General features: G+C 45.2%; 4 protein-coding genes and 2 pseudogenes across 6 annotated transcripts in view; 2 read left to right on the forward strand and 4 right to left on the reverse strand.

Moving 5' to 3' along the window:
* Window positions 1–5,410: 5,410 nt before the first annotated feature.
* MAML1 (mastermind like transcriptional coactivator 1) lies at window positions 5,411–70,495 on the reverse strand (the record flags this gene model as incomplete). Its single annotated transcript, XM_081091931.1, has 5 exons — window positions 5,411–8,520; window positions 11,944–12,040; window positions 14,760–14,999; window positions 18,474–19,886; window positions 70,181–70,495. 5 exons carry the CDS (start codon window positions 70,493–70,495, stop codon window positions 7,541–7,543), a joined length of 3,045 nt encoding a protein of 1,014 aa, XP_080948057.1. The 3' UTR covers window positions 5,411–7,540.
* Window positions 43,777–44,180, forward strand: LOC308519760 (large ribosomal subunit protein eL30-like). The gene is given in 2 exon segments (XM_081091932.1): window positions 43,777–43,902; window positions 43,909–44,180. Coding segments are annotated over 2 exon segments (342 nt in total). The 5' UTR covers window positions 43,777–43,788; the 3' UTR covers window positions 44,137–44,180.
* A 2,595-nt stretch (window positions 70,496–73,090) lies between the features above and the next one.
* Window positions 73,091–104,537, reverse strand: CANX (calnexin). The gene is made up of 15 exons (XM_081093295.1): window positions 104,338–104,537; window positions 90,395–90,571; window positions 90,032–90,105; window positions 88,822–88,880; window positions 88,150–88,291; window positions 87,617–87,698; window positions 86,606–86,798; window positions 84,492–84,681; window positions 82,168–82,281; window positions 80,902–81,058; window positions 78,721–78,936; window positions 77,972–78,091; window positions 76,985–77,108; window positions 76,743–76,822; window positions 73,091–74,961 (listed from the first exon to the last, which is right to left on the reverse strand). Exons 2-15 carry the CDS (start codon window positions 90,566–90,568, stop codon window positions 74,908–74,910), a joined length of 1,779 nt encoding a protein of 592 aa, XP_080949421.1. The 5' UTR covers window positions 90,569–90,571; window positions 104,338–104,537; the 3' UTR covers window positions 73,091–74,907.
* On the reverse strand, window positions 103,825–111,348 carry LOC308519315 (large ribosomal subunit protein uL30-like; annotated as a pseudogene). Its single transcript has 2 exons — window positions 110,735–111,348; window positions 103,825–103,913 (listed from the first exon to the last, which is right to left on the reverse strand). The product of its transcript is annotated as a large ribosomal subunit protein uL30-like (transcript).
* Window positions 111,349–128,582: 17,234 nt separating this feature from the next.
* CBY3 (chibby family member 3) lies at window positions 128,583–130,527 on the forward strand. The gene is made up of 2 exons (XM_081090628.1): window positions 128,583–129,338; window positions 129,909–130,527. The coding sequence occupies exon 1, from the start codon at window positions 128,713–128,715 to the stop codon at window positions 129,220–129,222; it is 510 nt and encodes a 169-aa protein (XP_080946754.1). The 5' UTR covers window positions 128,583–128,712; the 3' UTR covers window positions 129,223–129,338; window positions 129,909–130,527.
* A 13,035-nt stretch (window positions 130,528–143,562) lies between these two features.
* LOC308519107 (glyceraldehyde-3-phosphate dehydrogenase-like) overlaps window positions 143,563–144,179 on the reverse strand; it is a 1,005-nt pseudogene continuing 388 nt past the window's right edge. Inside the window, exon 1 of the transcript in view lies at window positions 143,563–144,179. This exon is cut by the window's right edge and continues 388 nt beyond it. The product of the transcript in view is annotated as a glyceraldehyde-3-phosphate dehydrogenase-like (transcript).

Consider the following 144,179-nt stretch of genomic DNA (forward strand, 5'->3'; position numbering starts at 1 on the left):
ACAGTTGACATTCAGTCGTATTTTATATTAGTTTCAGGTGCTCAGGCTGCCGCACTGGAAATGCGGCTGCTGGGGCAGGAGTGGCCTTGCCACCCTGTCTTCCTTTGGGCATCTCTGAGCAGTGAGGGCCCACTCCCCTGCTGGGGCCGTAATGCCCTTTGTGCTTTAAATCGAACACTCGCGTCAGCAGCTGCCAGCTGTGTTTTCTCAGCACCCCTCCCTCCTGTTTACAGGCTCTTCCTTTGGGGAACTGGTCCTCCACGTGGCTGTTGACTGCTCTTCCCCCAGCTCTGCCTGGCTCCGGTCCAGCCCTCGGCCCAGCCACCTGTCTCCCTCAAGGGGCCTGCCCAGCCCACCGCGTCTGAAGATGCCCTGGCCTCCCCTCACCCTTGCAGCGCCCTCTTCTCACTCTGCTTGAGTTCCTTCCAGCACTCACCACTCTCAAATCATCTTGTTCACCTGCTTGTGACGTTCCCCCACAAGAGACTGCAAGGTCCAGGCAAAGGACCTTGCCCTCCATCTCCTCCTGTTTCCACTCTCAGGGCAATACCTGGGCAGACAGACAGACCCAGGATGGCGGCAGACAGATAGACAGACCCAGGATGGCGGCAGACAGACCAACCCAGGATGGCGGCAGACAGACAGACCCAGGATGGCGGCAGACAGACAGACAGACCCAGGGTGGCGGCAGACAGACAGACAGACCCAGGATGGCGGCAGACAGACAGACAGACCCAGGATGGCGGCATACAGACAGACAGACCCAGGATGGCGGCAGACAGACAGACCCAGGATGGTGGCAGACAGACAGACAGACCCAGGGTGGCGGCAGACAGACAGACCCAGGATGGCGGCAGACAGACAGACCCAGGGTGGCGGCAGACAGACAGACCCAGGGTGGCGGCAGACAGACAAACAGACCCAGGATGGCGGCAGACAGACAGACAGACCCAGGATGGCGGCAGACAGACAGACCCAGGATGGCGGCAGAGCTTCAGAGCTTGGGAACCTCCTGGCCTTACCCCTGGGGCCTGGCTGTTCAGTGCCGCCTTTGACTATGGGAGCTACAGTGGTAACCTTAAGGTCGAGCCTGGGACAGGGAATTTTTGGTTTTATTAGCCAGATTTCTTTTTATCGGCTTGTAATATAAGAAGCCCAAGTTTAATCCTCCCTAAGTATTTAAAATAAGTGTATGGTATCTCATCAAGTGGAAGTACTGCACTTACTTAACCGACCCTCTGGCAGCCATGGAGACTGCCCCAGGTTTTTGCAGCTGTAAGGCCTGTGCTATAATCTTTCTCTGCAGCCATAATTATATGCAAGGATGGCTTCTCAGAACTGGAATTGCTGGACTGGACAGATGGCATGAACATTTTAAGGAACCTGATACCTTTTATAAATGTTCTTCCCACAGAAAGCTGTACCGCAGCCTGCCTCAGCACACTGCAGCCAGCCCGGTTCGCCTCGGGTACCTGGCGGCAGAGCAAGCTCCCTTCTGTTCTCAGTTGCACTTCTTTGATTACTGGGGCGAGCGAACTTCCCTGAGACCCAACAATATTGACATCAGGCCAATTAACAATCCTTTAATAGCCTTTATTTTATTTACTTAATCTTTATTGCTGAAAGTATTACAATGTCCCCTTTCCCCCCATCAATCCCCTCCAGCCCACCCCTGCCCCCTACCCCAGGCCCTCACCACCCCACTGTCTGTCCGTGAGTTATGCATACATGCATACAAGTTCTTTGGTTGATTACCTTCCACCCACCTCCCCCGCCTTTCCTCGGAGATTCCACACTGTTCCATGCTTCCATGTCATCAGTTTGTTATTAGATTCCATGTATGAGTGAGATCACGTGATACTTGTCTTTCTCTGACTGGCTTATTTTACTTAGCGTGATGCTCTCCAGGCCCCTCCATGCTGTCTCAAAGGGTAAGAGATCCTTCTTTTTTACAGCTGCATAGTATTCCATGGTGTAAATGTACCACAGCTTTTTATCCACTCATCTACTGATGGGCTGTTTCCAGATCTTAGCTATTGTAAATTGTGCTGCTATGAACATAGGGGTGCATACATTCTTTATGATGGGTGTTTTGGGATTCTTAGGATATATTCCTACAAGTGGGATCACTGGGTCAAATGGAGTTCCATATTTAATTTTTTTTAATAAGTTACTTTAAAAAATATATATTTTATTGATATTTTACAGAGAGGAAGAGAGAGGGATAGAGAGCTAGAAACATTGATGAGAGAGAAGCATCAATCAGCTGCCTCCTGCACACCTTCCACTGGGGATGTGCCCGCAACCAAGGTACATGCCCTTGACGGGAATCGAACCTGGGATCCTTCAGTCCCCAGGCCGACGCTCTATCCACTGAGCCAAACCGGCTAGGGCCATATTTAATTTTTTTGAGGAAACTCCACAATGTTTTCCATAGTGGCTGCACTAATCAGTCTGCATTCCCACCAGCAGTGCACAGGGCTCCCTATAATGGCCTTTAAATGTTCAAGTGAGTGCGTCTCCCGCTTTAAGGTCAGAAGCTTAGGAATGTTAAGCTGTGCGAGGAAGGCATGTTGGAAGCCAAGACAGGCTGAGCCCGAGGACTCCTGGCTGTCAGCCACGGTGGGAAGGCTGAGGGGAAGTTCTTGAAGGAAATTTAAAGCTGCTCCAGTGAACACACAGATGGTAAGAAAGTGAAACCCTTATTGCGAATGTGGAAAAGTTTAGTGGTCTTGATGGTTCAAACCAGCCACAGCCTTCCCTTAAGCCAGGGGTGGGGGGTAAGTTCATTAAATGTTTGACCCAACACAGCAGGCTCATTTCTAAGTTGGTAATTGCCTGTGGCCCACGAGTGTTATAAATACCCAAATGGCCCTGGGCAGAAAAAAGGCTCATCCTCCTTACGCCAAAGCCTAACCCAGAGCCAGGCCCAGCTCTGTGAAGGCCGAGAGGTGAGAAGCTGAAGAAAACTTGAAGCAGCAGGTTTGAGAGGACTGACTCCAATTTTGGAAAAAATTCTACTCTGAGTCTAACGCTATCAAACAGCATCACATGTTACAGAGAAGTCATTCAGGAGAGGAAGAGTCCATCTGAGCAGATAACTTCACTGTCCTCTTATTTTGAAGAACTGCCACCCTGATCAGTCAACAGCCATCAATAGTGAGGCAAAAACTGTCGCCAGCAGAAAGATTATGACATTTTTTAGCAATAAAGTATTTTTAAATTAAATACATTGCTTTTTAAGTTTATTATTATTTTAAAATATATTTTATTGATGTTACAGAGGAAGGGAGAGGGAGAGAGCGATAGAAACATCAATGATGAGAGAGAATCATTGACTGGCTGCCTCCTGCACACTCCCTACTGGGACTGACCCTGAAGCCCAGGCACGTGCCCTTGGCTGGAATGGAACCTGAGACCCTTCAGTCCGCAGGCCGACGCTTTATCCATTGAGCCAAACCAGCTAGCGCTAATCTATTATTTTTACAATATATTTTTATTGATTTGAGATGGAGAGGGAGAGAGAGAAGCATCAGTTCCAGCCCTGCCTAGGGATGGAACCGTGACCTCCTGGTTAATAGGTCGATGCTCAACCACTGGGCCGTGCCGGCTGGGCTGTTTCATTTCTTTGTTTGTTTTTGTTTTTAAGACATAATGTGACTGTACACTTAGACTATAGTATCGTTTACGTAAGCATAACTTTTATGTGCACTGGGAAACCAAAAAATTCACGTGACTATTGTACGAAGTTATTAACTTTATTGAGGTAGTCTAGAACCAAACCTGCAACATCTATAATGTATGGCTGTAAAACATTTGAACTATTAAGACCTAAAGTAACTGGTTCTAGCTGGTTTGGCTCAGTGGATAGAGCGTCAGCCCAAGGACTGAAGGGTCCTGGGTTCGATTCTGGTCAAGGGAACCTTCGTTGCAGGTTCCCCAGCCCTGATGAAGGTGCAGAAGGCAACTAATCGGTGTGTCTCTCACATTGATGTTTCTCTCTGTCTCTTCCTCTCCCTTCCACTCTCTCTAAAAATCAATGGAAAAATATCCTCAGGTGAGGATTAAGAAAAAAATAGAAAAAGAAAGAAAGAAAAGACTGGTCCAACGGTTAGAGCAGAGTAAAGGCTAGGGAAATCCTAGGACACGCAGGATAGGGACCTGAGACTGACAGTTAAACAGCAGTGTGTGCCCACCTAGGAAACCCCAGAACCAAGAACACTTAAGAGTAAGTGGTTTGTGCCTGGCCAGTGTGGTTGAGCGTTAACTCATGAACCAAGAGGTCCCAGGTTCAATTCCTGGCCAGGGCACATGCCTGGGTTGTGGGCTTGATCCCCAGTAGGGGGCATGCAGGAGGCAGCCAATCGATGTTTCTCTCATCAATCTTTCCATCTATCTCCCTTTCTCTCTTAAAAAAAAGTAAATGGTTTGCACTTCTCCTCCCCAACCAGAGGGTAAATAGGTTAAATCCTCTCCACAGGGAGACAGATAACAGAAATCCAATTAAGTGCCATTAGCTAACCACACCAAAAGACAGACACATTATGCGCATAAGGCTGATGAATATTCTATCGATCCATTCTGAAGACCTCCCCTAAGTGCCCAGCCTTTAAACAAAGGCCCCAGTGGGCCCTAACCCTTTCCTCCTCCTTCCCTCACAGGCACATACACCCTAGTCTCTAAGGGACACCATGAAGCTTGCAACCAGGGGAGCAATGGGCAGGGGCAGCTTATCCCGGGCCAGATCCCTGAACCTGTCTGTCTCCAAGGCCCCCTTTTCTCTGACTTCCCAGCCCAGGTCCTGCTGCTGCTTCTATGCCCTGCCTTGTTTCACTCTCCTAGCTCTATTTTGCTTTAATCAATTCTTGTTTGCTTTTCTGTACTTTGTCTCTTGATTGAATCTTTCCCTCAAGAAGGTAAGAATGGAGGCCTTCCCTCACAACAGACACGAAGACGTGGGAGAGCCCGAGCGACGTCGGTTCTGATTTCTATCTACCTTCAAATACCAGAGGTTACTCTGAGGTAAACCAAACCAACCCCCGCCCCATGCTCAGTAAGAAAACAGTAAAATCACAAAAGAAAACCAGCTACCCAACAAAGCAGTCACGGCCGGCACCACACTGCCCACCCTGCAGGCACTGCCATGTTAAGTCAACACACAGGCAGTTTCCATACTAGCAAAATACTTTTATTATTTTATAACGATAAAACGAGAGCCAGGATTTCTTTTTGGTGTATACCAGAGTTAAGGGAAGTAGAAGAATAAGGGGATTAATAGGATTTTTATGTACTTTGATGACAATAAAAAGTTAATACCAATTGTTTGTCATAAAACTTATCATAGCTCCCCAGAACACATATATAAAGAATCATAGTTTAAAAATCTATAAAAGTAAAAAATATACAGTCAGAAGCTCTAACACTTATTCCATCTTTAATATAAAATTGTAAACATTTATTTACACAAAGCAAATGTGTTTAACAAAAGTCCGAGCACCCTTTTGAGTCATGGCTCCTGGAAGATGGGGGGAGGGAGTTTGCACTGCAGCGGGAGTCCTCTCCTCCCCAACTACCCAAAAACCAGGTTCATAAATAAAGCCGCGGGCAGCTCCCTGGGGGGACCCCAAGCATCACATTTTATTGCTCTGACACTACAGCAGTGAGACGCCTGCTGTCTATCTAGGTGGCCCAGGACTAAGGCTGGGGCAGCCCTCCCCTGGAGGGAGGTGGAGTGCCCTGGGGACAGAGGTGAGCAGCAGCCAGAGGGAGACCAGAGAGGAACAGGGGCCCATCATTAGCCTTCACCCACTATTTTTGGTAGAAAACCTGCTGAAGTCACCCTCTTCCCCTTCAGACTGGGGAACTAACTCAGAGGGTGGAGTCTTCACTGGCTCTATGATTCACTCATTCCCTTCTTCAAAAGCTAAATTCAGCATCAGGGAAAGGCAGGGAGGGCAGTTAAAGGGGAAATGGCCCAACAACACCATTTGTGGTGAAAAATGGCTATTAGAGAAGAGGATCTGAGGGTCCAAGTACCCCCAGCAAGGCACGGCTGGTGCAAATCATTACCATATGTGTACAACCCCCAACCCTTCATCCCAGCCACTCAGGCTGGTCACACCAATCTGTTCCTTGGTCAGTTCTTTACGCAGGACGCTCCTTGAATGAACCATTTGGAGACTCCAGGGAAATGGAGCTGCGGTTTCTCGAGACCACTCTGCATACAGCCACTCTTCCAGGGACCGCTTTCTGTCCATCACTGAAACGTCTCACCCTGTGCCGACCACTTTGCTTTCTTAAACCAAAGTGCTCTCTCCACCTTCATTTTCCACAAGCAGCCCACTCTTGGCTTAGTCAAGTCCATTCATTCATAGACCTTACGGAGAAATCCCCCTGAATCTTTAGAAAGGATGTGTTAGTGTTATAAAGCAATTACCTTTAAAAGTGCAATCATCTGACGTGGCAGTGGCAAGAGTAAGAACACGTGGAGTTCAGGGCCTCCCTGCAGAACGGGGCACGCCTTTCGCCTTCGTCCTCCTTCCCCAAAGCGTTCCTTCTGGGGAGAGACACCGTCTCCCCGCAATGCTGGGTCTCCCTAAGGAACTGCAACGACTCTTTCCCCCTCCCATCTAGTAAACTGTTGCCTTAAGAAGGTTTTCCAGTTGGGCTGGAGAAAAAGGAAGGGCAAGTGGGGTGAAGGAAAGACATCTGTGCACAACTCAACAATGATCACCTTCTAATACATTAACTATACGTGTCAGAGAAACTAACTGCAGAAGGTGGGAAGGTACAACAGAAGGGGACACAGGAATCCTAAACATCCCACTCGCGTTGAGCCCGGGGCTGCTGCCAGGATTCCTCCAGGGTCCCCAGAAGCACGCGCTCTGGGGGAGGGGCCCTGCCATCTCGCAGCATCCTGAGCCCCTGGCGCATGCGGCCACAGACTTACTTACGGAAAAGGTTTCCAGTGACACTCCCTGAAAGCCGACCAAGAGCAAGAATAAAAAAGGCTCTTCCAAGGAAGCCCTAGGTTTCCAATGCCACCCAATCAACTCAAACCACCACCTATTCTGCTTTAAACTTTAAAAAATTTCATCTTTTACTATGCTACAAATTGCAAGTAATTCTGCTATATAGTTTCAACAAAAACTTGTCCCCAGCATTAGGGCAAATGGAGAAATCTTGGATTAAGCCAACCTGATGGCACAGATTTTTATAAGCCTGACGTTGTGGGGTTTCACTGCTATAACTGTCGTTTTTTGGTCATTTGGGTAGAAAACCACCTGTAGAACCCTGTCCTGCTGTCCCAACACCAGGTAATGACGCCAGCAGATGGCCTGGGGCCAGCCCGACAGACCACACCGCTGGGTTGGAGGAGGGGCTCTGCAGATCCTGGCCAGGTGGGGCCTCAGCTTCAGCCTTTGCTCTACCCACCCAGCACACCAGGCTGTGAGCTTTTGGTCCAAATAGTTGCTCATTGTTGAATATGAGAACAAAAATACAGGATGTATGAACACTGAAAACATCATAAATCCTCCCCTTACTGAGGCCCCAAAAGGTCGTCCAAATCATTCATCCACTCTTCCGAAGTCCTGTTCTTCAGCAGGGAGTCGATCAGATCGGCGTCCCCAGCCATGCTGGACAGCCCGCTGCCACCCGGCTGCCCGCTATAGGCAAAGGGCAGCTCCTGGCCCGAAGTCCGCACAGGGTAGGTTTGGGTGCAGTGCAGCCCTGCCCGGCCGCCCATGGGTGGGGCAGGGCTCTGGCTGAAGGCCCCCAGGTCAGGCCCACCAGGGCTCAGGCCTGGCAAGCCCTGTTGTGGGGCTCCCTGGGGAGGTGCTGGGGCGGGGGCACCGGTCCTCTGCTGCGCACTCACGGGAGTCAACATGGGCCCCGCTGCAGCTGCTGAACTCATGGGGGCCATGGGCCTGCTGGGCATCGTCTGGGAGAATTGAGAGCTGGACATTTTCAGGTGGGCCTGCTGCATGTGGAAACTGGAGGCTGCTGTGAAAGGGCTTATGGTGTTGCTTCCTTGGGTCTGGCCACTCAGGTTCGGCATTCCCTGATGTTGCCAGGAAGGATTCTGGCCTCCCATGGCTGCCGACACCCTTGGGACCTGTGGCTTAGTTAAACCAGAGTTCAGGGTCCCCTTATTGTGCTGCTGGGAGAGGCCAGAGCTCCCCAGAGAGTTCTGTCCATAGGCAGCTGAGACTGAGGTGTTCTGGCCCATGTTGGTCTGCCGTGGAATGTGGGCATGTCCATTGGTGGCCTGTGGTGGGGGCTGGGCAACTATCTGGGTTATGCCAGAGGCCATGCCATAGAGGCTGCCCTGCGGCATGCTTTGGGAGCCAGTGAACTGAACGACACCCCGATCCTGCTGGCCTGAGTTGGAGGAGAGAGAGGAACCTGACGAATGTCCAGGGCCCATTGGCATCAGATTCCCGGCCTGAGGGAATCCTCGAGGACAGCTGGAGTTCGACGGACCCAAGTTGTTCATGCCAGGCACGGTGGCAGAAGACCCTGGAAGACAGAAGATTCTGTCAATCAAGTTGGCATTTCATGGCCACCACAGAGGAGACACCTCCATGGCCCGAAGGTGCAGCTGCCAGCCTATGGGCACGAATAGCAGAATCAGAAATCCAGTGGGACCTCAAGGAGGAGAGCCTTGGCCAAGGGTCAGGTCTGCAGCAATGAGGAGATCAGACAGCTGCAGAGGAAGGGCACAGCGAGGAGAGAGAAGCCAGTGGACTTGACTGGCTCACCCTCCGAGGCCCACCCATCTCTGCTTCGTGCAGGCCCTATGCTGGGCACTGGGGGCTCCAAGGATCCACCTGAGGACCTGCCTTTGGGAGGTGAGGACTCCATGTGCTGTGACAGGGTTACAACAAAGGCCAGGCAGCGGGCTGTGGGAGCACAGGGGATGAAAGCTCAATGCCTGGGAGACTTAGGGGAGGCTTCAGAGAGATGGCGACGAATATGTTGGATTTTAAAAGGGTAGACATGTCCGACTGGTGTGGCTCAGTGGTTGAGTGTCAACATATGAATCAGGCCCTAGCTGGTTTAGCTCAGTGGATAGAGCGTCAGCCTATGGACTGAAGGGTCCCCGGGTTCAATTCTGGTCAAGGGCACATGCCAGGCTGCAGGCTCGATCCCCAGTAGGGGACATGCAGGAAGCAGCTGATCAGTGATTCTCTCTTATCTTTGATGTTTTTGTCTCTCCCTTCCTCTCTGAAATCAATTAAAAATATATTTTATTTATTATTTTTTAAAATATATTTTATTAATTTTTTTACAGGGAGGAAGGGAGAGAGATAGAGAGCTAGAAACATCAATGAGAGGAACATCGATCAGCTGCCTCCTGCACACCGCCTACTGGGGATGTGCCCGCAACCAAGGTACATGCCCTTGACCGGAATCGAACCTGGGACCTTTCAGTCCGCAGGCCGACGCTCTATCCACTGAGCCAAACCGGTTATGGCAAAAAAATATATTTTAAAAAAACAAAAATATGAATCTGGAGACTGCAGTTCAATTCCCAGTCAGGGCACATGCCCAGGTTGGGGGATTTGATCCCCAGTAGGGGGTGTGCAGAAGGCTGCCGATCACTGATTCTTTCTCATCACTGATGTTTCTCTCTCCCTCCCTCTCCCTTCCTCTCTGAAATCAATAACAATTTTTTAAAAAGTTCTCCTGCTAAACAAAGTAAATATTCATCTATATATAAAAAAAAAGGGTAGACAGAAGTTTAGCAGTTTGGAGAAACAGTATTCTAGATACAGAGAAGAGTGTATGCAAAGGTATGAAGTTATGAAAGGCCGTCTGTGTGGGGAAGCCTGTGGCTGGGCTGTGGCGAAAGCATCCAGCTGGTTAGAGACAAAACTGAAGAGACAGCCGCAGTCAGATTCAGAAGAGCTGTGGCTGCCATGGGAAGGGCAGGCGTGCAAAGCCAAAAGGTAACTGGATTGTGACTGTGGTTTAGACCCTGCTGGGCAGCTGTTAAAATCCCTTAGGTGAGGGGTGCACACACATGTGCCCCCCGCCCCCCGGGGTGACAGGGAGAATGCTTGAGCTTATTCTTCATACCACAGACGCTCAGGGCACAGAGCAGTCTAGGCTGCAGTCAGCAGGCATTTATAGCGCACCTGCTCTGTGGTGGCGCTGTCCTGAGCAGACAGCAAGAAATGTGACAGGCAGGCTCTGTCCTTTGTCCTCAGGGAGCTTGCTGTCTGGACCTCTGCCCTAAGCAATGGCTTCATGGTGACAACACAACTGAGGCGGATTTTTGTGGGCAGGAGAGCGACTGTTCAGGGGTTGGCCTTACCTGAGCACCTTGTTGCTCCTCTCACTCTCTCCACCTGCACCTAACTAAACACTGGGTGGAGAAGAAAGTCTATTTCACTCCCACTGACAGCCCACAACAACAAAAGATGGGATGAAGGCAGGAAAGCTGGCTAAGACCCAGGCTTCTGCGATGCCTGCTGACCTCCACTCCTCAGTCCTGGTCAGCATGCACATAAAGCTCCCCTGGGCTCTTCCAGAATGCACAGCTGTGGTCAGTTTCTCTGAGACACTATAGTGAGAGTCACTGACCAAGAAAAGGACAGGTTTTGAAGATATTCCAAGAAGAGCAGACCGCATTTCCTTGCATCTGTCAACTGGCATCTCTATGTATTTCTAGAGTGGCAGCCTGAGCAGTGGCAGCCAGGTTCCCTTGCACATCTGACACTTGACAGCTGAGACCCCTCAGAGTGCTTCCTTCCTTTCCTGGTCAGCTGTCCAGGGCTGATGCTGCCACTTGTGTCACCAAAGTGAGCAGAAAGGAAAAAAGAAGCAAAGCCCACACAAATGCATTAAGTGTCTCCTTATCTGGAAACTTGGAGAGGTCATTTTGCTGAAGCAAAGAACTTTCTTAAGAATTACAGAAATGGTGCCAGAAGATGGTTTGACTTTGGATGGTGGGCACACAGTGCAATATCTAGGTAACATATCATAGAAATGTACACCTGACACCTATATGATCCTATAAACTAATGTCACCCCAATATCCTATATAATAAAAAAAAGCCTATTATGCTAAGTGTCCAGTCATCTATTCAACCAATCAAAGTGTAATATGCTAATGATATGCTAAGGCCACTCAACCGCTTGCTATGACGTGCACTGACCACCAGGGGGCAGACGCTCAGCTTGCTGCTGGGGTCGGCCCATCAGGACTGAGTGAGATGGGCCAGACATGCCCTGGAGCCCTCCTGTGGTCCCTCCCTGGCCCCATCGTGCACCGGTGGGGTCCCTCGGCTTGGCCTGCACCTCTTGCAATCCGGGACTCCTTGGGGGATGATGGAGAGCCGGTTTCAGCCCGATCCCCCAGGCCACTCCCCTCGGGAGGGTGCCAGACACAGGGCTCACAGCTGATAAGCGCTGCTTTGGCAGCGCCAGCCTCTCCTGATCGGGACTGATTGGGCACGAGCCCACAGCAGGTGCAGTGGGGCCAGGATAAGCGGGAGCAGCAGGTAGGAGCTGCAGGCAGCGTTGGACTCTGGGTTTCGGCCCGATCCCCGCAGGCTACCCAGAGGGGGGTCCCACACGTGCACAAATTTGTGCACTGGGCCTCTAGTATTAATAAAATTCAAAGAATTACAGAAGCCATTTCCTATTGATATCTTCCAACTAGACATGATTTTGCTTCAAAAGATTGTATAGCCAGGGACACAGCCAAAGTACTTAGCTGAAGTGGTCTGCCTCTCTGACCCTCTTCTGGCCCGCAGGGTGAATAGAAAGCAGGCTCCGTAGGCAGACTGAAGTTTATATGAGCAAAGTAAACTCATAGAGCACCTAGCAGAAAGCTGGGCAGACAGCAGGAACTCAGCACGAGTGGAAGAGACCACCTGCTCTGGGCATGCCTACCTTCCCCTGCCCCACTCCATCACCCAGATGCCCCCTCACCTGTGAACTGCCCAACTTGCTGTGGGAAGGTGCTCTGTGTCGGGTCTTGGTACTGGGGTGGTGGGCGGGTCAGATGGCGCTGAAACTGCTGTTTCTCCTAGAAAATTCCAAGAACAGAACAAAGACCCACATAAAAGAAAAACAGTGTTAGATCAGAGAAAAGAAAACTGCCCAGGCTTGTTACTCACAGACAGACTCCTGAGGACTATCTCATATAATGCTCACAATCTCATTTTGGGGATTTTTAATAATCCCCGGTTTTCTCAGTGGTTAGAGCACTGACCCACAGACTGAAGGGTCATGGGTTCAATTCCAGTCAAAGGCATATATCTCAGTTGCAGGCTCGATTCCCTGGTGGGGCTCATGTAGGAGGCAACTGATCAATATGCCTCTCTCACATCGATGTTTCTCTCTCTCTGTCTCTCCCCGTCTCTTCCACTCTCTCTGGAAAAATCAATGGGAAAAATATATCCTCAGATGAGGATTAAAAACAAACAAACAAACAAACAAACAAACAAACAAAATCACTCTGAAGCACAAGGATGGGGCTGAGCTAAGGAGCAATAATTAAAAAAAGAAAAGGTGAGTTTTTAAAAAAGGAGAGCAGATCAGGAAGATACAAATCAAAAAAGCCACATGGTATACCACTGCACATGCACAGGTGGCTAGAATAAAAAAGACAAGTGTGGGGGAGATGTGGAGAAACCGGCACCTTCATACACTCTGTGGGCATGTAAAATGGTGTAGCTACTTTGTAGAACAGTCTGGCAATTCTTCAAAAGGTAAACATAAGAGCTACCATAGGACCCAGCAATTCCACCCCTAGATATACACTCAGAGAGCTGAAAACCTATGTCCACAAAAAGTTCAGGAAACAACCCAACTGTACCAACAGATAAACTGATCCATAAAATATGACATATTCATACAACAAAATATTATTCAGTCATAAAAAGCAGGAAAATAATGATACATGCTACAACAAGGTTGAACCTTGAATCCTCTTACATGAAATATTCACAAATAGGAAAAACTATAGAGACAGAAAGTAGATTAGTGGTTGCCTAGGCCTGGAAGATGGGGGAAATAACTTTTTTTTTAATATATTTTTTATTAAGATATTACGTATGTGTCCTTATCCCCACATTATCCCCCCCGCCCCCCCCCCCCCCGCTCATGCCCTCACACCCCCCCGCCCCCCCGTTGTCCGTGTCCATTGGTTAGGCCTATATGCTTGTATATAAGTCCTTTGGTTGATCTCTCCCCCTTACCCCCACCCTCCCCTACCTTCCCTCCAAGGCCCAACAGTCCAATCAATTTCTCTCTGTCTCTGGATCAGTCCTTGTTCAGGAAATAACTTTTAATGAATTTAGGGTTTAGGGTTTCTTTTTAAAAAAAATTCATTATTATTGCCCTAGCCGGTTTGGCTCAGTGGATAGAGTGCCGGCCTGCAAACTGAAAGGTCCCAGGTTCGATTCCAGTCAAGGGCACATGCCCGGGTTGTGGGCTTGATTCCCAGTGGGGGACTTGTAGGAAGCAGCCAATCAATGATTCTCTCTCATCATGGATGTTTCTATCTGTCCCTCATCCTTCCTCTCTGAAATCAATCAAAATATATTTAAAAAAATATATTTTGGAAAAAAATAAAAAATATATTATTATTGATTTCAGAGAGGAAGGGAGAGGGAAAGAAAGATAGAAACATCAGTGATGAGAGAGAATCATTGATTGGCTGCCTTCTGCATACCCCACAACCCCGGCACATGCCCTGATCAGGAATCACACCATGATCTCTTGGTTCATAGGTTGATGCTCAACCATTGAGCCATGCCAGCTGGGTAGGTTTTCTTTTTACGTGATAAAATGTTCCAAAACTGTAGTGATTATTGCATAACTCTGAATATACTATGGGATTATTCACTTTAAATGGGTTACTTGTGTGTCATGTATAAAAAACAGCAGAACCGAGGTAGTGATGTGGGTTTCAAAGTCATTCTCAATCAACTTGAACTACTGGATGGCTAGTTCTTCTCTTATGTTCTTTTTTTTTTAAATCCTCATCCGAGCATATTTTTCCATTTATTTTTAGAGAGTGGAAGGAAGGAGAAGGGAGAGAGAGAGAGAAAAACATTGACTGGCCGACTCCTGCACATGCCCCGACCAAGGCCAGGGAGGAAACTGCAACCGAGGTACGTGCCCTTGACTGGGAATCAAATCTGCAACGCTTTGATCTGTGGGCTGATGTTCTAACCACTGAACAACCCAGCCGGGGCGCCTCTTAAGTCTTAAAGATGTAATTTAAAACCCTGAGGACCTTGGCACCTTCACACTTCACTTGGTGACCAAGTGGATGAACTGTAGGACTTAGAGGGAGCTTGTTGGTCCTGACTCTTCAACCCAGGACCCCAGGCAGGTCTTCACTTCCCCGCTTCACACGCGTGACCTATCACAAACTACATTTACAACCCGGCTCGGCCCACAGTAAGCTGACGGACTGGGAAGCTCGGTGCATCGGCAGCTGCCAACAAAGGATATGGAAAACTGTCCCAAACACATACAGTTTTAGCCACAGATTCTGCCTTCATTAATCCCCACTAAATGACATAAAAGCTGCTTCTGACACAGGTCACCACTGTCTGAGAAATGCCACTCACAGAAAGGGGTTTAAAAGGGCAAAGCACTCTAATACCAAACATGCACCGAGCACACTCACATGGCACCCCGCTGAGCTCGTGGCCACTGCAGTGCCTTGGGAGGCAGGGTGAGATGTGGGGGAGAGGCGGGGATGGGGACGGTTTTCTCCCACTTTTCTTTACCTGCTCTGCCAGAAGGTGCTGCTGCCTTTGCAAAAACTGCTGTTGGTGCAAATGCTTTTGCTGCTGCTCCCTCTGTTTTTGTTGATCCAAAAGCAACTGATGCTGCTTCATTACAGCTGCCTGCTGCTGGCCACTGAGATAGGGGGTGCTGCTGTGAGTGCTGGCCACTGACACAGTGGGCGGCTGGGTCCCCACGCTGGAGGCTTGGGCTGGCACAGGGACGTTGGGAGGGTTCTGCTCCTGTCAACACAGAGAAGGGGGTTCCCGAGTCAGGTGGGACACGGTAAAGTCTGTAAGCCCTGATCAGGACAGAGGAGCTCCATCTGATGCGAGCCTAGCTCCCTGCAGATGACTACAGTGCAGCAACGCTACAGGGCTGGGCCAGAGACCAAGATAGCAAACACCCGAGTCTCCAGGCCCAGTAATGCACAGTTACTAGCAGCTTGCAAGCTTTGCTTCCTATGGTTTGCCAGGGGCAAGGGTGTGATTTTACACTTAAGCTCATAGGTTTGCAATAGCTTCTGTAAGCAAGTATAGCTTATATATCTTTACTCACCGGGATGCACAAGTGCAGGTGGGCCCCAAGGAGGAGCGCTCAGAGGGGCTTTGGGTGAGGAAGACACACCATATTCTGGGTTTGCAAACCTTGGGTTACTGGTGATGGGGCTGTCCCTGAACTGCCCGAAATTGTTTTGTCTGCCCACTTGTATACAACATTTTTCTGGGAAGAGACTGCTTGGATTTTGTCAAATACTTATGCTTAAAAAATACTAAGTATTGATGAGAACTTTAATGAATATTTTCAATTAATACATGGACCAAAAGTGAAAGTCATGTCAAAGGTTATCACAATGTTATTGCAACATCACTACCTACATTTTAAAATAACAAGGGGAAATTTAACTCAAAAAAGGAAAAAGGCAAAAAGCAATTATTATTTAGACAAGCTCAACTTCTTGAGCTCCTTTCTAGTCCTTATTCATTTGTATACTTAATCTGTACAAGATTCTAATCTTAGAGCAGACAGATTCTGATGTAATTTCCTCACCCCAATCTGCAGAAGCTCACAGGCTACAAGACGCTGAGGTGCAAAGTGCTACCACTTTAAAATGGCAGTCATCACTGTCCCATTCTTTCTTTTTTTTTTTTTAAATATATTTTATTGATTTTTTACAGAGAGGAAGGGAGAGGAATAGAGAGTTGGAAACATCGATGAGAGAGAAACATCGATCAGCTGCCTCCTGCACACCCGCCACTGGGGATGTGCCCACAACCAAGGTACATGCCCTTGACCGGAATCGAACTTGGGACTCTTGAGTCCGCAGGCCGACGCTCTATCCACTGAGCCAAACCGGTTAGGGCGCCACTCTTTCTTAAGGTTGCTGCTTGCTAGTGGCTATGCAGCAGTTTAATGGCTGACATAAGTGGAAGTTTCAACATTTACACATGCATGCTCCTGTTGAAAGATGCTTAAACTGCTTCTAGTTTTGGGCTATTAGTTATAAACATGCAATGGATATCTGGTATATAACTTTCTCTTTTGGGGGGATTACTTTTTGCAGGTTTATAATGTGCCAATGCTTATGAATATTTTTATGGCTTATGAAAAATACATAATGAAAAAATTACTTCCCAAAAGCACTGTGCCCAGTGAGCATGTCAATCTGTTACCAGCTACAAATACACAAAGGCACACATAAAAGTATTCACTGCAGGCTTGCTTACAGTAGTGAAGAACAGGAGACAACGCACGTTTCACAACTGTTGTCACACAACTGTTAAAAAGTTTCAATGGGTCTGATGTGCAGATGTGGAAAACAGCCCAGGACACACTGTGGAGTGAGCAAAGGAAGTGTGCGCAACCTGTCTTGGAGGAAGCCAGGGACATCTGTTCCTGTCTGAGGTCCAGCCATCAGAAGGCTCCCAGAGAGGAGGCATCTTAGAACATAACTGAGCAGAGCAGAAACGTAAATCGTGACCATGCCAGCACTGGCACGTGGCCATCCTCCCCCACAGAGCCAGGTGGTTCTGCTAGGCTTGTGCATAAGGACTAAAGAACCATGGAACTCAGAGATGTTAGAAAGCAGCACTCACCTAACAGGTTATAAGCTTACTAAAACTTAATATTTTGAACAAAGAGATCTGAAAAGTGGTTAAAAAGAAGAAGCCTCTAAGAAGCACATTAAGGCTGAACTTTACCTGCAAAATCCAGCCACAAATTACCTTGTGTAGCATAAAAGAAACACAAGACTAAGTGCAGGTGATGCCTCAAAAATGTGTATAGTTAAAACCAAAGGAATTTTACCCTATTTTTGTTTATTAAGACTCAACCCAGGCCTGGCCAGGGCACATGCCCAGGTTGTGGAGCCAATCCCCAGTGGGAGTTGTGCAGGAGACAGCCAATCAATGATTCCTCTCATCATTGATGTTTCTATCTCTCTGTCCCTCTCCCTTCCTCTCTGAAATCAATAAAAAAATATATTTTAAAAAAATATAAAAAGACTCAACCTAGGTTTGCTTGATCAATTTTCACTCCCAAGGAGTCTAAGTGATAGGGGAGAGGGCATGTAATAGGAATAGGATCACAGTTGTTTAATGATTATTCACCTTACTGACTATAGATAAGAGGTGTTCTTACAGACCCTGGGAAATGAGGATGTGCTGCAAGAAGAAAAACAGCTGTAAAAAGATGAGACACCTTGGGGCCCAGATGAGGCCATTGCTCAGGAAAGAAAATGCATTTTGAGAACAGACAAAGGACAGGAGGAGATTCAATTTTGTTGCTCTGCCTGGCCCCTGGTCCCTCTCTGGGAATTTGCCTCAGGAATGCTGACCATTCTCTAGTCCCAGGAACTGGCAGGAGCTGGGTTTTAACACCATTGAAAATTAACTACCTTGTCATGGGATTTTAAGACCTGGAAGGAGACACATGGACCACAGACCCTGCAGCCCTTATCCTGCCCCTTCCCCTTGGCATGCAGCTTTCTTCCTTACCTATACTAATAAAAGAGTAATATGCTAATTAGACCAGGAGACCTTCCGGAGGTCCTTTCAGACAAAACCATGGTGGTGGGGACGAGGCAGAGGTGGTTAGGAGCGATCAGGCCAGGAGGGAAGAGCAGTTGGGGGTGATCAGGCCAGTGGGATTGGGGGCCAGTTGGGGGCGAGCAGGCCAGCGGGGAGAGGGGGCAGTTGGGGGCCATGAGGCCGGCAGGGGAGGGCAGTTGGGGGTGATCAGGCTGGGGGGGGGGAATTGGGGGCGAGCAGGCCAACAGGCAGAGTGGTTAGGGGCGATCTGGCAGGCAGGTAGGTGAGCGGTTAGGAGTCAACGGTCCCGGACTGCGAGAGGGATGTCCAACCCCGAGGGGTCCCAGCCAGATTGGAGAGGGTGCAGGCCGGGCTGAGGGACAAACCCCCTCCCCCCCCCCCCCGCATGAATTTTGTGCACTGGGCCACTAGTCCCTATATAATCAGCCGGCTGGTAGGAGGGGTTAGAGAATTTACAAGGTGACCTGCTGCTCTCTCCATACTGCCAGCATTATATGATTCAACCCTGTCTCTGCTTAATTTGGCTCAAGTAGTGACAGGCAGCCTGGACCCATTTGGTGTCCAGGATCAAAAGGACAACCGCAGTGGCTCCCTCCCTCCTCTTTGCTCCCCAGGGACCTGGTAATTACAGGGATGCAGAGTAAGAGAGCAAAGCCATAGGCTCACCTGGCTGGGTGGAACCAGAGATCGGAAGGGCATATTTCCCGGCTTTGGTTTCATCAGAAACAAAGAGTTCTGCTCATTGCTCAGATGAGGGAGCTGCTGGGGAAGATAAGCCATCAGGGATGTCTTGCTCTGACCAACCCCAGGGCTGCCTTGCCCACAGTCCGCTTTGTAATGAGAAAGGGGCTTGGTGTTGCCATAGTCCAGCATCGACCCTTGGTTAGTCATGGTGTTCTGGCTCAAGTTACTTGGTGGCTGGTGACTCAGCAGGTTTCCATGGCTGGGCTGGAGGTAGGGGCCTCCGGGACGAGGGGCGCTCTTGTTCACATTGGGCATCATGAGCAGTTTGGAGTTGGTGAACTCTTGCTTGTAGCTGGGAGGGCTGGCAGGCTTCTCCATGGTGTAAGGAACATTTAAGGGACTGTGGGAGGAGCCCGTCTGCTGCCAGGTGGACATCTGGCCTGGTGCTGGTGCTGGGGCAGGCTGCTGTGCATTCTGGAGCATCTGCTCACGTTTCTGCTTGGCGGCGATCTGCTGGAGCTGGTGGGCAGAGGACAGCTCTGAGGCCACTCCTGGGCCCTGGCTAGGCAACACCACACTGGAGATGGCTCTTTGTGCATTCTGGGCCTGGGCTGATGCCGGCATCAGGTTGGGACTGGGATTTTCTGCCCTGGGCTGACCAGAGGTGTGGAACAGAGGCTGAGAGCCCCCTAGGCTGGATGAATCTGTGCTCACAGGCCCGGATGAAGGACCCATAAAGGTCTGTCCTACAGACCCAGTCCTCACTTGTGGAGAGCCTAACTGTTCTTGTTCAAAGGCTGCTGGAGAGAATTCTGTCTTAATATTAATGTCCTGTGCCAAGGGGGGCTGTGTGGCAGAACCAGAGGACTCTGGGTCCTTCTTCTCCTCAAAATCCTCAGTGAACAGATCCTTCATGTCTTCATCAGGCACCGACCTGTTCAGCTCCTCGATGAGCTCCTTCCACTCCTGCTCGTTCAGGTTGAGGTCAGGCATGAGGTTGCTTTGGGATATGGAGCCTCCGGCCCCCGTGATCATGCAAGGCAGATCATCGACAGGCTCCTGCTTCAGCTCTTTATTCAGGCTCAGAGGAAATGACTCACTGGGGTTGCTGCCTCCATTCAGGTGGAGGTGCGAATCGGCCAGACACTTCTTGCTCATGGAGTCCAGTCCCAGCGAGTGCTTCCCGCCGGCCTGCAGGGCCTCTGCACCTGGCTCCTCGGGCTGACTGAGGGGGGAGGCTGGAGGCAGGCCATTGGAAGAGACACCTACTCCCATGGGAGCCTCCCGGCGGGTCTTCTTGTGCCCAGAAAAGAGGTCTCCATAGCCATTCTGCTGACCGCCATTCTGTGGGGAGGTGGTACTATCGAGACTCCTCTTCACCGTGTCATGGAGATGCTAAAAAACATGGAAAAGAGCGATGATGTGCACAGCAACATGGAAAAGGCCCTCTGCTTCTCAGGGTGACTCAAAGTAGGGCCCTGCGGCCCTGCGTGCTCTCCTAATGATTTTGCCCAGCCAGTTTACACTCCCCACTCTGGGAACCCCTCCTCCCATTTCCGGGTCCTGGGGCCTCGCCTGAGTCAGGACCACTAACTCAGCTGTGGGAAAGCAACCCAGTTAGTCGATGGGTCAGTCCCTGGACTTTTGCAGGACACAAGCTTGATGCTGCTCAGTCATTCAGGGTGAGGGTGTGCCCAACAGTGGAACAGAGGAGAAAGAGCCAGAGGATACATATATGTTCTGAGGGCATCATGTGAGTCTGGATCTAATTATACCAGAGACCAGCCATTCCCCAGCCCTACACTGGCCTTTCCACCTATGGGAACAAACACATCCCTTTTTGTGTTTAAGCTGTTTGGCTAGGACAGGGGCCCTGGCAGCACAGGCTCTTTCTCAGGCTTGGTGCGGGCTGGCCACCAGCACAGGCTCCGCCTTGTTGCACGGGCCAGTGCCAATGCCCTACCCAGCCTTTCTAGAGCTTTGCTCAGCCCCACCCCTTTTCTCCACTTTTCTCCCACTCTCCTCCCTGACAACCATGAGCATCTTCTAATCCCCTGCACCCAGTCGCCAGCCTTCACAAACCCTATGTCTTATCAAGACCATCTGGTCACAGACGGGTCTGTCTGCACTGATATTCTTGCTTCCCCATATCCTCAACTAAATTAATTCAACTACTCATTTATAAAGAGTCTGCCTTGTGCCAGGAACAAGTGCTATGGACTATCAAGACAAATAGGGTGGTCCCCTCTCCTCATGGGCTCCCAGTCTTCTAGGATATAGGACATGCAGGGACATGGCTACAAAATAAGATGAATGGCTTATGCAAGCAGTAGAGCTGTAAGCACTCTGACAATGCAGGGGCTGGAATTTCAGGAAGTAGGATGAGGAGGAGAGAAGGTAGTAAGTGTCTTCCTACTATTTCCCCAGTCTCATTTTCAGCTGTCAGGACAGGACTCTTCCACTAACAGAGGTGCCTAAACTTAGCCTCTAAACACTGGCTGCTCCTTTACTATGTTTACTCTTGTTACATTTTTGTCCTTCACCCCCCACCCTACCTAATTCCATGGTTCCTTCCCACTGACTATACTGAGCTATTTACAAAGTTCCAAATAACAAATTTCACTATTATCTTTAAACAGATTTCAGAGGAGTCAGACAGTAGGATGTGCTGTTGTTCCCCAGCTGCAGAGAAGGGCCATAATGACCTACCACATCTGCCCTAGGAGAGAGTGCAGGAGTATCGTAACCTGGGTTCCTATCCAAGGCAACACCGTGGACACCAGCTCTTAGCAGCAAACTACTCACTAGGCACTAATGCACAAGGAGTAAGAAAAAAAGAAGGGCAATTTTCTAAATCTACGAATCCCCATTCTAATGCTCCCATTCCTTCCCCCCCACTTCAAGATTTTCTTTATTTCTTAACTGTTAAAGCCAATTGTATATTGCTCTAAAATCCCGGCTGAGTACTTCTTTAAATTGATATCTATGTACTTAAATTAGCTCCGAAAAACCTAGTAATGTTTGATAAATGAAACTGTAGGGAAGAGTAAGAAAACATGATTCTAAGACCAAATCTCAAGCATGCAGCCAAACCCTCCGTTTACATTCTTTTCACTTTACTTTTTTTGTAGTTTCCTCTGCTTCATGCTGCCACCTAGTGGTGAGAGGGGGAAAGAAGCCATACTCCTAAAATGGAGCCTTTATATGATCCATTGTTTGAAAAGTTTCCTTTGGGGATGGTAAATTTATACTCATTTAATCTGTCAGAAGGAAATCAAAACGGGTTGTTAATTTTTCTTGAAATTTTATTCTTTCTATTGTTTTATTTTTTTAAAATATATTTTTATTGATTTCAGCGAGGAAGGGAGAGGGAGAGAGAGAGACATCAATGATGAGAATCATTGATTGGCTGCCTCCTGCACGTTGCCTACTGGGGATCAAGCCCGCAACCAGGCATGTGGCCTTGACCGGAATTCAACCCAGGACCCTTCAGTCTGCAGGCTGATGCTCTTATTCACTGAGCCAAACCAGCTGGGGCTAGTTTTCTTTATGAAAAATCATTTGTTCCTCAGTGTCGTGTTTGGGCTGTCTGTCAACCTGCTCAGTTTTCCATTTTCCTAAGGAGGAAGATGGAAACCTAAAAGGTCAAGGCGCTTGAAGAGTCAGCTGGTTGCCCCAGATTAGAAACAGAATCCTTTTTTGCCCTAACAATTATAAAAGCTACCACTCCTTCTTTCAATATCCACATGCAAACAGATGCAGACAAGTTCCAAAGCAACAACTTAATTTTGCAATACGAATTGCATTTACCCAAAGGAAACACCAGGCCATTGTCTCAACCCCTCTCAGAACTGGACTGCAATGATGCAGATGGACAGGAAGGGAGAGGGAAAGGTGACCTGGCGGATTTTTAGCCGTGTGCATACGCAGGAGTGCCTGATATGTGCAGGGCACTGCAGAGAGGCAAGGTGAGTGAACAACAGAGCCTCATCTCCAGGAATTCATAAGAGATGGGAAAATGGCCTGAACAGATTACATAAGAACGAACACAGTAATCACTTGTAAGTACATGGCTGGCATGTAAGAGGGATTAAAAGAGGATTCTGGGAGCAGCACGGAGTGAGTCAGAGCTTCAAGACAGAAAGCATTTGTACATGGCTGGCATGTACAAATGCACATGCTTGCTTCAGCATAATGTGGTATTTCTGGGTGCTCAGCTCAGAGGTTCCTGTCTTAACTATCAAGTGGTCTCCGGGGGGAGGCCACTCCCCTGCACAGGGCTCCAGGAGGATCCAGTTCTGGGATAAAACCATCTGGTGCTTGTTTCCTTCACAAGGGGGCTTTGCTGAAGAATGCTGCATGCCTGACAGTAAACTGGAGGCCCCACATGCTCACCCAGCCAGGCTTGCAGCAATGAACCCTGAAGGCTTGACTCCCACCCTTGCCTGTGCCACCCACCATCTTCTATTCAGAAAGAGGGGCCCCCACATATCAATGCTGCTCCCAGTCAAGCTGGAGTTGCCACACATTGTGGACACTGTCAACATCCTGACACCCTGCTTGACCTACTAGGCTTACATAACAGTCCTCTACTTCCTCTCTTCCACCATCCACCACTGAAATTCCAGTGTGCTCTGTAGTCAAACTCCCCCAAATGATAACCCCTATCCTCTTTCACTCCAAGTTAACGAACAGAGGCAGCTGGTTAAGACAAGGGTGGCTCTCTCATCCATGCTCCTTACATGCTGTCAGCCACGAAGGGCAGCCACCAGTGCTCCCTGCCCCTTCTCATAGGCATTCACTTTCCCTCCTCCCTCTTCAGTCATCCTCCTATCAGCCAAATGCCCCCACTCCCCAGCTGCATGTTAGTCCAAAACCACATGGCTTCTATCCTCTGGAACTGACTGGATGTTGGATGTGGGCGAAGAAAGGGAGGGTTTAGGAGGACTGCTTTCTCCAAGGCCAGAATGATCTTCATGATGTTAAACGCAGCCTAGATTTTTAGTCTTTCCCTCTCCCTTTCTGTCCATCTGCCTCTTAATAATTCCCTCCATCTTTAAAGCTCTTTCCTTATATTTCTTTACATTATCTTTCTTTCTCTTCTACTTTTATGGTTGTTTCTTCTCAGACTCATTTAAGGTAGGTGTAGGTCTCCCTTTCAAATAAATATCAGAGACCTCTCCTCTCTTCACTATGCACACACTACCACTGACCTCATCCATTCCCGTCTCAAATTCCTATGACTGAACATCACACTCAGAATAAACCCAGCTTCCTAGGGACCAAGTGCCGATCCACCAGCCCTCCCTCCCCTCTGGCCTCTTTCATGGGCCTCCCTAAGGTGCACCCCGCCCCCCGCCCCCCCCCCCCCCCCAGTCACACTGGCCTTCTTTCAGTTCCTCCAATGCACCTGCTCATTCTGCCTCAGGGCCTTTGCCCAGAATTCATGTTTGTTTGCTTGTTTATCCTCACCTGAGGGTATTTTTCCCACTAACTGTTTTAGAAAGTGAAAGGGAGGAGGGAGGGGAGGGAAGAGAAGAGAGGAAAGGGAAACATCCATGTGAGAGAGACACATCTTTGCCTCCCGCACACACCCTGACCAGGGCTGGGGATCAAATCTGCAATCCAGGTATGAACCCTCGACTGGGAATCAAACCCGAGACCCTTCAGTTGTGTGGGCCACTGACCACCACCAGCCAGGGCCAGAATACCTTTTCCCTTTGTCTTCTCAGGGGTAGCTCCTCTCTTCAGAGTCATTCTCTGAATACCTACCTACTCCTTCCCCACAGTCACTCTCTATCCCAAGGGTGGGCAAACTTTTTGACTCGAGGGCCACAATGGGTTCTTAAACTGGACCGGAGGGCCGGAACAAAAGCATGGATGGAGTGTTTGTGTGAACTAATATAAATTCAAAGTAAACATCATTACATAAAAGGGTACGGTCTTTTTTTTTTTTTTTTAGTTTTATGCATTTCAAACGGGCCAGGCACGGCTGCAGTCTATCTTATTTTCTTGTTAATCGCCCCACCTGAGGCACTCATTTGAACGGGTATGGCTCCCCCCAATTAGAATGAAAAGCAGATACCCCAGTCCCTAGAACAGTGCCTAGCACTCCATAAATATTTGTGAATGAATGTGTTATCTCTAACCTACCCACGTTTAAGAGCTCCAGACTCCTGTCTGTCCAACTACCTACCCGGTGCTCTACCGGGGGCACAGATACCTACGGCTAATCTGCACAGCCTGAAGCAGTGTCTCCCTAGTCCTATTCGCCTCTCCTCCGTTCCTGCCTCGGGCACTGTCATGACCACCGACCCACTAAAACAAACTGGAAACCAGGAAGCCACGCTTGCCCTTCCTCCTCTAGTCTCTGCACCCAGTCAGTATCTACCCCTGTTGAGTCCACCTCCTTAGCATTTCTTGAATCCACATGCTTCTCTCCTTTCCCTAGCACCAATTTAACTGACTGGAATTATTCTAACCTTGTCTAAAGCTAGTCTACCTTCATCTGTGTTCCACATTATGGTCACAGAGTTCACGCTGAAGGGCACATCTGATCCACTCACTCTTGCCTAAAGCACTTCCATGGCACCTTGTTGCCCTCAGGTCTATGGTTCTGAGCTCAGCTCTGCCGTCCTTCTGGCTCTGGCACGAGTGTAACTCCCTACCAACTCTCCAACCACACCAGTGGTGTGGCTCACTGGAACTCCTCAAAATATAGGCCAAAAGGGAGAAAATCATATCTTTTTAAGGTAACAATGGTTAACTATTGGAAATTTCAGCCTAATACCATGCTGGCTTTTCCTTTGCTCCTGAGTTCTTCTAGCACACTGCACACACACTCAGGATCCTCAGGAACCCTGTGTAGGAGAAGATCCCCGTTAGGTAAAGTGAGTCTATTTTTATGTAACTTTCAAGGTTTCAATGATTTGAGGAAAAATCCTGAAAATCCAAGTCAAGTAGCAACTTTAATAAGACACGGATTTGGGACAAGTCCTGACTTCCCAGTGTGCCTTGCTGAGCACTTTGCACCTGCACTTACTGTTCCCCAATGTGTTTCAGAAACTTAGTCCACCCACAAAGGCACCCTAAGGCTGGGTGCCATTGCTCTTGTTTTATAGCTGATGGATGTCAGAGACTCCATGAGATTTTCTGAGGACTGAGGAGGATCTGCTGCTGATGCCCACAGCCCTGCCCGCCCCTGGTCAGACTGAGGTGAGGCTCCGTTTAATCCCACTTCCACCTGGGAAGCTAAAAGAGGATTCTGGGAGCAGCACGGAGTGAGTCAGAGCTTCAAACTATAAGACAAAAAGCACCTCCCCTAGCACAAAGAGCTCCATCAAGGTGTCCTTCACAGAAAAACAGGCTGTGTTATGAGGAAACCCCCTATACCCGCGCCACAAACATTTCTTTGTAAACTATTTAAAGAAAAATTATCACAGATCTATAATCTGCTACTATAGAGTCCCCTTTTAAAGACATGATTTATCTTACTAGTTTGGTACCTAAATGACTTAGGAGCATGGGGAGCACTAAAGAGATCTGCAAGCACTAGTGCTTGCCAGTGAATTGCCTATAAGGATACACCAAAAATAGTGTATTCCTGAGAACTGCCTTTTCCAGAAAACTTTAGTTTGGTGCCTACACATTTTACTATCACCTTTTAAAACTTTGTTTTTAAAGAATTATAGATTCACGCCCTGGCCAGGTAGCTCAGCTGGTTAAGGTGTTGTCCCATGCACCAAAAAAAAAATTAAAAAGCCACACTAATAAAAGACAAAGATGCAAATTGACCGTACCTTCGCCACATCCAAGCCACGCCCACCAGCCAATCAGAGCAACTATATGCAAATTAACCCAACCAAGATGGCAGCCGGCAGCCGCGGAGCTGGAGCAAGCAGGAGGCTTGGTTGCCCCGGCAATGGAGAAAGCCAAGCTTCCCGCCTGCCCTGGCCGGCTATGGAGAAAGCCAAGCTTCCCGCCTGCCCTGGCCGGCTGTGGCCTCCACAAAAGGCAACAAAGTTTCAATTATAGAAGATAAATAAATCCCAGATACCTGCTTCTAGCCAGCCTCCACTGGGAGCTTGGGTGCAAACAGCCATCAGCCCCTCACCCAGGCTGGCCAGGCACCCCAGCAGGACCGCCCCCCCCTCCCTGAAGGGTGTGTGGCCAGTGTGAAAACGGCCCTCAACACCTCATCCAGGCTGTCCAGACACCCCAGCGGGACCCCCACCCTGATCCGGGACACCCTTCAAACCAGCCAGCCCCCACCCATGTACCAGGCTTCTATCCTATATAATAAAAGGGTAATATGCAAATTGACCCTAACAGCAGAGCGACTGGGAATCACTGGTCACTATGACACACACTGACCACCAGGGAGCAGATGCTCAATGCAGGCGCTACTCCCTGGTGGTCAGTGTGCTCCCACAGAGGGCACTCTGCTCAGCCACAAGCCAGGCTGATGGCTGCCAGTACAGCGGTGGTGGCGGGAGCCTCTCCCGCCTCCTCAGCAGCACTAAGGATGTCCGACTGCAGCTAGGCCTGCTCCCCACTGGCAAGTGGACATCCCCCGAGGGCTCCCGGGATGCCAGAGGGATGTCTGACTGCCAGCTTAAGCCCAACCCCCCCGCGAGTGGGCCTAAGCCAGCAGGTGGTCATCCCCTGAGGGGTCCCAGACTGTGAGAGGGCACAGGCCAGGCTGAGGGACCCTCCCGAGTGCACAAATTTTTGTGCACCGGGCCTCTAGTAAGATAAATAAAGGTTGTAGGTTCAATTCTAGGCACATACCTAGGTTGTGGGTTGCATCTCCAGTTTGGCATGTATAGGAGGCAACCAGTTGCTGTTTTTCTCTCTCTCTTTCTCTCCCTTCCTCTCTCTAAAATAAATGGAACATATCCTTAGGTAAGGAAAAGAAAAAAGAATTATAGATTCATAGGAAGTTGCAAAGAGATTACAGAGAGGTCTCCTGTTACTCTTCACCCAGTTTTCCCCAATGGCTGTATTTTACATAATTACAGCACCTTATCAACTGGGAAGACCACAGTTGGTGTCACTGCAGCATGTAAGTCACATTTAAAAAAAAAAATCTATTTTATTGATTTTTTACAGAGAGGAGGGGAGAGGGATAGAGAGTTAGAAACATCGATGAGAGAGAAACATCGGTCAGCTGCCTCCTGCACACTCCCTACTGGGGATGTGCCCACAACCAAGGTACATGCCCTTGACCGGAATCGAACCTGGGACCCTTCAGTCCTCAGGCTGATGCTCTATCCACTGAGCCAAACTGATCAGGGCTGTAACTCACATTTTTTAAATAAAAAGCTTGGCCATATGTTTTACACAATCTCTTCCTATCCTATCTAATAATAGACAAACATTGACCGTACCTTCGCTACGCCTCCCATTGGCTAATCAGAGTGATATGCAAATTAACCACCAACAAAGATGGCGGTTAATTTGCATACATAGGCTCCAAGCCGCGAGCGAAGTCTGATGGCTCCCGGCAGCGAAGCCTAAGGGAGGTCCTGTGTGTTTATGTTTCCCTTCAGGCCCCAGCAGCCCCAAGCCCTGCCACCTCGGTGCTGGGGCTGCTGGGGGCTGGATTGGAGACACAGACACACAGGGGAGCCCGGCACCCAGCAGCCCCAAGCCACTCCAGTGGGCCTAACACGGACCTGGATGGGAGCCGTGGGGCCAAGCAGCGAGGCACAACCCACCCACTCCTGCGGGCTGATTGTGGCAGTGTGGACGGGATGCGACCGGGCCGGGCCGCGGGAGGCGAGCGAGCAGGAGGCATGACCTGCCCACTCCAGCAGGCCGATGCAGCCTCGCCTCTGCCGCTCTGCAACCGTCGCCTCCGCAGCTGCAGTGTTCGGACCCAGCCCCGCAGCCTGCCTTGGGCTCCGCTCAAGGAGGGGCTGGGGGCCTGGGGTTTACTAAACTTTACTGGAGCTGCTCCCCACAACCCAGCCCCTGCCCCAGAACCATGCTGCCCGCAGCAAGGCGCCCCAGCAGCGTCCTGACAGGTGGGCGGCAGGAGAGCCGAGTAGGGGGGGGGGCTGCAGGGAGCCACGGGAGGGCTGGGCCGCAGGAGCCAAGCTCCCAGGGGTCTGAGGAGAGAGCCTGAAGGTAGAGGAACCTTCGGCAAAGCGGCCGCCAGGAGCCGCGGCCATGGGGTCTGCAGGCACGCGCACAGGCCTCCGCCTGATGGGGGATCCTGGGCAAGCGCCATGGCTTTGGCTTCGGGGAAGCAGCTGGCCAGGAGGCAGGCGGCCCAAGGGGCGCAGAGTGGCGCCAAGGTGGGGTGCACTGTAGGGGGCTCAGGCCTGGGCAGGGTGCTGGCGGGCGGATATGTGCGCGCCTGCGGAGAGCGAGGTTCTGTAGTGGCCCCAATAGGCGGGAAACAAGAGGCGGCGTGGAAGGACGCCCGGCAGAGGAGTGCGGACTCGCAGCCCTGAGGCGGGGGTGGGGGGGGCAGCGCCACCTCAGTGGAGGAGCGCCGCACTGCTGGGTACCCCACTGTGGCGGTTTGGTGAAGCTCCCAGGGCGGCCTGCACACTTGAGAGGCCAGGACTCCTGCTCCCACCTTGGCCCCAAAACAAGCCTGCGTCCGCCCTGCCCCCAGTTCTCACCCCGCCCCATGGGGGTGCACACCTGCACGGTGAGTGCAAGCCTACCACCTGCTCCCCAGAAGGGGGGGGGCAGTAAAGAATGGGGTGGGGCGGGGGAGAGGAAAGAATGTGGAGCATCCATGATGAAGAGGAGCTGGAGAATGAGGCTTGGAAGCCTCACGGGGAGGTTTGTTCTGCTTGCCCCGCGGCTGTCCCTTAGGAAAGGCGGAGAGCCGGCTGTGAGGGCTCCTGCGCAAGGAGTCCAGTTCCATGGCCAACTGGAATTGGCCTCAGATTCCTGCTCTGTAAAATGTGTTAGCGTGTCCCAGTACCTTCACTGAGCTTTGAGGGCCAATTGAGATACTATATAAAGAAAATGAGGGAAGACATGAGAAAGAAAAGGAAGGGCGGGCAACACAAAAGAAAGACTGGAAGGAACCTATAAGCCTATTGTCACTTAAATAGGGAACAGAGTCAATAGTGTTGTAATGATGGTATGAAGCCAGGTGGGTACTGGAAATATCAGGGAACACTTCGTAAAGTATACGATTACCTAACCACTATTCTGTAACTAATATAAAACCTGAAACTAATACAAAGTAATATTGAGTGTAAAATGAAAATAGGAGTGAAATTTTTCTAAATTTCAAAGTTTAAATAAAGGCTATAAAGGAAGGAAGAGGGAGAATAAAAATAGTGTTTTTCATTTTACCACTTTATTATCTTTTCAGTACATGAAAAAGACAGTTGTCTTTATATGGTGCTTTTATGTTTTCTAAGTCATTACCTCATTTGATGTTCAGGGCAACTTAAAGACAAGATTATTCCCTCCACTATTCAAAGAAAGAAAATCTTGGTGCCTGGCCCCAAAGATTCAATCGTCAAGCCCTTATTGTAAAGCAGGGTTAGTGAAATTTTCTGTGAAGGGTCATATCTATACTAATAAAAGCCTTGGGCTGAAACCGGTTTGGCTCAGTGGATAGAGCGTCGGCCTGCGGACTGAAAGGTCCCAGGTTCGATTCCGGTCAAGGGCATGTACCTGGGTTGCGGGCATATCCCCAGTAGGAAATGTGCAGGAGGCAGCTGATCGATGTTTCTCTCTCATCGATGTTTCTAACTCTCTATCTCTCTCCCTTCCTCTCTGTAAAAAATCAATAAAATATATTAAAAAAAAAAAAGCCTTGGGGGTGATCTGGCCAGCAGGGGAGGGCAGTTGGGGATGATCAGGCCGGCAGGGAAGTAGTTAGGCGTCAATCAGGCCGGCAGGGGAGCTGTTAGGTGGCGGTCAGGCTGGCAGGCTGAAGCAGTTAGGGGCAATCAGGCAGGCACGCAGGCGAGCAGTTAGGAGACAGCGGTCCAGGATTGTGAGAGGCATGTCCAACTGCCGGCAGTCGGACATCCTGGGATCAGGCCTGTCAGACATCCTGGGATCAGGCCTAAACCAGCAGTCGACATCCCCCAAAGGGTCCGAGATTGGAGAGGGTGCAGGCTGGGCTGAGGAACACCCCGCTCTTGAGCACCGGGACACTAGTCCTATCTAATAAAAAAGAAACATGGTAATTAGATGTAACTTCGCTACCCTTCCCATTGGCTAATCAGCGAGATATGCAAATTAACTGCCAACCAAGATGGCGGCCGGCAGCCAGGCAGCTGATGCGAACAGGGAGGCTTACTTGCTCCAGTGACGGAGGAAGCCAGGTTCTCCGCCTGCCGCTGCCAGCCTCTCAGCTGCAACTCTAAGAAACATTGTTACAAATATAGAAGCTAAATAAAACCCCAGAAACCTGCTTTCAGTCAGTCCGGCTTGAGCCAGCAGGATTGCAACAGTGTTAAAATTATAGAACCCGCCAAAACCGGTTTAGCTCAGTGGATAGAGCGTCAGCCTGCGGACTGAAAGGTCCCGGGTTCGATTCCGGTCAAGGGCATGTGCCTGGGTTGCAGGCACACCCCCAGTGGGAGATGTGCTGGAGGCAGCTGATCGATGTTTCTTGCTCATCGATGTTTCTAACTCTCTATCTCTCTCCCTTCCTCTCTGTAAAAAATCAATAAAATATATTAAAAAAAAAAATTATAGAACCCAACCAAACCCAGATCCCTGCTTTCAGCAGCCGAGGTCTCAGAGCTGGAGTTGAGCCTAAAGACGGCTCTCAGCTCCAGTGACAGCCATAGAGGGTAAATAAATCACAGAATGAAAAAGAAAAAAGAAATAAAAGAGAGGTTGGGAGCTTCAGTCACCCGCCAGCCTGAAAACGGCCCTCAGCCCCTCACCCCCTCACCCAGACTGGCCAGGCACCCCAGTGGGGACCCCCACCCTGAAGGGGGTGTGACCAGCTGAAAACAGCCATCATCCCCTCACTCAGGCTGGCCAGGCACCCCAGTGGGGACCCCCACCCTGATCCAGGACACCCTTCAGGGCAAACCAGCAGGCCTCCACCCGTGCACCAGGCCTCTATCCTATATAGTAAAAGGGTAATATGCCTCCCAGCACCAGGATCAGCGGAGCCACGAGGTCTCCTGGCACCGGGATCAGAGGAGCCGCGAGGCCTCCCAGCACCGGGATCAGTGGAGCTGCGAGGCCTCCTGGCCCCTGGAGCAACGTGACAGGGGGCAGCACCCAAACCCCCTGATTGCCCTGTGGCTCTGTGTGTGACAGAGGGCAGGGTCACAACCTCCCTATCTACCCTGCTCTGTTCGTGAAAGGGGAAGGCGCCCCAACCCTCTGATCGGCCCTGCTCTGTGTGACAGGGTGGAGCCGCAACCTCCCCAGCGGCCCTGCCTTGAGTGTGACAGGAGGTGGCGCCCCAACCCCCAATCGGCCCTACCCTGAGCGTGACTTAGGGTGGCATCGCAACTTCCTGATCCGTCCTGCTCTGTGCATGGCAGGGGGGAATCTCCCCAACCCCCCTGATGGGCCCTGCTCTGTGCGTGACAGGGGGCAGCACCCCAATCCCCTGATTGGCCGGCTCTGTATGTGACAGGGGTGGCGCCACAACCCCCTGATCTGCTCTGCTCTGTGCGTGACAGGGGGTGGCGCCGCAACCTCCCCATCGACCCTGCCTTGAATGTGACAGGGGGCAACCCCCCAACCCCCCAATTGGCCCTACCCTGAGCGTGACTGAGGGTGGCATCGCAACCTCCTGATTCACCCTGCTCTGTGCATGACAGGGGGCGGCGCCCCAACTCCCCAATCGGCCCTGCTCTGAGCCCAACCAGGGGCTGCGGGGCAGGCACCTAGGGATTGGGCCTGCCCTCTGCCACCCGGGAGTGGGCCTGAGCCAGCAGGTCGTTATCTCCCGAGGGGTCCCAGACTGTGAGAGGGCACAAGTGGGGCTGAGGGATACGCCCCCCACACACACACAAATTTTGTGCACCGGGCCTCTAGTATGATTATAAAGCAGAAAGAATAAATTTACATTTTATACTGAGAAACAAAACTGCTAAATAGATTGCTTCTTGCATTTTGCACACAGTTTGTATATTCTCTTTGCTACAAAAAAAAAAAAAAAACCTATTGGGAAGCCATGAGGCTCAAAAGATTGCTGATAAACATGAAAACAAAGTAGGTTATCAATAAATGGCTGTGGCACTCCTTGCTTTCCTGACCTGCATAATGAAGATCCTGAGTAAGATGATCTAAAGTTCCACTCATCCAGCTAATATCAATGATTGCCCTATAAAGGGAGTTGCCCTGGGGGTTCATGCAGACTCACTCACTGAGATTATACTATGTGCCAGACACTGTGCACAAAATAATGGTAAAGTCAGCTGTGCACTAGGTTTTTACTATACTAGGCAGGGCACTAGGCACAGGGGATAAGAAGATAAATAAGACAGTTCTGTTCCCACCAGCTGGATGTGATGAAGAAGCTATGAAGGCAGGACAGAATATTAATGGAAGCAAGAGAGGGAAGGGTAGGTTAGACTTCCTGGATAAGGGGGAGACATTAAGTGGGAGTGGGCTGTGACTTAATGGAAAATTTTAAAAAATACACAAAACTAGAGAGAACAATATACTGAACCCTCATACGCCCATCACCCAATTTATTTAAAAAAATATTTTTATTAAAATACCACATGATCTCACTCATTTATGGATAATAAAGAACATTATAATCAGATGAACAAAAAGATAGATACAGAGGCAGAGAAGCATCGAACAGACTGTCAAACTATAGTGGGAAGGCTGGGGAGGGTTGGGGGAGGAAGGTAAGAGATCAACTGAAGGACTTATATGCATGCATATAAGCATAAACAATGAACGCAAGAGACTGAGGGTAGGGGAGGCCGGGGGAAGGTCAATGGGGAAAAAAGGAAACATATGTACTATTCTTTGTAATACTTTAAGCATTAAAATAAAATTAAAAAAAATATTTTTATTGATTTCAGAGAGGAAGGGAGAAGGAGAGAGAAACATCAACGATGAGAGAGACTCATTGATCGGCTGCCTCCTGCACGCCCCCTACTGGTGATGGAGCCCTCAACCCGAGCATGTGCCCTGACCCATAACTGTTCATAGGCAGACACTCAACCACGGAGCCACACCAGCCAGGCGCCCACTCCTGTATTTTTACACCCATATTCGCAGCAGCATTATTCACAATAGTTAAAAGGTAGAAGTAACCTTAGAGTCCATCAGTAGGTAAATGGATACATAAAATGTGGTATATACATACAATGGAATATTACTTGCCTTAAGATGCAAGGAAATTCAGACATATGCTACAACATGTATGAGGACAATATGTTAAGTGAAATAAGCCGGTCACAAAAGGACAAATACTGTATAAGTCCAATTATATTAGATACCTAAAGTAGTCTAATTCATAGAGACAGAAAATAGAATGGGTGGTTCCTAGGGACTGGGGGAAGGAAAGAATGGAGAGTTAGTATTTAATGAGCACAGAGTGTTAGTTCTGAGGAGAAAAGAGTTCTGGAGATGGATGCTGCACAACAATGTGATTGTACTTAATGACACTGACCTATACACTTTAACATGGTTAAAACAGTAAATTTTATGTGTGTTTTACAATTTAAAATTTTTTAAATTATTTATTATTATCCTATATTCCATCATTGTTCTTGTTTCATTCATATGCTACCTTAACTAAATCACACCATTTCTTCTTAAATACTTCAGCCTGTATTACTAAAATATAAAAAACACTTTAAAAAAATAACCATGAAACCCTTACTGAATGTGAATGTTTTTAAAAATCAAATTGTCGTTAGAGTTGGGTTATTCAAGTCAGGATCCAGCACACTGTATTTAGTTGACATGTTCTTAAGACTCTTTTAATACAGCTGCCTCCTGCATGCCCCCTACTAGGGACGGAGCCCACAACCTGGGCATGTGTCCGGACTGGTGCACAGGACGACGCTCAACCAACTAAGCCACATTGGCCAGGGCTATGAGTTCTTTTATCCTCTGTATTTCTCGTAAACTTGATCAGATTCAGATTTTTAAAAGATATATACTTGCAGGTGATGTGCTGCATGCCATTTTAATAGGACATTAGCAGATGAGGTCAGATTTGCATTTTTATAAGCTCACTACAGTGGTTGTGTGGCAAGTGGATTTTAGGGATGGAGGCCCAGCTAGCATGACCAACCAGTAAAATGCAGAAATAGTTTGTAAAAGAGATGAGCCCTGCTGTGAGTACTGGAGAAAGATGATTTCAGAGGTAGGGTAGAAGAAACTTCAGCAGGTAATGGAGACGGATTTTATATTGCGGGTAAGGGAGAAAGAAGTTTCTACCAAGTTTGGATACATGGGTAAGACAGAGAACAAAGAAAAAGCAGTTTGGCAGGGGAAGGGATCAGTTCAGTTTTAGCCCCGAAGAGAGGACTGGACCACAGAGAGGCCATCCAAGAGGCAGTGACTAGAAGTTCAGTGCGAGGCAGTCAATAGCAACACACGCGGCTGAGACCATGATCAGGTTCCTTCGCTCAGGAAGGGTGAGGAGCCATCCAAGGGGTGGGTGAAGAGCCCATAAAGAAAACAGCACAAGGTAAAGTGATGAGTTAAATGCATCAGAAAGGTTCCAAATGATAAAGGCTGAACATATCCTTTGGGTCTGGTAACTAAAAGGTCACTGATATTGGCCAGAGCAGTTCTAGAAGGTTGACTGGAGTAAAACCTTGAATGAGAAGTATACTCAATTGAGTGAGTACTACAGTACTGAATTGCTCTTTTCCAAGTTTAGATTTAAAAGGGAAATAGAGACACAAAGTAGGTAAGTGGTTGTCTAGGGCTAGGAAGGGGGATTATTGAGAGGTGAAGCTAAGCGATGTAGGGTTTCTTTCTGAGGTGATGAAAACGTTCTAAAATGGGAACCAAGATGGCGGCATAGGTTAACGCAGGAGTTTGCTGCCTCGAACAACCACTTCAAAAGTGAAACTAAAAGACGGAACGAACACCACCCAGAACCACAGGAACGCTGGCTGAGTGGAAGTCCTACAACTAGGAGGAAAGAGAAACACATACCGACACTCAGAGGAGGCGCAATGCTGAAGTCAAATACTGAGGTGCGGAGTGCATGCAGAGCGGGCTGGTGGCTGAGGGCGTGGCATTTTGAATCGGGAGGGAGTTTCAGACTCTGAGCTCCAGACCCGGGCGAGTCTTTAGGGACCCTGACTCAAACGGGAGAAGCGGGACTGTCTGGCTTCGGTCGGAACGAGTGCAGCTTTCTCTCCGAGGTTTGCAGCGGTTGCTGGGACTCAGAGAGGCAGAGCCCCTGGGGACAGGACTGAGAGCAGCCATAACTGCTCTCTCTGGCCCACCCTGTGAATCCCGTGCGACCCACCCGCCACGTCCAAGCCCTGCACAGAGGCATTTGCCGGATAGCCTCAGGCAAATGCCAGATTAGCACCTCCCTAGAGGACAGAAGTTCTCTCACTGCAGACACAGCTGATTCTCACAGCCACTTGGCCTGGAGGTCAAATCCCCCCTAGTATTAGCTACAACAATCAAGGCTTAACTACAAGACTGCCCACAAAGACCACTAGGGGGTGCACCAAGAAAGCATAAAAAATGTGGAGACAAAGAAACAGGACAAAACTGTCAATGGAAGATATAGAGTTCAGAACCACACTTTTAAGGTCTCTCAAGAACTGTCTAGAAGCGGCCGATAAACTTAATGAGATCCTCGAGAAATCTAATGAGACCCTCGATGTTGTGATAAAGAACCAACTAGAAATTAAGCATACACCGACTGAAATAAAGACTACTGTACAGACTCCCAACAGCAGACCAGAGGAGTGCAAGAATCAAGTCAAAGATTTGAAATGCAAAGAAGCAAAAAACACCCAACCGGAAAAGCAAAATGAAAAAAGAATCCGAAAATACGAAGATAGTGTAAGGAGCCTCTGGGACAGCTTCAAGCGTACCAACATCAGAATTATAGGGGTGCCAGAAGATGAGAGAGAGCAAGATACTGAAAACCTATTTGAAGAAATAATGACAGAAAACTTCCCCCACCTGGTGAAAGAAATAGACTTACAAGTCCAGGAAGCGCAGAGAACCCCAAACAAAAGGAATCCAAAGAGGACCACACCAAGACACATCATAATTAAAATGCCAAGAGCAAAAGACAAAGAGAGAATCTTAAAAGCAGCAAGAGAAAGAAACTCAGTTACCTACAAGGGAATACCCATACGACTGTCAGCTGATTTCTCAACAGAAACTTTGCAGGCCAGAAGGGAGTGGCAAGAAATATTCAAAGTAATGAATACCAAGAACCTACAACCAAGATTACTTTATCCAGCAAAGCTATCATTCAGAATCGAAGGTCAGATAAAGAGCTTCACAGATAAGGAAAAGCTAAAGGAGTTCATCACCACCAAACCAGTATTATATGAAATGCTGAAAGGTATCCTTTAAGAAAAGGAAGAGGAAGAAAAAGGTAAAGATACAAATTATGAACAACAAATATGCATCTATCAACAAGCGAATCTAAGAATCAAGTGAATAAATAATCTGATGAACAGAATGAACTGGTGATTATAATAGAATCAGGGACATAGAAAGGGAATGGACTGAGTATTCTTGGGGGGGACAGGGGTGTGGGAGATGTGGGAAGAGACTGGACAAAAATCGTGCACCTATGGATGAGGACAGTGGGTGGGGAGTGAGGGCGGAGGGTGGGGCGGGAACTGGGAGGAGGGGAGTTATGGGGGGAAAAAGAGGAACAAATGTAATAATCTGAACAATAAAGATTTAATTAAAAAAAACACAAAGAAAACGTTCTAAAATGGATTGTGCCGATGGTCATCCAACTGTGAACAAACTAAAAACCTTTAAAGTGTGCTTTAAATGGGTGAATTATAGTTCAGGCCTGGTAGCTCAGTGATTTAGAGCAGGGGTCCTCAAACTATGGCCCGCGGACCACCGAAAACATTTATCCGGCCCGCCGAGTGTTTTTGCCGCCGCTGCCTGTTGCTTATCAGCCGACTCGTTTTTTTTGAAACTATAGTCCGGCACTCCAACGGTCTGAGGGACAGTGAACTGACCCCCAGTTTAAAAAGTTTGAGGACCAGATCTTAGCTATGGTGAATTGATGAATGGGTCAGAAAACTGTGGTACTTCTACACGATGGAATACTATGCTGCTATAAAAAAGAAGGAACTCTTACCATTTGCAACGGCATGGATGGAACTGGAGAGCATTATGCTAAGTGAAATAAGCCAGTCAATGAAGGAAAAATACCACATGAGCTCACTCATTCATTAAAGACCATTATAAACTTATGAACAATAATAGATACAGAGGCAGAGCTGCCTCAAACTGATTGTCAAACTGCAGCGGGAAGGCCAGGGAGGGTTGGGGGGCAGGAGGGAGGGGGGTAAGAGATCAACCCAAGGACTTGTATGCATGCATATACGCATAACCAATGGACATAAGACCCTGGGGGGCAGGGGTAGGGGAGGCCAGGGATTGTCAAGGGCGGGGGAAAAAAAGGACACATATGTAATACCCTTTGTAATACTTTAAGCAATAAAACAATAAAAAAAAAAAGTTTTAGGACCCCCGATTTAGAGTGTCATTCCCTAACCTAATGGTTGTGGGTTGGATCCCTGTTCGGAAGGCAACTAATGGATGTTTCTCTCTCTCTCTCCCTAAAATCAATTAAAAACATATCATATATATATAAAGGATATGTGTGTATATGTGTGTGTGTGTGTGTGTGTGTGTGTGTGTGTGTATACATATATATATATAATCTCCTTAGTTAAGGATTAAATAAATAAATAAATGGGTGAACTGTATGGTATGAAAGTTTTATTTCAGTGAAGCTAATCAGAAGTGAGTGAGAGGCCCTGGCTGGCGTGGCCAAGTGGTTAGAGTTCTGGTCCGCACACCAAAGGGTCGCAGGTTCGATTCCTGGAAAAGGGCACATACCTCGGTTGTAGGTTTGATCCCCAGCCCCAGTTGGGGTATGGGTGGGAGGCAACCAATCTCTCTGTCTCTGTCTCTGTCTCTTTCCCCCCTCCTCCGCCATCTCTCCCTTTCCACTCTCTCTAAAAAGCAATGGGGGGGAAAATCCTCAGGTGATGTTAACAACAACAAAAAGTGGGTGATAGGTCAAACCTGGGTTGACCTGGCCTCCTACAGGCAGATTTCAGTAGAGCAAAGAGTGAACCTTCCTCAGGAAGGACCGGGGCCATAAATTTGAACATGTCCTCTTCCCCAAAGCCCTCCAGTCTTGTCTATGCAGTTTCTTTCTGGTTGGTTATGCTCAAAGTTGGTTATGGCCCCATGTAAAGGAGACCTATCTGCAGTCTCTACAAACCAGGTAGTAAAAGGCGCCTGGGGAACTGGTGCCTGGTGCCAGGTAGTTAAAGGTACCCTGTGGTTCCTGCTGGCTCCCTTTCTTTTTTCCCTCAAAGGGAAAGAGAGATAGAGAGAGATTAATTGGTTGCCTTCCTTAGCACCCTAACTGGGGGACTGAACCTACAACCTGAGCATGTGCCCTAACTGGGAATCAAACTGGTGATCTTTCAATACACAGGATGAGACTCAACCAGCTGAGCCACACTGGCCATGGCCTGCTTGCTCCCTTTCTTTGCAGAAAAAAAGACTCTAGGCAATGTAGCTGGGAAGCAAAGTGTTGCAGAGATGCCAGATGAGAGGGGACTCTGTATGCTACATAGAGAGGGATTTGAAATGTGCTGCCTATAGAAAATGTGCAAATATCAATGTTACCTGGATCTGCTGGTCACTTCTACTAGTTTGCACTCTCTGAATGTTTGGCTTTTGTAATCCTATATAATAAAAGCATAGCATGCAAATCAGCCCTTCAACCAGGAGTTTGTCTGGGAGTTCAACCAGGGGGCGGGGCTGGCCGGGGGAAGGGAGGGAGTACCTGGCTGGCGGCCAGCAGACACTAGGGACCCTACCAGTGCACAAATCTCATGCCCTGGGCCCCTAGATTATAATGTTCAACAGAAGCCAATTACTAATCACAAAGAGAAAACTGACCATGAGGAGAAATGATCTGGGAGTGGGCTCCCACGGACAAGAGAGTGGTGCCTTGGAATCCTTGGTCTCTGAAACTGACTCCTCGTGGGAGATCTAGATATCCACGGGGAGTATAGATTTATATACACACATATATCTATCCCAGGCAAACTTGAGTACAGTCTGGAGTCTGAAGTCACGTGAAAACATTTTCCCTGAAAGTCTCTTTCTTCTTTCTAATCTCCCAAGTTTCTCGTTGTTGCCTTTTTTTTTTTTTTTTTTAAGAGAAATGGGAGCAGAAATGGAAAGAATCTGAGATAGAGAAATTAGGGATAGAAAAAGGCAAGAGAAATAAAAACTTCCAGGTACATAGTCAGTACCTAAGAATAAATGCTTTTTGAAGGAATGACAGAGAGGAAGAGGAGACTAAGAGGGAAAGAGGCTCTGAACTTGACTGTATGTTCCTTGAGGCAGAAACCATCTTATACTTTTCACTTCCCCAATTCCAAGTACTTTGTACAGGGTTTGTGCACTTAAAACACAAATGTTTCTGTTGACTTCTATATCAGAGGAGAAAAAAAGTAGAAGGATGGGCCTGAGGGGGTTGAACTATTACTTGGCCCTGGTTTCCTCCATGAGAAACAAGTTGCCTCAAAAGCAGTGATCTCTGTAGACAGTTGTATTTTGGACCTTAATCTTATATAATAAAAGGTAATATGCAAATCAACCGAACAGCTGAACGACCAGTCGCTATGATGCGCACTGACCACCAGGGGGAAGATGCTCAACGTAGGAGCTGCCCCCTGGTGGTCAGTGCATTCCCACAGGGGGAGTGCCTCTCAGCCAGAAGCCGGGCAAGCACAGCAGCCGTGGCAGGAGCCTCTCCCACCTCTGAGGCAGTGCTAAGGAGCAGCGAGCAGGCAGGCAGTAAGGAGTGAGGGCTCCTGGACTGTGAGAGGGATGTCTGACTGCTGGCAGGTGGACATTCCCTGAGGGGTCCTGGACTGCGAGAGGGTGCAGGCCAGTCTGAGGGACTTCCCCGCCTCCCCCCACAAATGCACGAATTTTTGTGTACTGGGCCTCTAGTCTAAAAATTGCCGAAACCGGTTTGGCTCAGTGGATAGAGCGTCGGCCTGCGGACTGAGAGGTCCCAGGTTCGATTCCAGTCAAGGGCATGTACCTGGGTTGCGGGCACATCCCCAGTGGGGGATGTGCAAGAGGCAGCTGATCGATGTTTCTCTCTCATCGATGTTTCTAACTCTATCTCTCTCCCTTCCTCTCTGTGAAAAATCAATAAAATATATATATTTGAAAAAAAAATTTAAAAATAAAAGCCTGCCTCTTCTTATCCTTTAAAAAAAAAAAAAGTGAGGGGGCAGGGAAGACTGGTTGGTAGCCAAAGAGGGTCAAAGAAGGGTTATTTTGAAGTAAAACTTGAACTCACTTAAAGAACAGCAGCTCAGCTGAATTCTCTCTGAAATCCTCTGAAACTGTTATTCTATGATCCAGCCAGGCATTCATACGTAAATATGAAAAAAGATGTATCATGAAAGCCTACTGAAAGCCTAAAACCATGATCTTCCCATTGACAGGGAAATTCTCACTTAAGGGACTCTGCATATGAGTGATGTCCTTCCTTCCAAAACCAAGCTTCACCTGGGTTCTCTACCCCACCCCCCCTCCAGCCTTTTCAAAGTCCTTGTTCATTCAATTACCACCTTTTCCTCTATTTCCCACTCATCACCCTCTTTACTAGTTTCTTGTCCCCTCAGCACTGATAAATGCTTAGTATCTCCCATCTTATCTTTTAACCTCCCTCCTCCTACAGATAGCATTTAGCACAGTTAAGAGCACAGCTAGACCAGTTGTGGGTTTTTTTTTTTTAATTTAATTTGTTTTCCTTTATTATTTTTCTTATCTTTCTTTGTTCTTTTTACAAACCCTTGTGTCGAGGGCTGACTTTCAATAGATCGCAGCGAGGGAGCTGCTCTGCTATGTATGAAACTCCGACCCAGAAGCAGGTCGTCTACGAATGGTTCAGCACCAAGTTCCCCACAAGCGTGCGTTGCATGAAGGGCGTAGACCAGTTTTGAATCTGAGTTTGGGTTGCTTAACTGTTGTGTGCTCACAGGCAAATTACTAAACATCTTGAGAAGTTTGGTTCCTCATCTAAAAAAGAAGGGGGAGGGAGCAGAGCCACGTCTGGGGAGCCTGAGAAGCACCTCTGAAAACATTCTTACGGTTCAGTTAATCCTCTTCTTTCCCTTCAGAGCTTCATCGAAAAAAGGGTCTCTAGTTTGTCATACTCACCAAGGTGACCTCCTGATTCTTAAATCCAAGGGACATGTATCGAACTGTATTTACTTGACCTTTCTGAGGCACTGAGCTCAATAGGCCACTCCTCTCTTCTCTAAACAGTGTCTTCTTCCTTCAAGGTTCACTCAACTGCTCTCTGGACCTGCTCCTGCCTCCAAGGCCACTCCTTGTAAGCTGCCCCATCTCATGTCTATTCCTTCAGCGATAATGACTGCAGGGCCTCCAACCTTTTTTTGCTGTTAATCCTCACCCAAATATATTTTTTTCATTGATTTTTTGAGAGTGGAAGGGAGGAGAAAGAGAGAAACATCCATGTGAGAGACACATCAATTGGATGCCTCCTGCATGAGGCCCAACCAGGGCCAGGGATTAAACCTGCAACCCAGGTACGTGCCCTTGACTGGGAATTGAATCCGAGGCTGTCAGTCATGACAGCCTCCACCCCTCCCGTATTTTCCCATGATAGCTCCCATTGAATAGATGGCCGAGTTGAGGTACAAGGTGGCTAAGTGATACGACCGGGGTCAAAATGCCAAGAAGTGGCAGAGCCAGGATTCTAGGCGCTGGTGCCACAGCCATTCAGCCTCCGGCCTTCTGCCGCCCCTGCCGGGACCTGTCACTCCCCAACCCGAAAAGTTGGCTTCTGGGGGTTGTCGAGCGTCCAGAGCCCAGGTTTTGGGGACAGGCAGGCCTCTATGCGAGTCTAGGCTCCCTGCCCGCCCTGTGATCTGGCTTCCCCAGCCTGTGCCCGACTTGCTCCATCTTTTTAATGGGAGCACAACAGTCCTGCTTCTCAGGTTCGAGTTTGGGGAGAAGTTGTGTGATGTGCTCACCACAGACTCGTGCGTAAGTGTTTGTTAAACAGCAGCTGTCATAACAGTCTGAAAAGGAAACCTCACTGAAACAGGCCGGGGGAGTCGTGGCAATGGTGGGCCTTCCTGAGTTTTCTTATTTTTTTTCTTTTATTGATTTTTTACAGAGAGGAAGGGAGAGGGATAGAGAGTTAGAAACATCGATGAGAGAAAAACATTGATCAGCTGCCTCCTGCACACTCCCCACTGGGGCCGTGCCCGCAACCAAGGTACATGCCCTTGACCGGAATCAAACCTGGGACCCTTGAGTCTGCAGGCTGACGCTCTATCCACTGAGCCAAACCGGTCAGGGCCTGAGTTTTCTTAAAGCTAAAGTGGGAACCTTCTCAGTAAAGGTTCGTTCTTAGCGCCTGCCAGTGGTGGGAATGTTTTCTTCGGCCATTCTCCATGCGTGGGAGCAGCATTGAGAACTTAGGTGCGTTGTCGAAAAAGTCAATTTACAAAGAAATAAAAATGTTGACTGAGAAAAAATAAAAATAAAAAAAAGATGAAAAAAAACATATTTTTATTGATTTCAGAGAGGAAGGGAAGGGGGAGAGAGAGATAAAAACATCAATGCTGAGAGAGAATCACTGATCGGCTGCCTCTTACCTGCCCCATACTGGGGATCCAGTCGGCAACCCAAGCAGGTGCCCTTGACTGGAATCAAATCAGAGACCATTCAGTCTGCAGGCTGACACTCTGTCCACTGAACCAAACCCCCTAGATCTAAAGATTTTTTTAAAAATATTTTTTATTGATTTTTTTTTAAAAGAGAGAAAGGGGAAGCATAGAGAGATAGAAACATTGATCAGTTGCCTCCTGCACACCCCTACTGGGGACTGAGCCCACAACCCCAGCATGTGCCCTGAGAATTGAACCTGTGACCTCCTGGTTCATGGGTCGACGATCAACCACTGAGCAACACCAGCCGAGCAGGAAACAGTTTTAACAAGCCCTCCAGATGTAGTCACATTAAAAATAAATAAATGGCTTTCTCGCTCCCCGGCCATCTTGGCGGCTGCATCTGGCTGGGGGCCTTCCGCACTTGAGGCAGGAAGATGGTGGCCACAAAGAAGACAAAAAAGTCGTTGGAGTCGATCAACCCCAGGCTTCAGCTGGTGATGAAAAGTGGGAAGTACGTGCTGGGGTACAAGCAGACGCTGAAGATGATCTGATAAGGCAAAGTGAAGCTGGTCATCCTGGCCAACAACTGCCCGGCCTTGAGGAAATCTGAAATAGAGTACTATGCAATGTTGGCCAAGACTGGTGTCCATCACTACAGTGGCAATAATATTGAATTGGGCACAGCGTGTGGAAAATACTACAGGGTATGCACACTGGCTATCATTGACCCAGGTGATTCTGATATCATTAGAAGCATGTCAGAACAGACTGGCGAAAAGTAAATCATGGGAAATTTTTCTTTAATAAAATTGGCCAGAGCTTGGTTTAAAAAAATAAAAATAAAGAAATGGCCCTAACAGGGTTGGCTCAGTGGATCGAGCATCAGCCTGCAGACTAAAGGGTCCCGGGTTAGATTCCAGTCAAGGGTATGTACCTCAGTTGCAGGCTTGATCCCCGGCCCTGATCGGGGCGTGTGCGGGAGGCAACCAATTGATATATCTATCTCACAATGATGTTTCTCTCTCTGTCTCTCCAACTCCCCTCTACTCTTTCTCTAAAAATAAAAATCAATGGAAAAATATCTTCGGGTAAGGATTAACAAAAATATAAATAAACAGACCAGCAGCCAAGCAATGATTCTCTCTCATCATTGATGTTTCTATCTCTCTCTCCCTCTCTGAAAGCAATAAAAGCATAATAGAGGTATTTTTATTTTGTATTCTTTCCTGGTACTAAGTTTTTAAAATCCAATGTACAGTTTACACTTTTGGTACAATTCAATTTGGACGAGGTATATTTCAAGTACTTAACAGCCCTCCATGGTTGGCGGCTACCGCACCGGATGGCACAGCTCTAGAAACTAGCCTTGGACTTAAGTTTTCCGAACAGTGGCCCTGCACAGGCCACCTGGTGCTGGCAGCGGGCTCCTTAGTGCACACGGCTCCTCCTTGGAGCCTGACCTCCTGCATCAGAAAAGCTGAACTCCAACACACCAGGCCCCTCTGGACAGGACCTGAAGTACTCAACCTTGCCCCTCCTCTCTCTTTCTTCCAAAACCTTTATCACACTCTTGTTCAGTGTATTCAGTAGGAATCTAGCAAGAATTCAATGAACTAGCCAGGCCCGGGCCCTGGAGATACACAGGGAACAAAACAAACCCATCACTCCCCTGGAGCCCACATTTTAGTTGGTTTTTGCTCCTGAGAAAATAAAACATGGAAAGAAAGGGAGTGTGTGGGCTTATGATTTTATTTTATTTTATTTTTTTTAAAATATATTTTTATTGATTTTTTACAGAGAGAAAGGGAGAGAGATAGAGAGTTAGAAACATCGATGAGAGAGAAACATCGATCAGCTGCCTCCTGCACATCTCCTACTGGGGATGTGCCCGCAACCCAGGTACATGCCCTTGACCGGAATCGAACCTGGGACCTCTCAGTCCGCAGGCCGACGCTCTATCCACTGAGCCAAACCGGTTTTGGCTGGGCTTATGATTTTAAATTAGGTGCTCAGGAAAGGCCTCAGGGAGTGTGAAAAGTATGAGCCAAAGTCTGCAGGGCATGAGAGAGTGCTGTGCCAACATCTCCAAAGACGGTCCAGGCAGAGGCCAGGTGGGAGCATGCCTGGGGGATGAGGAGCATGAAGAGATGGTACTAGAGGGGCAGGAGTGCCAGACTGTTTAGGGCCTGTGGGCCCAGGTCAAGGGTTGGCTTTTCCCGCATGTGAGATGGAAAACCTATGGTGGGGTCAAACAGGGGAAAAGATCATTCTGGCTGCTGGATGGAGAGCAGATTGTAGGACAGCAGGGCAAACAGGGAGATGGATGAGGCGGCAATAGTCCAGGTAAAAGAAACAACTTAGACCAGGGCAGTATCGGCACAGGTGGTAAAAAGTGACAATTCTGGGTGTGTGTTGGAAGTTTGAACTGCTGAGGTTTGCTGATTGGGTTTGGCCCAAGGATGTCTGAGAAGAATGTCCCTGGCAAGTTAATATATGGGTAGAGTGCAATTAAGAAATGGCAGGTGGCAGCAGGCAGAGAAACAGTGTTGCCAGCACAGGGAGCTCTATGGGCATACCCTTGCAGTCAGTGGCAGAGAGCATATAGTGCCCACTTAAAGTCTTCTCAATTCCCAGATGACTGCAGTTTGCCACTGGCTTTTTGTGCCCTCCTCTGGTGAGGCAAATGTAACAACACAGTAATGGTCAGTCTCCTTATCTGTCTCTGTCAGCTCCAGGGAAGGGCCACCCCCTCATTTACTGTCAGTTCAGCACCGCAATGGGACTTGACTCATCATCACTGTTCAGTAAAAACTGACCCCTAAATTCTGCCTGTTGGCTGGGATTGGCTAGTGTGCCAAATAAGAAGAGGCCACGGTTGGCCAGGTCTCTGGCAAAGGCTCATGCCTGATTAACAGGTAATCAGGAAATCAAAAACAACAGTAAAATAAACATTTAAAAAGAAATCTCCAAAACCAGTAAGAGCTACCATTTATTAGGCCTATTCTGTGCTAGGCAGAGCAACTCTGCAAAGCAGGTGTAATCATCATTTCACGGAGGAAGGAAGCTTAAGCTTGGCAAGAGTAGAGAAGAGAATCAGTGGTAAATATAGCTCAGAAGCAATGTCAAAGAGTGTGTGTGTGTCGAGTGACCATGGGATTAAGAGTTGCTCACATCTTAACAATCCTGAAGGCACAGGCAGAGAACCCTGGGGGGCGGAGGGGAGCATGACCTGCAACTTCATAGTCCCTAGGGGTGGCCAGCCGCCAGCCACACTGAAGGCTGGTACAGTACACAGAACATATGTAAATTCTTAACTCTCCACTTAATAATTTATACAGGTTGCACACATGTGCTCAAACTGTCCTACCAAAACCAACTTCTGATACAGATTCTAAGCTTCCTTTAATAAAAACATTTAGCTGAACAATAAAGATTTACTAAAAAAATAAAATAAAAAAATAAAAACATTTAGGACAAGAGTATAAAAAGGTTATAGTCTCTTGACATGAAGTGGAAACTATCAACAGATCAGTGCAACATTAGCTGTGCACCTTAGGCAAAGCCCCAAAGGGACTGTGTGTCAAGACCTCTGCAGACTTGGAGGTAGGGTAGCTCCGCATCTCATGTCCCCACCAAAGGTCACCAACAGGCCTCCCATGTGGCTAATACAACTTCCCAGCAACACCTACCCTACAGGGCTCTCCTGACCCAGCTCAGGAAATGGAATCTCAAAAACCAGAAACTCCTGCCTTGGCTGGTTTGGCTCAGTGGATAGAGTGTCGGCCTGCGGACTGAAGAGTCATGGGTTCGATTTCAGTCAAGGGCATATGCCTGGGTTGCGGGCTCAATCCCCAGTAAAGGGTGTGCAGGAGGCAGTCGATCAATGATTCTCTCTCATCACTGATGTTTCTCTCTCTCCCTTTCCCTTCCTCTCTGAAATTAAGAAAAAAATATTTTAAAAAAACAACAGAAACTCTTGACTCATCCCTAACTCCTCCTCCTCCTCCCCAAACTCCCCATCCATCACCAAGTACTCCTGTTCATATTACTGTCTCAATATCTCTGGAACCTGGCCTTCTCCTCTGTTCCCACATCGCCACTTTCTGGCTCCTCCCAATCATTTCTTGCTGACACCAATAAAATATAGCATTTTGACTGGCCCCTCTGCTGCCAACCCCCTCTACCACCTGTGTTCACCCTCCAATTTGCCCTCCGCACCATTGTGAAGATTACCTAAGGCACAGGTTTACAATTCTTTAACTGGCTCTCCAGAGTACATAAAAAGAATCAAGCAAAAGCTCCTGGCCACGGTATGTGCAATGAATGTGTGCATCAACTTGACTGGGACATGGGATGTCCAGATATTTGGTCTAACATTATTCTGGGTGTGTTTGAGGGTGCTTATGGATGAAATTCACATTAGAATCCATAGACTGAGTAAAAGGGATAGCCCTCCCTGATGTGAGTGGGCCTGGGGCCTGAACAGAAAAAAGACTGATAAGAGGAAAGAAACCCCTCCTGCCTGATTGCCTAGAGCTGGAACCTCGGTCTTTCCTGCCTTGAGGCTCAGACTGAAACATCAGGTCTTCTTGGGTCTCAGCTTCTTAGGACTTGTCAGCCTCCATCACGGTGTGAGTTAATTCATTAAAAATTGATCAGTCTCTCTCTATGCATCTATCTCCTAATGGTTCTGTTTCTTTGGAGAACCCTGACTAGTACAGTTTGCAAGGTTATGACTTGACATGTTTATATCTCTAGGCTACTGCTCAACCCATATATTTTTCCTTTGCAATAAAATGTTTTGTTGTTGCTAAAGGTATCATATATGTGCATACATAAGAGAGCCAAGAGTAATAATAAAATGAACACTGTGTACCAAGTGCTCAAGTTAAGAAACAACAGTACCAGCACTTTAGAACCCTGGTACTCAAAGTGTGGTCCCAGGACCAGAACTGGCATCACCTGGAAGGTTAATGTATGGTAAATGGGAACATGGGCCCCTTCCCTTGCTCTAACTCCCCTACCCACCCTGTGGAAATAACAGTGAAGGCATCTGCGAGCGGAATGTGAGAGACCTTGGGAACCTGGCCAGCAACTTGGTCTAAGAAAGGCCAAAGAGGATCTGCTTCTAGATGTGAGCCTGGATTGTAAACAGCGAGGATACAGGGGGCCCGAGCTGCAGGGACCTGTCCCCCACCCCCTTTCCTCTGCATGCCCTGTTTTCCTCTGTACTCTGTAAAACCTTGTGCTGGGAAAGTCTGGGTGGTAGTAAAACAAAAGCACCAGCTGGCTGCCCTCGGTGTGGCCCATCGTAGGCCAGATGGGACTTAGTGGTTCAACTTCACCGATGGCAGCTGCCGCGGAGATAAACGTCACTGGTCAGCCACCACCGGTGCACATAAGTCCTAATAAACCCATGTCTTTTACAGCCAGTCCTCCAGGTTACTTCTTTGCAATCCTCAAACACTACGCTGAGGCTTTTGGGGAACTCAGCACTTTGCATGACACTTAAAAATGCTGAATATCAGCCTCCCCGACCTCTGCCTTACAATCTGCATTTTTACAAGATCTCCGGCGATTCACATCGACTCTGAGAAACTCTCTGCATCCCCTCTCTTCACTCCACCAGATATAACTAATATCCTGATTTTGTGTTCATTGCTTTTTATTTATTCTACCACCTTCATGGAATCTATCCCCAAATAATAAACTGTCTAGCCTTTTTATTTTTAATGTTTTTATTGATTTTAGAGAGAATGGGAGACGGGGAGAGAGAAAGAGAGAAACATAGATGACAGACCCTGACCAGGAATCAAACTGGTGACCTCCTGGTTCATAGTTCGACACTCAACCACTGAGCCACACTGGCCAGGCTAAACTGCTTGTCTTGAAGATGGAGGTCAAGTGCAGGAAGTCAGCAGCACTGTGTCCCCTGAACAGAGTCTCTAGGGGGAGGGGAGTGGACCCGTCTTAGGGTTGTGGTCTGACTTCCACTTCTCTGGGAAGTGGCGAGGCCTTTTCTGGAGAAATTATGAGTAAGGTCATGCGTGGCGAGTGAGTCTTCAGGTACCTGGCAAGACTATGGTGTGGACCAGGCGGTGGACATGCAGCAGAAGGGGGGTCAGAGGGAGTGGGCTGCCCTGTACTCCCTGCTCCTGCGTCCACCATGGCCTACCTCCGGCTATCAGGGAAAACTGAGAACTTCTGTGAGTGTCATGAGAATCTGGGCCAAGTTCTCCTAGGTGTCCTGTCTTCAAGTTAAGAAGATGGCCCAAAGGAAGTGGGGAACTTGACAGTGACAGTCTATCTCTGGGGGGACACTGTTGCGCCTCACCTCTGGTGCAGGGCTGTCATCCTGTGGTCACCTTTCACCTTTCCTCAAAGAATCCCTGTCATCTCATGCTGAGTCAGTCTCTTGCTTCTTCTTGCCTCTCACGTCTTACTCTTTCTTGATTGATTCTTTCTATTTTGGTGGAGTACTTCTTGCAGTAGCTTCTTGAGAAAGGGTATGAAGCGGTTAAAATTTTAAAAACCTTTAATCTCAGAAAATTACTTTATTCTATACTCATTTATATATACTTTGGCTAGAATTCTAGGTTCGTAATCATTCTCCTTCAGAATTTTTAAGGCATTGTACTATCATCTTCTTGCTTCCTATGTTGCTGCTATGAAGTCCAAAGAAATTCTGATTCTTGATATGTCCAAGTACCCTCCCCACCCTGGAAGCTTGTAGGATCTTTAAAACCAATGTTGAAAATTTTTATGACTGGTGTGGGTCTATTTTCTACCCCAGTGATAGGCACAGCATGCCCTTTTAATCTGGCAAATCATTTCCTTCAGTTCTCAAAGTACTTTTTAAAGTTATTTCCTCCCTGTTTTCTCTCTTCCTATAATTTCTATGATTCAGATGTTGGACCTCCTAAACTGGTCCTCTAATTTTCTTTTATATTCTGCATCTATTTTGTCTTTTTTCTTTACTTTTTAGGAAAATTATTTATATTTCATATGTATAGTTCACACATTTCTTATTTTTATTTGAAATTTGTTTATGATTATTGATTTTTTTAGGAAAGAAGGGAGGGAGAGGAAGAGAGGGAAGAGAGAGAGAGAGAGAGAGAGAGAGAGAGAGAGAGAGAGAGAGAGAGAATGAGAATGACCTGTCGTTCCATCCATCCATGCATCACCGGTTGACTCCTGGTATGACTCTGGCATATAGCTCCCACCAACTGAGCCACCGGGCCAGAGTCTATATTTCTTATTTTTAAAATATTTCCAAGATTTTGCTCTCTGAATTTCAAACACTTTTGTTCCATATGTACAATATATCCTCTTGTCTCTCTCATTAACATTAATTGGTTAAAGCAAGTCATAAATCCAAGCCCCAAATCAAGGGATGAAGAAAGTATATTCTGCCAGCTACGAAGCTATGGCAAGGGTGTGGGTTTATAATATGACCTAGAGAGTGAAGAACTGAGAGCAAAATTTAACTTATCTCCACACAACTAAGGGATATGACATATTCCCATCAGTAATAGTGGTTCATTTTATCAGTGATAAGGGATAAAAGTCACGGGAGAGAGGAAGAGGAAAGAGGCATGGTTAAAAAGTGTTCCAAGTCCAGCTGGTGGCTCAGTGGTTGAGCACTGACCTATGAACCAGAAGGTCACGGTTGGATTCCCGGTCAGGGCACATGCCTGGGTTTTGGGCTCGATCCCCAGTAGGGGATTGCAGGAGGCAACCAATCAATGATTCTCTCTCATCATTGATGTTTCTCTCCCTCTTCCTTCCTCTGAAATCAATTTTTTTAAAAAGGTGTTCCAAGTAATTCTGATATATATGCCCCTCTGCCACAGAGAATGTCTGAGTGAACATATTAACCAGCAATTTGTTTCTACAAAAATTTCTAATTTTTATGAAGTTCGCCCCCATATATGATCTCATCAACAGAAGCTAAATGTCACAGTTGAAAAATAAAGAGCTTTGGTATTGGACTCTGGTTTGAATGTTGGTCCTACCAATGAGCTGTCAACCTTGGCAAGTTAACATATCAGTCTTAGTTTCCTTACATGTAAAATTGGACATAATATCTACCATATGAAACTGCTGTGAGGTCTAAATGACAATATATTTAAAGAGTCTGGTCCTTTAAAAATTTTCTTTGACCTGACCAGTTAGGTTACATATATCAAAGCAGGCCTAATTGGATGCCATGATCCCAAAACATGACATACAGCAGGTCCCAACATTCCAAAACCCCCAGTGGATGTCTGAAATCACGGATAGTGCCAAACCCTATACTATGTTCCCCCCGCCCCTACAAAAACATACCTATGGTAATGTTTAATTTATAAATTAGGCACAATAAGTGATTAATAACTAATAATAAAATATAACAATTATAACAATACACTAATAAAAGTTACAGGAATGTAGTCTATGTATCTTACTGTACAGTACTCACCTTCTTGTGATGTGAGATAATACAATGCCTCCATGATAAATGAAGTGAGGTGAATGAAGTAGGCATTAGGCTACTACTTACATTCTGAGGCTATATCAGAAGGATCATCTGCTTTGGGTAATTCTATAAAACATGATGATGCCAATGGTTGAATTTCAACTTAAAACTTATAAATTGTTTTATTTCTGGAATTTTCCACTTAATATTTTCAGACCACAGTTAACCATGGGTAACTGAAACCGTGGAAAGCAAAACCACAGGAACTCAAATGTGGATAAGGGGGGAACTGCTATTTAAGTAGCAAAGGCAGCGGAAGGCAGAATCCCAAGATGGCTGCCCCATTGCACAGCAGAGCACCTCAGAGCCTCCTTAATGGAAGGTCCTGATATCACTGGCAAATCACCAACACTCAGAGACTGCTTCCCGGGAAGGAAGAGATGGTTTGTGGGTCTTCTGGCTTTAGAAGACCCATCCTATTTTTTTTTTCTCTTGAACCAGAACTCTCGGAGACTAGACTGTGCTAGAGTGGGTAACCTGCTTGGAGCTAAAATCTTTCCACTCAGTTCACAATCTTTGGTCTCTTAGAAATTTTTCCCCTTAATACCTTTTTAAAATGAGGAAGTTGAGCAGAGAAGAATAAGTGTCATGCCTAAAGTCAGACAATCACTTTAGGACAAAATTATCACTGCATTTAGGTTTTCTGACTCCTGTCCCATAATCTGCATGAGAATATTAAACTATCTTCCTTCTGCTCACTGGCAGCACCCTCCTCCCCTGAGACACAGGGCCTACTGTCTTGTTTTTGTTTAGGTTAACAGAGTTTATTCATAACCATATAACAATAAAGGTACTACAGTGGGGCCTTGACTTACGAGTTTAATTCGTTCCGAGACCGAGCTCATTGAGCTCGTTAACTCAATGCAAAAAAATCAGCCCAGAGACAGCTGGTATCTCAAAAAGCTCGTCAGTTGGGACACTCGTAAGTCAAGGCCCCACTGTATATAGCAATAGATATACACATATATCAATGTTTTCCTTGTTTTATAATTAAGCAGAGAATCACATAATTCTATCACATCTTTCTTTGATTTTAAAATGACTCTAGTCTAATTGCATTGCCCTTACTAAGAAGCCCTTGGGGAGGAACCCCGATGGCGGCATAGATAAACATTGGTACTTGCCACCTCTCACAACCACATCAAAATTACAACTAAACTACAGAACAATCTTCATTCAGAACCACCTGAAAGCTGGCTGAATGGAAGTCCTACAACTAGAGAAGTAAAGAAAGCACACTGAGACTGGTAGGAGGGGCAAAGGCACAGAACGGGCTGGTCCAACACCCACATGTGCCGGGTTTTTTCATCGGGAGGGAGATCATCCCTGAGGAGGCTGTATGTGAGAAGCAAGGAGTCCCAGCCCCACACCAGAACCCCAACGGAGGGTTCCAGAGTTGGGAAGAGAAGTCCCTGTAACTTTGGGCTGTAAAAACCAGCAGGGATTATGACTGAGTGACACAGAGGCTGCTGGGTACCCAGGTGTTCGTCTTAAAGGGCCAGCACACAAACTTAATTGGACTTGATCCCTCTGAGCTCCAGTACCAGGCAGCTTTGGGGGTCCCACACATATAGGGGGAGGAACTAGATTGTCTGGCATCAGGGTAGGAACTCGAGGGTGACTCTCTCCCAGACTGGGGTGCTCCTAGTGGTCATTATTCCTGTGCTGGGACCTCCCCCATTGCAGGGCTGACTGGCAGTCATATCTGAGTTTTCATTAGTCTGGCTCACACAGTTCTACCCTGGTGATTCCCTGAGAACCTGCCCCATTCATTTGCAGCCCCACCCAAACTGTTTGCAATCAGCTTTTCCATATGAATGGCCTGTCCTGGCTTAGGCTTCAGACTTTGCTAAAATATCTCAAATAAGCTGCAGCTGGTGTCAGTGAGCCCCAAACCTATCAATAAAAGGCCTAAGACCTGGCACTAGCACCACCCTGCTTTGCTTCACAGCTGGGCCTTGCCTGGGCTCTTGCAAACCCAATACAAGGTGCCCCAGCTACTTGTAGCAGGGATTGTAGGAACTTCCCAGCAGCTGCCAAGAATTCTTAATTGTGGGGATCCTACCTGCTCTCCCTCTCAAGTCATCAGCCACTGGAAACTCAAAGCTAGTGAAAGTTCTTTGTCTGTCTATAATGTGACTCGGTTACTGACTGATGTTATTTGCTTGCTTTCTTATCTTTGGGGGACTTAGTTTGAAGATTCTAAGGCTATGTCTCAGTCCACCCTTTTATGAATTCTTTTCTATTTACTGTGGAGTTTTTCTGTTTCTGTTTTTAAGATAGTTTCTTACATGTGAGATTTCATGTTAGTCTACGCAGAGAGAAAAAATATGGGAAATAAAATCGTCTAAACCAGTGGTTCTCAACCTTCCTAATGCCACGACCCTTTAATACAGTTCCTCATGTTGTGGTGACCCCCAACCATAAAATTATTTTCGTTGCTACTTCATAACTCTAATTTTGCTACCGTTATGAATCGTAATGTAAATATCTGATATGCAGGATGTATTTTCATTGTTACAAATTGAACATAAAGCATAGTGATTAATCACAAAAACAATATTAATTATATATGTGTTTTCCGATGGTCTTAGGCAACCCGTGAAAGGGTCATTCGACTCCCAAAGGGGTCTCGACCCACAGGTTGAGAACCGCTGGTCTAAACCCTCCAAGTCTTCTTCCTAGAATGATTAGACCTGAAGAAGTGTCCTCCAGCAGGCTGCAGAAATAGCAGTGTGAGGGCCACTCCCATTTTTATAATTTAAAAAGAAAAAAATAGTACTTTAACATTAAAGCTACTGAAAGCCAGTGTTATCTCTGTTACAAAATGTGCCAAGAAAATGCCTTGGATAATAATAATTGGCTTTAAAATCTCAAAGTTGTTAAGGCAAAATAAATATAACTAAAATAAAGGGTATATGATAAAGCTTTTTCAGTGGTAATTATATATGCCTAAACATAGTTTTCCAAAGTGTTTGGTAACTTAAAACTTTGGAGTTTTCTGAATTAAATAGTAAAAATTATTAAATATCTAGGTATTTTGAAATAACAGGATACTGAGATATTAACCTGAGTTTTGCCTTGTATGGAAAATCTAGAGGATGGATTTGAATCTGTTAATGAGTATCTTGTATTTTATTTGAAATATCTCTTAAAATGTGAATGTACTGCTAATCTGAGGAATGTTAATTACTTACATGTCACCTAAAAATTAAGGTTTCTAAGGGTTAAGGCATGGAGATGCATTCTGAAGGAAAATGAAAGTGAATTCTAAAGCTGGTTATTTCTGAAAGTTGTAAGGTTTCTGAAGAAAGATTTGTGAAAGTTGTAGGAAGTTTGTGAAGAGAAATGTCAAAAGGAAGTTATGTAAGTGACACAGGCCAGTTAGCCACCAGGACAAGTAGAATAGGGAAACTGAGATGGTTGATCAGCAATTTGGAGCCATCTAGTAAATCCTATCTTCTCTAAGCCAAGGACACTTAAGAGTAAATGATTTGCATTTTGCCTCCCTAACCAGAAGGTATAACCAGATGGTAAACAGCTTATATCAATATACTTAGGGAGACTGACAGCAGAAATCCAATTAGTGTCATTTGCTGATCACACCCAAGGATAAATGAAGTTAGAGAATAAACCTTATTTTGGTTAGTCCTTTTCTAGTAAAATGGTTATATGTTACTAGAGGCCTGGTGCACAAATTCCTGCACAGGTGGGGTCTGGCCAGCCCACCCTGATCGGGGACAATTGGTTGGCTAGTGGGGGGAGGGGCTGCCGGTGGTTCACCAGCTGGCCCCGCCCCCTGGTCGAACACAGGTCAAACTCCCAGTTGAGGGGACAATTTGCATAGCCTTTTATTATATAGAACATTAATGAGGTATTTTAAAAAATATTTTATTTATTTTTTTTACAGAGAGGAAGGGAGCAGGAGAGGGATAGAAAGTTAGAAACACTGATTCAGCTGCCTCCTGCAAACTCCCTACTAGGGATGTGCCCGCAACCAAGGTACATACCTTTGACTGGAATCGAACCTGGGACCATTCAGTCCGCAGGCCAACGCTCTATCCACTGAGCCAAACTGGTTAGGGCTAGGTATTTTTTTTTTTTTTAAGTCATCTCTTAATCATGGGAACTGAAGTTTACTAGCCTATGTTTGTGTCTAACACTTTGATATATGATCTTTTGGTAAAATAAGATTAACAATCCTTCCAGGATTTGAATTTTAAGAAACTTTTTCTTGACCTAGAATTGGCTTTAGATCACTCCATAGGTCTGCAATGCCTCAAGTGCTTGTTTTCTCTCTCATGAAGGAAAATTTTCTGCTTAAGGTACATGGAAAGCTTTGTCAAGTAATAATAACCATATTATGCTTTCATTTATAGTTCTAATTGTTATTCTGAAATATTGTGTTTTGCAGAAAGGACAAGATTCCATGCCATTTGAAAGTATTGCTGATTCTTAAACTTTTTGTTTTTCAGATATAAGGAAGCATTTTTAAAGCAATTTGATAAATTATATATTCTCCCCACCTGTCCCCTTCAGTATTTGGCAATTCTTAATAAGTGGCAATACATTTCTTTGCATGAATTCAATTAAGACCTGTTTCCAATTGTAGCTATATTAACCAAGATAAACTAATAATGGGCCTGCTTATAGCAGCCATGGCTTCACTGCCTTTTGCAAAACTTGGTCCATCCAGCATTCTATGGGAATCCCTTACAGTCCACAAGGGCAGGCCGTTGTTGAACGTGCCCATGCTACCCTGAAGTGTATGCTAGTAAAACAAAAAAGGGGGAATATAGGACTCAGGACCCAGCTATACTTCTTCTTTACCCTGAATTTTTAAAATCTGAATGATCTTTTTCAATCCTCTGTAGAACAGCACTTTATCTCAATAGCCCATCTCAGAAACCACAAGTCTTGGGAGATGTGGACACTAATAACTGGATGCGACCCAATGAATTAACATGGGCTGGGGGAGGATATGCCTGTGTTTCTACCCCCACAGGGCAGCTGTAGATTCCAGCTCACTGTATTAAACCCCATCAATCCAAGGCATGGCATGGGACCAATCCTTCCAGAAATGAAGAATTTTGGCCGGGGGACTACGCAGCCCTGAACATTGTGCCTTCCCCATAATCAGATGGCCCCTGGAATAACCTGGCGAATGATGAAGCTGACGGCAGAGGCTGAGCAATCATTGGAGCTTACTCACACTCCATGCATTCCAGATAACTAACCACTGCTCTTTTTTTTCTTATAGTCTGTAAAATCAGAACTGGAGCAGTAAACACACTTCAAAGACTGATATTCCAAAGCAGAAAGTTCACCACCTTCCTCTGTCTTTTACATTCAGCAAAACAAAAAAGGCGGAGATGATGGAGAGCACACGAGACTTGGTTGGGAAGTTTGTAAGGACATTCTGAGAAAAGGGAAGTATGTGGAAGGCCATCTGCCCTGTTTATCGGATTCCAACTTAGGGGAGTGTCGAAAGCGGCGCCCCTAATTATTCCTTGACCTTTCCAAACAAGTCTGTGCACATGCAGACCCCTAGGTGCTTACTGGAATCCATATGCTTAATCCCTGGATGCCCTTGCCTAGAGGACAATGTAAACACGTGTCCTCCCAAGATTACGCAACTACTGGATGTATCTAAAGATAAAAACTGTAATAAAAGGCTAACGAGGCAGGCAATCGGGGCTGCCTGGTTGCTATAGCCAGGTCGTCCCTTAGCCTCTCTTTCACAGCAAACGTTGTGTGGGAGTAATCCATTCATCCATCGCTCAGAGTTTGCTGGCCAGCCCCGGCAGTTTGTAAAAAAATCAAAGTTTTTGTCTTATAATTATTTTTTTTAAAGGGTTTCTCTACTTAAAAAAAAATACATATTTTATTGATTTTTTACAGAGAGGAAGGGAGAAGGATAAAGAGTTAGAAACATCGATGAGTCTACGGCCATACCACCCTGAACGCACCCGATCTCGTCTGTCTAGAAACATCGATGGGAGAGAAACATCAATCAGCTGCCTCCTGCACACCTCCTACTGGGGATGTGCCTGCAACCAAGATACATTCTCTCTACCAGAATCGAACCTGGGACCTTTCCACCCATAGGCCGACGCTTTATCCACTGAGCCAAACCAGTTAGGGTTAATTTTTTTTTTTTTTAATTGTGGTAAAAACCCTTATCATAAAATTTACTATCTTAAACTTTCTTTTCTCTCTGTTTTTCCAATTATTAAAACACTAGAGGCTCGGTGCACGAATTCATGCACAGGTGGAGTCCTTCAGTCTGGCTGGGGATCAGGGCCGTCTCACCCAGTCCCGATCGGGGCTGATGGGGGCCAGCCAGCCAGAGAGGAACCGCGGGAGGACTAGAGGGCATGTCCAGCTCTCTTGTCCAGTCCCCAGCAGCAAGGTAACCTACTGGTCGGAGCGTCTGCCCCTTGGTGGTCAGTGTGCATCATAGCGACTGGTCAAGCGGTCGACCAAAAGGTCAACTGATCTGTTGGACACTTAGCAAATTACGCTTTTATTATATAGGATGGGTTTTGTCCTATCTTTATTCTGGGGATAAGGAATGATCCTCCTCTTCTTCCAGGTTGAATGAGCAGGGAGTCTCACCTTGGGACTTAGAGCAGTGAGAGGCTGCAATGCTGAACTGGTAACTGTTTGGGGCAAGGAACTGCCCAGTTGCTATTAACCTTTCTTAAGTGTACAGTATAATAGTGTAAACTACAAACACCCTGTTGTGCAACAAATCTCTAGAACTTTTCATCTTACAAGATGGAAAAAACTCTATAGCAGTTAAACAATTCCCCCTTCCTTCTAGACTCTGGAAACTAGCATTCTTCTTTCTGTTTCTAAGAGTTTGAATATTTTAGATATCTCATGTAAGTGGAATCATGCAGTATTTGTCTTTATGCAACTGGTTTATTTTACTTAGCATAATGTCCTCAAGGTTTATCCATGTGTTAGCACATAAGATGCCTTTATTTAAAATTTTTTTTTATTGATTTCAGAGAGGAAGGAGAGGGAGGGAGAGAGAGAGAGAGAGAAACATCAATGATGAAAGAGAATCAGCCCTGGCCGGTTTGGCTCGGTGGATAGAGCATCGGCCTGCAGACTCAAGGGTCCCAGGTTTGATTCCAGTCAAGGGCATGTACCTTGGTTGCGGGTACATCCCCAGTGAGGAGTGTGCAGGAGGCGGCTGATCGATGTTTCTCTCTCATTGATGTTTCTAACTCTCTATCCCTCTCCCTTCCTCTCTGTAAAAAATCAATAAAATATATTTAAAAAAAAGAAAAAGAAAGAGAATTATTGATTGGCTGCCTCCTGCATGCCCCACACTGGGAATCGAGCCTGCAACCCAGGCATGTACCCCAACTGGAAATCACACTATGACCTCCTTGTTCATAGGTCGACATTCAACCACTGAGCCACACCGGCTGGGCCAATGCCTTCCTTTTTAAGGGTGAATAATATTCCATTATATGTATAAACCACATTTCATTCATCCATTATCTGTTGATGGAAACTTAAGATGGAGCCTACCTCTTGGCAATTGTGAACAAGGCTGAATGAACATGGAAGTACAAATCTAGGCCAACCTCTATCAAAACCATTTTTTAAATGATCACAGCCTAAAAACATATAGCTTCTGACTCCCAATTCAGAGCTCCTTCCACAGTATCATTAACATTCACTCAACATATGCTTGTTGACTGCCAAATATGTGGCAGGTACGGTGCTAGACTCCTGATCTCGCTCTTAGGTTGTTCACAGTCTAATGGAGAGGAGGCAAACCACTAACGAAAGTTCAGTGCGGTTGTTCTGAGAGAGTTAAGCACCTAGACCAGCATGAGGAGGGACTTAGGGAAGGAGTCTAGAAGGAAATGATGACACATGAGCAGAGCTCTGAATGTGAGGAGGTGTCAGACATTATGAGACTGGGGAAGGGTATACATGTGAAGACACTGAGAGAAATTAAGCCATTTTCAAAAACCACACTCAAAATACTTTGGAGATCTTAAGAGTATCATATATGGGCTTCATTCCCATGGTGCCAGATGCCACCCAATGACATGCTGCTTCACCAGACCTAGCAAAACTGATGGTCCTCCAAATGTTCACTCTGAATTAGTCCCTTCTGCTGCTCTGCTGGACAGACTAGTTCACCACTGACTTTAAGAGCTCTGAGTACTTAGGTTGCCTAAGTCTGGTCTGTGAGTTGGTAGAATGCTTTGAATTCAGATATATCATAGAATGGGCAGCAGGAGTGGTGGTATTTTTCAATTAAAGACATCTCTTCCACCCTAAACTAATCAAATAACCTACAGCTATTTGAAGGAATGTTCCATGAGAGAGGAGAGAGAATGTGGGTAAGAAATATGAAGCAATGCACCCTATCTGATAGGTAACAAAACGCATGACAAGGCTCCATGTTCTTCTTGAACACTTTCCCTTAGAATTCAGGAGTGAGGTGGCTGTCATGGGTATGTATATTATTATGTGTAGTTGAAAAATGAAGTTCAAACTTTTTCTGACAGAAGGCTGAGTCTGATGTGGTTGATTAATTTGACAATGAAGACAAGACTGGTTTTGCCAATTAGATTATATAGTAGACATTTTCCACATTAAACATGCTATAGTAGCAGCTCTAAGGTTTTGATGAAAATATATCTAAAGCGGAAAAAAAAGTATTTTATCAAAAACTACTGTATTGGCAAATATGTATGGAAATGAACAATATTTTGATTTTCCCAACCAATTCTGAGTACATTAGGTTAAACAAGGTACCTCTGTGTGAAAGAATAATAGGTATAATCAGTAACAACTGATAAGATTTGGTAAAGCCTTTATGTCATCCTATATAATAAAAGCCTAATATGCTAAGTGTCTGACAGTTCATTTGACCAGTCGCTATGACGTGCACTGACCACCAGGGGGAAGATGCTCCAACTGGTAGGTTAGCTTGCTGCCTGGGTCCAGCCGATCAGGACTGGGCGAGAGAGCGGGACATGCCCTGGAGCCCTCTCATGGCCTCTCCCCAGCCGGCCGGCCCCAATCCCCACTGGCCAGGCCGAGGGACCCCACTAGTGCACAAATCTGTGCACCGGGCCTCTAATATCTTCTCTCTATATAAAAGCCTAAGGGACCTTCACAACTGAATGACCAGAATGACTGGTCACTATGATGTGCACAGACCACCAGGGGGCAGATGCTCAACGCAGGAGCTGCCCTCTGGTGGTCAGTGCACTCGCACAGCGGGAGTGCCGCTCAGAAAGAAGCCGGGCTCATGGCTGGCGAGCTCAGCTGCAGCGACGGGAGCCTCTCCTGCCTCCACAGCAGTGCTACTGAGCAGCGGCGGCAGTGGTAGGTGCAGCAGGGCTGGGATAAGTGGCAGCAGAGCTGCACCTGGCCCCAGCTGGGGCTCCTCCCCAGCCACCTGCCACTTCAGCACTGCTACATCCCCCCAAGGGATCCCGGATTGTGAGAGGGCGCAGGCCGGGCTGAGGGACCCCACCATGCGCACAATTCTGTGCACTGGGCCTCTAGTTTCTTAATAACTGAGAAAAGTGAATGACTAATGTCTAGATTAATCCATTTATAAGTCAGACAGCTTCTAATCCTTTGTTTTCAATAAAATTAAAGGTGTACTGCCCTGATCGGCGTGGCACAGTGATTAGTGTTGGCCTGCACACCAGAGTCACAGGTTTGATTCCCAGTCATGGCAAGTACCTGGGTTGCAGGTTCGATCCCCACCCCTAATTAGGCCCGTGTGGGAGGCAACCAATTGTTGTCTCTGTCACCTCAATGTTTCTCTCTCTCTCATCTCCTCACTCTCTTTTTCCCCTTCCACTCTAAAAACCAATGGAAAAAATATCTTCACTCTTTGGGTGAGGATTTAAAAAAAAAAATTAAAGGTGTACCTAACCAAGTTGTCAGCTAATTAGTAAATTAACTTTTGGTGATATACCACTGACTTTGTTAATCCTCACCAAAGGATAGTTTTCCTTTTCATTTAAAAAAAAAAAAAGAAAAGAAAAAAAAAAGAAAGAAAGAAAAAAAAAAGAATTGAGAACTGTCATTTTGTCAACAAGTAATACTCATCCATGCTTATGTGAACAAATTGAGGAAGGGGAACCCTCATCCATATCATTAAGGAAGACATTTCTAATTAACTTGTACTTTTTTGCTTAATAATAATTTATAAATATTCATAATACATTGGTTTTGTTGTATACTACTATAACTGAATTTACTGAAATAAGAAACATTCGTAAACACAGAACATTCTAAATGCTACATATATTCTTCTTTTGTATACTTAACTTTAAAAACAACAAAAGTATGCATATAGGCTGGTGTGACTCAGTTGGTTGGAGCATCATCCCATACACCAAAAGGTTGAGGGTCCAATTCCCATCAGGGCACATCCCTAGGTTGCTGGTTCCATCCCAGGTTGGAGCATGTGAGAGAGGCAACCAATAGGTATTTCTCTCTCTGCCTTCCCCTTTCCTTTCTCTCTCAAATCAATAAAAACATATCCTCAGATGAGGATTAAGAAAAAAGTATACATAGAGCTTTATGGTTAAAGTAAACTGAAGTTTATTTGTGTGTTTTTTAAACATGTATTTTAATTTTTAATTTATTTGTTGTTGTTAATCCTCACCTGAGGATATTTTTCCATTGATTTCTTTTTAGAGAGAGTGGGAGGGAGGAGAGACAAAGAGAGAGAAACATCAATGTGAGAGAGACACATCAATTGGTTGCCTCCTGCACGAGCCCCGAACTGGCACTGGGAATCGAGCCTGCAACCGAGGTGATGTGCCCTTGACCAGAATCAAATCCAGGACCCTTCAGTCCATGAGCTAAATTGAAGTTTTTTGTTTTTAATATATTTTTATTAATTTCAAGGAGGAAGGAAGAGGGGGGGAGGGAGGGAGGGAGGGAGGGAGGGAGGGAGAGAGAGAGAGAGAGAGAGAGAGAGAGAGAGAGAGAGAGAAACATCAATGAGAGAGAATCATGGATTGGGTGCCTCTTGCACACCCCCAAATGGGGATTGAGCCCACAACCCAGACATGTGCCTTGACCAGGAATCTAACCGTGACCTCCTGGTTCATAGGTCAATGCTCAACCACTGAGCCATGCCGGTCTGGCTAAATTGAAGTTTTTAATTTCAATTTTTATACCTTTTTTGTTTAGAAAGAAACATGCTAGAATTATCAAATAAGAAGACTTACAAGCATTCATTATATTAGAATAAAACTAGGTGGGGCAAGTCTAAGAGAAATGCAAGTTCCAGGAGAAAAAAGAGTGGTTTAAAATTTCTGTTAAAGAAAAGTGTAAATGATTGATGAAAGTATATTGTTAAGGTATTCAGATTCCACTGGCTACATTTTAAAAAAAGTGATGTAACCATTTTATTTTTAAATATTAATATTTATAATTATTTGAAAGTTATACTCCCTGCAACTATAAAAAGCATTCCCCCCACGTTTTTGTTAATCCTCTCCAAAGATATTTTTTCCATTGATTTTTAGAGAGAGTGACAGGGAGGAAGGGAGAGAGAAAAACATCCATGTGAGAGAGACATGGATCAGTTGCCTCCTGCATAGGCCCCAACCGCCTGGGACTGACCTGCAACCCAGGTATGTGTTCTTGACCGGGAATTGAACCCGAGACCCTTTGGTATTAGGGCTGATGGATGCTCTACCATGAGCCATACATTTTCCCCCGTTTTTTCTCTTTTTAAAATAGTTGATTCATATTAAATACATGTGACACTTTATAAGGCTCTGTTTTATATAAATTTCTTATTTCATATATTTCATTTAAAAATTGAATTATGGTGGTTTAGTATACAATTGAACAACACCATAAATACATCATAATTTTTGATAAGCTTAAAAACTTAGGATGAAAAGCTTTAGATGTCAACATAAAAATGTGTCAGGGGATTCTCAATGTTTCAAAATTATTTAATCCAAAAAATATATTTAGTCCAAACACCCAAAATCAAATATATGGCTTTTCATGATTTGACTCCAACCTTTTCACCTTTATCTTCCAGCCTCTGACACTTTAAGCCCCAAATTTAAAGAACTACTCACTATCATAATTTAGTGCTTTTATTTAGTTTTCCAACAGGATCAAAGTCCTACTACATGCCCCTTGATAAGAGCTTGGATCCCCATGCATAGCAACATACTAAAGGTTTGGAAATGTCCTAATAAAGGAAGCTGCTTAAATTTGTTTATCCCAGTGTCTCCAAAATTTGCTCAATTCTGGAACTCTTTTATATATTTTATTGATTTTTTACAGAGAGGAAGGGAGAGAGATAGAGAGCTAGAAACATCGATGAGAGAGAAACATCGATCAGCTGCCCCCCGCACATCTCCCACTGGGGACATGCCCGCAACCCAGGTACATGCCCTTGACCGGAATCGAACCCGGGACCCTTCAGTCCGCAGGCCGACGCTCTATCCACTGAGCCAAACCGGCTTCGGCATTTCTGGAACTCTTTTAATATAGCCCATGAAATTAGTCTTCCATGGAATACCCTTTGGAAAATATTAAGACCTATTTTAATGCCATTATTTTTTTAATTGATTTCAGAGAGGAAGGGAGAGTGAGAGGTAGAAATATCAATGATGACAGAGAATCATTGTTTGGCTGCCTCCTGCATTGGGGATGGAGTCCACAACCTGGGCATGTGCCCTGACCAGGAATTGAACTGTGACTTCCTGGTTCATAGATCAACGCTTAACCACTGATCCACGCCGGCTGGGCTGGACCCATTTTAAAAGCCAAATCTTTAAAGCTTCCAAACTTCAAAAGAGGCATCCCCTACCTGATATTCCCACAGGCTTTGAAGTCCTCAACATGGCTTTGCAATGCCCCACTTACTACTACCTACTTCCCATCAGGCTGCTGACACAGTTCCTGTGCCACCATAATTCCTGGCTCCAGCAGAAGCTAATAGTGGTTGAATAAATGACCAACGCAAAGCTGGGAGTGCAGGAAAGGAGTAGGCAATTCCCAGGTTTCTACTTTGGATGACTGTGCTAGAGAAAATACTCCAAAGGAATGAAAGATTGGCAGGAAAAAGGGAGAGCCTATTTTGGACATGTGGAGTATCAAAGTGGAAATGTCAGTAGACAGCTGAAGTATGGTCCTGAACCTTGGAAGAGAGTTCTGGAGAATCTTATTATTATTAGGTGAAGCTTTGAAAGAGTCAATGACATTCATTACCCAAAAAAAGGAAGACTGAGTGAAAAAAGTAGAGACTAATTGCCTAGGGAACAATATTTAAAAAGTGTGCAGAGAAAGTTTACCAAGGCAAAAAACTTGGAATTCCCCTCAACTTTCCCCTCTCTCTTACCGCCATCCAATCCATTTAGTCCATGACCAAGCTCTGGCATCTCTGCCTTCAGGACCTGTCCAGAATCCATTTCCTCGTCATCTCCACTACCACCACTAGCCCCGGGCAACACTTCTGTAAAAGCATAACTGCATCCACTCTTGCCCACACCAACTTCATTGAGCACCAGAATGACCTTTCAAAACCAAATCAGATCATATCATGTTTCTGCTTAAGTCTTGCTACTGCTTTCCCTGCACTTGATCTGATTCGTGCTTACCCACCTCTCACACTGGATGCCGACTGGCCACAGGGACCTCCTTTCTATTCTTCATGAAAGCTCCGCCCCTGCCTCAAACACTGTAGGTAATTCTAACTGAAAGGTTCTGAGACTTTCAAATGACTGATAACCTCCTGCCATTCAGGCCCAAATTAAGACAAAGCATCAAGCCCTGGTCGGTGTGGCTCGGTTGGGAACCATCCCTAGAACCAAGAGGTCATGGGTTCAATTTCTGGTCAGGGCACATGTGGGTTGCAGGTTCAATCCCGGTGGGGGAGCGTACGATGTGTGAGATGTGTCTGGTGTGCATAGGAGGCAATTGATCAGTGTTTCTCTCACATAAATGTTCTTCTCTCTCCCTTCCTCTCTCTCTAAAATCTAAAATCAATGAAAATACGTCCCCAGGTGAGGATTAAAAAAAAAAAGATAAAGCATCTTATATAAAGCTGCTACTGAAAATCACTCAGTATCACACTACTCTAATGTTTCTTAGCATTTATTACAACTAAAAATAAGTTTTTAAATCACTGATCTCTTTCTTCATGTGAGCTGATTAATTTGTCCTATCCACGGCTATATTTCTTGTGCCTAAAATACGCTCTGGCCCACAGCAGACACTCAAATACTTGTTGCATGAATTACTAAAGGTAGCAGGAAGGAGACTGAGAAAACTGTCAGAAGCTGGAAAGAAAATCAGCTGAAACCGGTTTGGCTCAGTGGATAGAGCGTCGGCCTGCGGACTGAAAGGTCCCGGGTTCAATCCCGGTCAAGGGCATGTACCTGGGTTGCGGGCACATCCCCAGTGGGAGATGTGCAGGAGGCAGCTGACTGATGTTTCTAACTCTCTATCTCTCTCCCTTCCTCTCTGTAAAAAATCAATAAAATATATTTAAAAAAAAAAAAAAAAAAAAAAAGCTGGAAAGAAAATCAGAAGCCGGTAGCAGCTTAGAGAGAAGTTTTAAGGAGGAATAAGTAAAGAAGAATGATGACTAAGAAGCCACTAAATATGATAATTCCATCTTTGGTGTTCTTTAAGGGGGTAATTTCAGAAAAGTAGAAGAGGTAGAAGACAGATCACAATGGACTAATGAGTAAGTGGAGAGTTCAGTGGAAAGGGCAACGGAAAGGAAGAAGATGGAACACTATTTTGAGGGTGAGAAAAGACAAAAGAAAGAATATTTGTTTGTGCTTTCAAGCTGAAGGGGAGGATGTAGTGAGAAAAGGGATACTGACGATAAAAAAGGAAAAAGGTTGTTAGGATGAGGTCCCAGTATTATAGGGAGAGATGGGTTCCTAAAGCTACATTAGTCATCTTTTCTCTAAAACTATCCCACATGATTACAGTACAATGTCTGTTTTATGATCAGATATCTCTACTTCCTGGAAATAATTTGTTATTTGCATAATTCTTACATAATTTTAATCTATAAATCATTATTAAAAATCTACACATCTTGCCCAGCCAGTGTGGCTCAATGGTTGAGCATCAACCTATGAACCGGGAGGTTGTGGTTTGATTTCCAGTCATGGCACATGCGCAGGTTGTGGGCTTGATCCCTAGTAGGGGATGTGCAGGAGGCGGCCGATCAATGATTCTCTCTCATCATTGATGTATCTATCTCTCCCTCTCCCTCTCCCCCGCCCTTCCTCTCTAAAATCAATAAAAATATAGTTTTTAAAAAGAGAGTAGCAATGGCAGATAAAGGGATGAGGCATAAACCTTTAGAGCATTTTACTAAATGAAACTGTTCAAGCTACTGTAAAACTATTTTCATTACAGAATGAATATTTATATAAAGTGGGTGGATAATTCTCTATAATCTAACATCCCTAACAAAAATAAGTCAACCCTAACTGTCATTAGAAAACTACTATTTTGGATTTGAAAGAGCACATAGCATAAAGAGAACCTAGCAAGGTCATTCCTTGACAATTAGAGTCTGAAGCACTGCTTCTGACCCATCTTTAACAGAGTCTGCAGACAGTGGTTAAGGCTGTGTAGTGGGATATTGAAGAGAAGGAAAAACTGAAGATGAACTCTATTAGTAAGTTTGATCCCTTTCAGCTGTACAAATAGTTCGCGGATGGTAACTGGAGCTATGAAACAGCTGTCTAATAGTATTATAGTTCAACTGGAAAAAAATATATAATATTCTTTATGTAAGGAATATTAATTACATTAAATACACGTTTCAATTGTCAAAAATAACAATAACTAACAGGCACCATCTCTCTCTAAACCCAAGTCGTACCCAAACAAGGATTTTCTTCCCCTCTGAACTGAAGGAGCCACTAACACAGAAAATGCCAGTTTTCTTAGTGACATTAATCTTCCCTTTACTACGATCCCATTCCAACCCATTTCAAGGCTGAAGAGCTCAGCTAGAATCACTTGGAGACGGAAGTGAAAGGAGCCCTCGAGGCCAAGAAATCAGGATTTTAAAAAGATTCCCAGGTGATTCTAATGTGCAGCCAAGGTTGAGAACCACTGTACTAGAGAGACAACAGGAGAGCACTTCCACTCTAAAGTTTAAATTCATGAAATCCATGGCCCAAGATTTACTGTGATAAGACATCAACAGAGCATGGCACATCGGATCAGTCTCTGACACCCAAAGGAATAAGTGACAAGCCAGATTCAAGTTCTAACACACTTAGAATTAATTTACTGTCAAACAATATACCAAATTTCTCTCCAGTAATTCAGGACTGAAAATATCATGTAGGGTCTAAACTCTCATTCTCTTTAAACACGTTGACTCATCACCAATATAATTTCTAGGTGGTGTTCAAGGCAACTATTTGCATGTAAACTAAGATTTTATGAGCTTTCATTATGTACTTAAATTGGCATGACCATCCGCTACTGTTAAAGTCTTTCCTTAAAACAGGAGTTGTGAGTAAAGGCATCATGAAGTTAAGCCATTTTGCCTTTTGAGGGTAGCATAAAGAAGAATAAATTACTAAGTACTACCAAGTTTAATATCAATCATTCAATAAACACAGCCGAGAGCCTAAGATGTGTAAGGAACTCTGAGCCAAACACCTTCCTGCCTCCCAGGGCTTACAGTCTAGTTGGAAAGACATGGCCAAAGCAGTATGTGACTATGTGCTAAAAATAAACAGCATAGACAATAAGTTTCCTAAATGTTTTGACAAAGTTGATTCTGATTCCTGTGGGCTAGTGTGGTCAGAAACGAGCTTTCAAGAAGAGGAAGATGGCCCTGGCTGGGTGGCTCAGTTGGCTTGACCTTGCCCCATACCTCAAGGTTGCAGGCTCAATCCCCGTCAGGACACATAAAAGAATCAACCAATGAATGCCTAACTAAATGGAACTCTCCCTCCCTTCCTCTCTTTCTCTCTCAAATCACCAAAATAAAATCAAATAAAAAATAAATTTTAAAAAAGAAGAGGAAGATGAGCTAGATCTGAAGGATGGCGGGCTTCTGAAAGGTTGGGAAAGAGGATAATAAGGTAAACATACCTGCAGTTTACAGATGAAAAAAGTGAGAACCAGAAGACTTGACTAGTCGATAAGCAATAATCAATGAAATGTCCAGCAGCCCAGACTAATGTGGGAGAGAATACGGAAAATAATTCAACCAGAGAATAGGACCTGGGAGTGGGCGAGGGCGGGGGGGAGCAGGGGGGCGGAGAGGGCACACAGCATTTAGAGGAAAAGAGACCAAATGCTTGATGACTAGTTAGAGATGGGCACTGCAACAGCCCAGGTGAAAGGTAGCAAAGGCATGAATTTAAAAATAACACAGAACAAATAGATTGCTAACATTTGTTTTAAACTTTAAATTACCAAGAAAACAAAACTTTGTTCTTCCCCCTTTTTTAGTAAACGTTTTTATTTGTTTGTTTATTTATTTATTTTTAGGGGGGAGAGAAGCATCGGTTTGATGTGAGAGATGGATCGGTTGCCTCCCGTAGGCGCCCCGACCTGGGATCGAACCCGAAACCTAGGTTTGTGCCTGACTGGGAATCGAACCGGCGACCTCTGGGCACACCGGAGGACGCCCAGCCAACGGAGCCACCAGCAGGGCAAGCATCTCCCTCTTATGAATCAGCTTCAGGAAAGAAAACCTCTAACCGACAAATCCCCGGAAGAGCTACTGGGAACCCAAAGGGCATAATAACTTATCCACAAACTCTCCATCATCGGAAATTTTAAACAGGCTTATCACTGGAAACTGGAATTGTCCACAACACTGCTGGACTCACAAGTACACAACTTTCAGGGGAGCCTCAACATGGACTATTTTTACTAAGATTTCCCAAGGTTTTGGGGTGTTCCCCTTCAGGACAGTTTGACCAGCTGAAGGCTGCCTGACATTTCCGTATTAAACCGCGAGCCTGCACCGAGCAAGGACCCACAAACACTGCGGGGAGAGTGCAGCCACTGCCGGGGCCGCTCCGGCCGGTGTGTACGGAAACGGCTCAGAATCCCGGGGTCCCGTCGGGGCACCTCTCCGCTGCCGCTCCCCAGCCTCCCAGCCGGAGCCTCACCCCGGTCTTCACCGCCCGGTTTCCCCCAACCACCGCCACTGCGCCCTGCGCGGCAGGTGACAGCGCTCGGTTCCCCGCCCGGCCCCCGGCCCCCGGTCCCGAGGAGGCCGGGGAGCCTCTCCGCGGAAGGGGCCGCTCCCCGCGCCTACTCACCGGAACGGGGCGGCCGTGCTCGGGGCCGTCGGCGGCGTCGAGGCGCGGGGCCGGGGCCGGGGCCGGGGCGGGCGGCGGGGCGGGCGGCTGCCGGTGCTTGCCGGCGCGCTTGGCCTTGGCCTGGATGCAGCGCTGGTGCAGGGCGAAGGTGTGCTGGCGCTCCAGCTCCAGGCGCTCGGGCGACACGGCCTCGTAGCGCGCCTCGCAGGTGCTGTGGTGGCGCCGGCACAGCTCGATGCGTCGGCGGAGGCGCTCCATGACCGCGCTGTGCCGCGGCAGCGCGAACTCCGCCATGGGGCAGGTGGGCAGCACCATGGGCCGAAGGCGGCGCGGGCCGGGGCCGGGGCCGGGCCCGGGGCGGGCGTCTCTGTTGGCTGGAACTGCGGGCTCCGCTCCCCGCCGGCGGGCCGCCGCTTCACGGCCGCGCCATGGCCCCGCGAGCGGCGGGGGCGGCGGCGGGTCTTCCTGCGGCTCCGCTCGGCCCGACGCCGGCCGGCGCTGGCTGCCCACCTCAGGCCGCGGCCTGGCCCCGCCGCCCCGAGCCCATTGTTTTCCGCGCCGCCGGAGCCGCCATCTTAAAATTGTTTTCAGGGCTCTCGGAAGAGGGCGGGACCCCGGCGGGCGACCTCGGCGTCACGGCGAGGAGCAGGGGCGGCGGCCAATCAGAACAGGGCGAGCGGCCGCCCGAGGGGCGAGGGGCGGGGGCCGGCGGCCGGCGGCGCCGCGGGGCTCCCAGGCGGAGTTTAAAGGAACTCCCGTCGGGGGCGGGCCTCGGGCTGGGCACCGGCGAGGGTGACGGACGGAACCGCGCTGAGCGCCGCCTCCGCGGGCAGGCCCTTCCGGGTCCGCGGCGCAGAGCCGGCCGCCGGCCCCCGCGCCTTTCCCCAGCTGCTCAGAGAAACTCCGAAGTGGCCACGCCTTTCCAGTGTCAGCTGTTTTCTTCGACCCCATTGCTTACGTCCAGCCTTTTAATTGGTCGAAATGTCACGAGGGAGCTGGAAAAGGTTTCCTCTCACGCCATTCTGCATCACTGGGACCGTCAATTTCCACTTTTATATCAAAATTTGAGTAAGTTCCAAGTTGTTACTACTTACCCAGAAAAAGCCCAGCTCGCATAAGGAAGGTGTGGGGAGAGTCTCGCAGTGGGGACTAGCACCGCAATGGATGGCATTCCAGTCAAAACCGGATTACATTTAAAAAGATGTCTGTTAGGTAAAATCGAGCCACTCAATACCCAACCAAAGGCGATTATGCTCTAGTGTTAGAACCGGCAGGCAAAGGGACAGGGAGGCGAGGAGAAACCCGGGACCGGCGAGTCGGCAGTGAAACTAGATAGTCTTGTGTTGGGCCAAGAGACGCTAGGATCCTTAATTGCTAACAAGTTAAATAGAAGGTGCCAGGAAGCTGCAGGTTGAGAGGCACCATCAACAGCTCAAAGCAGCTGTTACAGCAACTTTTCACTAGGACCCACAAAAATATTTTATTTTACAATAAGAAAAAATGAATCCTTATTCAAGTAGTATTTGTTTTTATACAAATGCAGTAAAAAGATACAAGTGGCCCTCCAAGGCAAAGGTGCTCATGAATGCCATAATGTGGTCGGTCCTGTTTTTCACCAGTCTTTAAACATAAAAATTTTACACCAGGATTAAATATTTAGTTTCTAATAGGAAAAATAGAAGCACTATGTCTATTTCTCTTCAGTAAGCAGTCCAAAAGCCAAATAGCACGTTTTTAAAAAAATTGACCTAATTTTCAAAAACCTCCCTGAAATAATGTAAACATGAAACATTTAAGAACTCATTCGTTCCCATAAATCTTAAAAGACTATCTATAAATTACTACTCCATTTCTGAGCTGTTATCCCGATGCCACAACAGAAACGACTGGATTCTAATCCAGCAGGAAAGGAGGCAGAATCTCCATGGAGTTGACTGTCACCTCATGGTGACAAAGTACAGTTGGCCTTCAGTTTCAGAGGGTTCCCATCCTCAAATTCAACCAACCACCAAGAAAGAAAAATATCTAGAAAAAAGTTTCATTATTGCTGATGTGTGCTATGTAAATAGGCCTCTGATGGCTGCAGGTTGCATCTGTACTGAACATATACCGACTTTTTCTTGTCATTATTTCCTAAACAACATAGTTTAACAACTATTTAAATAGCATTTACATTGTATTAGGTCTAAGTAATCTAAAGTATAGGGAAGATGTGTGCAGGTTATATGCAAATACTATGTATGCCATTTTACATAAGAGACTTGAGCATCCTCAAACTTTGGTATTCATGGGTAAGTCCTGCAACCAATCCTGTGAACACCAAGGGACGAGACTATATATCCCACTGTTCATAGTAGTTCCTGCATAATAGCAAACAGTGGCCAATTAAAGGACAATTAACCCACTTTGAAACAGCAAAACACGTGAATTAAAGGTTACTATGAAGTTCAGTCAAAAGCAGATGCTTAACACAGGGCTTTAATACCATTGAGTAATGTGACAATTTGAGAAAAGTGGGAAGTATTTTGTGAACAAGAGAAACCGGGGAACACATCTGATGGAGTGGGCATCTTACAGCAATGGGGCGGGTGGCCAGCATGTGAAATCATAATGCAAGTGCCTTTCAAAGAGCTAAGAACTGCAGCTGGTCATTCATTAATGTGTCAGACATTTAATCAGGAGGTTGCAACTTCAAGAGAGTGAAAAGGAGAACCAAGAAATGACTTGTTTTCATCAAACTGCTAAATAACCCTGGAAAGGCAAATGAACACTCTATTGATTTACACTTGTCATTCCACAGCTCAGCCAGAAGAAACTGTGAGGCATGAAATATTAACGGAGAGTGAAGGCAGACTTCTGGAAATGCCATGACCCCACACATTTGCTTCAAAGGAGAAATCTGCAGACATATTTTCAGGTCTTGCCAAGTAACTGTTTATTCGCGCTCAATACATTTGGGAAAGTGTGCTACATAGCTAAGGTCACTGTGACCACAGAACACCAGATGAAAAGAATAAAGCACTGAACAGCAAGAAAAATGCATCCCACCCTCATAAGAATTTAAGTGAACTGGTAAAAAATTGAGATAAACAAAATAAACAGATACAGCCTTCATCTTTTACAAATATACTTCCTCCCCAAAATCTCCCCAATATAAACACTCTGGAGTGTTTATATATTCAGTGCAAGGAACAGTATCATCGGTATATTTGAAACAGCTCTGAAGAAAGAATAAAGCTAAAAGAACATCTAATTTTGAATATACTTCAGTGTGGTGTAATAGTGAGGTTATTACACTGTGATGGGGGAGAGGCTCTGATAGCACCCATCTGCATTCCATATGAAAAAACAAACCTAACATCACTTATTAAAATATTCTACAATCCACATACTAAAAAAAAATAATAATTATTTTTAACAGGACTGCTTTATCATGTAATTTAAGACACAACTCTTACATGAACTGCAAATGATAACTTAAAAGGTTTAGCAGCTACAAAAATTGGATAACTCATGCTCTATGTCACTCCTCCCATCAGTACTTTTTAGCCTGTGTTCAATTACAGTCAATTCTGAATTGGCTCACATTTGGATAGACTTCTAGTCTTTACACAGAGTAAGAGAAATGGATTAAAAAAAATAAAAGATAGCATTCTATCCTGTACTTGACCCTGGAAAGGTGCAGGTCTGCTTAAAAAAGGAAGAAACATACACAATCACAATAAAGCTTAACACTATGCAGAGCTCATCATCATTTTCAGCAACGGACAGCAAGGCGCTGTGAAGAAAAGGCAAGCAGAGGAGAAAGCTAGGACTCCGGGAAACAGGGAGGGAAACAGTGTCCACAGAATGGAAGATGGGATGAAAACACCAGGTTCTCTCTGGAGCGCACATGTCCTGGTAGCAGTCCTTAAAAGAGCCACCTGTTCAAGAAGACTGCAGCCCAGACACGGGTGTGCAGAGGATAAAGGCCCAAATGCCACACTATACTCCCTCCTCCACTAACTTAAACCTGTCTGTGAACTGAGCTGTTCCAAGCACAACAGAACACACACACACTTTATGGTCTAACCAACATCGAGTGAAAAGTCTTTTTTCTTTTTATATGTCCATTTTTAATACAATTAAACAGAACCTTTGTATAAATTTGGGCTTCCATTCAATCCCTCTCCTCAATTTCTTTAGGAGGAAGGGAAGTAAGCAATACAAGATTATAATGACAAATAACTGCACTTTAAACATGATTATCAATTTTAAGGGACAGAGACACTTGAATGCTTTGTAATACCAAACTCAAACAAAATTGGTTCTAAAAACTGCAGTTCATCCCCCTAGAATTTCTAAAAGTTGGTGTTATTTCTGCATGGACACATCAATATATTAAATTAAGCCAAGATTTTAAAGACTGGCAAAATTCTATTACTCTATTAAAAAAACAAAGATGTTTAAAAACAGAACAAAAAAAAATACAAATTAGTTGCTTCATGTTACAATTCACAACCATTGTTAAATGCTTTCTTTCTACAGAAACGGTCCTTTTTGTCACAATTGCATTTACTGCTAGATGTTTAAAATTACACGGGCTAGTGTTTGACTGAAACTTGTTGAAGGTGACATCTGGAGGCTTTCTGAGTCTCAACCTAAGATGTGCCAGGTTCTCTCCTAGGACCACACTTGCAGAGGAAGGGGAGGGAGAGGAAATCACATATCAAGTTCTTAAGATAATTTTACTCTCTTCTTAGCTTTCTGTTTCTTGGTGATTTGTTCAAAATGTCATCCTCCTATTGGTTGAAAAAAACAACAAGAAATTCATTATAATTAGCATATTATGAAAAGTAAAAATTCGCCAAATTTTCAAGATCTACCAACCTGAGGGTAACCCATCTATGGGTAAAATATGAAGAAAAAAATGATTTGAAGAAAATGTACCAAAAACCAACTGTCTTAGAGGTGGTGGGACTGTGTTTTAATACCGTCTTTCTTGTTTTCTTTCCACGAAAATGCACTTTTCTCAATCTAACCCACAAACATCTTCTTTTAAAAAGACCAGACACCATGCTTTCACATGTCATCTTGATTAATCCTAAATAATTTACTGGCCTATGGACACATTAGCCCCACTTTGAGACTGAGAAAACTGGACTTTATGGGGACTGAAGACTACCCAAGCCAGGTCCCATGTGACACTCAAGACAATAGCCTGGTACTCTTCCTATCCTATTGGACTTCTCTTACTGTGTAAGAAAGCTTGGGGAATATAAAAAGTATGTGAGCCTGGATGGTGTGGCTCAGTGGTTGAGCCACATGAACCTAGGCACATGCCCAGGTTGCAGGCTCGATCCTCAGTGTAGGGCATTCAGGAGGCAGCTGATCAATGATTTTCATCATTGATGTTTCTATCTCTCTCTCTCCCTTCCTCTTTAAAATCAATGAAAATATATGTTAAAAAAAAAAAAAAAAAAAAGGATGTGAGACTGAACCTTACCTGAAAGAACTCTACATTTTAGTCAAGAAACTGAAAACATAAACAGCATTGATCTTTATCAAGGGGAGGGCAGAATAGTGGGAGCTGGAAATGGACACTGGGTAGAGTTTTCCAGAAAGAAACATCATGAAATAGAGAAGTGCTTTGGAAAGAGACCTTGGTAGAAAAGGTGTGGCTTATTCTCTTTCCCTCAGACCTCACATCCAACCCAGCTCCAGAAGCCCACATCCTCCTTTCCTATCATTTCACCCTACTCAGGACCACCGTATCTAACCGGATTCGCACAGCAGCCTCCTATCCAGTCTCCTTGATTCTACTTGTCTGTAGAAAACGCTGCAGCGAGTGTGATCAGACCTACTTAGTCCCAAAACCTACAATGGCTGCCCATATCTGTCAAGTCTTCACTCAAACGTCACCTCTCCGAGGCCTACCATCTTTAACACTGCATCCCACCCCGCCGTCAGCACTTCTGATAGCCTTTCCTATTGTACTTTTCTTTTTCATGGCCCATCACTTTCTAACATTCATTCAGGTACTTCCTTATCATGTCTACTGATAATTGTCTGTTTCCTCCCACTAGAAATTAAGCTCCCCAAAGGTAGGTTATCTTTGTCTGTCTTGTTCACTGACGATGCCTGGCATATAATGAGCACTCCAAAACTACTTATTGAATAAATAAATGAATCTGTGAGCAACTGGGACAGAAATTTTACAACACACGGGATTTGTGCAAGAAATATTTTTTAAGGGCACAATTAGGGGAGGTGGATGAAGAGATAGACTAAAATAATAACCTACAGTTGCCATCTCAGAAATCATTTTATTAGTTTTCTCCTACAATTCTGCTTATTCCAAAACCATTTTCAGCACAGAAAAATACTTCTGAGATTCAGATATAATTTGAAGTTATAGCATACTGACCTGTATTTCTAAGAATTTCACTTTTATAAAATTGGCTTTAACAGAATTTTTACAGCCATGACCACTGAAAATTACCTTATGAAAATATTCCCTCTACTTAAATGTACTTTCAACTTAGGTGCTTAAAATACAAAACATATTCCCCCTTCCTGTTACCTCTGCTTTAGATTTCCTATCTTCGCCCTCTTGACTGACAGTGTCGCCATCTTCTTCAGCATCACTTTTTTGCTTCTCTTCTAAAACAGAAGTTAAACAACTCAGCAAACCTTACAACTGTTTTGGGTAATTAGATAATTAGCATTAATTGTCTAAAACAATCTTTACAGTAACTTGTTTATAAGGGTTTGAACATCTTAGAGTCTTGGGTGAAAGCAGATATTTTGGGGTCTACTTCTTACCAAGTTTCTCTTCACCTTCCTCCTCCTCATCTCCCTTGTCCCTTTCTTCTTCCTTCTCTTCTTCTTCCTTCACATCTGGCTGAGGAGCATCAGTCTTCTTGTACTCCACAGGACTGGACTGTTTCTGAAATATTTCCCCACAGTACAACCATTTTGTTCACATTTTATGTAGTACGTTATCATATAATTATTAAATGCCTAAAGAGCAAAGTTCTGTACCAGGCTGTATACTAGGAGAGATATATGGAAATGAGTAAGATATACTTCCTGTCCTGAGAGTCTTTTCTTGGGTGAGAATGTGTGGGGTTTCAAGAGAAAAGGAAGAGTACAAACAAAGGGGTCAGGTAGACCCAGGCAAGTTTAAACAGTCACAGTGACTGAGGCACAGAGGCAGAGGAGTGGTGGGGACAAAGCTGGAAAAGGCACTCTTGAATTACAGAACATCTTGAATGCAAGGTAAAGCATCATCCTCATCTAGCAGAAGTAGAGCCTAAGCAAAATTTTATTTTTGACTGCATGTAACAAAGGTTGAATAAGAAAAACAGGCTGTTTACCCTACATGTATTTGTGTGTAGAGGGAGGTCAAAGGGGTTAGGGATGCTAAGGGAGGAACCTGGTAACGAGAATTATAAAGTTTATGAATAGAAACAGCTCTGCCAAGAGGAAAAGCTAGTTTATGCCCAAATGGCCAGATTTATATCTAAGTTTTTTGTTGTTTTCCTTCCTGCCCTAGAAAGCTGCTGACAAATATTAAGGAAAGTAGTTTAAATACTACTAGAAATGAAGGGGCTACAAATGCTACTCCCATCTGAGTACAATACATGGCCGCCAAGAGTAGTGAATAAGGGTTCAGAAGTCAACACCAAATGTGATCCGGTCACAACTGAGCTGCTAGAAAGAAAGCCTCAGGCAATATATCTTATTTTTTAATATCATAAGAGTTCTTTCTAAACATGTCTCAAAACCAAACCAAACCAATACTCATACCTTGCCAGAACAGCAGAAGAGGATTACAAGGAACACAGGCAGTGCTACAGTCAAAACATAGACCACCCAGAGCCACGGACGCTCTTCGGCTGCCTCCAGCATCTGCCCCACTACACCTGGCTGAAAAACAAGACATGACTGATGTCAAGTTCTAGCTTCTGACACCAAATATAGTGAGCACTGTTCCACTGTTCAATGACTACATGGTACTACTCAGGCTCCACCAAGGTTTAAGCCAAGATGTTCATATAGCAAAAAAAGGAAATAGGAGAAAATCCTCAATTTTCTTGTTCTCCATATCAAGGTGATTTCCCTTTCACAAGGTTTAAAAGCTGGCTTTTAATCATCAGCAAAAGACTTAATTTCAGGAACCAGTGAATGAATAATTTCTTCATCTTAGTGCCTCTGGCTCTCCAATTTATACCTCAGCCATATGACCAATTGTTTGAAAATTCCACATATTGGGTAAATCAAGATTCAACATTTAAGAGTGCATTAAAATATACCCTGAATGGCAATTTTGTTAAATACATTTTAAATAAAGAAATCACCTTACACTTAAAGATTCTAAAGCCACTTGCATGAGACTAAAGCAATCATGTCCAACACCCCAGTATTTTGTCTTCAGTAGGCATACGACCACTTTTTATAACAATATTCCCAAATAAGGGAAGATAAACCATAGATGATAGGTTTTTACAAAAGTAGCAATTGCAGATATAAATGCCAAGGAATAAGCAAGTACAAACCTCGGCAGCCCCGTCGGCAGCTTTCTTCAGACCCCATCCATCACTGGCCCAATCATCAACTACTCTTCGATCGCCACAAATGATAAAGTTGTCAAAAAAAATGTCCGAGGTCATGGACCACAGTTCCAAACCAATAGCACTAAAAGGAGTCATTTTAAAAGGTTCCAGATCTTCAAAGAAATCTGGATTTGGTATTTTCTGGGGTTTCCAGATTCCCTAGAGAAAAATATTTTTAAAAATCATTTCAGACAATGATGATCAACACAAATTTATGATGAACCTAAATAAAACTTAAGATGAATTTCGCATGATAAATGAAGCTAACTGCTGAATTTGTGAAACTTAACTGAGTAACAGGAAGAAGACAATAAATGCTACTGATGTTTTACACTCCGCCTCTAAGATATCTGAACATCAACTATTTTCAATTTCTAATATCCATGACCTTCATCTAGACCAATACCTCGCTGTGCCTGGCACATTCCAAAAGCCTCCATTAGTTTGCTAGTAGGAGTGGGAGCCTATATCGGTACAGATTTCTTCAGTGGTGATTTAAAATGTAAATGATTACCCAGCCGGCATGGCTTAATGGTTGAGCATCGAACTATGAACCAGGAGGTGATGGTTCCATTCCTGGTCAGGTCAGGGCACAAGTCCAGGTTGCAGGCTCAATCCCCAGTAGGAGGTATGCAGGAGGCAGCTAATCAATGATACCCTCTCATCATTGATGTTTCTCTCTCTCCCTTCCTCTCTGAAATCAATAAAAATACATATAAAAAACAAATAAAATAAAATGAAATTTAAATGATCTTCAACCAGCAATTTCACTTCTTAGTAACTACCTAGAGAAATAGTTGCTACGTACACTCAGACATGCACAAGGATGACTACTGCATCAAGGATTAAAAAAAAAAAAAAAAAAAAAGGCAATCCATCCAAATGGCCATCAAAAAAAACAGCCAAAGTGCAGTTCTTTTAAAGGGCAACTTTTAACTAATTTGATTGTTTGACTGCACGATTAAAAAAACATTTAAGCCCTAGCTGGTTTGGCTCAATGGATAGAGCTTTGGTCTGCGGACTGAAGGGTCCCGGGTTCGATTCCGGCCAAGGGCACATGCCTGGGTTGCAGGCTCGATCCCCAGTGGGGGGCGTGCAGGAGGCAGTCAATCAATGATTCTCTCTCATCATTGATGTTTCACTCTCTCTCTCTCCCTTTCCCTTCCTCTCTAAAATCAATAAAATATATTTTAAAAAAACAAAAACAAAAAACATTTAAGCCCTAGCCGGTTTGGCTCAGTGGATATTGTCAGCTCTCACACTGAAGAGTCCCAGGTTCAATTCCAGTCAAGGGCACGGACCTCGGTTGCAGGCTTGATCCCTATCCCTGATCAGGAGGGTGCATGCGGGAGGCAACCAAACGATGTCTCTCAGTCTCTCTTCCTCCCTTCCACTTTTTCTAAAAATCACAGGTTGCCACTCTGTACCCTGTGGCTGCAGCACCCCTGCCACATGATAGCAGGGTACTCAAACTGCAAGTTTTCCATTTGTCTTTTGTTTTTAAACAAAAGTACAAAGCAATTATGAAAGCTTCTTTAGTTTCTAGGTTTATCTTTTCAACATTGAACATATTAAGTTCTCTCTCAATTAATGAAGTTTACTTTGTAATTCAATCGCTTGAAAATAGTGATCAACCCAGCAGCCTCACTACAGACAAAACTTCCATCTGAACACAACCAGATCAATGAAGCACATTAAAAGGCACACACTTCGCCCTGGATGGTGTGGCTCAGTTGGTTGGAGTGAAAGTTTGCCAATTCAATTCCCGGTAGGGGCGAGTACAAGAGGCAACCAATCAATGTTTCTCTCTTCTTCCTGCCATTCCCCCTAAAAGCAGTGAAACATATTCTCAGGTAGGGATTTAAACAAAACAAAATAGCCCTAGCTGGTTTGGCTCAGTGGATAGTGTCGGCCTGCGGACTGAAGGGTTCCGATCAAGGGCACATGTCCAGGTTGCAGGCTTGATTCCGAGTGGAGGGCATGCAGAAGGCAGCCAAGCAATAATTCTCTCTCATCATTGATGTTTCTAGCTCTCTCTCTCCCTTCCTCTCTGAAATCAATAAAAATGTATCTAAAAAATAAATAAATAAAAAACAAAACAGAACACCAGAGAGAGATACACACCTGGTAGTTAGGGTTGTCAATCATGGGGGGCTTCCATTTGCCCTTATAATTGGGGTTATCAATCATAGGTCTTTGCCAGACACCACATCCAGGGGCCGACTCACACTTAGGGTTGGCAATCTGAGGAGCTTCCCATTCTCCATCCATATCTTCATCCCTGTGGAGAAATAAACCAGTTACAAATGGGTTCTGTGATGTAGGACTATGAATTGCCATTCCAGGAGACCCCTGAAATCCTGTAGGAATGCTTTCAGTGTCATCCTATAGAGCACCATGCTGTTTCTGCATTTCTAGTAACTAGTTTCTCATGAGAGGTGCATTAAAAAGAGACACACAGCCGAAACAGGTTTGGCTCAGTGGATAGAGCGTCGGCCTGCGGACTGAGAGGTCCCGGGTTCGATTCCGGTCAGGGGCATGTACCTGGGTTGCGGGCACATCCCCCAGTGGGAGATGTGCAGGAGGCAGCTGATCGATGTTTCTCTCTCGTCGATGTTTCTACCTCTCTATCTCTCTCCCTTCCTCTCTGTAAAAAATCAATAAAATATATTTTTAAAAAAAGAAAAAAAAAGAGACACACAAAATAATTAAATCACCCTGCCCTGTGTTTCTCAGTGGTTAGAGCATCAGCCCCAGCACCCAAGGGCTGTGGGTTCAATTCCTGGTCAAGGGCATGTACCTGAATTGTGTTGTGGAGAATCCAATCGATGTGTCTCTCACATCAATGTTTCTCTTTCTCCATGTCCCTCCCTCCCTTCCACTCTCTGAAAAGCATTGGAAAAAATATCCTCTGTGCTCATTTCAGCAGCACACATGCTAAAATTGGAATGATACAGAGAAGATTAGCATGGCCCCTGCACAAGGATGACACGCAAATTCGTGAAGCGTTCCATTAAAAATAAAAAATCCTCTGGTGAGGATTAACAATAAATAAATAAATAAATAAAATCTGTTGAGCCCTGCACTTAAGTTTGGGCACTCAGCTAGCTTCATGTATAAGCTTTTACTTCAATAAAAAAGCAGGCAATTAGCCCGGTTTGTGTGGCTCAGTGTTTGAGTGTCAACCCATGAATCAAGAGGTCACCGATTCCATACTAGGTCAGAACACATACCTGGGTTTCGGGCTCAATCCCCAGCAGGGGGGATGTAGGAGGCAGCCAATCAATTATTCACTCTCATCATTGATGTTTCTCTCTCTTCCTCTTTAAAATCAATAAAAATTTATTTTCTTAAAAAGCAGGTAATTAAAAAGTTAACTGAAACTTTTACCAATCCTCTGGCTTTTCCGCATCTGGATCAGCTACATATTCAGGCTCATCATCTAACCAGCCATCAGGCTTTGTGGCTTCTTCATCAGGAATTTTAGCAGGGGCATCTTCATCCCTTAAATAAATAAAAAAAAGCCAATTATGACAACAATGGCCAGAGAATCACAATGTGGTCCCCTTTGTGAATCTGAAGCAGGGCAATCTAAAAATATTTAGATCTTACTTAATCTCAAAACTCAAAATTCTTCCTAAAAATTATATGCAAATCATCCTGTATAATAAAAGCCCAGGTGGCGTCATGTGACGTTGTCACAAGATGGCCGCCATAGACGGCCGCCCTCATGTCATCACAAGATGGTCACCTCAAGATGGCTGGCAGGTGAGGACAGTTGGGGGCAACTGGGCTGGCAGGGGAGGGCAGTTGGGGGCCATCAGGCCTACAGAGGGCAGTTAAGGGCGAGTTCAGGCCAGCAGGGGAGGGAGTTGGGGGCAATCAGGCCAGCAGAGGAAGGCAGTTGGGGGTGATCAGGCCAGCAGGGGAGCAGTTAGGCATCAATCAGGCTGGCAGGGGAGCGGTTAGGGGGCAATCAGGCTGGCAGGCAGGGTAGTGGTTAGGAGCCAGCAGTCCCGGATTGTGAGAGAGATGTCCGACCGGCAGTCAGACATCCCCCAAGGGATCCAGATTGGAGAGGGTGCAGGCTGGGCTCAGGGACACCCCTCCCCCACCCCGTGCACGAATTTCACGCACCAGGCCTCTAGTATATCTCATAAGGGCCTAGTCTCCAAAACATATCAAGAACTCTTACAACTCAATAATAAAAAGACAACCCAGCCCTAGTCAATTTGGCTCAGTGGAGAGAGAGTCAGCTAGCAGACTGAAGCATCCCAGGTTCCATTCCTGGTCAGGGCACTGCCAAGGTTTTGGGCTCAATCCCTGGTGAGAGGGTGGGGATTGCAGAAAGCAGCCAATCAATGATTCTCTCTCATCATTGATTGTTTCTCTCTCCCTCTCCCTTCCTCTCTCTGAAACCAATAAAACCATATAAAAAATATTTTTAAAAAAGAAGTACCAACTTTTGTACAGTTGATGAAAAATGGTGCGACTCTAGTTGGTAAGTGAAGACATCATTTTATCCTTGGCCATATGATTATTTTTGAAGTATGCTAGTTTTAAATCGTGTGAGAACCTGAGTTTGTACAACATTCAGCTGACCCTTATAAGCAGAGCATTCACACCCTCTGCTCCAAAATGAAACAGCCAGTTAAGGAATATTACTGAACAGCAAGGCTGAGTCCATATCTAATGTTCACCAAATACACAAGGAAACTTGGCATTTACACTAGTGCAGCAACAAAGTTCAGGAACCTGTACCTTAATTTAAGGGAGGAAAAACATCAACTAAAATTTCACTGCTAAGCTTAAGGAGATAGTTTTACAAATGGGAGGACAGTTTTATTATTTCTCTTTACGTACTTTTTGACATTTCCAAAAGCCAGTTTTCATTTCTCATCACCCTCCAGTTTGTACCCTAAAGGCCATACATACTGAGCTCACTCCTGCTGCTATAATTCTACACACAATGTGCTACTTTAATACCATTTTCCTTCTTTACCACTTAGTTAACTCTCACCCCACCTTCAAATCTTAATTTGATTGGCACTGCTCCAAGAAACCACCCTGATTTATACTTGATGCTCTGGTCACCAAGCAACACCTACTATTAGACCATTCACCAGATGCATGCCAACTTCAAATTATCAAGAGATAATTTGAAAACACCATGCATATATTTCTATGATATGTTTTATTGCTTAACATTTTATCAACAAGAAAATATACAAAGGGTGGAAATGAGGGCATCGGCAAAGAAGCCCCTTATGGGACATAAAAGCTCAACTGGAGCTGTGTGAGAGCTCATGTCCTTGTGGCTTTGTATTCCACTGCCTAACACAAAACATGAACTCTTGAGTTTTATTTAAATAGGAAAAATATTAATCTTCCAATTAAAATTTAAAATCTAAGGACTCAAGCTTTCAATGTGAACTCACAGAAGCATGTGAAAGGCCAGGCCAAGAGAACTGAGGTTATGCCATAAAGCAACCACGTCAGCACAAGCAAACACAATGATTTCAGCATTTTGTGGTTTGTAAAATGGTGACAGGCAATCCAGATGATCTGTATGGCCCCTCTTTCAGCCCCCTTTTGTCTATGTTTTTCCTACCATTTGAATTGCATCATAGACTATTAAAATTATCAGATCTAAACTTTCATTTGTTCAAGCCACATGGAATACACAAAACACTCCATTGCACTCAAAGGCTCACCAGTCATCTGGTTTGACAGCATCAGGATCTGGTATTTTTGGTCTTTCATCCCAATCCTCAGGTTTCCGGTCTTCTGGGTCCTCAATTTCCCGGGAAGGATTTACAGGAGGAGTCATGTCATTTAGTAGATTTCCACTGTTGACAAGAGTTTGGTCCACTAGTATTTCAAAACTATTATCTGGATTCAAGACTAAAAATAAGAAATTAAATGCAATTTTAAAAAGTTAATTAACCACTCATTCTCAAGCTCTCTTTACATACCACAAAAGATCATATTTATAACAGAAAACAGAAACATGAAGACCTCAGGCAACAAAGTCAGAACAAGATCTTGGGGGCCCTGAGCAAGTTAATCCTCTTATAAATCATAAAAGCTAGTTCCTCAGATTTTTAGGAATTAAAACAGATCATAGATAAAATTTTAAACACCAAAGACTTCATTTACAGACATTAAAAACATCAAAAATCAGCCCTAACCGGTCTGACTCAGTGGATAGAGCACCAGCCTGCGGACTCAAGGGTCCCAGGTTCAATTCTGGTCAAGGGCATGTACTTTGGTTGCAGGCACATCCCCAGTAGGGAGTGTGCAGGAGGCAGCTGATCGATGTTTCTCTCTCATCGATGTTTCTAACTCTCTATCCCTCTCCCTTCCTCTCTGTAAAAAATCAATAAAATATATATATTTTTAAAAACATCAAAAATCAGAGACAAAAACAAAACAAAACCTAACAACAAAAAACCCAAAGGTACATAAACTAATGCAACTGGTCTGACACAAATGGTTACACACCAGTCAATAGGCAAACGAGTTTACTTATTATAACCACCCCTAGTAAAGGTCCATTTCCTCGTTTTTTGAGTTGGTATTACCATCATCTATGTTAACAAAATTTCAAATTAGAAAAACCTTTTATTTATTAAATCATATGTCTATTCATGGTTGTATTTTTGGGGTCCAATGGGAAATAAAAAACCACAATTTTAAATCCATAAAATTTTAAATCCAAGTGTGATTACGCTAAAGCCTGTATCTCACACCTACAAGTCTAACTGGCAACTGACTGGCTCACAGCACATCCAGAATACTATGGAAGACAATGGTGTACTAGGTCGCCTTTCTCAAGGATAATTAAATTAGCACTGTTATCAATGATATGTAGTCTCCTGGAAAGATTCGTGCACTTTTGTGAAGAGACCAAGTACAATAGAGGATATTTATCTTTCAATAAAAAATTACATCTCTACTTATTATACACATACATGTATTTATTCACAAATGGTTAATACATATCACAATGTTGTTATTTCAGATAATTCTAAAAATCTTCTTTATGTTTATTTCTATCTTCTGAATTTCTATACCAAATATGTATTACTATTGTTATGAAGAAAAAAGGTTATTGTATTCTTTAAGAAAAGAGGCATGTGTATATGTAATTTCAAACTAGGGGAAAAGCTTCATTAAAATAAAAATTCTATTCTAATGTCCAAATGATTAAATTCAATTGTTCAGGTGTTGGGAGTACCCAAGCAAACGTCAACTAAAAGATAATTTGAAAACACCATGCACATATTTCTATTATATGTTTTATTGCTTAACAATTTATCAACAAGAAAATATACAAAGGGTGGAAATGAGGGCATCAGCAAAGAAGCTCCTTCTGAAACATAAAAGCTTATTTTCAAAATGCCTTAAACCCTAACTCTCAATTCAAATTATGGAAGAGAAGCTTAATTTTTTTTCTTCCTTTTTTGTCTTGTTTGCTTTTAATATTTTTTTAAATTGATTTCAGAGAGGAAGGGAGAGGGAGAGATAGAAACATCAATGATGAATAATTGATCGACTGCCTCCTGTACACCGTTTACTGTGGATCGAGCCTGCAACTCGGGGATGACCTCCTGGTTCAAAGGTTGATGCTCAACTACTGAGCCATGCCGGCTTGGCGAGAAGCTCCTTTTTGTGCTGAGACACTAAGTTCATTTCACTACCAAGATATTAAGTCAGTAGAGACTCTTATTTGCAGGCTTAGGTCTTCTCTAGATGTACTATCTTTACATTAAATGAATAATAAATCTGTAATGCCATAAACCCCCAAACTATAGGTTTTTCTTACTTAATGTATAAAGATGTGTTTTCTTATCAGTAAAATAGGTCTTCAGATCTGCATCTGGTCTCTTAGCGTGCTTTTCTTCATATTCACCCGTTTTGGGGTTTTTGTGGCGGAAGATGAAGTGCAATTTATAGTCCTCTCCACATTTATCTGGACCAAACATGATTGTATAAGGAGTCTTGTCATGGAACTGATCCTTCAGAAACAAAAATGGATTTTAAGTAAATCAAAGTATTCAAAGCAACTTTTCAAAAATATGCTATTTCTTTTTATAAAATCCCAAATAAATTAGTTTCACATTAAAAGAAAAGCTGATTCTGTGACAGCATGGATAGACCTAGAAGCCAAGTGACATTAAGTCAGATAAAGACGATATCATAATGTCACTTACAGGTGGAACCTAAAGAACAAAAATGAACAATACAGAAACCGAATCATTGATACAGAAACAAACGAATGGTTGCCAGATGGGAGGGGGTTTGAGGAGCTGGGTGAAAAAGGTAAAGGGATTAAGTAAAATTGGTAGTTACAAAAACAGCCATAGGCATGTAAAGTACAGCATAGGGAATATAGGCAATAATACTGTAATAACTACATATGGTGTCAGGTGGGTACTAGACTTATTGGGGGGTGTGAAGAATTCACCTCGTAAATCATAAATGTCTAACCACTATGCTGTACACCTGAAACTAATAAAATAATAATGAAACTGTATTAGAAAAATTTTAAAAAAAGAAAAAAAGAAAAGCCGATTGGTTTACGAGGTTCATATAGATACCAGTGAAAAGGGATAACAGAAATTATTAGGAAATTTTACATGAGAACATTATGGAAGTGCTTAAAAAACAAAGCAATGTACATATCTAGATAGTTACTGCTTCTTTCATAAAACAAAGAAATACATTTGTTAAAAAAAATTACACAGAACAGAAATCAGGAATAAGAACAGTTTTCACATTTCAAATCCTGTAAGATAATTATGGGTGGCTATATAAAGAAATAGGAAGTACTTACCAAGTTTAGTTCCGGGGTTTTGGAAAGCAGCTTCACATAGGCACCACCACATTCTATTCCATTTTGGAAATTAACCTCATACCTAATTTCAGAGAGAAAAGCAGAAAATCATATGGCATTTTGAAATATCAAATTTCTTCATTACCCTTTTCCCCATCTTGGTCTCATGTTTAATCATAGGTCTTATGTTTGTCTTTCGGAAAGTTTCCATCTTCTATTGCTTTGAATGGCTTCCCAATCCTCCAAAATTAATAAGTAAAATAAAATAAAAGCTTAATGCAGATTCCCCGTAAATACTTTTTGCAAATTCCAGAAGTTCATTTGCTATTAGGAGAAAGAATAGCCAGTTTCTTTCTAAATAATTTATTGGGCAGGAAAATAACATTACAAGATGCCTAAATGCACTAAAAAATCCCTATTATAACATATAATAATTCTCATAATTTTTTAATGTAGAGTAATAGTTTTATAAAATTATGTCTTCTGATATCACCCATCCTAGAAAGCTTCTATCAAAGAAGTGTGTCACTTACTGAACAATGAGAGGCTTGGTATCAAACAGGAAGGGCTTGTTCAGTTTAGCAGAGATAGCATGATGCTTGGCCCGAGACATCAATACAAGTCCTTTGTCCCCTGGAAGTTTTGTTTCCTTCATTTCATCTACCTCCCATTTTCCTACAAAACACACAGAAAAGTTCCACTCCTTAACTGTACCTTTGAAGGTCCTTTAAATGGTAGAAAACAAAACTCAAAGTTGTGCAAGTCTATCATACAGACATATTCCATTTACCTATGAAAGCTGGCCTATTAATATTACACACACATATTAGGGTATGTTTTTTTAAAACCTATAGCATATGCTTAAAAAAGACCTGCCATTTCCAACACACAACACCATAGATGCTAAATTCCCTTCCCATTTTATGGTGTAAAACAAACAGGTCTAACCCTTTAACTATAACGGAACACACAAATACAGCACAATTTGTAAGGAAAAAAAATCTTCAAATGTGAACATACTCCTTTTAAACTAGTTTTTTTAAATTTAAATTCCTTATTGTTTAAAGTATTACATATGTCTCCTTTTTCCCTCATTGACCCCTCCCCAGCTGTTCCCACCCCCCAGCTTAAACTATTCTTAAGAGAATCACGGAAATGCTTCAAACTTCAATCTGCTATTATATTCAAGTCAAATGAACTCTCACCATCATATTTGGCAATTTCATCATCAGTGTCATCTTTCTTGGCTTTGGATAAAATCCACCTGTAATTAAGACAAACCCCCAAATTAAGGTCCAAATAGCAAAAGCAGGATCTAGCCAGCTCTTTCTAGCCTACTTAACCACTCTACTTTGAAGTTGGTGGTCTAGTTTCATTTTTTTTGCAAGTATCTGTCCAATTTTCCCAACACCATATATTGAAGATACCGTCTTGACTCCACTGTATGCTCTTGCCTCCTTTGTCAAATATTACTTGAACATAATGGCTTAGATTGATTTCTGGGGTCTCTGTTCTATTCCATCGATCTATATGCCTATTTTTGTGCCAATACCGGGCTGTTTTGATTATGATGGCTTTATAGTATAACTTGATATCTCACCACTCTACTTTTAAATGTCACATAAGTAGTGATAATATATTGTGCTCAATTCACAAACCTGTAAGAAAAAGTATCAAACCCGTCACATAATTCCACTTTTTTTTAAGACTCAAGAGAAAAAAATTTTCCTCAAAGAACAAAATACAGGGTGGAACCCAGCTGACATGGTTCAGTGGTTGAGTATTGACCTATGAACCAGGAGGTCACAATTCGATTCCCGGTTAGGGCACATGCCCAGGTTGCGGGCTCGATCCCCAGCGAGGGGCGTGCAGGAGGCAGCTGATCAATGATTTTCTCTCATCATTGATCTTTCTCTCTTCTTCTCTGAAATCAATAAAAATATATTGTAAACTATACAGTATATGTATATGGTGGAGGAGGAGAGAGAAATGGGAGCGATTACCGCATGTTTTAAAAGACTATTTTCCTAAATGGGTGTGAACCCCAGAGATATAAAATAATTATCACAATTTCACTATATAAGATGCTATTCTAAAAGGAATCCACTAGCCCTGACCTGTGTGACTCAGCTGGTTGGAGCATCGTCCCATACACCGAAAGGTGGTGTGTGTTTCCCAGTCAGGGCACATAACTGGGTTGCAGATGTGGTCCTGGGTCGGGGGGAATATGGGAGGCAACCGATTTTTTCTCTCTCTCACTTTGCTGTCTCTCTGTTGCTCTTTTTCTAAAGTCAATAAAAAGCATATCCTCGGTTGAGGAAAATAACATAAATAAATAAATAAATAAGTAAGTAAGGAATTCAGTATTCCCCCACTTACATGTTACCTGATCTCCCCCCCCTAGGAAACACTTACCCAGACAGAGTTCCTCTGTCAAAGGAATCAGCAAAATACACTTCCCCTGTTGGAACTGGAGCTTTGTAAGTAACCTACAAATATAAAATAAGTGTCAAATATAAAAATAAATTAAGAATTTGAAATTTTCAACAACATTCCTTTCTTAGGATTTATTCTCTTGATTTGCTTTTATTTAACCACAAAACTCTCCTATCTTAGCTAGCCCTTGAATTCAATCTATATTATTTGATATCGCAAAGGATGCCAGAGAGATCAGCAAGTACTTTAATAGATTAGCTTTTCCTTTGAAAAATATCCAATCAACCTTCACCCTTTGATTATCTCAAGAGGTAAAACAAAGATTCAAAGACCACTTCAAACCTTTGGAGATGGAGGAGTGCTGGTCTCTGGTTTCGATTTTGAGTCTTCTACCTCTTCAATGACATCATCCAGGTCATCCTCAATATCAATCACGTCATCATCATGGCCCTCATGAGCCTGAATGACAGCAGTTCCAAGGACGAGCAACACACACAGCAACCACTTCTCTTCCATGATCTACATACAACAAGAGTAAAGTAAGTATACGTTATCACCTCTATTTAAAAATTTTGTCAAGACCAATAACCCCTCCTCTCACTTAAAGGCTTTCAAATCAGAACTAAAAGGAACTTTATAGTGAATATCTCATTTTACAAATAAAGGAAATAAGCCCAAAGAGTCAGGGGTTTTCCTAACTAGTTCAAAAGATTCAATTTCAAGAATATTTCAAAATAAAACTCAAAAATAAACAATTGTCCTAAAAAACAACAAAAAAACCCACAAAAAAAAAATCAATTGTCATATCATGTTGGCTCCATGGAGCTAGAATATTAAAATACAATTTCAAATTAACCTCTTGCATTTGTAAAAAGCTTGACAAATGACAAAAGCCCCTTTTGTATATTAATTTACCAGTACTGATTAAAACATTACAAGGAAATGGTAACAGAGGAACCAACTAGCCTCACATTAAATACTTAATATAGATACTGCTGCTATTGTTCAAAGATCAAGGGTAGATATAGTTTTAAATTAGTGTTTGAAGACTAAAGAAAACAAATTAAACCAAATTCCAGCTACTTTTATCTATTATTTTCTAAACACTTAAGTGCCTTGTGTATTGTATTATAGTGTCAGTGGGTCCTCTTTCCAAGGACTACAGATCCAAGGACATACAAACTGAGCCACATGGATGCACAAAATGATTTGGAAGTATGTAGTTGAGTTTCAATTCTGCAAGATAAAGAGTTCTATAAAAAGATAAAGGTAATAGGTGCACAATGTGACTGTACCTAATGTCACTGAATTGTACACTTAATGATTAAGATGACAAATCTTATAAATGTGTTCATCACAATAAAAAAGAAAGAAAACTGCCCTGGCTAGGTAGCTCAGTTGGTTAGAGCATCATCCTGATAAGCCAAGGTTGTGGGTTTGACCCTTGGTCAGGGCACATTCAAGAATCAACCAATAAATGCATGAACATATCTCTGTCTCCAATCAATCAATCTTTAAAAAAAGAAAGAAAACTGAGCTTAATTCTTTTGGTCTCCTGTTTACAATGAAGACCTTTATTTTTCAGGTAAAATCCAAAACAAACAAAAACAAAAAAAGAACTGAAATAAAGGGCTCCTTCATAAACTTCAATAGCCCCAATTCACAACCATGATTGTCATTTAACCAATTGTCTAGAAAAAAAAATGTAAATCAAATTATCCTAGTGCTGAATTTAATAACATATTCCTATAAACTAACCCTTTGAAGTGAGTAAACTGGGCTAGACTTTCATGTATCATTTGGTGGCATTTCTTTTATTTAACGGATCTTGGGACTGTGTTCACAAAATGAAAAAGGTAAAGTTCACTGGATTCCTAAACACTTAGCATTTAGGCAGTACAGAAAATACAAATGCTCAATAAAGTCATCCATAATCTTTCCTAGGACTGGTAACAGTTTTTAGAAGAAACTTTCAATGTCAACATTCTGCTATGGTTTCTTATATATTTAAAAAAATACTAATAATCTCTTACTCACTGGAAAGACCTGTAATCTCTGCTGTCAAAATAGTATACATGGCATAGCAATATGGCTTTGTTTATTTACAACTACAAGGGTTCTCTAAAACCACACAGATGGATTCAACACCTTTATCTAAATTAACTCTATACAACACCCAGGTTCACTCTCCTAGAAACAATGCTATAAATGGTGGTGAGAGCCCTGGCCGGTGGGTCAGTAGGTTGAGCATTGACCCATACATCAAAAGGTTGCAGGTTCAACCCCTGGTCAGAGTGCATATGGGAGGTAAACTGACTGATGTTGCTTTCTTACATCCATGTCTGTCTGTCTCTGTCTGTCTGTCTCTCTCTCTCTCTCAAAAAAAAACAAACAATAAAACATGCTCGTGTTGAGGCTTAAAAAAAGGTAGTAATTTTCAAAAAACAGTGGTTGGGCCTGACTGGCATGGTTCCAGTGGTTGAGCATCAACCTATGAACCAGGAGGTCATGGTTTGATTCCTGGTCACGGCACATGTCCAGGTTGCAGGCTCAATCCCCATTGAGGAACAGATCATGCAAGAGGCAGTGATCAATTATTCTCTCTCATCATTGATGTTTCTCTCTCTCGCTCTCTGAAATAAATAAAAATATATTTTTAAAAAATACAGTGGTTGGATTCCCAGGGATAAACTACAAAACAAAATTAGCCCAGCCCTGGCCGGTTTACTCAGTGGTTAGTGTCGGCCCCCAGATGGAACGGTCTCGGGTTTGATTCCCAGTCAAGGACATTTGTCTTTCTCCTGTCGATGTGTCTTTCTCAGATAATTTTTCTCTCTCTCCCTCCTTCCTTTCTTTCTCTCTCTCTCTCTCTCTTTAATATATTTTATTGATTTTTTTTACAGAGAGGAAGGGAGAGGGATAGAGAGTTAGAAACATAGATGAGAGAGAAACATCGATCAGCTGCCTCCTGCACACCCCCTATTGGGGATGTGCCTGCAACCAAGGTACATGCCCTTGACTGGAATCAAACTTGGGACCCTTGAGTCCGCAGGCCGACGCTCTATCCACTGAGCCAAACCAGTCAAAACTCCACTCTCTCTCTCTTAAAAAAAAATCAATGGAAAAAATATCCTCGTGTGAGGATTAAAAAACAAAAAAAACTAAATCAGCTAAAACAATAGTTACAACTTTTAAAAAGTAAAAAAAAAAAAAAAAAATGTGGTAAGAACAGTAGTAACTGAATAAAACAAAAACTAATGGATTAATTAGGACTATGTAATGAAGCTGGAACACTGTTGCTTTAAGAAAAAGCTAGTCAGGGAGATGAACTAGTAGGCTACTTACCTTTAATAAAGGAAGGACTGATTTTTCTCACAATAATTTTTAATTTGTTGCTATATTGTTACTATGGAATGAATTATATTTCCCTAAAATTAATATATTGAAGCCCTAACTCCCAAAGTGACTATATTTGGAGGCAGGACCTTCAAGAAAGTAATTAAAAAAGATCATAAAGGTGGGAGCCTAATCCAGGAGGACTGGTGTCCACATAAGAGGAGTGCTTATGAACAAAGACAAGTCCATGTGAGGACACAGTGAGACGGTAGCTCTCTGCTAATCAAGGACAAAGTCCTCACCAAAAAATGACCCTGCTGACACCTTGGTCAGAAATCAAATCATGACCTCTTGATTCATGGGTTGATGTTCAACCACTGAGCAACACCAGCTGAGCTACATATGCAGTTTTAACAGCTGGAATTTGCCAATACTCCCAAGAAAATAGTGCAGTCAATAGGTCTAATTCCAAGAGCTACTATTAAGCCATCTTAAATGTTCCAAGTCTTATTAGAAACCTATCCACACTTACAATTGAAGACTATATTTTAACACGAACTAGCCTGGTTGGTGTGGCTCAGTGGTTGAGCGTTGACCTATGAACCAGGAGGTCATGGTTAGGACACATGCACGGGTTATGGGGTTGATCCCCAGTAGGGGCATGCAGGAGGCACCTGTTTGATGATGTTCTTTTCTGATCTGTTTCTATCTCTATCCCTCTCCCTTCCTCTCTCTCTAAAAATCAATAAAAAACATATAAAAGAACATATTAAAAAATAAATAACTCATTGGGTTTAAAAATAAAAAATCCTATATGCTAAGTGTCCGGCCGTCCATTCAACCAAAGTGTAATATGCTAATGATATGCTAAGGTTGCCCAACCGCTCACTATGACATGCACTGACCACCAGGGGGCAGATGCTCCGACCAGTAGCTTAGCTTGCTGCTGGGGTCCAGCTGATTGGGACTGAGCAAGACAGGCTGGACTTCCCCTGGAGCCTCCCACATTCCTCCCCAGCCCGATCATACACCAGTGGGGTCTCTTGGCCTGGCCTGTGCTCTCTCACAATCTGGGACCCTTCAGCGATGTCAGAGAGCTGGTTTCAGCTCGCCCCGGAAGGCCAGGGCGAGGGAACCCACTGGTGCATGAATTTGTACATCAGGCTTCTAGTAAATATATAAAAAACAGGCTAAAGATGTAAACAAAGACCTCATCAAAGAAAATATTCATATGGCAAATGAGCATGGAAAAAAGATGCCCAATAACACTTGCCATTACATAATTGCAAATTAAAACATTATACCACCATACACCTGTTAGAATGGCTAAAAACAAAAAACAAACAAAAACCTGGCAAGGATGTGAAACAAGATAAACTCCTATTTCATTGCTGAATAGGTAAGCATAGTGAAACTATTCTGTATGCTACATATAATTATGGATGCATGACACTATGCATTTGTCAAAACCCATTAAAACTTTACAGCACAAAGAAAGTATCTTAACGTATGAAAAATTTTACAAATCATCTAGGACAGCCGTGGGCAAACTACGGCCCGCGGGCCAGATCCGGCCCGTTTGAAATGAATAAAACTAAAAAAAAAAGACCGTACCCTTTTATGTAATGATGTTTACTTTGAATTTATATTAGTTCACACAAACACTCCATCCATGCTTTTGTTCCAGCCCTCCGGTCCAGTTTAAGAACCCATTGTGGCCCTTGAGTCAAAAAGTTTACCCACCCCTGGGCTAGGAGGTCAAGTGACCCAAGGATAGCATGCAGGATGTAATACAATCTAATGTATTATAGATAAATGAAAAAACTTAATTCAAGAAAGTGAAGGGAAAAGACCTTGAGCAAAGCCACTATGGAAGTGAGTGCTATCTGTACAAAAGCACTTTTCTTAGTTGGTAAACTGTTTCTCACAGGTGTGCAGATGAACAATCCAGATGCTACTACATATGTATATTGGAATTGAACAATGAAGTAAAGGAATGGCAGATGGTGGGAGGCACTATAATGTTGGGTATGGGAATTTACAGATAAGCAAGGTAAAGAGGCCAGAATAATCCACGTGGTAATGGATCTTATGTTTAGCTTAATATACAGAGGTTACATATAGAAACATTTAAATATGTGCACATACACCACTTAATCTATGCACATATATTTTCCTGTTCTGTCAACTAAGAGGGCCTAGAAGAAACTACACCCTAGCAACATAAACACACCTAGTATCAAATCTTGATCTCCAATAAAAGGAAATGGCTCCTTGAAGAAATGACTGATTCTAGTATTAGAGCAGAAAATACACAAGACGAGCCTGGAGCATTTTGTAGTGTCAGAAAGAAGTGTTCAAAAAAGGTAAAACAAAAAACACACAATGATGGAGTTGGGTGAAAGGAATACAAGAAAGACTTCCCAAAGGCCAAAGCTGGAACAGTAGACGCAACAAAATAAGTGGCATTTATGCCCCAAAATATAAAATAAATGCCCACGAACCTATACTGGTAAATAGACGACAGAATAAATAAATGGGAGACAAACTTCCCACGCAGAAATATTCCAAGTAATTTATATACTCTATCCTCAAGGAGAAGTGCCACCCCGGTAAGCGTGGGCCACACAGTGACCTTCCAAACAGGCCAGAAAGTACGGAATGTAAGGAAGAGGGAAAAGAAACAGATACACTTACATAAACTTTACAGTGGAGAAACTGGCAAACACACCTCAGCCAGGTGATCAAAGTCAACATCAACCATGACAGGTCATGTTCATAGTATGTGCCCTTGATACAATGTGATGAAAACAGTACCTTTAACCTCTGTGGTCTTCCTCCTAAAAATCCATATCCCCAGTCTAATCATGAGAAAAACATCAAGCAAGTCCCAGTAGAGGGACATTCTACAAAATAACCTGACCAGCCCTCAAAAATGTCAAAGTCATCAAAAACAAAAAAAGCCTAAAAACTTGTTGCAGCCAAGAGGTGCCTAAGAAGACATGATAACTAAATGTAATGTAGATCCTTGGACAGAAAAAGGACAGTGGGGGAAATATAAAGGAGGGGAGGGACCTGAATTAAATATGGATTCTAGTTAATAATTATGTATCAATATAGGTTCATTAATTATAATAAATGTACTATATATACTAAGTTGTTAATAATAGGGGAAACTGGGTCTGGATTATATGGAAATCCTCTGTACTATCTTTATAATTTTTCTATACATTTTAAACTGTTCTAAAGGATTTCATAAGTTTATCCCTTTTTAAGTCTTCATTTATCTTTATTTACAGAATCATAAGCAGAGAGCATCCTTCTCTGTTGTCACCGTTTCTAAAAATAGGAAATATACCTTTAATAGGAAATATACTGGGTTCAGTTGGGCTTTTGATAAAAGCTGGATGGCAGAGTTCAAGACTGTTTTCTAGTAGTCACAAGTTTGAACTGTGAGAATTCTGTGTTACAAAGAGTAAAAGGAGAGCCCAGCCCGTGTGGCTCAGTTGGTTGAGCATCGTCCCACGCACAAAGATGTCCCAGGTTCAATTCCTGGTAAGGGCACATGACCATGTTTCAGGCTGAATCTCCAGTAGGGTGTGTGCAGAAGGCAGCTGATTAATGTTTCTCTCTCTCTCTCCCTCTCCCTTACTCTCTCTAAAATTAATAACGTATTTTAAAAAAACACAAAGGAGTAAAGGAGAAAATGCATCTGAAGCCTCATCAGAGAGCCGGGAGTGCTTTGACACTAAATGAATGTTTGCTGACAGTTCAGTGCAATGTCATGAGTGCTAACTAGGTATCAATCATTTTCTTGAAATTTGGTCTCTAACCTTCAGGAGCTCAATCTACATAGGGTATAAGTAAAGTCTGGAAACAAAACTTTTTTATATACCTAGCCGGTTTGGCTCAGTGGATAAAGCATCGGCTTGCGGACTGAAGGGTCGGGTTCAATTCCAGTGCCGGGTTGTGGGTTCGATCCCCAGTAGGGGACATGCAGGAGGCAACCGATCAATGGTTCTCTCTCATCACTGATGTTTCTCTTTCTCTTCCTCTCTGAAATCAATAAAAATATTTTTTTAAAAAAAATCTTTTATATAAAAGGTGACTGTGATGGCACTGTATATTTGCCAATTTTTCAGACTTTATGAATATACTGTATTATTAGTTCTATAAACCAAGGGTATTTTTTTTGTTGGTTAATATAAAAATAAACCAACATTATAACCTATCTTTTACAATCTAACCTGCAAAAAAATGCACATAGTTTTGGCAGTACTATGTAAGACTCTTGCTAATAATTTCCTTCTGTTAAAAAATGCCATAAAAGTAAAAATTTCAAAAATGAATAACTGACACAGATAAAACTTCACAGAACTATGTACAAACAAGGGCATGTAATATCTGGCAAAATCTAAGTAAGATCTGTACATTGTACCACGTACCAATGTTAAGTTCCTACTTTTGCTACTGTACCATGGTTTATGTTAACATGCTACTTTGGGGGGAAGCTGGGTGATGGTTACAGGGACTTCTCTGTACTATTTTTCCAACTTCTTGCAGGTCTGTAATTATTTCCGAATTAACAGCTTAAAAAATTATTGGATCATTGAAGATGGTTCTTTAAACTTGATCAAAATTGTCTAACCAGCTTTAAATTGACCTGGTCCTCTAAAACACAAAACCACAAAGGAGGACTCAGAAATGTAAATTGGATTATAAATTTGAACATGATGAGGTAAAATCTCTCTCCTTCCAATTACTTACAGCTTTGTTTTTAGTAATCAAATATAATTCCTACCTATATCCAAATCAGAGACTCTCAGCCCTCTAGGATCACATGGACAAATATACACAAAACCAAGAAAACAGGAGCCAAATACAAACACATTTATAACATACATTTATTATATAAACGAGAGGCCCAGTGCGTGAAATTCCTGCACTCATGGGGGGGGGGGGGTTGAAGGGGGGGCGTCAATCTGGCCTGTGCCCTCTTGCAGTCGAGGAGCCCTCAGGGGATGTCCGACTGATGGCTTAGGCCCACTCGTATACTCTGAGCACTGCCACGGAGGTAGGAAAGGCTCTCGCCACTGCTGCTGTGCTCACCAGCCATGAGCCTGGCTTCTGGCTGTGTGGTGCTCCCCCTGTGGGAGGGCACTGACCACCAGGGAGCAGCTCCTGTGTCGAGCATCTGCCCCCTGGTGGTCAGTGCTCATCATAGCAACCGGTCATTCTGCTGTTCAGTTGATTTGCATATTAGTGTTTTATTTTTTTGGATGCTTTCTAACTTGCTTCCCAATTTCCCAAGGACCAACCAAAAAGCCCAGTTCTCAAAATCTTAGGGTTAGGAAGATTCTTTAAGAGCATCTAATCAACTCACTTTCAATATTTCAATCGCTCTTAACTCTTAGAAGAGTGAATTTACCTTAAATTCAAGAGATGGAAGTTTCCTATTCTAAAACTGATGATTCAGAAAATTAATTCTTCATACACATGACAGTAGTGTATGTGGTATAACCTGTCCCCAACAGAGAAACCTGGTTTTCAGACTCTCTCGCTCCTTTCTAGCCTTGCTCAGCTCACTAAACTTTTAGGAGTCTTCTGTCCCTATGTTATAAATGCCTAACTCAAAGGCTTGCTGTGAAAATATAAAAAAGATAATACAAAGTCCAGCACTTTATAGGTATACCCAAATGGTTTGTCCTTTGATATACCAAGTACAACCACAGTGAATACATTTTCTATTCTTACAATGGACCAAAACGTCTAATATGCCTGCCTACTCCTCCAAAGTATTTCAACATGAATGACTTTACATAGCAAGAAAAACTTACTTCCCTCCTAGTATATTTCTTCTTTAACTCTACCTTGCAATGATGCATATACAATTTTAACAGTTGGATATGGAAATCTCCATGTTTATTTATATTTTTTCTCTGCATTACCAATTACTTTTCTTTATGAATTCTCTGAAATTTAATTTATTTTTGGTTAATGATAATTCTGTTCTCAGCATACATTCTAAAAAGTCCACATTATTTTACTATACACGTTTAATGGCATACATAAGACTTTGAACACAAAATATTCTATTTAACAGAAACAAACACATTCTGCATCAAATTTCAGCAAATTCAGATCAATTTTTGGAATAGGCAAACACCAAAGAAATACTGAATTTGCCACCTTCCAAAGACAGAAACTTTATCTTCAATAAGGGTCCCTTAGTGAAGGGACCTATTAAAAATAAAAGAATTAGCCCTGACGGGTTTGGCTCAGTGGATAGAGTGTCAGCCTGTGGACTAAAGGGACCAGGTTCAATTCTGGTTAAGGGCATGTACCTTGATTGCGGGCACATCCCCAGTAGGGGGTGTGCAGGAGGTAGCTGATCGATGTTTCTCTCTCATTAATGTTTCTAACTCACTATTCCTCTCCCTTCCTGTCTGTAAAAAATTAATAAAATATATTTTAAAAAATTGGAAAAAAAAACTTTAATAAAATAAAAATAAAAGAATTATATTAAAGAAAAATTTTTAAAACAACTGGAGACTCAAATTATGTTTACGTTTATTAAATTTTTATAGTTTATCTCTTCAAGCTAAGTCTACTTTCATATCTGTTTTCATAAGGCATGTTAGTCTATGAATTTCTTTTCTTGTAAAGTCTTTGTCTGGCTTTGGTATCAGGTTAATACTTTGCCTCATAGAATGGGGAAGTGTTCTCCCTCTTCTGTTTTCAGAAAGAATCTGTAAACGATTGCTATTTCCTTCTCGAAGTATTTGGTAGAATCAAGTGAAGCCATATGCTCTGTTGCACTTTGTTTCTCAAAATAAATTAGGAAATTTCAACTTTCATTTCTTTTATCCATGAGAAATTACAAAAGAGGATCAGAAATCCCAGGGAAAGGATTATTTCTTTGTCTCTTAATCAGATTGAGAAAGTTCCTTTCTACTCCTGTTGAGTGTTTCTATAATGAAAGGGTTCTGCATTTTGTTAAATTCTGTGTCTACTGAGATGATCATGTGGTTTTTATCCTTCATTAATGTGGGATATCACATTAATTATTGTATGCTGAACCAACTTTGCATTCATGGGAAAAATCCCAGTTGGTCATGGTGAATAAATCCTTTTTATATGTTGCTGTTTTCTGTTTGCTAGCATTAAGTATTTCTGCATAAAAGATATTGGTCTATGGTTTTCTTTCCTTGTATACTTTTTCTGGCTTTGATATTAGGGCTTCATAGAATGAAGTGGGAAGTGTTCGCCCCTCTTCTTTGTTTAGAAGAGCTTTTGAAGGATTGGTGTTTAATTCTTCTGTAAGTATTCAGTAGAATTCACCAGTGAAGCCATTTGGTTCCAGGCTTTTCTTTGTGAGACTTAATCTCTCAAAAGTAGATAGCAAACTCCAACTCTAATTCCTTTAATCTATGAGAAATTAAAAAAAGAAACAGAAGAAATTACCTAGCTAATGTTCTTGGTTGTTTTTAAAAAGGTACTACGCAATAAAAGCTGAGGCAGTCTTTCATGTAGGCTATCCATTTATCTGTTTAAATTTTAAATCTTATTGGGTGAAGACATGTTAGGTTGTTGAACTTATACATCACAAGAACCCCCAAATGTTCTATTTTTCCAATTTGACACCGAAGGAATTTAAGACTAAGTTACACAAACTTGTCCTAGGTCACAGTTAGACATATATAGTACAGTGGGGCCTTGACTTACGAGTGTCCCGACTAACGAGTTTTTTGAGATACCTACCAGCTGTCTCTGGGAGGATTTTTTGCATTGAGTTGATAGAGTAATTTGAGTTACCGAGCTCCTTAACGAGCTCGGTCTCGGAACGAATTAAACTCATAAGTCAAGGCCCCACTGTAGTTAATGAGCAGGAACCCAGAAGTCATACTCATTCATCGGCGATCTAATAACTTGGAATATTGGGTGAATTACTCAGCTCAGAGCCTCAGTTTCATCTCTACATTGAGAATAACAACATGATCTACATTTTACGATTGTTGTATAAACAAAATACATGTGAAGTGCATATGACAGTATCTGGCTTAGAGTATGTGCTCAATATCAGCAGGGAGTTCTATTACTAGTTGTTGCCCAGTGCTGCCAATCAAGCTTCAGTGGCTCTAAAATTCCTGTTTTAAAGCAAATAAGTCTCAGATTGGAAAGGAAGCAGTCACAGATAAACCATTTTACTTTTACTATTACTTTTTGATTTTACTACATGTACAGCTGGTAAAAAAACAAAAGCATTTAAAGGTGGAAAAAGTATATAAAATTCAAAATGGACTGTACTGTAAATGCTCATTCATTTAAAAGTAGATCCAGCCCTGGCTAGTTTGGATCAGTGGATAGAGCGTCAGCCTGCGGACTGAGGGGTCCTGGGTTCGATTCCAGTCAAGGGCATATGCCGGCGTTGTGGGCTTGATCCCCAGTGGGGGGTGTACAGGAGGCACCTGATCCATGATTCTCTCTCATCATTGATGTTTCTCTCTCTTTCTCTCTCTCTCTCTCTCTCTCTCTCCCTTCCTCTCTGAAATCAATAAAAATATATTTAAAAAAAATAAGAGTAGATCCATATTGTTTTTACAGTTTTGAATTTTGTTTTTCATTGACTGAAACATTAGAATCAATTTTTTCATAGCACACCTTTTTGCTATAAACCTAGGTTTATATTATGAATACTCAAAATATATTGCTGAGAATTGTCTAAGTTCTTAAAAAAAAAATCTCCAAATAATTTCATAGCTCAGTTAAGCTTAATTTTAAAGTACATATGTTGCGCCCTGGCCACTATGGCTCAGTTGGTTGGAGTGTGTTCCATACACCGAAAGGTTGAGGGTTCTATTCACAGTCAGGACACATACCTAGATTGTGGGTTCGGTTTCCAGGTGGGGTGTGTACGGGAGGCAACCATATTTCTCTTTTCTCTTCCTTCCCTTCTCTAAAATCAATAAACATACCCTTGGGTGAGGATTAAAAACAAACAAAAAAAACACGTTGCAGTTAACAAAGCATTCACCCAGCACTTTTCTGACAAAGTTCTACAGTAAACTATATAGGTCACAACAATGTAAATGCACTTTTATTTCCATAGCAACAACTAGCTGTTGTTATGAGCTGCCAATTCTATTTGTATAGTTAATTACACTATTCAAAGTAGCTCACCATCCTATTTGTCCCTTCCAATAGCGCCCTCAGTAAAGTATACAGACTTCTCATTTCAGTTTTAAAGACGTGGAAACCAAGGTGGTTCATAAGCTAGTTACCCACGTTCAGACTGAAACCCCAGTCTCTTGAGCCTGTATCGATGCACACCAACTGTCACTTCATCACCTTAACCTCTTCGCAGGGCAAACTCAACTGTGTAACTAAAAAGATGCAACAGCCTGATTGCCAAAACTGCAGCAACGACTTCTGTGAAAACGTTACTTCTGTGAAAAAGTTCACCCCTCATGGTCCTTGCCAGATAATGTGGTTGAAACTGCTGAATTAAGATAGCATGGTGTGGAGAGATGCTGACACCGCTCCCAGATAGCTCATGGCATCTGTTTGCTGTAGGCCACATCCTCTCCAATACACAGTTCACCCTGGACTGCTCACGATCCGGGTACCTGGCTTGCTTTCTTCTGGACCCTGGCTAGTGCACAGGCGAGGAGAGCTCCCACACAGCTCTTCACCTCTGCTCCAAGTAATTACAGCCAGTGTACAGCATGGCAGTGATTCTATTCATGATCCTCAAACACTGCTGGAAAAAAGACTAAGATCCAGAATGACTTTAAAGATCAATAACACTTTTCCTTTTAAGAAAAAAAAACAAAAAAACTCAAGCAAAATGTTCCACTTCCTAAATCAGACGTAGAGGGACTTAGCGGTGGTTCACCTTTGTCCTCCCAACCTTTTAATATTCAGCTCCGTTTAACTTCTCTCAACCAGCACAGACTTGTTGTCATGCCCAGCGGTCCTGGGGAACAGGGCTGAACCCTGAGAGCAGGATGTCAGCCCGTGCAGTGGACCAACAGCATTCAGACTATAACTTACTGCAATCAATATGTATCAGACTTCACTCTATTTTATACACAATTTATTTCTAACAACTCCATCAGGTATTATTAGATCCATCATTTGGGGAGAACTGGGGTAAAAAAGTGAATTGCCCAAGGTCACACAGCAACACATGGCCGACGGAGGACTTGAACCGGGGCCTAACCGTAATACCAAAACTGCCCAGCCCTCGCCTACCATCCGGACGGGATCACAAAACGAACGCGTGACCTTGGACCAGTCATTTCATCGCTCTGGGCCGGGGCCTGCTCCTCCCCTGGAAAACCTGCCCACAGGAAGCTTCTGAGTGCTTTCCTACTTCTACTGTCTGGTGAAATTCCGACTGGACTGGGAGGTGGGCACAAGAAGACTGAAGCTACTCAATCACTGCCTTCTAGCACATTCTCCACACCCTTCAGGGCGCTCCGTTTCAGTCTTCGCTTTGCGGTTCCACATTCAAATACTGAACCTGTAACACGGACCCTACCCGTTCCGGGGTCTGATATCGCCGGAGGGAGCAACTAGGCCCGACTCCACTGCAGACCTTCGCCCGGCGACTCCAGCCCACCTCCCGGCGTCCCCGGCAGCCAGCAAAAGGCCTAAGAAAGCTCTAGAAGCAAAGCCACAGGCAGCAAGGAGCTGAGGTCAAGGGAGGCTCTAGAGCACCTGCCACGCCTCCCGACCCCAACGGCGCGACCTGGGGCTGGGCTCTCCCACCGAGGAGGCCGCGATTCGGGCCTTTACCCCTCATGACCCGCGCGCGGGCCGGGGCCTGAGCCCTCGAAACCCAGCCCGACCCCCCGGCCCCGCCCGGCACCGCGGCCGGAACGCGACGCGCCCAGACCCCTGGGGTCCTCACAGGCCCGAAGACACACGCAGGCCTCCAGTCTCACCTCGAGCCTCCCAGGGACCGCCGGCGGCGCCCGCGCTCCTCCCGCCCGCACACCAGGCCCCACGCTGCAGTGGAGACAGCAGCAGAGGAGGCCCGACCGTCACGTGCCACAGAACCAAAAGGCCTGGGCTACCGCTGCGACCGCGCGAGCGAGCGAGCACGGCCGCACCAAGTCCAGCCCAGCGTCCGCCCCTCGCTCCTGAGTCGCTAGGGCCAGAGCAAAGTCCCGCCCCCCCCGCGCCAGCTTCGAAACGTGGTTGGTCAGTCTGGCCATCGTTCTAATCACCTTCCCAGACGCCCCCTAGGGCTATTCTTCGTGGAGTGTGGCGATTGGCTAGGAGTGCGGCAGGAAGTAGCTGTTGGTTGGATGGGAGGGGTGGGGGCGGGCCAGAGCGGAGAGGAGCGCGGGCGCGCGCCTAGGGGCGGGGCCGGCTGGCGGGCGACGCCGCGCCCCGGTTCCCTAGTGCTCTAGTGGGCGGGCTGTCTGGCGTTCCGTCCCAACCCCTGTGGTTTCGACCCCTTGGTTTTGGGGCCCCGGCTCCAGGGCCTGCATCCCGCTTTCTTCGCTGGGAGGGCGAATGGCGGGCGGTAGGAGGAGTGGGAGGTCTAGCGTGCCATTGGGAGGGGCCAGTTCCCCTTGCAGCGTGTGCAAGGCCCCCACGGGGTGCTGGCGGGACCCGCAAGGGCTCCCGCCGCCAGGCCTGGAGGCGCCTGCACGGCGCCGTGTGACCCCATGTCATGCATCACCTTCCTGCTGGGCCTAGCAGCCTGCGGCGGCCAGAGAACTAGAGTCCAAAATGCTATAATCTGAACACAATACAGCATTCAGATGATATATTATAGAACTGTACCCCTAAACCTATATAGTTTTATTAACCAATATCACCCCCAAATAAATTCAGTTTAAAAAATACTATAATCCAAGGTTTTTTCAGCTTCCAATTGGTGATGTATCCTGATGTAAGATTAGACATGAGGTCGCAGAGACACACTGACAACAGGATTGAGCGAAAAGGGTGGTGCAATGAAAAAACGATGTCAAACACACCACCATTTTTAAACCCATCTTCAGTTTTCAATATGCTGAGAATCTCGGAAAATGGAAGTAGCCTGAGGCTTTCCTAGACCTTTACAGGTCCTGCTCTGCCTTCCATCTGTTTGTACACCCAAAAGCTGGTCCCAGTGATACTGACGTAATAATCTTGTTCCAGGAAGGAGTAAAGGGAAGACTGGATCATCCAGGCATGCCATTTATACCGCTTTGCTAACTCAGCACTCTCCCAGGTCTGTTTCCTGCGGGATCAATGGGGGAAGGGCCTGGACAGAGCCCGTGTAGAGGCATGCCCAGTAAGGCCTGCCTGATGTGGGAGGGTGCCCACCTGGAAATAAATTAGTGGCCAGAATAGGTGTGGCCACTGCAAGGGCACAAAACCTGAATATTTAAACTCCTAATCAAAGGAGCATGCTCTCTTGATTTTTACTCTTTTTTTTTTTTAATGTGTTTTTGTTTCAGAGAGAGGAAGGGAGAGAGATGGAAACACCAATGATGAGAGAGAATCTTTGATCTGCTGCCTCCTGCATACCCACTCCTGGGGGATCTAGCCTGAAACCTGGGCATGTGCCCTGACTGGGAATCAAGCCTGGGCCTCCTGGTTCATGGGTCGATGTTCAACCACTGGGCCACACCAGCTGGGCGGAGTTTATTCTTTTGCCTCTCTTGGCCTTTAGCCTTCTGGCCCTCTTGGGACTCCTCTTGGGTCTCCTCCACCCACAGGGCCCACAGCCATGTGGGGCCCACACAATGGACTAATGAACTTTAATGACCCGGCTGCAACATGGAATGAAAGCTCTGGCACTGGCCTTCCTTTGGGCTCCACTGAGCCCACAGCTGCCACTCTTTCAGGACTGGTTTAAGGGGCATGGGACTTTGGAACCCAAGGAATGTAACTCCTCGCCAACGAAAACCATGCATTCACCCGTGCAAATCTTAGAAAATTCTTTTTCTGCCCTCGCCTGTTTTGCCCAGTGGATAGAGTGTCTCTGCCTATGGACTGAAGGGTCAAGGGTTCAATTCTGGGTCAAGGGCACATACCTCGGTTGCAGGTGTGTGCGGAAGGCAACCAACCAACGTGACTCTCTCACATTGATGTTTCTCTCTTTCTGTCTCTCCCCCGCCCTTCCACTCTCTCTAAAATCAATAGAAAAATATTCCCAGGTAAGGACAACAACAAAATTCTTTTTCTGAATCACAAGAGCCGCCCACTCCTACTAGTGTCGGGGAAATTGGACCCCCTAATTCCCCTGGCAACACTAGGATGGAAAAAACTAGAATCAGTAGGTGTATCGCCTATTCCAGGACCAGCTTTATTCCCTCCTGCCACCTGGGTGGAGGAAAAAAGAGTCAGTTTGTGGTTTGCATGAGTTCAGTATTTTCCAACTCTCAGCCCCACAGTTTGTGTAAGGGAGCTTTGCTTTCCTGTTTCCTAGGGAAGTGGATATTCAAGGCACACTAATATTCTGGATGCCACGTGTTCCAAATAATGAGCTTAAAATGTAGTTGTGGGAACTGTGTGTGTGAGCCAAAGGTATAAGCTAAAATATGGTAGTACTCAACGGAATTTAATGGGGTTTAAATTGGAAGGACCTGCTTTCATCTAGAATGGCTGAGAAAGAGGCAAAACCTGAGCTGGAACTGGAAGGACATGCAGTATTTCTATAGATGGAGAGTTGGTGGGCGGCTTCTTTAGATAAGGGAACAGTCTATGCAGTAGCAGGAACATGGGTGTCAGTGTGTTAGGGACACCAGGTATGGGAGTGTTTGGGCTGGAGAAAGGTGTTGGGCAGTCAGCTCCAGAGCTGGGTTAGGAGCAGGCCTTGAAGGCTTAGTGAAGGACTTTGTAGGGAGATAGTTTATTTTTAAAAAATATATTTTATTGATTTTTTACAGAGAGGAAGGGAGAGAGATAGAGAGTTAGAAACACCGATGAGAGAGAAACATCGATCAGCTGCCTCCTGCACATCTCCTACTGGAGATATGCCCGCAACCCAGGTACATGCCCTTGACCGGAATTGAACCTGGGACCCTTCAGTCCGCAGGCCGACGCTCTATCCACTGAGCCAAACCGGTTTCGGCTTAAGTTGATTTTTGAGGGAGAGAGAAAACATCAATTTGTTGTTCCACTTCCTTGTGCATTCATTCATTAGTGTAGGAGCTAAGCATTAATACAGGAAGGAACGTGATGGCTGGGGAGTGGGATCAGAGCCGGGGCCTGCTTTGCTGGGAAGTTGCAGCATTCGTGGGCTTCCCAGGGGACCAAAGCAGGCTCCCGCTGAGGGGATTATCGCCCCTCCCTTCCCCCTAAAGCAGTGGTTCTCAACCTTGGCTGCACATTAGAATCACCTGGGAATCTTTTTAAACTCCTCCGAGGATGAGGCCCAGAAGTCAGGATTTTAAAAAGATTCCCAGGTGATTCTAATGTGCAGCCAAGGTTGAGAACCACTGCCCTAAAGAGAGGAAGGACAGGCTTCTCAGTCTCACCGGGATACAATGTACAACTGGTCCTTCCTGCTTCAGACTGTGGAGGGAAGGCATGAACAATAAAGGGGAAATTCCTCTGCTGGGCACATACCCAGTAGAAGATAAGATGGCACAGAGGGAGGTACTTCCACTTTGAGGCATGTGCAGTAGGACTAAGTCGGCACCATAAGGGGGAGTGTCTAACTTGGGAAAAGGATTGGATTGGATAAGGGACGAAGAACCCTGGTATATCTAGGAAATGGATTGGTTAGGGGAAGAATTCAACGCAAGCCCATCGAGGATTGGGAAGTTGATTGCTTGGTTTGAAGAAGAGCCTGGTCCTTCCCAAACCCAAAAATCATATAATCCCAATTTAACAAAGAAGCTCTCCCCCTTCTCTCTTCCTCTTCCCCTCTCTTTCTCTCTAACATGTGCGTGCCCATGAGATCACGCATTTCATCGCAGCCACACAGGCCTCGCAGCTGCCTGGGATCTGCAGCAGATCATGCAGGCTCCAAAGGACTAATCTTTAATGTGGCACAGACTCTCTGAACACTGGTCTTAATTCTGGGCTGAATGAAGACAAGGCTGGACTTTTTCCAGGTCAGGATGGATGGAGATGAAACACTGGGAACCTGGGGGCAGCCTTTTATTTCCACCCCAATAAATATTACCATGCCACGACCTCCCTATGTGGTCCTGGGATGCTTTCCTTGCAACTCCATGAAAGAACATGATTTCCACCATCAAGACATGGGTTGATTCTTGTATGTGCCCTGACCAGGGATCAAACTCATAACCTTGGCATTTGGAAGGATGCTCTAACCCACTGAGCTATCTGGTCAGGGCCTGTAGGGAGATAGAGTAGATTTTAGATATGGGACATGATTTAGGTGTTGATGAAGTATTACTTTAATATTACTCCAGAGAGTTCTAAAAGAGGGGAGACTAGCAGTTATAAGGTGGGTTAGGAAGGCACTTTTTGCAGTTGATTAAAGGGCAGAATTAGGAAATGCCAGTTATACGGAGACAAAAGCATTAAATGTTGACACTGAAGAATAATTCGTTGGACTCAGACTAAGGAAAGAGGAACCAAAGCCAACACTTTGGTGTGAGCCTGGGTGACTGGAGGTGAAATGTAGAGCTCCCCAAAAAAGGGAATTCCAGTTTGGCTGATCCTGAGGATCCTGGGTCTCACCAAAGACAGAGCAGGACTGTAGAACCTGTTAAAGATCCTGCTAGGGATTTTCCAGCTAAAATTCCCAGGCATGGAGCCCATACCTGGGAATGTGACTTGACTGGGAATCAAGCTGTGACCTCCTGGTTCATAGGTCAATACTCAACCACTGAGCCATGCTGGCTGGGCTTTCCCCCCCACTTTTTAAACAATATGAAACAGCCACTGTTTATTAACTGACCAAATTACAAAAATAATAATGGTAGACACCTCAGTTCATCCTATATAATAAAAGCCTAATATGCTAAGTGTCTGGTCATCCGTTCAACCAATCAAAGCATAATATGCTAATGATATGCTAAGGTCGCTCAAACGCTGGCTATGTTGTGCACTGACCACCAGGGGGCAGATGCTCTGACTGGTAGGTTAGCTTGCTGACTGAGCAAGACCGGCCGGACACACCCTGGAGCCCTTCTGTGGTCCCTCCCCAGCTGGCCAACCTCCCGTGTCCCTCCCCGGCCCCAATCGTGCACCAATGGGGTCCCTCGGCCTGGCCTGCACCCTCTTCATAATCTGGGACCCTTCAGGGTATGTCAGAGAACCGGTTTTGGCCTGATCCCACAGGCCAGGTCGAGGGATCCCACTGGTGCACAAATTCATGCACCAGGCCTTTTGTCCTTCTAATAAGCCTGTTGATCTGGTCCCTCCTGGAGAAGATACCGTATTTTTCTATGTATAAGATGCTATTTTTTTCTAAAATCATTAGACTGAAAATCAGGGGGCCTCTCTCACACACAGAAGTCAGCTGAGGAAGGAGCTGCATGGGTGCGTGGCTGCCCATACCTGGTCAAACAGGCTTCCTCCAATCATGAGCCTTATTGTTACTGATGTCAGCTGATGCTGTAATTGGAGGTGGAGGTGGAGAGTGTGTGCAGATGCAACAGGGACTGGAACATTCTGAACCCATAAAGATGTCAATAAATAAAAAGATAAATACCAGTAAGCAATTGTCTTACTCTGCAAAATTCAAACTGAATGTAATCAGCTATGCAAAAGTGCATGGAAATAGAGCTGCAGAGAGACAATTTGGACCTCCTCCCACTGAGTGTATGATCAGACAGTGGAGAAAACAGGAAGAACAACTCCTTAAGATGCCAAAAAAGAAGGCCTTAAGAGGAAAACCAGCAAAATGGGCAAACTTGGAGCAGAGGCTTAAGACTTGGATTATGGAGCAGCGCCAGAGTGGCTTATGTGTGTCAACCAAGCTTATTCAATGTCAGGCAAGAATGGTTGCAAGCGAAATGAACATTGTTGATTTTACAGGAAAGGCAAATGGTGCTTCAGTTTCATAAGGAGAGAAGGGTTGGCCATGAGAACATGAACAAAGTTAACTCAGAAAATGCCACCAGTTTATGAGGATGATCTCATATACATAGACAGCGACTCAGAAGACAGCAGTGATATAGTAGAAGCTGAAGAAATTGACATGTCTGGAACTAATAATGATGAAGAAGAGAGAAGTGATGCAACAGAGGCTGAATAAAGCGATATGCTGCATAATATCATAGTACTGGTATATAAACATTACCTGTGGTGATTACTAAATAAAAATGTGTTCTGTTTTATGTTTAAAATATTGATTTATTAATTTTGGTTTGGAAAAGTGGGGGGGCATCTTATACACGGAAAAATATGGTAATTTGCAGGCCATAGAAGTTGAAGGCTTTCCAATAGTGTGGATCTCATGAATCAGATCCTCCATGCAGATGATGCCATAGTCACCACGAGATGGAACAATCTAAGTGTTATCTGCCAGGGCAATTTGCTTCTTGTTGATTTTGCCATAACCACACTTGTAGACCCATCCATTTCTGACTTCAGGTTTGGGAATCCCCATGCAACATATGGTTCCACAATCCCCAGTATGTTAACTGAAGCTTTGTTGAGCTTAACAAAGGAGCCATTGAAGATCCAGCGAAGGCAGAGAAGCTGAAACACTTTGCAGACAGACCTTCCTGGCTCACACTGTTGAAACCTGTGATCCTGATGAAGAATCCCCCTTTGGGTCCCACAGAGAAGATGCCCACATTCCTTGCTATCCTCTCCATCTGAATCTCAGTTCTGTCCCTCTGTCCATATTTGTTGTGACAGTGCTTAGCTTTCTTATAGACACCCTGCCTCCTTGCCTTTCAAAGTATCTTTTGGGCAAACTTCTTTCTCAGGCACTTGATCTTCAGCTCTGTGAAATTCCTCCACTTTTTCTTAATGTTTTGCCTTTTTCTTCTACACCTTCCACAGTTCCAGTTTGAAAAAGGCATGAGATCTTTTTTAATTTTTTTTTTTTTTTTTTTACAGAGAGAGAGAGAGAGAGGAAGGGAGAGGCCAGGTCAGGGGACCTGAGATTGAGCTGTGGGACCTGAGGTCACGCCCCCCGCACAGCAGGGCTTGACGGGGGACCTGAGGCTGCACCCCCCACTCTGAGGGGCTTGATGGGGGTGGAGCCAGACAGGTCTGGTCTCATGCGATTTCTAGGCACACGCGGGTGGGCAGGGACTTGACTCTGGGTCCTGTGGCACAGTCCAGACTCTGACAGGAAGGAGATTTTCATATACATTTTACTAATTTTCTTTCATCTCTGCACTTCTATTTTAGAGAAAGGGCAAATAGCAATATTAAAATATTTCCTCTAATTAATTCCCTTTTAATGTGCATGAATTTCGTGCACCGGGCCACTAGTATCCTCATAAATAGAAACTTGGACAAACAAGCTTCCTGAAAAGATGCATGAGAAACTACCAAGAGGTTGATGCTGAAGAGGGAGCTGAGGTTTTGGAAGTAGAAATAATCAATTGATTTTCTGCTTTTGTGTTTAGTGTTTTTTTTTAAAGATAGTACAGGGATGGGGAAAAGTAGGTTTACAGTTGTTAATATGGAAAAAGACATGCAGGTTATGATTGTTACAATTGCTTTATTAACTCTGTGCTTTGTGTACTTACCCACTCCTGTATATTTAAAACCCACTGTAAACAAAATTTTTTAAACAATTCCTCCTTCTTATCCAGCTGCTTCTTATAACTTAACTTGCTTCCACCCCACCCACATAGCTGCCCTCCTGCCTGCTCATCCCCACCCTCCTTTGCTTGAAGGAGAAAGTGGGGGAGCGTCTTGTAGTCCCATCAGTCCTGTCTTATTAAGCCAGTAGTGGTTGTTTCTCTCTACCCACACTAATCTGGCCTTGTTGAATCAAATTGATAGTAAATAAAAAGGTCTGTAATTATGTCAACTACAGTTTCTTTTATTACAATGAAGTTTTTAAAAATATACATTTTTATTGATTTCAGAGAGGGAGAGATAGAAACATCAATGATGAGAGAGAATCATTGATCAGGTGCCTCCTGCATGCCCTTTACTGGAGATTGAGCCCACAACTCGGGCATGTGCCCTTGACCAGAATTGAACCCAGGACACTTCAGTCTGCAGGCTGACACTCTATTCACTGAGCCAAACGGGCTAGGGCTGAAGTTATTTTTTGCATTCATAAACCATATATAGTTCTTCCTTTATGAATTATCTATTCATTCCACTTATTTTTGTACTAGAGGCCTGGAGCACGGATTTGCACACGGATTTGTGCACTGGTGGGGTCCCTTGGCCTGGCCTGCGGGAATCAGTGACCTCCGCACTGCCGCGGCCCGGCCTGACCCACCGCTCACTGGGCTCCAGCCTGCTGTCCGCATCGATCCCACACAGGGGGAAGTAGTGCGAGAAGCAGCAGGCAGCGGGGGAGGAGCTCAGGCCCGGGGTGGGCGCAGCACTGCTCCCACTCATCCCGGCCCCCCATGCCTGCCCCCTTTGCTGCTTGGGTGCCCAGGGGGAGTGTCCATTTGAGAGGCTCATGCCACTGCAGCTGCACTCGCCAGCCATGAGCCTGGTGTCTGGTGCCCGCTTATCAGCTGAGCAGCACTCCTGCTGTGAGAGCACACTAACCACCAGGGGGCAGCTCTCCTGCATTGATCGTCTGCCCCCTGGTGGTCAATGCGCATCACAGCTACTGGCCGGTTGTCCAGTCGCTTAGGCTTTTATATATACAGACTAGAGGCCCTCTGCCTGGCCTGCGCCTTCTTCCAATCCAAGACCCCTCGGGGGATGTCAGATAGCCGGTTTCAGCCTGATCCCCCAGGCCCGATTCAGATAGGAGGGAGCCCCATCCTGTGCGTTGAGTGTCTGCCCCCTGGTGGTCAGTGCGCATCATAGCGACCGGTTGTTCCACTGTTTGGTCTATTTGCATATTAGGGTTTTATTATATAGGATTACAAATTTTGTCTTTTTCAGATTGTAGGAAAATTTATGTATTAGGATTATCTACTATAATAATTTTTCCCCAGTTTAAGAACTTTTAATTTGGGGCTCTTTTTAGTTATAAGGAACAGAAATATATTAAAACAAACTCAAGGAAAGCAAAAAGGGACGTCAAAGAACCTGGGGAGAGACAAAGGAATACTGCCTGGCCTTGTGCCATCTGGAGCTGGGAGTTGGCATAAAGATTGCTTTTCCTGTTTTCAGACCTGACCTCTGTGCATTGGCTCCACCCTCCTCCCTCCCTCATCAGGCACTTCTACTCACTACCCTTTTATAAGGTGCAATGTGCCTGCCAGCTCTCCTTGTACACTGGCCCCTTAGCTCCATGCCCAATTGGAGGCCTCCATATAGTACATAGGACCAATATGTCCCCAATCCTCTTCAGTTGTGGACCTGTAATTGGACAACTGAGGGGTCCAGGCTACCTGTCACTGCTTGAGACAACTCAGCAGAGACAGGGTTGGATCATTTATGAGCGTTTATTCCAATAGTGCCGGCAGCAGGGCGAGCAGCAGGTCACCCACAAAATCCGCTCTGACCCTCCTTTCCAGTTGGCTGGTGACATACACACACGGGAGAAGGTAGCTACATGCAGCTGCGAGCTACAGATGTAACATGGAAAGGGGAGGGTAGAGTCTGCAGTCCGGCCTTCAGGAGCTGAAAGTCTGATAACTAGGTGTCTAATCTTCTGTGATGTTATAAACAGCTCAGCCCGTTCCTGGGACAGGAGAATTGTCAGCGTTCCTGAGAAAAACTCCGGGAGGGGGTCAGGGTCCTGGTGCAGCAACCAAATCAAAGCGTGTCCTATCCTTAGCCTGTCCTCAAAATGTATTTCTTTTCCGACTAACGGACCCATCTGGGCTCCAAGGTGTCTTCTCTGTTACAGGCCTGTTTCATTCTCCAGTTTCCTAATGCTGCCCTGGCTTGTTTGGCTCAGTGGATAGAGCCTGCAGACTGAAGGGTCCTGGGTTCGATTCCAGTCAGGGGCACATGCCTTGGTTGCGAGCTTGATCCCCAGTAGGGGGTTTGCAGAAGGCACCTGATCAATGATTCTCTCTCATCATTGATGTTTCTACCTCTCTCTCCCTCTCCCTTCCTCTCTAAAATCATTAAAAATATATTTTTTTAAAAAGGTGGATAATTATTAGACAACTGTGGCTCTGTTCTCATTACATGTCCTTCCCCACTCTCACAACCTCTTCCTGACTGTTGGAACCCAGTTGGCAGTCTATCCAATCTGTCTTCTGGCTGAGGTCCCCCACGGAGCCCCATCCTCTGCCTCTAGTCTCCTTTCCTGGACTGTTCCTCAGCTCCTATCACAGGACCTTCTTATCCTCCTCCAGAATTTAGATCTGTTTCCGCAACCCTACATTTAAATGTTCAACTTTATTGTACAATTCCATGGTTCGGATCATGCGTAATACATAACCATGTAATTACTACAGAATGAGGATAAGGGACATTTTTATTACCCCGAACATTTCCTCTGCAGCGCTTTCTTTTCCCCTGACACCAAATATGTGTTGTCTTCGAACATCAATTCTATCAATTTGATTCGATCCAGACACTAATGTTAACCTAAAATTAAGAAGCCAAAATGAAAGGCAACAAGCATTTTTTTAAAATGTACTTCAGTATTTGTGTGTGTGTGTGTGTGTGTGTTTAAATGTTTTTTATTGATTTCAGAGAGGAAGGGAGAGAGAGAGAGATAGAAACATCAATGATGAGATAATCACTGATTGGCTGCCTCCTGCACGCCGCCCACTGGGGACTGAGCATGCAACCCGGGCATGTGCCCTGGACTGGAATCAAGCCTGGGACCCTTCAGTTCACAAGCCAACGACACTCTATCCACTGAGCCAAACCAGCCAGGGCGGCAACAAGCATTTTTAAAAATTGATTTTAGAGAGAGGAAGGGGGAGGGAGAGAGAAACATAAATGATGAGAATCATTGTTTGGCTGCCTCCTGCGCTCCCCCTACTAGGGACTGAGCGTGAAACTAAGGCATGTGCCCTGACCAGGAATCAAACTGATCTTCTGGTTCATGGGTAGACACTCAAACACTGAGCCACACTGGCTGGGCAACAAACATTTATTTGGGATCAAAGAATTGCAATTTGGAAAGCACAGATTCAGACAGAAACCCAAATAGTGTCCCAATTACAGGGTTAAGGCAAGGGGGTTTTTATGAGAAAACTAGTTGCCTAGTGCACAAAATTCGTGCACATTAAAAGGGAATTAATTAGCAGAAATATTTTAATATTGCTATTTGCCCTTTCTCTATAATAGAAGTATGCGAGATGAAAGGAAATTAGTAAAATGTATATGAAAATAATATAGAAATTTATTAATAAATAAATAGTAACAAAAGGATATAACAACAACAGAGGCATGATATAAAAATAACAAAAACATGATAGGAAAACAACAAAAACATGATATAAAAATAACAGTGATGCAAACAATGACTGATAAAGTGATTAAACTTATTCTAATGTCTCTCTGTACAGCACATTAAGAGTGAAAACACTTTCAGAGTGCTTGACTAATTTACCCTGTGATGAAGTATTTAGAACTTTAACTTTAACGTCACATGCTCTTCGAACTCGAGAGAAAGCAACATATAACTGACCATATGCGAAAACGGGTTCAGGTAGGAATATGCCTACTCTGTCTAGAGTTTGTCCTTGTGATTTATTAATAATCATTGCAAATGCTGGCCTCACCGGAAACTGTCGTCGAATTAATTTAAATGGGAGGCCAGTGTCAGATGGGGACAAATCAATTCTTGGAATCAGAACAACCTCTCCCTCTGCAGATCCTGTTAACACTTCAGCTTCAATAATGTTAGGTTGTAATCTTTTGATAATAAATCTAGTACCATTGCAAAGACCCCATTTACTATTAAGATTTTTCAATAGCATGATGATTGCACCCACTTTCAATTTTAACTTATGACACAGTATTCCCGAAGGAGTAATACTATTAAGAAATTCGATGGGGCCCTAACCGGTTTGGCTCAGTGGACGGACCATCAGCCTGCAGACTGAAGGGTCCCAGGTTGGATTCCGGTCAAGGGCATGTACCTTAGTTGTGGGTACGTCCCCGGTGGGGGGTGTGCAGGAGGCAGCTGGATCGATGTTCCTCTCTTATCAATGTTTCTAACTCTCTATCCCTCTCCCTTCCTCTTTGTAAAAAATCAATAAAATATATATATATAATTTTTTTTAATATATTTTATTGATTTTTCACAGAGAGGAAGGGAGAGAGATAGAAAGTTAGAAACATCGATGAGAAAGAAACATCAATCAGCTGCCTCCTGCACACCCCTTAACTGGGGACGTACCCACAACTAAGGTACATGCCCTTGACCGGAATCGAACCTGGGACCTTTCAGTCCGCAGGCCGACGCTCTATCCACTGAGCCAAACCGGTTTCGGCTAAAATATATTTTTTTAAAAAAGAAGTTTGATGGGCCAAAGCCGGTTTGGCTCAGCGGATAGAGCGTCGGCCTGCTGACTGAAAGGTCCCAGGTTCGATTCCGGTCAAGGGCATGTACCTGGGTTGCAGGCACTTCCCCAGTGGGGGATGTGCAGGAGGCAGCTGATTGATGTTTCTCTCTCATCGATGTTTCTAACTCTCTATCTCTCTCCCTTCCTCTCTGTAAAAAATCAATAAAATATATTAAAAAAAAAAAAAAAGTTTGATGGGAAAATTTTCCTTTTCAGCATCATCTGTTGAATCAATGGAATAATCACTCAAATAGGTGAAAATCTCCATCAAATATATCCAAATTTCTTCATTTAACTTTTTATTTTATTCATTTTTATTTTTTAATATATTTTATTATATCAATTATGAGAGAGAATTATTGATCAGTTGCCTCCTACACGCCCCCTAATGGGGATGGAGCCTGCAACTTGGGCATGTGCTCTGAACAGGAATTAAACTGTGACCTCCTGGTTCATGGGTCAACACTCAACCACTGAGCCAAACTGGCTGGGCTAAGGTATGTTATGTGGACAAAAAGGGGCCACATACTAACCCTGAAAAGCTCAGGGGAGGCATGTGTGGCGGCCTTACAAACTCAGAGGCCTAAAATAATCACAAAGGATGGTCTGAAATTAAAACTTTTTAACTGGAAGCAGTTTATGGCAGGTAATCATGTCCTAGGCTAGAACCTTCCCTGACAAAAGTCCACCTTTACCTTAATTGAGCCTGTCTATTGCTCTTTGCATCTGTGATAATATACCTATGGAATATCAAAATAAGTTCCTTTTTCTGGACCCATCTGAGCACAGGTACTGCACTAGAGCAGAGACCACAAATCCCCTCATTGTTATTGAGTTAACTGGTGACTGTTAACCATCCTGCACTCACCTATGTAAACATGTGTGCCCATCATTTTATTTTTTACCCAATCCCAGAAGTTTCCCTCATTTGCTGTCTCTTTCTTCCCTAACCTATCACCAATGGATTTCATGTAACCCACTTACGTCTTCTCTTTTGATTGTAATGTATAAAATAAGGTACAAAACTGCCATTCTCTGGAGCATTTTATCAATCCATTGAGAGTTTGCTTCCTGGCAATTGTCATCTGATTGGCTCACATAAACTCACAAAAAGTCTCTACAGGTTTGAATGTTTCTTACGATGACACTTAAATGCAAAAAGAAAATAGATGATTTCACTTAAGGCAGAGCTTTTCAACCCTTTTCATCTCATACACATAAATTAATTATGTAGTAAAATTGTGTGACATGCCAAAAAATATTTTTTTTTTGCCAATCTGACAAAAACAATAGGTATAATTTTGATCCATTCACACCTCGCAGCTATTGTCATTTTTTAAATTTGTGGTGCTTCCTGAAGGTAGCTATCTAGAACAGATTAGCATTTTTTCAGATCTATTGGTTAAAACAAAATATTTAAATATTTTTTCAGAGTACTGCAGATCCCCAAGAACTGCATGGAACTAATTTTAAAGCATAATGAGTAGGAAGCAGCATGAAAAGAAGAGTGTCACCGCCCAGCCCAAGGAGAAGCTAAAGAAAAAGCAGCCCCACGGGAGGATGAACCAGAGGGGTGGGCTTCTTTCCAGCTAAACCTGCTCTTCCTATAAAGGCACTTTGCAGAAAAGGGAGTGTATAACCAACTCTACAGAAAATGGAGGTGCTGCCCCGCCTGTGTGGCTCAGTGGCTGAGGTCACGGTTTGATTCCCAGTCAGAGCACATGCCCAGGTTGTGGGCTCAATCCCAGTAGAGGGTGTGTAGGAAGCAGCCGATCAATGACTCTCCCTCATCATTGATGTTTCTCTCTCTCTCTCCCTCTCCCTTCCTCTCTGAAATCAGTAAAAGAAATATTTTTAAAAATGGAGGTCCTGGGTAAAGTGTGTGCATTTTTTTTATAACTGTGTTCTTGTGTTCTGCATTGTTTGGTTTATTGTTTTTTTTAAATTTTTTAATTTTTATTATTTTTTTATTAATTAAATCTTTATTGTTCAGATTATTACATTTGTTCCTCTTTTTCCCCCCATAACTCCCCTCCACCCAGTACCCACCCTACCCTCCTTCCTCACTTCCCACCCACTGTCCTCAACCATAGGTGCATGATTTTTGTCCAGTCTCTTCCTGCATCCCCCTCACCCCTTTCCCCCCCAAGAATAGCCAGTCCACTCCCTTTCTATGCCCCTGATTCTATTATAATCACCAGTTCATTCTGTTCATCAGATTATTTATTCACTTAATTTTCAGATTCACTTGTTGATAGATGTGTATTTGTTGTTCATAATTTGTATCTTTAACTTTTTCTTCTTCTTCCTCTCCTTAAAGGATACCTTTCAGCATTTCATATAATACTGGTTTGGTGGTGATGAACTTCTTTAGCTTTTTCTTATCTGTGATGCTCTTTATCTGACCTTCAATTCTGAAAGATAGCTTTGCTGGGTAAAGTAATCTTGGTTGTAGGTTCTTGGTATTCATCACTTTGAATATTTCTTGCCACTCCCTTCTGGCCTGCAAAGTTTCTGTTGAGAAATCAGCTGACAGTCGTATGGGTATTCCCTTGTAGGTAACTGAGTTTCTTTCTCTTGCTGCTTTTAAGATTCTCTCTTTGTCTTTTGCTCTTGGCACTTTAATTATGATGTGTCTTGGTGTGGTCCTCTTTGGATTCCTTTTGTTTGGGGTTCTCAGTGCTTCCTGGACTTGTAAGTCTATTTCTTTCACCAGGTAGGGGAAGTTTTCTGTCATTATTTCTTCAAATAGGTTTTCAATATCTTGCTCTCTCTCTTCTTCTGGCACCCCTATAATTCTGATGTTGGTACTCTTGAAGTTGTCCCAGAGGCTCCTTACACTATCTTCGTATTTTTGGATTCTTTTTTCATTTTGTTTTTCCAGTTGGGTTTTTGCTTCTTCGTATTTCAAATCGTTGACTTGATTCTTGCAATCCTCTAGTCTGCTGTTGGGAGTCTGTATAATATTCTTTATTTCAGTCAGTGTATGCTTAATTTCTATTTGGTCCTTTATCACAACCTCGAGGGTCTCATTAGATTTCTTGTAGATCTCATTAAGTTTATCGGCAGCTTCTAGAAAATTCTTGAAAAACCTTAAAAGTGTGGTTTTGAACTCTATATCCAGTAGTTTGCTTTCTTCCATTTCTGTCATTTGTGTCCTTTTTCTTTGTCTCCGCATTTTTTTTATGCTTCCCTGTGTTGATAAAGTGTCCTCTAGGGCCCAGTGGTTCAGCCTCCCCAATTACCTGAAGAGGAAACTCTTGGTGCACCCCCTTGTGGTCTTTGTGAACAGTCTTCTTGTAGTTAAGCCATGATTGTTGTAGGTATCACTGGGAGGAATTGACCTCCAGGCCAATTGGCTGTGAGAATCAGCTGTGTCTGGAATGGGAGAACTTCTGTGCTGGAGACACCCCTCTGGGGCAAGACTTGCTTCAATGGGGCTTTGGTGCTCACTGAGTCTGCCCCCTGAGTGTGTCCTTTATGGTTCCACGGAGCTGCAAACTGGATGGTCCCACTCTGACCTCTGGGTTTCCTGGCTCCTGGATCTCTAGGGTGGTGCTAATCTAGCCTTTGCCTGAGGCTATCCAGCAAAAGCCTCCCTGCAGGGCTTGGGCAGGGCGGGTCCCACGGGATCAACAGGGCAGGGCTAGCAGTTATGGCTGCTCTCAGCCCTGTCTGCTTCTCAATGTCCCAGTAATCACTGCAAGCCCTTTGGAGAGAAAGCTGCCCTCGAGTTCCGACCGATGCCAGACAGTCCTGCTTCTCCCGTATGAGTCTGGGTCCCTAGACACTCGCCCGGAACTGGAGCTCAGAGCCTGAGACTCCCTCCCGATTGAAAACGACAACCGCGCCCTCAGCCACCAGCCCGCTCCGCATGCATCTCCGCACCTTAGTATTTTACTTCCGCACTGCGCCTCCTCTGAGTCTTGGTATGCTTTTCTCTTTCCTTCTAGTTGTAGAATTTCCACTCAGCCAGCCTACCTGTGTTTCTGGATGATGTCCGTTCTGTCTTTTAGTTGTATTTTTGAAGTTGTTGTGCGAGGCAGCAAACTCCGGTGTTTACCTATGCCACCATCTTGGTTTCTCTCTAGTTTATTGTTTTTATCAAGTTTTATACAGGTGCAGAAAAAACTTAAAGCTACATTAGCACAGAGAACGGTTTACTGTTGTTTCAGAGAAAGGCTAATATCACCGAGTATCTTAGAAGCTGGACTGAAATCACATGGTTTTGCTTCCCTAGTTTTGGAAGTATTCCTCTTGGTTGCCAAGAGAAGGGATTCACTGACATCCACAGCAACTATGGCATTTGCTGTGGTGTGGGGAAATTAAAACTATTTAGGTCCTCTTCTCCTTTCCTCTGTGCCATGAGAATGAACTTCCTGTCCTTAAACTCAGACCTCTTGAGACTTGGCACTCCTTTTCTCACAGGTTTCAAATCTAGTATTTTCATTGACAACTCAAAGGGGCCAGGGACTATTGGGCTGGCCCCAGGAACTATTGGGACTATTGTGCATTTTTAAATTCTGCAATTTTAATAAAATGTCCTCCTCAAATAGACTTTCTTTGGTTTTGTATCTTTTCCTTTTCTGTAGCCTATGGAAATAAGGAAATTTGAAAGTTGCTATATACCATGGTCACCCATGACCTGCCTGAAAAATCGTGATTCCTAATGCAAATTACCTTTAATAACACAGACACAATTTGGAGAGAGAGAGACAGAGTCAGAGAAATATGAATGAGAATGAGAATGAATCAGTGAATCACTGGATCACTGGCTTGTATAAAATATTCCTGGACTCTAATTTTATATCATTCAGACAACCTTCTGAGGGCTCATTTGAGGTCTCAAGTTTCCTGATGATAGGAAAAGAAAGCTTTGGAAAGTGAGTGTGAGAGTTTATTTGTGGAAACTGACATTCTAATTCTAAAATTAGGATGAAATTATAAGTAAAATTACATGGAAATTCAAAGGACTGAGAAAGCCAAAGCAATCTTTAAAAACATATTGTTGAACTAGAGGCCTGGTGCATGAATTCATGCACAGGTGGGGTTCGGCAAGCCCACCCTGATGGGGGCCAATCAGACTGGTGGGGGAGAGGGCATGCAGGAGGTTGGCTAGCCAGAGCCACCCCCAACCATGGTTGGGTAGGGGGGGCGACCGGGGCCTGGGCTGGCTGGGGGTAGAGGCTGTGGGCAGTTGGGGGTGCCGATCGGGGCCCTGATCGGGGCCCCAATCGGGCTGGTTGACCGCCGCAGTGTGCGTCATAGCGACCGGTCGTTCTGTCATTCCAGTCGCTTGGCTTTTATATATATAGACTAGAGGCCTGATGCATGAATTTTGTGCAAGAGTAGGCCTTCCTTCCCCTGGCTGCCAGCATCAGCTTCCCTCTGGCACCTGGGACCTGGGCTTCCCTAGCAGCCCCAGCTTTGTCCAGAAGAACGGAAGGACGTCCTGAAGTATGTCCGGTCTAATTAGCATGCTATGCTTTTATTATTATAGATTAGTAGAGGCCTGTTGCACAAAGAGATTCGTGCAATAGGCCTTCCTTTCCCCTGGCTGCTGGCACCGGTTTTCCTCTGGCACCTGGAACCCAGGCCTTTGCTCAGCTCCAGGCTCTGGCCGGAGCTGGGCCCATGGCCGTGAGGCTTTTGCTGCTTTGCTGGGTCCGCGGCTGTGAGGCTTTCGCTGCTCCACCGGCCCGGGGGCTGTCAGGCTTCGCTCCACCGCTTGGAGCCTACATATGCAAATTAACCGCCATATTTGTTGGTGGTTAATTTGCATATCGCTCTGATTGGCTGATTAGCATAGCGAAGGTATGGTCAATTTGCATCTTTGTCTATTATTAGGTAAGATTTGCATTACCAGCTATGAAGATTTATAATAAGCTACAATAATTAAGAAAATATGGCTCTAGCTGGTATTTCTTAGTGGCTAGAGCAGCTGTGGGCAAACTACGGCCCATTTGAAATGAATAAAACTAAAAAAAAAAGACCGTATCCTTTTATGTAATGATGTTTACTTTGAATTTATATTAGTTCATACAAACACTCCATCCATGCTTTTGTTCCGGCCCTCCGGTCCAGTTTAAGAACCCATTGTGGACCTCAAGTCAAAAAGTTTGCCCACCCCTGTCCTAGCCCAATACAAGTGGCAGCCATCCACAGATTTCTCTTTAGCTTGTGCTGGTTGGCCCCAAGCAATGGCTGACTTTGAACCTCCCCAGAGGCCCCAGAGCCAGTGCACCTGGTGGACATCTTCCAACCACATTGGATTACAACCCTACCACCTCAATGCAAGACACACTCAAGGGGCAGACTCAGTGAGCACGAAAGCCCCACTGAAGCAAGTCCTGCTCCATAAGGGTGTCTCCTGCACAGCAGCTCTTCCACTATAGTCGCAGATGGTCCTCACAGCCAATTGGCCTGGAGATCAATTCCTCCTAGTAATGACAATAGTAATCAAGGCTCAACTACAGAAAGACTGTGCACACAGCCCACACAGGGGTGCAACTAGAGTGCCCACCCAGCTCAGGTGACTGGGGAGGCTGAGCCACTGGGCCATACAGTATATCTAATACACAAGGCCACTCTACCAATTCCAGGAGACATAACAGTTCTACCAAATACAAAGAAATAAGCAGCCAAAATGCAGAAAAAGAAACATGTTACAAATGAAAGAAATGGAAGCAAGCAAACTACTGGATACAGAGTTCTAAACAATGATTATAAAGTTAGTCAATGATCTTAATGAGAGCCTCAGAGACCTACTGAGACTTTGAAAAATCTTAGTATGTCAAAGACATGAAAAAGACCAGTGAGAAACTGGGTATAGACTAACTGAAATAAAGAATAATTTACAGGGATTCAACAATAGAGTAGAGGATTCTGAAAATCATATCAACAATTTGGAATGTAAGGAAGCAAAAAACACCCAACCAGAAGAGCAAAAAGAATAAAAAAAAAAAAAAGAAGCCAGGGTAAGGAGCCTCTGCGACAACTTCAAGCACATCAATATTCGCATTATGGGGGTGCCAGAAGGAGAAGAGAGAGAGAAAAAGATATTGACAATCTATTTAAAGAAATAATGACATAAAACTTCCCCTACCTGGTGAAAGAAATAGACTTACAAGTATAGGAAGCACAGAGAGTACCAAACAAGAGGAACCCAAAGAGGCCCCACCAAGACACATCAAAATTAAAATCCCAAGGTATAAAGACAAAGAGAGAATCTTAACACACTGGGGACCAGTAGTTTTATTGCTAGCTTTACCCAGTGGCCAGATAAGTTTCTATTGAACGAGTACAAAAAAAACGTTTTACATAAATGTTAAAGACATGCTTTAAAATTAAATACCCATTGCATTTTGAAGTTATTTATTACATGTTCTTACAAGTTATTATCTTTTTAAAAAATTCTCGTGATTAGCCACAAGCCTTAGAACAGAAAATACGAAAATTCTCATTATCTGTCTGCAATGTGTTAAAAGCAGCAAGAGAAAAGCAGTTAGTTACTTACAAGGGAATACCTATATGACTGTCAGCTGATTTCTCAACAGAACTATGCAGGCCAGAAGGGAGTGGCAAGAAATATTCAAAGTGATAAATAGCAAGGACCTACAAACAAGATTACTCTACCCAGCAAAGCTATCATTTAGAATGGAAGGTTAGATAAAGAGCTTCACAGACAAGAAAAAGTTAAAAGAGTTCATCACCACCAAACCAGTATTACATGAAATGTTTAAGGGTATTCTTTAAGAGGGAGAAAGAGAAGAGAAGGAGGAGGAGGATGAGGGGAACAACAGCAACAACAAAAACATAAAATGGCAATAAATGCATATCTATCAACAACTGAATCTAAAAATCAGAATGAAAGAACAAGAAATCTAATGAACAAAATAAACTGATGAATAAAATAGAATCAGAGGCATGGAAACATGGAACAAACTGACTAATCTTAGAGGGAAAGTGTGGGGGGAGGTTAACCACACTTATATGCATATATACATTTACCTATGGACACAGACAATAGGGTGGTGAAAGCCTGAGGTAGAGTGGGAACCAGGTGGAGGAGGACAATGGCGGCGGGGGGGGGGGGGGGGGAGGGTACATCTGTAATACTCTCAACAATAAGTATTATTTTAAGATTCAAAAAAAAGGTAAAAGGAAAGAAAGGCAAGCCAGTCTGGAAAAAAATATATCCGACAAATATATAGCATTAAATAACTCCTTATACTCAATGACAAACTATCTAATACAAAATAAATGGACAAGACTTGAACAACCTCACCAGGGAGGGTAACAAATAGCACATGAAAAGACACCCAACATCATTAGCTGTGAGAAATTAAATTAAAACCACAATTTAGATACACCTACTAAAATGACTACAATTAAAAAGATTTACTATGCCCTAGCCGGTGTGGCTCAGTGGATAGAGCATTGGCCTGTGGACTGAAGGGTCCCGGGTTCGATTCCGGTCAAGGGTACATGCCCAGGTTGTGGGCTCCATCCTTAGTAGGGGGTATGCAGGAGGCAACCGATCAATGATTCTCTCTCATCATTGATGTTTCTATCTCTCTCTCCCTCTCCCTTCCTCCATGAAATCAATAAAAATATATATATATATATTTTTTTTTTTTTTAAAAAAAGATTTACTATACAAAGTGTTGTCAAGTATGTGGAGGAACAGAAACTCTTTCACTGGTGATGGGGATTTGGTCAGCCATTCTGGGAAGTTTCGTAACTTCACAGAGAAGTAAACATGTGCCTACCATATGACCCAGTCATTCCACCCCTGAGTACTCATTCCAGAGAAATGAATGTTCATGGGCACCCAAAGGCCTGTACACAGGTGTTCATATCAGCTGGACTTATAATAGCCCCCAAACTGGAAACAACCCAAATTTCCATCAACAGATGGATAGAAAAACAAATTATGCTATTTCCAACAATGGAATACTACTCATCAATAAAGGGAATGAATTGTTGATAAATGCAGCATGAATGAATCTCAAAATAATTATGCTGTAATGATGAGGAAAATAAGACATTTTGGGGGCGGGGGGAGACCAGCAGCCTGACTCTGTACCTAGTTAATTAGCATCCCTAATGCACATTCCTGTTAGCCTATAGCCTAGTCACTACCCCTTCCTTAATTATCTGGTCTTGCAAGACCTGTTTACCTAAATACTCACATTTTACAGAGGCCATAAACCATGAGCAAGACACCCCTCTGGGGTTATCAGTTCTGGCACCACGCCAGGCGTTTAGGTGTGGTCTCATGGCCCCCATCCCAACACACGGGGACTTTTGCAAAGCCCACGAAAGGTCCGGAAGTCTGATCCACATACAGGGGACAAAGAAACCAAAAGGTATAAAGAGAAAGCTTCCTCCATATTGGTTGCTCAGGATTTGGAAACACGCTCCCCTGAGTCACAGTACTAGTACATCTGGAAATAAATGGGTTTTTCCTGTATCTCCGAATACTCCTGTGTGTGTATTTTCCAGTCACCTGGTAAATTCTGTAACAGTAAGAAGATAGTGAAAAAATGTGCATACTAAATTGCACTTATATACAATTCTAGAAAATGCAAATGAATCTATAGTGATAGGACAGAGGAAACTTCGGATAATGGATACCTCCATATCCTGATTTCATACATTATCAGAACATATCAAATTGTGCATTACAAATATTTGTATTTTATTGTCAACTATAACTCAGTAAATGTTCTAGAAAAAAAAAATTGTCCAGGTGGTGACACAGCCAACTGGCTCTGCCGAGGTGTGAGCTCCCCTGGAGCTGGGTCTGACCCTGGTAAAGAGGCCTAATTCTGAGGTGCAATTTCTGCAGCTTCCTGTGGGATTGGGCTGAAGCTTATCGCCACTTGAGGGCACACTTTAACTTCCCTGCAGCTGTTTTCCCTACCCTGTCCTGCTTTCCTCACTCCCTTCTTCCAAGAGCTCTTCTCCAATAAATCAAACAATTCTCACCTCAGGCTCTGCTTCTAGGGACTCTGACCCAAGACACCCTGTATTAACCTCACCTGTTCACTCCCCTAGAACAAATTCCTCTCTCAGGCTGTGCTGACCTCCCCACAAGGGGATGGCTTCCACACACCCCTAGAGGAGCCCCTCCAACACAGTAGGCCCTCAGTGAATGTGCTGAATAAAAACAGGAGAGCCCAGGGTCTGTTTGATGGCTTGGCAGGCAACACCTCTTTTGTTGCGGCTGATCTGGCCTGGAGGCATTGTGAGTCATAACAGGTGGACATCAGCTGAGTGGTTCAGAGAGGCGCCAAGCCTGGGGCAGCAGCTCAGCACCTCCAGCGCAGCCTCCAGGTGCGGGACAACACGCAGTGAGGATTCTCAGGGAAGGGTTCTCTGGAAAGATGCAACCTCAAGTGTGAGCCTGGTTGTACCTCTTGGGTCCTCTGTAGGCTTTCAAAGATGTGTCCCTGAGCCACAGCGAGTACATAGCACCACCCAGCCTCTACCCAGCTATCTGTGAGGAATAAGCGTGTGTTGAACTAATGAAGGCATGACAGAGGGACCCCCGCCCCGAGGTTCTTTCCCTTTTTCACACTTCATGGGGAGAAGAGGAACTTAAGAGAGCATATAGTCCTCTTCTCACATACAACAGAATCAGCACTTACAGGGAGATGAGGGGTGGGGAATGGGGAGAAGGAAAATGGGACGTGTCTGCTTTCGGACTTTAGCTTCCTTGAGGATGTGGTCTGCTTGGGACCAAAGCCAGGTGTAGTCTGCAGAACTGTTACCTCAAGCCCTAAGCATAGGTCCTCGCCCAGGCACATGCCCCCGGATGACACTGAGCACGCTGGGCTGTGAACTCTCCACAAACACGTCTGGCTTCCCAGCCAAACCAGCAGCATCTTGAAGGCAGACACAGGCAGCAACCCCCGGCCCCGAACAGGGCCTGGCACAGAGCAGGTGCTAGTTCGAGGTTGCAGAATAACTCAGTGACGAGGGCAATCATGCTGCTGGTTGTGCTAGGCATCTTACCAAATACTGTGCCGGTCCAGACCTGGCCCTGGCGTTGTAAGCCTTCAGCAGTGCCCTCTTGCCCTCAGAGGGAAGTCTGTGCACTCCTGCCCCTGTCCAGCTCCCTCTCCTGCTATTCTCCGCTAAGTACTGGGCACCAACCCCACCCCAGTTCCTCCTCGCCTCTGGAACATGCAAGCCTTGCCTGGCTCTTCACTCGCCCTTATCCACCCGCAACCCTCCTGGCAAAGTCCCGCACATCTTTGAAGTACCTGTCTCTGGTATTATTCCCTCCTCCCCCACCCGGGAGCCCTCCCAGCAGCCACCCAGGGCTCAGACAGCAGGGGTCTGGTTCTTCATTGGCATTTCTGTCCCCAGGGCCTAACCTAGGGCGGCCTTTGGGAAGATGGTTTCGGGGGACTGCTGCGAAGGATGGGCTCTCAGTGGCCAAGACCTGTCCACCAGGCCACGCGATTTGAGGGGGCAGGCGTCACCGAGCAGACTGCTCAACAATTCTCACCTCGGGCTCTGCTTCTAGGGACTCCGACCCATGACACCCTATATTAGCTTCATCTTTTTTTTTTTTAATATTAGCTTCATCTTGTTCGCTCCCCTAGAACAAATTCCCATCTCGGGCAGTGCGGATGGACGCCCTCCCCCGGCAGTGCCCCTGACTCGCTTTCATCATTCAGAACACCAGGGGCCCCAAGGCTGCGCGTCCTCCAGCGTCCTCGCTTCTCCGCTCCGGGCGCCCACACGCCGGCCGGGGCCCACCTGGTCCTCGACCCGAAGGCCTCCGGGTGCCCGGCCATGGACCTCGCCAGCGGCCTGCGGGAGCGGCTGCGGCAGTTCTGGGCCGACCACTTCTCGCAGCGCTTCTCGCCCCGGCGCCCGCCGCTGCGCCGCGTCTCCTCCATGTCCACCTTCTACCTGCTGGACCACCGCACGCGCCACGCGGAGCTGGGGCTCGGCTACGGCGCGCCGCGCACGCGCCTCGGCGACCGGGCGTTCGTGTTCCGCAGCGGCCGCTGGGCCGCCGAGGGCCCGCCGGGGCGGCTGAGGCCGGTGCTGCCCTCGCCGGCCGCCGCGGGCTGGAAGGCGCAGGCGCAGCACGGCAGCCAGGTGCTGCTGGAGGAGAACAACTACCTGCGGCTGCAGCAGGAGGTGCTCATGGACATGCTCACCGAGACCACGGCGCGCATGCACCTGCTGGAGCAGGCGGACGAGGCCCGCCAGCCGGCCGCGCGCCCGGCCGAGGACGCGGCGCAGGCGCGAGGGGGCGGGCGGCGTCCTCACCCGCGAGTGCTGGTGACACAATAAAGCCGGTGCGGGCGGCTCCCGCGCGCCTCCCCTCCCAGCCGCCCGGCGCGTTTGTGGAGCCCCGCGCGAGGGGCCCGGGCGCCCGCGGACCGGCCTCTGGAGCCCGGGGTGGACAGGTGACCGCCGCAGGCAGTCTCGGGACGGGGCGGGAGGGCCGGGCAGGACAGTCGTGTGTGGCCCGCTGGGGACGGGGTGGGAGTCGGGCTTGCAGCAGGCGGGGGTGGGGGTGGGGGGGGGAGGAAGGTGGGGAGGGGGTGAATGTGTGGAAATGGGGGGGGGGGGCGCAGGGGGACAGATAGTGACCTTCTCGCCCGGGGGACGCAGGGCGAAGTCCGGAGTCCGGGAGCCTTGGGCGCGCTGGGAGGGAGGGCGCGGGGAGGCGGGCGCAGCGGGCGGGGTGGGCGACCTTGACTTGGCTCTGCCGCCCCGAGCGCGGGAGGGGTTCAGCCGGAGCCCAGCGTGAGTGCATTTTACGACCAGGAAGCTGTGCCCGAAAGAAGCTTCCAGGAAACTGGGCTCCGCCGCCTCGCCTGGCTGTTCGGGTTTTGGCGAATCGCTGCGCCGTTGCAAGCCTCCTTTTCTTGGATTTGACCAACTCACCTCATTTTAAAACTTTGTGTTAGTTGCCAACATTTAAGAATTTGGATGATTTCACGTTAAAAATCCAGATTTTCTGTGTTCTCCAGAAAATCAGGGAGACTTGGCCTCCCGGGACCTTCATGTCCAGCAGCAGCTGTGTGGAGCCGAATGTGGCGTCACCTCCCGGTCAGCTGCACTCCTTTCCCTTCAGCCGCTCTGATTTGGATCTTGCTCTGGAGCCGTTTTTAGACCATGTTCTCTCCCAGGATGTGGGGGAGTCCACTCCCCCAACACACACACACACACACACGCACACATTATATAAGGTGCTGCCTGGAGTGAATTGCACTTGTGAGTGACCGCGCAGTGCAACGAAGGTGATGACCCTGGTCCTTGCAATCTGCAGCCTCTCTCCTGGGACAGGGACAGGCTGTTTTGGTTTCCTCCAGAAATCTGAGTCCTAGGACTCTGGCCCATTTCCCTAGAGCAGCGGTTCTCAGCCTTCCTAATGCCGCGACCCTTTAATACAGCTCCTCATGTTGTGGCGACCCCCACCCATAACATTATTTTCGTTGCTGCTTCATCACTGTCATGTTGCTACTGTTATGAATCGTCATGTAAATATCTGATGTGCAGGATGTATTTTCATTGTTACAAATTGAACATAAGTAAAGCATAGTGATTCATCACAAAAACAATACGTAATTATAGATGTGTTTTCCGATGGTCTCAGGCGACCGCTGTGAAAGGGTCGTTCGACCCCCACAGGGGTCGCGACCCACAGGTTGAGAACCACGGCCCTAGGGCCATGTTCACATGTTCTCCAGTGAAGGGAGAGACTTCATTCAGCGAAAACAGCTCAGCCGTGAAGCCGCATGGGCGGGAGGCAGGGCCAGGGACCTGGGTGTTCCTGCTCACTTCCTGTGTGAGGGCCCAGGAGACATCTTTGTCCTTCCTGCTCTGGAGCCCCACACGCTGACTGAGCTGGCCACGCTCGTTGCCCTGGGCAGGGACGTGAAAGCAAAAAGCAGGGACAAAGGACTCTGACTTCCACTCCCTACAGCTCGGAACCCTCTGGAGGTTAAGCTTTGCAGAAATATTTTTGGGCTTGAGGAGGGAGGTGAAAAAGGCTGTAGATTTGCCTACAGCAAGAGAAAAGATGAGCCCTAACCGGTTTGGCTCAGTGGATAGAGCATCGGCCTGCGGACTGAAGGGTCCCAGGTTCGATTCCGGTCAAGGGCATGTACCTTGGTTGCGGGCACATCCCCAGTGGGGGGTGTGCAAGAGGCAGCTGATCGATGTTTCTCTCTCATTGATGTTTCTAACTCTCTATCCCTCTCCCTCCTCTCTGTAAAAAAATCCATAAAATATATTTTTAAAAAAGAGAGAGAAAAGATGAGAAATAGGAGTTGAGATCCTGATTGGTCTCCCATCTTGGAAAAAACTTTTTTTTTTTTTTAGTTTTTAAAATTGATGTTAGAGAGCGAGAAACATCAATTTGTTGTTTTATTTATTGCATTCATTGGTTGGTTTTGTATGTTGCCTGACAGGGGATCAAACTAACACCTTGGTCAGTGGTTCTCAACCTTCTGGCCCTTTAAATACAGTTCCTCATGTTGTGACCCAACCATAAAATTATTTTCGTTGCTACTTCATAACTGTAATGTTGCTACTGTTATGAATCATAATGTAAATATCTGATATGCAGGATGGTCTTAGGTGACCCCTGTGAAAGGGTCGTTTGACTGCCAAAGGGGTCGCGACCCACAGGTTGAGAACCGCTGGCCTTGGCGTATCAGGTCGGTGTTTCTAAAAAACCTTTCTTGATTCTCCGTTAGCTTCCAGCTGCTGCCCCATTTCTCTACTTCCTTTTATAGCAAAACTCCAAAAAGCGACTTATATTCTGTCTTCAATTCCTCCCCTCCTTCTTTCCTCTTAATCCCCCTCAATTTCAAACTTCTCTCCCCCCCCCCCCCCCCGTCCCCCCCACCACCACTACCACACTCTGTCTAGCCTGCTCTTGTCCAGGATGCATTACCTCCAGCGTTGCTGAGTCCTTCGGCCATTCCCCATCCTCACCTTGGCCTGTCCGTCAGCAGTTGATCCCTCCTCCTCCTTGAAACATGTGTCTTCACTTGGCTTCTACGGCACCACACTCTTCTGTAACCACGCACCAAGAGGTCACTGGTTACCGGTTCGATTCCTGGTCAGGGCAATACCAAGTGGTGGGCTTGATCCTCAATAGGGAACGTGCAGGAAGCAACTGATTAATGTTTCTATCCCTCCCTCTCCCTCTCTCTAAAATCAATAAAAACAAATTTAAAAAAATTTTTTTAAATAAAAGAATCGATGGTGGTGGCTCATTTGGTTGGAGTGTCGTCCCATACACTAAAAGGTTGCCGGTTTGATTCCCGGTCAGGGCATATATCTAGGTTGTGGGTTTGATTCCCAGTCGGGGTGCATCCTGGAGTATAGGAGGTAACCAACTGATGCTTCTCACTCATATCCGTGTTTCTCTCCCCATTCCTCCCGCTCTAAAAATCTATTAAAAAACATATTATCTGGTGAAGATTAAAAAAAAGAATTAACCAATGAATGCATAAATAAGGGGAACAACAAATTGATGCTTGAAGTTAAATAAAAAAGCATGCCTTCTCTCCACCCCCAACAAACTAGCACAAATTGTCCTTTTTTCCTGCTTTGTTTTCTAACATCTGTCACTATTTGATATGCTGTATATTTTCTTTATCGTAAGCCTACTCCCCCCCCCCCCTACTCACACACTAGAATGTAAGCTCCATGGGGCTTTTTATTCTGTTGTCTCCTGTATCTCAATATAGAAAAGTGCTCAACACATATTAGCCCCCCTCCAAATATTTCTGGAATGAACAAAGGTCCACAAAAGATGGGTACCGGAGTCCCAGGGAGTAGAAAGTGTTTGGCTTTTGACATTGTCACAGATTTCTAATCCTCTAGAGGTGGGGAAGGTGTACCAGGGGCTTTGGGCTTCTGGTTACCTCTGATCACGCACCTCTGATTTTAGCTGCGACTATAGTGGATGGCTGTGTACAGTCAGCGCCTCATTTCGAGTGTCTGCTTTTCTGCTTCAAGGCTTTCCCCTAAGCCTCAAGCGCTCTCAACCCACAGGTGCAGCCTGGGAGTGCCTTCTGGGCAGCCTTCAACCAGGAAGGGACCACTTTGCTGGATTTTCCATCTGCCTTTGTCATTCTCCTCACTCCTCTCATTTCCTGGAATCAGTTATCAAATAAACGGCACCCAAGCTCTAGGCTCAGGCTCTGCTTTTTTTTTCTTTTCTTTTTAAAAAAAATAAATTTGAGAATACATGCATTAAAGGTGGGAACAGTGAAAGAAGGAAGGGCTTAGAATAGAAGCAACAACCGAAACCTGTTTGGCTCGGTGGATAGAGCGTCAGCCTGTGGACTGAAGGGTCCCGGGTTCGATTCCGGTCAAGGGCATGTGCTGGGTTGCAGGCACATCCCCAGTAGGAGATGTGCAGGAGGCAGCTGATCGATGTTTCTAACTCTCTATCTCTCTCCCTTCCTGTAAAAAATCAATAAAATATATTTTGAAAAAAAAAATAGAAGCAACAGGATAGAGCCTAGGTGGGGCTGGCTGCTTTGGCTCACTGGAAAGTTAGAGAAAAGGGGCTTGGAGACCGGCTCAGGGGTTTAGCCCAGGACAAGCTGACACTGACCATTGCTTTCTAGATTGCGAGTCTGGGGGTGAGGGCTGTGGGGGGGACATCCCTTAGCGTAGGAGATGCATGCCTGTAGGGGAGGAAAGCAGGGTGAGCCCCCGGGAGAGCATGCCTGTGGGGGAGGAAAGCAGGGTGAGCCCCCGGGAGAGCATGCCTGTGGGGGAGGAAAGCAGGGTGAGCCCCCGGGAGAGCATGCCTGAGGCTCTGCTTTTTGTTGTTGTTGTTCTTTTTTTTCAAGATTATTCTTTTTAAAAAAATATATTTTATTGATTTTTTACAGAGAGGAAGGGAGAGAGATAGAGAGTTAGAAACATCAATCAGCTGCCTCCTGCACACCCGCTACTGGACATGTGTCAGCAACCAAGCTCCATGCCCTAGACCGGAATCAAACCTGGGACCGTTGAGTCCACAGGCCGACCAGTTTGGGCTGAGGCTCTGCTTTTATGAGGATTCAAGCTAAGGAAGTGGCACTGGAAGGCAAGCTGTAGGGATGGGAAGCTAGAACTAGATCACCCACCCTTTGGAGGCAACAAAGGCCTCCCCACGAATGGTGAGTGAGTGGGGTGGTGATACCTGTAGGGTCCTGAAGCACAAGTCTCTAACATCTGGTGGATGCAGCGAGAAGCTGAAGGGAAACCTTTGTTTAGGCAGTAACTTTGGCACTTGAGAGATGTGGAGGCAGCTGGAATTACAAGGATTATGGAGTTGGCTAGCTTTTCAAAACTGCCTTAGAAACTTTGAAGAAAGAATGACTCAAGTTATCCCACTCAACTCGGAGCATGCTGTGCAAGCCAGAAAGTCTCCTAGGGCGGCAGTCACCAACCTTTCGGACCTCACGGACCCCCAGGGGTCCACGGACTACCGGTTGGCGACCACTGTCCTAACGCAACACATCAAAAAAAAATGCTCATTTCTGCAGCCAGGTGGCAATGCACTGAAATTATGGGAGGCCCCCGATTTAATCACAAAGGCAGCAAAACTGCAAAGGAGCCCATGCATCCTCAACAGTTTTCCTGAACTAGAGTCAGGGCTTTTAAAGGGAAGAAATGGGAGCCTGCGGCCTGGAATGGGGAAGTTTGGGTGAATATACAGAAGAGGCTTGAGGGCCCAGTGAATGAAGTGGAGATGCCAGACTGCCTTGGCCGAGTTACAAAGAAGGGGCGGAAAGCCCTGGCTGTCGCGGCTCAGTTGTTTGGGCATGTCCTGTGCACAGAAATGTTGTGGGTCAGGACACATGCCTGGTTGTGGGCTTAATCCCTGCTAGAAGGCATGCAGGAGGCAACTGATGGATGTTATACTCTCACACTGATGTTTCTCTTTCGCCCCTCTCTCTAAAAATCAATAAACTATTCTTTTAAAATCAATCAATCAATTAGGGGCCTGAAGGCTCAAGAAAGTGGGAATGTGAGAATGGGCTTATTCCGTGAAAACAAGATTTGCCATTTGATTCTGTTTTCTGGGAGCTGCCCAGAGGATGCTGTCTTTGCTAAGGCACTAGGGAATACAACAGTGATGTGGTCATTGAGAAGCTGTTGGTGGCTGTCCCCTGTCAGCCACGGTTGACAGCAGGAGATACTGCTGTGGAACTGGGCTTTCTAGTGTTAATTGGAGATGATGGTGACCAGTAAGCCAGGACAAGTGAAGAGGGAAACTGAGACAGATATATCTAGGCCTAGAGATAACATCTAGGCCTCAGTTCCAGACCTAGAAAAGCAACAAAACCAAGTGGGCGACACCAGGGCCAGCTGCAATAATACCCCCCTGCCCTGACACTGACCAATCAGTGACCGCCACGATCCTTAAGGAATACACCAGAAAACTGGTGACTATTCTGCTGAAACCCTCCCCTGAAACCTCCCCTAAGATTTCCACCTGCAAGGAAGAGATAACTCCAGCCAACATGGCTCAGTGGTTGAGCATCGACCTATGAACCAGGAGGTCCCAGTTCAATTCCCGGTCAGGGCACATGCTCAAGTTGTAGGCTCCATCCCCATGGGGGGCATGCAGGAGACAGCAGATCAGTGAGTTTCTCTCATCATTGATGTTTCTATTTCTCCCTCTCTGAAATCAGTAAAAATATATTAAATTGAGAAACATGAATCTAAGAGTCAACATTTTAAAATTTGGACCCTAACCGGTTTGGCTCAGTGGGTAGAGCGTCGGCCTGCAGACTGAAGGGTCCCAGGTTCGATTCTGGTCAAGGGCATGTATCTTGGTTGCATGCACATCCCCAGTAGGGGGTGTTCAGGAGGCAGCTGATCGATGTTTCTCATCTATGTTTCTAACTCTCCATCCCTCTCTCTTCCTCTCTGTAAAAAATCAATAAAATATATTTTAAAAAATGTTTCTCTCTCATTGATGTTTCTCTCTATTCCTCTCCCTTCCTCCCTGTAAAAAAGTCAATAAAATATATATTTTTTAAAAATTTGGTAACACATGGATTAGTTAAGAGTACCTGATATTTTGGAGGAATAAGATAGAAAAAGGCAAGTGTTTGATTTTGCTTACAGAGGTATAACTTACCAAATTGCTGTAGGTTATAGGTAGTTCAGTAGAAAAATATATCTCAAAGACAAAGATTAAAATCCAGTAATATTTCATAAAGAGAGAGGACCCACATGAATAAAACCAGATATGAAAGTAGGCGAAGTAACAACTGACATCACAGAAGTACAAAGGATTGTAAAAAATATTTTAGATGTAGCTGGTTTGTTCAGTGGTTAGAGCATTGGCCCATGGACTGAAGATTGTCGGATTTGATTCTGATCAACGGCACCTATCTCAATTGGAGGTTTGATCCCCTGCCCTAGATAAGGGCCCGGGCAGCAGGCAACCAATCGATGTGTCTCTCTCACATCAATATTTCACTCTGTCTCTCCCCTTCCCTTCCACTCTCTCTAAAAATCAGTGGAAAAACAAAAATATATCCTTGGGTGAGGATTAACAACAACAAAAATAGATTCCAGCTGGTGTGGCTCAGTGGTTGAGGGTCGACCTACAAACCATGAGGTTATGGTTCAATTCCCGGTCAGGGCACATGCCTGGGTAGCAGGCTCAATCCCCCATGGGGGCCATGCAGGAGGCAACCAATTAATGATTCTCTCTCATCATTGATGTTTCTATATCTCCCTTCTTCTATGAAATCAAAGTATATTAAAGAAAATATTATTAACTATATGCCAAAAAATTGGACAACCTAGGTGAAATGAAGAAATACCTAGAAACATACAACCTTCCAAAACTCCATCAGGAAGAATCAGAAAACCTGAATATGCCAATAACAACTAATGAAATTGAAGCAGTAATAAAAAAATAAAAACTCCCAGCAAACAAAAGTCCTGGACCAGAGGGCTTCACAAGTGAGTTTTACCAAACATTCGAAGAAGAACTAACATCTATCCTCACACTATTGCAAAAAGTTCAAGAGTACTTCCAAGCTCTTTTTACAAGGTCAGCATTATCATAATTCCAAAACCAGATAAAGTAACCACAAAGAAAGAAAATTATAGGCCTATGTCCCTGATGAACATAAATGCTAAAATCCTCAACAAAATATTGGCAAATTGCATCCAACAATACATTGAAAAGATCAAATGGGATTTATTCTGGTGATGCAAGGTTGGTACAATATCCACAAATCAATAAATGTGCTACAGCACACCTAAGGAAAAAACCACATGATCATATCAATTGATGCAGAAAAAACGTCTGACAAAATCCAACACCCTTTTTTGATAAAAATACTCTCAGCAAAGTGGGAATAGAGGGATCATACCTCAACGTAATAAAAGCCTTATATGACAACCCTATAGCCAACATCATACTCAATTGGCAAATACTAAAACCATTTCCCCTAAGAACAGGAACAAGACAGGGATTCCCACTTTCACCACTCCTGTTCAGCATAGTATTGGATGTGCTAGGTATAGCAATCAGACAAGAAGAAGAAATAAAAGGCATCCAAATTGAAAAAGAAGAAGTAAAACTGTCATTATTCGCAGATGACATGATATTGTACATAGAAAACCTTAAAGACTCTATAAAAAAAACTGCTATATTTAATACATAAATTCAGCAATATAGCAGGATACAAAATTAACACCCAGAAATCTATGGCATTTTTATACAACAATAATGAACTCACAGAAAGAGGAACTAAAAAAACAAGCCCATTTACCATTACAACAAAAAAATTAACATACCTAGGAATAAACTTTACTAAGGAGGTAAAAGGCCTGTACTCAGAAAACTATAGGACATTGAGAAAAGAGATAGAGGAAGATATAAATAAGAGGGAAAATATACCATGTTCATGGATGGGTAGAATCAACATCATTAAAATGTCCATACCACCCAAAGCAATGTATAGATTCAATGATAAGAGGTTAATTTCCAGGAAAACAAACAATCTAATTAAAAAAATAGGCAAAGGACCTGAATAGACACTTCTCCAAAGAGGACATACAGATGGCCAAGAGATGTATGAAAAAATGCTCAACATCACTAACCATCACAGAGGTCAAAATTAAAACTACAATGAGGTATTGCCTGAATGGCTACCATCAATAAATCAACAAACAACAAGTGCTGATGAGGATGTGGAGAAAAGGGAACCCTAGTGCACAGCTGGTGGGAATGCAGACTGGCGAAGCCACTATGGAAAATGGTATCAAGTTTCCGCAAAAAATTAAGTATGGAACTGCCATTTCACCTAGTGATCTCACTTCTGGGAATATATCCTAAGAATCCAGAAACACCTACCAGAAATTATATATACACCCCTATGTTGATAGCAGCACTATCTCCACTAATAAAAGAGAAACACGCAAATTGGTGTCACTCCGCTACACCCACCAGCCAATCAGGATCAGGGTGCAAATTAACCCAACAAAGATAGTGGTTAATTTGCATATACAGGCGCGGAGCGAAGACTGAAGGCTCCGGCTCGAGTGAAGACTGAAGACAACTGAAGACTGAAGACGACTGAAAGCTGAAGAGGCTTGGCTTCTCCGCTGCAGCCGGAGCGAAGGCCTGGGTCCCAGGTGTCGGAGGAAAGCCGGTGCCGGCAGCCAGGGGACGGAAGGCCTATTGCACGAATCTCTTCATGCAACGGGCCTCTAGTTTATAATAGCTCAGATCTGGAAACAGCCCAAGTGCCCATCAATAGATGAGTAGATAAAACAGCTGTGGTACATTTACACAATGGAACACTATGGGTCTGTAAAAGAAAAGTATCTCTTACCCTTTTCGACAGCATGGATGGATCTGGAGATTATTATGCTAAGTGAAATAAGCCAATCAGAGACAGACAAATATTACATTATCTCACCTATTTGTGGAATCTAATGAACAAATAAACTGATGAACAAAATAGGTCCAGAGGCATGGAACATGGGAACATACTGACAGATCTCAGAGGGGAGACCAGTGGGGGAGAGTGAGGGAGAGAATAACCAAAGAATTTATCTGCATACTAGAGGCCTAGCCCACAAAATTCATGCACAGGTATGGTCCCTAGGCCTGGCTTGTGATCAGGGCCATCTTCCCCAGCTGCCGGCAGCTGGCCCTGCCCCCTGCCGCCACCCACCCCCCCAGTTCGCTATCAGGGGATCAGAGCCTGCAGGCCAGGGGGAGGGACTGAGAGGTGGTCAGTGTGCCTCACAGCGACTTGTCGAGCGGTCATTCTGGTTGTTCCACCATTCAGTCGATTTGCATATTACTCTTTTATATATACAGATGTGCTCTGATCCGTCCACTTCCAGGGGAAGGGGCAAAGGAAGGTTGCTGAAAGTGATAGAGGAGGCAGCAGGGTGAACTTTTTTTGTGGAGGGGGGGGGAGAGTTTCCTCCTGATGAGGGGCTTCAAAGGACAGCAGCCTATTTCTGCTACCCTCTGTCTCCAGAGACACAATTTCTGATTGGCGTCTGGCAGGACAGAGCAGTTGCAGGTACAGGACTGGGTGTGCCTTTCTGCATGCAGCTCCCTGGAGAGTCTGTTCTGGCCAAGGGAAGCTTTGTTCTAACCATATCTCCTGGAGCCAGGGCTGCTGGGTGGTCTGGGGCAGGAGGGCAGAATGGAGGTGGGGCAGGGCAGGGCAGGAAGAAGTATGGGGTAGAAGATTGAGGGTGTGGGAGGGAGAGGGTGAAGTGTGTGTGTGTGTGTGTGTGTGTGTGTGTGTGTGTGTGTGTGGTGGGGAAGCTGGTGCAGAAGGAGAGTTGGGGTCAGCATAGGAAGGTTTGGAGGTACTGGGGGAGTAAGAGGGACCAGCAGATGCCAGAATAGGGGAAAGGGTCTACGGAATCAGGTGGGGGTCCGCGAGGGTGAGTATAGACTAAGTTCCTTCCCCAGACCCTGCCATCCCAGCTGGCTAGGGGGAGGGGTCCATAGCGAGGTGCTGAGCCCCCTGCACTTTGTGTCTAAGGCTCCAGAACAAGTGGCCAACACGCCCCATCCCTGCCACCCCCGCCGAAGGGCTGCCATTTGGAACACATTTGCAGGCACATGGATTGTTTTTAAATTAATGCTTTTTAATTCACTCTGTTTCCCACTTGTCGTTTTTTATTGAAAAGGTGGATTCTGCGGGTGTGTGTTCCTTTGCGGGGGCAGCAGGGGTGTTCTCCACGAGCAGAGATCCAATGAGACACAGAGACAAAAGGCCCAGTGAGACATGGGGAATCCGTAAGCAGGATTCAAAGAGCAAGGAACGGAGAGAGATGCACAGGGTGAGACAGACACACCACACAGGGTGCTGTGAATGGGGATAGAGCTTCCCGGCCTGGTGAGAGGGCTCGCGAAGCAGTGGCTCCATGGGCACGTTCACCCCAGGTGCAGCTCCCAGTCCAGAGTCGGAGTCGGTGAACTGAAAGCCCTGGGAAATTAGAGCTAATTACATGTATACAAACAGCCTCAGTGGAGGCCACTGGCCCGCCACCCCTCCCCCAGCCTTCCCCCTGTGATCCCACCCCAGCAAAGGGGCTTTGCTGGCACAGCTGGGGCTGAGCACCTGGGGGAAGGGTGAGCATCTGGAGAGCCCCTGGGGCCCAGGAGTTGGGGTGAGCCCTCCGCCCCCAGAGTGCCCCCCCGCGATTACACACTCCAGGGCACGCTGCAGCCTGGGATGGCAGGTTGCGACCAGGTTAGGAATTGGACCAGAACTTGGTCCGAGGTCCCCTTGGCCTTGTGCTGAGCAGGCCCTGGTGGCATAGGCCCCAGCATTTGGGTCCTTAGGTTTCTATTATCTTGGCCTCCTGAGCATTCCCATCTCTGCAAAGGTTCAAGATTCCAGACGGGGCTCTCCTTGTATCCTGCCATGGGGAGTGCCTGTCTGGAGCTGAGGCTGCTGGATGAGGAAGGGACAGTCTGGTGCTTGGCATTTGGTGATCAGTTTGTCTCTGCCTGGATGCGCCACAGGGCCCCAAAAGAGTGACTTCTCTGAGCTTTCATTTGCGCGTCCATGCCGTGCGTGCCTCCTCTGAGACGCGGTGTCCAAGGGGAAGGAGAAAGGTGTAAATTCCTCACGTGTGAATGAGGCTTTACACTTTGAACTGCTAGCCTGAATCAGTGATCGAATTTTGTGGTTTCAGGAGCCTTTGGTGGGTTGGGTTGGAGTGGTGGCAGGATAGGGTTTTATATTTCTATAGAGGCCCAGTGCATGGGTGGGGACTGACCAGCCTGCCCTGATGGGGGCCCCTGATCGGGGTGGGGGTCCCCACTGGGGGGCAGGCCGGCCGGGGCGAGGGGCCATGGGAGGTTTGCAGGCCGGTCATGCCCCAGTCGGGGTGGGGGTCCCTGCTGTGGGGCAGGGCTGGCTGGAGCAAGGGGCCATGGTCGTTCTGGTCATTCTGGTCGTTCCACCGTTTTGGCTGCTGGGCTTTTATTAGATAGGATATGCATAGGCCAGGGACACAGACAACAGAGTGGTAAGACCTGGCGTGGGTGGGAGCTAAGTGGAGGGGGGCAAAGTGGGGGGGAAATGGGGAACATCTGTAATACTGTTAACAATAAAAAAAGAAAAAAACAATAACATTTTACATAAAGAGTTGTAAAAATTACTAGAGGCCTGATGCACGGGTTTGTCACCGATGGGGTCCCTCAGCATGGCCTGTGGGGATCGGGCCGAAACTGGCATTTAACATTCCCCAAGGGATGTGGTAGTGCGCAAAGCCATAGGCGGCCAGGAGGAGCCTGAGCCTGGGCGGGTACCATGCCTCTCCAGCTCATCCCGGCCCCGCTGCATCTGCCCCTGCTGCCACACAGTAGGCTTGCTGCCACTCCACTGCGGTCTCCACACACTCCTCCTAGGGTGATACCAACATGCCCATGACGGAGAAGTGGCCGTGGGCTCATGCCCAGTCAGTCCCGATGCCGGTCCCCATCCTGGTCCTGGTTTGGATGGGGGAGGGGCACGCAGGGGGAGTGTCCTCGAGAGAGGTTCTCTCCACCACAGCTTGCCAGCTGTGAGCTGGCATCTGGCACCTGTTGGTCAGCTGAGCAGCACTCCTGCTGTGGGAGCACACTGACCACTAGGGGACAGCTCCTGTGTTGAGCGTATGCCCCCTGGTGGTCAGTGCACATCATAGTAACCAGTTGACCTGCCAAACAGTCAACTGATCTACATGTCACTTAGGCTTTTATATATAAGACTAGTGGCCTGGTGCATGAAATTCGTACACAAGGGGGTGTCCCTCAGCCCAGCCTGCACCCTCTCCAATCTGGAACCCCTTGGGGGATGTCTGACTGCCGGTTTAGGACGGATCCCTGTGGCAGTTGGACATCCCTCTCGCAATCCGGGACCACTGGCTCCTAACGGCTCACCTGCCTGCCTGCCCAATCACCCCTAACCACTCTGTCTGCTGGCCTGTTCGCCCCCAACTGCCCCCTCTGCCAGCATGCTTGCCCCCAACTGCCCCCCCTGCAAGCATGCTTGCCCCCAACTGCCCCCTTTGTTGGCCTTCTCACCCCCAACTGCAGCCCCCCTGCCAGCCTGCTTGCCCCCAACTACCCTCCCGGCCAGCCTGCTTGCCCCCAACTGCACCCCCTGCCAGCCTGATTGCCCCTAACTGTCCCCCCTTGCCAGCCTGTTCACCCCCAACTGGCCCCCCTGCCGGCCTACTCTCCCCCAACTGCCCCCCCCCCCCACTGGCCTGATCATCCCCAACTGCCCTCCCCTCCTGGCCTGATCACCCCTAACCGCCTCTGCCTCGGCCCCGCCACCATGACTTTGTCTGGAAGGTCTCCTGGTCTAATTAGCATATTACCCTTTTATTAGTATAGATAATTATCCCCATAAGTTTATTTAGTCCCATGTTATCAATTGTTTGGGATTTTTTTTAAAGTTTATTTGAGAGAGAGAGAGAGAGAGAGAGAGAGATCGATTTGTTGTTCCACTAATGCATTCACTGGTCGTCTTGTAGGTGCCCTGACCGGGAATTGAACCCACAACCTTGTTGAATTGGGACGACACTCTAACCATTATATCTATCAGGCCAGGGCCCCATGTTAATAATTCTAATTGACCTTCTTGTTAGCAGTTTTATGACTGAGTTTTCCTCAGAGTTCTGTAAATCTTTATTCAGTTTAGTGTTATGTTTTTAAATTTATCAGAAGTTTATATTTTAGAGTGCTTATTAGGGTTTTTTTTCTTGTCAGGTTTTTAAAAAATGAATCTTTGAAGATGAAAAATATTTGTAGGAACATTTTGTTTCTTTTTGCCAAAGCATCAAACAATTGTCTGTAAATGATTAAAAAATAATAATAAAAAAATAAAAATAAAAAAAAAAACCCTTTAAAATAGCCATGTTAAAGGGGACGCTCAACAATGAAAGTAATTTATTTTTATTTTTATTTTTTTCTGGGTGCAGTGAACTTTTTTGATCGTGCACGATAAAGTAGGGCTCCCTACTCCCCTCCCCCTCTTCAGGGGTCTGGGGTGGAAACTGGAGGTTAGGAGATTCTCATTGTATTGAGGGATCGATCTGGGGCCAGGACTCCCCAGCAGCTGAGGGCCCTCTTCCTCTCGCTGGGACTGGTGGTCCAGGGGGTTCTTACTCCTCGGAGGCCGTGGGCACCATAAGGTCCACCACCCTGTTGCTGTAGCCAAATTCATTGTCAGACCAGGAAACGAGCTTGACAAAGTGGTCACTGAGGGCAATGCCAGCGCCAGCATCAAAGGTGGAGGAGTGGGTATCATGTTAAAGTCACAGGAGACCCCCTGGTCCTCAGTACAGCCCAGGATGCCCTTGAGGGGCCCTCTGACGCCTGCTTCACTCCCTTCTTCATGTCACATATTTGGCAGCTTTCTCAGGCGGCAGGTCAGATCGAAAATCGACACTGTGGGTGGGACATGGAAGGCCATGCCAGTGAGCTTCCCTTCAGCTCAGGGATGACCTGGCCCACAACCTTGGCAGCGCCGGTAGAAGCAGGGACGATGTTCTGGGCAGCCCCTCGGCCATCACACCACAGCTTCCCTGAGGGGCCATCCAGGGTCTTCTGGGTGGCGGTGACGCATGGACTGTGGTCATGAGTCCCTCCAGGATGCTGAAGCTGTCATGGATGACCTTGGCCAGGGGGGCCAGGCAGTGGGTGGTGCAGGAGGCATTGCTGACAATCTCGAGGGAGTTGTCATACTTGTCATGGCTCACACTCATCACAAACATGGGGG

Source organism: Myotis nattereri, assembly GCF_964212035.1.
Source record: "Myotis nattereri genome assembly, chromosome: 5".
Lineage (NCBI taxonomy): Eukaryota > Metazoa > Chordata > Mammalia > Chiroptera > Vespertilionidae > Myotis > Myotis nattereri.

Bases quoted from the DNA above. Each gene is read 5' to 3' on its own strand.
- CANX (XM_081093295.1), bottom strand. From the start codon at position 90,568: ATGGAAGAGAAGTGGTTGCTGTGTGTGTTGCTCGTCCTTGGAACTGCT. The intron at 81,059-82,167 runs GTAAAAGTTTCA...ATTTCTCCACAG, and splicing joins GCGGAAAAGCCAGAGGATTG to GGATGAAGATATGGATGGAG. The intron at 78,092-78,720 runs GTTTGTACTTGC...CTTGTTTTTCAG, and splicing joins CTGCCGACGGGGCTGCCGAG to CCAGGTGTAGTGGGGCAGAT.
- CBY3 (XM_081090628.1), top strand. From the start codon at position 128,713: ATGGACCTCGCCAGCGGCCTGCGGGAGCGGCTGCGGCAGTTCTGGGCC.